The sequence below is a fragment of the Microcebus murinus genome, chromosome 8 (genome assembly GCF_040939455.1).
Source record: "Microcebus murinus isolate Inina chromosome 8, M.murinus_Inina_mat1.0, whole genome shotgun sequence".
Lineage (NCBI taxonomy): Eukaryota > Metazoa > Chordata > Mammalia > Primates > Cheirogaleidae > Microcebus > Microcebus murinus.
In genome coordinates this window covers 37,969,163-38,085,364 of record NC_134111.1, presented here as the reverse complement: position 1 = coordinate 38,085,364, position 116,202 = coordinate 37,969,163, and the positions used below count along the sequence as shown (strand labels likewise).

At 35.9% G+C, this 116,202-nt stretch overlaps 1 protein-coding gene across 1 annotated transcript; it reads left to right on the top strand.

Moving 5' to 3' along the window:
- Positions 1-2,709: 2,709 nt before the first annotated feature.
- Positions 2,710-86,775, top strand: ACVR1C (activin A receptor type 1C). Its single transcript, XM_012745284.3, has 9 exons — positions 2,710-2,959; positions 40,616-40,846; positions 59,523-59,762; positions 64,520-64,750; positions 67,914-68,081; positions 69,371-69,527; positions 71,368-71,492; positions 73,627-73,757; positions 79,017-86,775. The coding sequence occupies exons 1-9, from the start codon at positions 2,887-2,889 to the stop codon at positions 79,140-79,142; spliced, it is 1,482 nt and encodes a 493-aa protein (XP_012600738.3). The 5' UTR covers positions 2,710-2,886; the 3' UTR covers positions 79,143-86,775.
- The last annotated feature ends 29,427 nt before the right edge of the window (positions 86,776-116,202 follow it).

The window sequence follows — 116,202 nt, the reverse complement described above, 5'->3', positions numbered from 1 at the left end:
ATTTCCATGGGGATGTGTGTGTGTGTGTGTGTGTGTGTGTGTGTATGCATAAATAAAGTATACGTGGGGACACATTATAAGGATAAAGGTCTTTTCTTGGTTGCCATGAAGGTGGCATTGAGTACTCAAGCATATTAGAAATATTTATAATTGTTTAAGAATATACTTTTCCAGCCATTAAAATTCAATATGTTGAGAGTGGCTAACACCTCACTTCAAAGTTTTTATAGTATTGACATTGGACCATGCAAAAGAGGATGGGAAAAATGGTATTTGAGGACCTAAATTCTCCTACAAATAAAGTACTTATATATTTTTTATATCTTAACCTTTTTCGTTGTGTCATGGAACTCTGCACCAAGAATTCAGATGAGATCAGGTGTGTTCAGGGTGGTATGGCCATAGGCTCTGCACCAAGAATTCAAATGATTCTGATTCCTTCATTGGCTGGCCAGGTATTGCCTGACAAGACAGCTAACCACTCGTTTTGTTTTTTTATACTGTTCTTGGATCCTTGCCATCTGATGAGGATTCTTTAGAATGGTACTGTCCAATAGACACATAATGTGAACCAAGTATGTTATTTAAAATTTTCTAGTATTCATATTAAAAAGTAAAAAGAAATAGGTGAAATTAATTTTAATAATAGATTTTATTTAACCCCACATGTCTAAAATATTATCATTTCAACATGTGAATAATATGAACATTATTGATAATATATTATCGATATTCATTTTTGTTCTATGTCTTTGAAATATATATAGTATGTATTTTCTTTACAGCACATGTCAATTTGATCTGGACATATTTCAAGTGCTCAATATTACATGTGGCTAGTGGTTACCGTATTGACAATGCACCATTAGAGGAAAACGTTGAGTTTGTTTCTAAAAATATAAAAATATTGAAATGATTCAATATCAAACTTCTCAGGATTATCTTGCTTTCTTAGAAATGAGAGGCTTCCAACTTACAGTGGACATTGCTTACTATATTCCAGACAGAATAAATATGTGGGGAGTAAATACCTGACCTTAATGTAATGCCTATTGTTTAAGAGTCCTCTCCCATACACTATGCTTTTCGGTCCTGGTCATGGTTCTGAGAATAGGGAGAAATGAAGTTCCATTTACTTTTGAGGAAGCAGGCCCAGAAAGTGCATGAAATCCTGCTCTTTAGACTCCAAGTCTCATGATCCAACTGCAGATCACAATCTAGGGTACAGTTACCAAATAACGAGCAAGCCACGCCAGTCAAAATATAATGTGTCCTGGCATGTTCTTGCCATTTTTTTTTTAAAGCATCTGTTTTGTGGGTGTCTGGAAGGGCTCAGACTAGTCCCAGATCTCCATTTTTTTTGTTTGTTTGTTTGGATCCGGGATAAAATGAGAACAAAGTTTTTTATGTTTAGGAATATTCTGATTCATCCAAGGTGGCGGTGGGAGAGATCCTCAGGACTGCCACCCACATGTCTTCAAGTCCAACAACTATCCTACTCCCGCCGTGAGACTGTAAAATCAATTACATACATCATTTCACCATAGGTCTTTCATAGCCCTCAGAAAAACACTCAGCTAGTTATTCTAGTTCTAAGCTAGGTGAAGAAGTAAGTCATCTCTTACCCTAACACAATTAATTTATATGACACTGTCACTTTTCAAGTCACCCCTTCAGAGCAGTAAATACACCAATATTGTTTTCTTGGGGAATCTTTTGTTGTTCAGGTTAAAATAATCCTGTTCACATTAATGTACAAGGCTACATAGATGAATTGAATTTAGACTAATTTCTATTAATTAGTAATGTTGCCCTTATGTTTTCGGTCACAAGCCACGTGAGAAGCACACCCTTTTAATAATCTGTCAGGGATTTAAACAATACTCGAACAAGTTTCTACTATATTATTTTAAACAATTCTTCCCCGCCCCTTACTCCGTGTGTTTTATTACTATTTATTATTTTCCCAGTTCTTCAATTGCTGAAATTGTAGCTGCTGAGACACCTTCCATAGGCCAGGAGCTTTACCACCAAACCTGGATTTCACCTTGTAGACGGCCGCACCACCTGGTGCAGGTGGTTCGGCTTTGGTTGTCACTTATAGAGGGGAGGGTCGTCTGAAGGCATCGGTAAAAGACGAATCCTGTGAAGCCAAAACTCCCAGTCCGCCAGGCAGTCGGGTGACTAGTCATTTCCGGGGACGGACAGAGAGGGCGCCCTTCCACGGCCGCGCGCACGGCCCTGACGCGGCGGTGGGACAGGCAGGTAGGAACACTGGGGGGTTGCTCGTGGCGAAGTCTAGTTAGACGTAAGGACACCGGACAATAAACGAGTGTCGAGAGAGCTGGAACCGTGGGTCTTCTGCGGGAGACTACAGAGCTGATCGCCAGGACGCAACTGCTGCGTGGCTTAAGTTTCCCTAAAGTCCCTCCCGTCCCACGACTCCCCTTCCAGAGTATCTCGTCCTGGGGGCTCCGCGCCGCTGCCCCGCCGCCCCTCCCTCTGCGCCCGCGCTCCGAGCGCGCCCGCCGCCCGGCCGCCCCGCCGCCTGCGCCCGCCTGCCCCGCAGCTCCGGGCCGGGCGGCGGCGGGAGGGCGCGCGGGGCGGAGGCGCGGCAGGGGCGGGATCTGCCGCCCCCCGCCCCCTCCCAGCCCCGCCGCCGGGGCCAGTGGCAGGAGCGCCGCGCGCCGCCAGCCGCGGGGGGCGTGCGATGGGGGAGGCCGGGGAGGGGGGCGCCCGCACCGCCTAGAGCCAACCGCACACTTCAAAAGGGTGTCGGGCTGCGCTCCCCTCCCGCGCCCCGGGAACTTCAAAGCGACCCGTGCTGCCCAGGCTGCCTTGCTCCGCTCTGGGGCCTCGCAGCCCCGGCGTGGCCGCCTGGTGGCCATGACCCGCGCGCTCCGCTCCGCGCTCCGCCAGGCTCTCCTGCTGCTCGCCGCGGCCGCCGAGCTCTCGGCAGGTACGGCGGGTGTGTTGCCCCCGCGCCCGCGAGGGTGGGATTGGGGGCGGTCTGTGGGTGGGCACAGGAGTAGGGGAAAGCGGCTGCTCGGAGCAAACTGACCTTCTGCGGGACGGAGGGGGAAGCGCCAGTCGGATTGAGGGGGCGCTGGATAGGGCGCAGCGTGGGCACCTGACGTCTGGCAGCTGTAGGGGTAGACAGGTGTGTTGGGGACGAAGCCACCAGGAGGAGGGGAATAGCGGCAGGGACGTGGGGGTATAAGTAGTGGGGGTGAGATGGGTGACTAATTTGTGGGCAGTTTGCAGCGGGAGGGTGTAGGAGAGTGTTTGTGGGTGCGCGCCCAGCTGGGAGCTGGGTGGCACCATGAGTTCACCCTGCAAGGACCAGGAGAGCTGCAGGTGCGCTTTTGCGGACTCTCTTTGCTGAGCCCCTGAGAGCTGCGCAAGGATGGTGGCGTGGTACTGGTGGGAGGTGGCGATTTAGTCTTGAGTTTTAGAAGACGAGGGATACCCCAAAAGCCGCTGGTGCCAAGATATGGAGGCGGGAGTGGGAGCTTAAATCTGTGTGGTTTGCAACACATTGGAAGCACATTGCTTTCGAGGTACGATCTTTACTCAGAGTTCCAGAGGAAAAAAATTCTGGCAAGCGCCCCAGCATTTATAACAGGTCTGTGCCTTGATAGGCTAAATAGAGCCCTCGACCTAAGCTGGAAACCAAACGTTTATGTTTACTAGAAACTGGGGCAAATGCATCTTTGGTAAAATCATAATGTGCTATGACTAAAAACCCTTTAACTCTAAAACTATTTTCATTGCATTGTCCTGGATTATGTAGAGTAGGAGCAGAATCCTTGCTAACTCATTCTTTAAACATTTCAATCAGACATTAAAGACATTTGCTTATAAAAACCTGGTGTTTTTCTCTAGAGTTGTACTTTGTCCGAAGCTAATTTTGATGCATTTTTGTTTTCCAAGATGACAATCTGTTTGACATTATTAGCTATACTCAGGGTGGGTAGTTTTCTTCTTATTGACATGTGCAGGAGAATGTTTTGAATAGTATGATTGCTGTCATGTACAGATTTCAGTATTTCAGATGGCCTGAATTACTAAATCCATTATTCAAGCAAAAATTTGATTATTGGAAAGGAGTAATTGATACAGTCGGAGGATTAAAGCATTCCAGTTATCTTATAGGAAAGCAGTTATCCCAAGACTGTCAGAAAGATGATGGGATAAAGTGGAATATTTGCATTTAGAGTTAATCAGTTCATCATTGGGAAGAAAGCAGACTATGGGAAAGTCTTTATAAAAAATAATTGAGAACTCTGTTAACTTGGGATACTGTAAGTGCTCTTGAACTTACCAAAAAAGTTTTTGGTAACAGAATTTACCAAAAAAAAAAAAAGTCTTCCAGATATCACAGGTTTGACTAGGTTTGACAGGTTTGACCTATAAAACTGCCTTCACAGGCTGTTTGTACAACCCTTTTTATTTGGGGATGCTGATAAGTTGGCCGCAGATATTTTAACAAACAGACTCAATTATTTTAAAATCTAACTCTAAAGGTAAAATTTTGTTATATGAAAGAATCTTTAGAAAATTTCAGAGACCCTGAGTGTAGCAACATAAGAAAGTATGCCTCATTATGTCTTTGAAGAGGCATGGAAACTTTTGACATTGAAATGTGCAAAAAATATCATACATTCAAATTTGATTGTTTCCTTAAAATTTGAAGTCTAAGAAAAATGTATGAGTAATGTGTTGATATAGTAGAGATGTGTTGACCCAGGTTTAACTTTTACAACAAACTTTTCTTTGTCAAATGGAAGCATTTTTAAATCCCCTTAAGAAATTTTTACCCCTCTTTGTGTCCCACTTACACAGTGTCTATTGCTATTTACGTTACTTATTTTTAATTTTATGCAAATCTTTGGCTATTTAGTAGAGAGATTCAAGGTAGTTTTGTTTTTCATTGTTTTAATTGGTTTTCTCACATGGTTACCCAACCATTTTTGCAAATTACATTGTCAATCATATTGGCCATTTATGAGCATGTATTTGCTATTATTGGAATGTTGTATGAAAAGTTGTTCTTGATATGATGACATAGTCAGCAAAATTGCATGGAGAAAACATCATCTTCCAATTGACCTAGGACCTTAAATATCTGAAAACATGATAAACCAGTAAACCCTTTTTGCTTTGGTCGATTTTATCCAGCTTCTTTTTTGTTACCTCAAGGATGCCATACATTGACAGTAGAGAAGAGACCCTTGCACCTTTGGGGGAATCCCAGAGGATAACAGCTGGTGGAAATTTAGAAAATCTATTTTTTGGTCTAGACTGTATTAAAAAAAAAAATTAGACAGCTCTGATTGTCTAGGTTCTGGGTCCCTTGATGTTTGATACAAAAGACTTGACATGGTCTCACAACATCCATCATGCATACTAAACAAATAATTGGCAGACATTTCCTGGAGTTCTCCACTGTAAAGCTGTGATTTGGTTATTACATAGATTTACACATTGTGCGTTCTATTCTAATATCATGAAACTCCTTTGTCCTCTGGTCCAGAAAGGATTATTGAGAGTCTAGAAAGCTATATACTTACTATAAGAGGGGAAAGAGAAGAGAAGTGCTTCCTTTAATAACCAGGGTGGGAATGGGCGCTTCAGGTAATGTAACCACCCCCAGCCAACAACAGTTAACAGTTTCCAATAAGAGTTTTTCAGCAGTGCTTCTGGAAGTGAAAGCAAAAGTCTGGGACTGACTGAGTCTGTAAGTGCAAAAGATTTTTTTGCCACCTTTGCCCTTCTTAAAGCACATTTATTTGTTGACTGGCATGGAAGAGGCACTCTGCTTCCAAGGAAGAGACATCTCTGGCCCAGGAAAAACTCCAGAAGCCCTCGGGGGCTTATTTCTTCTTGGGCTATACTGCCCAAACCTGTTAGCTAGTCTCAAACTTACAGAAATATAAAATAGAGATTTCCTCTGAATCACTAAACTCATACAAAAAATAAAGGATTTTGAGGTGTGAGATAAAGCGAGGAGCTAAAGATGACACTGATTTTTTTTTTCTATCCATGCAATGGAACCCTTAACTTGGGTTGGGCAGGCTGGAGGAGAAACTGGTGTGGGGACAGGAAGAGAATAGTGGCAGATAACAGGAGCTCAGTTTGAGATATGTTGTGTTTAAAATGCCTATTAGACACTGAAATGGAGATGTCAGTAAGCAATTAGTTTTATGGGTCTGGAGTTCAGGGGATTAGTTTGGGCTGAAGATAAAAAATTGAGAGCCAAGAGCATTGATAGATAATTTTTGAAAGACACATTAAATAGGGTTGCAGACTTAGCAAATGAAGCACAGAACACCCAGTTAAATAGAATTTCAGATAAACAATACCTTTTTAGTATAAGTGTGTCACAAGTATGACATGGGACACACATATATTAAAAATTAATTGCTGTTTAATTCCAGTTTAACTGGGTGTTCTGTATTTTCATCTGGCAGGCCAACATAAAAGAAATACTACTGTGGGGTGATCTGCTCCAGATGCATATATTCCTGCATCTTATATTAAAAAGAGAAGTGAAGACCTATTTTCTAGTCCTTGTCTCTTAAATTTTCTTCGATTAGCTCTGCCACTGTCCTCATGTGCATCTCTGAATGGGTCACTCTCAGCTCTGCACAGGGTGACCCACTGCTTCCATGAGAACCAAAAGGGGTACCTAGTCTTTCTTAATCTTACATGATCATCAAGACATGAAAATATGTATGACAAAGATAATTATTCTCTTGACTCCTTAGCAGTGATTGCTATATAAAACCCATTGGTTTTCCCCAAATTTACTGTCTTTTGAAAGTGGTTGTTATTTTCAGATACATTTTTAGAGTATTTTTCTCTTGAATAAACTTTCATATGTTTCTTTTTAGGGGAAATGCTTCCAAACAGTAGTTGAGATCCAGTTTGTTGTATTTTTTTTGGCAGTATTTGGATCTCTTGCTGTAAATAAGAAGTTTAAGAGGAGAGGAGATTGGATAAAGTCAGAGTTAGGGAGGCCATTGAACCATATAGGACCTGTTAATCTGACATAGTTTGAGGTCTTAGAGCTTGTTCCTGAGAGAGTGATGACAACTCCTTTGGGGAGGGGGCATGGATACACAAATACCAGCCAGAGGCTGTTCAGTTCCTGCTCTAGCTTAGTCTCGACCTGCAAGGGTGGCTACCAAATGATTAGCGTTATCTTTATTTTGAGATTTGTAGTGGACAGTGTCCTATAAATGGACAGCTGTAGGTGTGGATCATGAAAAAGTTCAGATAGGTTCACGTGTATGTAAAGAGCTTATTTTAATAAATAATGAATGAGAGAATTACTTTTTGAATATAAATAGCAAACAGAAAAAATAAAGAAAAATTCTAAGCACAGAGTATACTATGTATCATACCTTATCATTTATATCTGTGAGGTTTCATCTTGATTTTCCATTGCTTTGGTCTTCTAGTCTTAAATTTTTCACAGTCAACAGTCAAAATCTCAAAGTTTATCCTTTCATAGTTTAAGGAATTGAGATATATTCTTAAGTGATGTAGAAATGACCCTTTGGCTAAAGGGACCTAGGAATACCCAAATACGATCTCGGCTCAGCTGTGTCTTATCTCTAGCCAGTCTAGAGGGGATATCCAGAAAAAGGAGGAGAAACAAGGCAAAGTAACTTTTTCTTGTTACCTGGGACTTTCTCCCCAAATTGCATGGCATAATTCTAATATGCTCTTCTTTTCTGAACAACAACTAAATAGCCTATGGATAAAGAAAGGAGGCCTGTGATAAACCAGAATCTTGGATGTTGACACTGTGATACCACTGAAAGACCATCCCATGCCTGGCAAAATGAAGCCAGAGAGGCAATGGGGCACGGGGCTGCTATTTCTAATACCTCACATGAGTCCAGCTATCTTGGAAACTCTGGCAAGAGTTCAGGCAATAATTCCAGAGGCAACTGCTAGGTGAGGAAAAAGTGGAGAGTCTGTGGAGAGGGGTGGCTGGATCTCTTCTATGAGGAAGCAGGTCACACCCTTCCCACACTTGCAATAGAGAAGAGGTAGAAGACAGAGCCATGACCTTGAACCCTGTGCCTTTCTTGTTCTTTGAAAGCTGGATGCTGAAAGCATGTGGGCCACTTGGTTCCCTGAAATTTGAACAGTACAAATCACTCCTCCTCCTACTTAGGAATCCAGTAAAAAAATAAAAGGGAGGTGCAGAGATGAGCAGGAATGTGAAACAGACCAGGAAGACCTCATTTCCATAGAGGCCAAACTCTGCTACTCCTCAGGCCTTGCCCCCAACTCATCAAGTGCCTCTTGAAGTCACTGCTTTGACTGGCCAGCCAGTTTAAGGAGGTTCTGCTTTGTACTTATGCTTCATTTTTTCTCCTCTAGAATAACTTTCCCTTTCTGTTGTTCTCTTCTGTCTTTTAAGAGAGTAGGCATGTGAAGATACTATTTCTTTGGAACTGTATTAAATTAATCTTCTCAAGAATTCATGGGTGAATCATTCAGTATGACTCAAGAACTTGATTTATTATTATTTTTTTGAACAATTTAAATTTGCCAAGGTCTTAAACATCCCAAATTAGATCAATCTACTTTTTCATTAAACTTTTCACATTAGGAAAATCATTAGGATGCTCAGATTTTGAAAGTAAACCACACATTTTCTCCCGATCTATTTTGTCATTCTTTTCTCATGGTTAATAAAAGGACAGGGATAGATGCCCCATCTCTGCATTTATAAATACCTTATAAATTTTTTGTGCAACACCATAATTGATTAAAATAAAGATTCTGTGGTCAAAATAAGTGTTAGAAAGAAATCTCATCTGTCAGGATCTGGACATTTTCAAATAGCTAAAAGAGCGGATTTTGAATGTTCTCAACACAAGGAAATGATAAATGTTTGAAGTGATGGATATGCTAATTACCCTGATTTTATAATTGCACATTGTATACATATATCAAAACATCACATTGTATCCCATAAATATATACAATTATTATATATCAATTAAAAACAATAACTAAAAACAACAAAATGTTTAGTTTTATAAATATATGCTTATGCAAGAGATGCTAACTCAGAATGTGGTAATCCAGATGAACACAATTTTAAAAAAACAGATTGTTTTAAAACAGAGCCAAAATATATTAAGAAGTATTAACTTATCACATCTCACAATTTTTTCTGATGACATTTTCCTGGCTTGCTCTCCTAGAAGTGTGTATTTCCTTCTTCTCTACCATCCCCATTATTGCTCTCCAAGAGTAAAAATTCTACTGTGTGAACATTTGCCTACTCCAGTAGTCATAGTGGGATTACATTCTCACTTAAGTTCCACTTACAATCTGTAGTTTGTATTTCTAGGAAATACAAACATAAAATTGCAAAGAGTGAATAAAGCATAATTATATAATTAGCAAAGGATTTCTTATGGGATAATAAATGTGTAATTGATAAAACTCTTTTTTTTAAAAAAAATCTTTCTTGCCTATTGCTGTTCTCTAGCTATTTTATATTAAAAGACATTGCTTTTTGCAGATAATAAAGTTGACTTCATTAAAATGATTGGACTCCTTTAAAAGATTTGACAGTTACTGTGCCAAATCAAGTTGAAGATGCTCCTCTAGAATGGTTTTTACTCAGCTATGAAGTTTTTCATCATATTTCTTTATTATCCTTTTAATATTTATCGGATACTGATGTCCCATTGAATATTTCTGACATTGAGAATTTGAATTTTCTCTCTTTTTACCTTGATCGGTTTAGCTGGAAGTTTATCAATTTTATAGATTTCCTTCAAATAAATGGCTTTTGATTTTATTAACTTTCTCTATTTTTCAATTATTTTCTGCTCTTATCTTCATTATTTTCTTCCTGTACTTAACTTTGGATTTAATTTATTATTTTTTATTCTAGCTTCTTTACTGTGGTACCTTATATAAAGTTTTGGCAACATTTTCTTACAGGGTCAGATAGTATATAGTTTAGGCTTGTGAGCCATCCAGTCTCTGTTGAAACTACTTAATTTTCCATGTGTAGTATGAAAGCAGCTATAGACAATACACAAACAAATAGGTATTGCTGCATTTTGATAATACCTTATTTACAAGTGGGCCAGTCAGTTGGCCACCTTTTGCTGACCCTTTCTTCAATCATTCATTTCAGACCTTTCTTCTTTTCTAATATAAGTATTTAACCTGTAAGTTTCCCCCTTGGCAATTGCTTCAGCTCATCCATAAACTGTGATATGTTATGTTTTCATTTATATTGAGTTCAAAATATTTTCTGGCATTCTTTGTAATTTTGTGGAGCCTGTGTGTTACTTGGATGTCTGTTGTTTAACTACCCGATATTTTAGTAATTTCCAGATTTTTAAATTATTGAATTCTGCTTAAATCCATTAGGGATGAAATAACCTAATCTATATGATTTCAGTACTTTGGAATTCATTTGTAGTGGTTTTATAGCCTGGCATGTGTCTGACCTAGTGAATATATTTCATGTGCACTTGAAATTAATATGTATTCTACTTTCAGTGAGTAGAGTGTTGTATAAATGTCAGTTAGGTCGAGTTGCTTGACAATGTTATTGAAGTCTTTTATATCTTTACTGGTTTTCTGTCTTCTAGTTTTATCAATTATTGAGAAATGATTGTTGACATCTCTAATATACTTGTGGATTTGTCTATTTCACTTTTAAGTTTTCCAAATTTTTGCTTTATGTATTTGAAAACTTTGTTATTAGGTACTTACACATGTAGGATTTTTATGTCCTCTTGTTGCACACTTATTACTGGGAAACCTCCTTTATTTGTGGTAATAATTGTTGTTATGGCATGCTTCTCTTTATCATTGGTACTATTCTTTGCCTTAGGATCTACTCTGTCAATATAACCAGCTCACCTTTCTTAAGCTTAAAACTTATATATGTATTTTCACATTTAAATTGGGTTTCTTAGAGAGAGCATATGTTTGGGTCCTGCTTTTTTATCCTGTCTTATTTACTTGTCTTTTAACTAGAACATTTAAAACATATATGTTTAATGTATTTATCAGTATGGTTGTATATAAATCTGTCATCTTGTTATTTCTATATCTCTCCTTTCATTTCCTCCTCTTGTCTTCATTTGGTTTAACTGACTAAATATTAGCATTATATATTATTTTCACTATTAGTTTCTAAGCTACACTTCTTTATTTTTAATGATTCCTCCAAAATGCATAATAATCATCTTTAAATTATCATAGTTTATTTCAGAAACTTACCATCATATGCCTCCATTTCCTTCTTTTTGTCCTTTGTGTTATTAGTCTTATATGTTTACTTCTAAATATTTTATAAACCTTGAAATGCATAGTTATTATTTTGGCTTTAAATATTTTTATCTTTAAATTAATTAAAAAATGAATGTAGTATTTTACATTTACCCACCTATTTATCATTTCCTGTGCTCAGTGCTCTTTATTACTTTGTATTAATCTGAGTTTTCTTCTGGTGCCATTTCTTTCAGCCTAAAGAACTTCCTTCATTATTACTTGTAGTTCAGTTCTTATGGCAATGAATTGTAATTCATTGTTGTTTTTTGAAAGTTTTATTTTACTTTCATTTTTCTACAAAATTTTATTTCTAAAATCTTGAAGCATACAAAGAAAGAATTTTAGTTACCACTCGTATACCCACCAACTAGGTTCTAGCATTATTATTTTGTTTGCCTTATGACATATATATCCATTTATCCATCCTTCTGTCTATTAAGACACATTATTTATGATGCATTACTAAATAAATTACAGATAGCAGTATACTTCCTTTTAAATACTTCAGCATGCATATTATTAGAATTCAACATTCTTCTCTTTTGATGAAACATTTATATATTATGACATTCACAAGTCTTACATGAGTATTCAAAGAATTTTGAGAAATGTATTTACTTTGTCTTTTTGAAGATATTAAATATAAACATCACCACAGTGAGATTCCTCATGTCCCTACCCAGTCATTCCTCAGTACCTTACTCCCCAAAGCATCTGCTATTCTTTATTAGTAGATCAGTTTTGGTTATTGGGTATATTGTTTTGTAAGTACCATTTAGGTAAAGTTTATTGATAGTGTTGTTGAGATCATCTATATTTTTACTGAGAGAAAAGTGCAACTATACTTGTGGATTTGTCTATTTCTCCCTTTAGTTCTATCAGTTTTTATTTTATGTATTTTGAAACTCTCTTGTTAGGCACATATACATTTACAGTTGTCATGTCTTCCTGATGCAATGACTGTTTTATTAATATGAGATGCCCTTCTTTATCTCAGTAATACTCTTAGTTTTGAAGTCTGCTCTGTCTAGTATTATAGTAACATAACCATGCCAATTTTTTTATGTTTAATATTTGCATGTATATTTTTCCCACTCTCTTGTTTACAACCTATCTGTGGGTTATATTGGAAGTACATCCTTTATACACAGCATGTAGTTGGTTCTTGATTTTTATCTTTTAACAATATAACAATATCTGCCTTTAATTCAAGTGTTTAGCCCATTAACATTTAGTGCAATAATTGGTATGGTTTTAAGCCTACTGTCTTGCAATTTATTTTCTTTTTATTGTTCTTCTGTTTCCCTGTGTTTTTTTCCCTTCCTTTTTGGCTAGTCACTTTTCTTGAGTATTCCAGTTTATTTTCCTTATTGATTTCTTAACTTTCTCTCTTATTTTTAAGTGGTTGCACTAGGCCCTAACTATATGTTTTCTCAACTTAATGTTCAAGTCAATGCTGTGCCATTTCATACTTTACTCTTTATGCCTGACTATTCAATCTTCCTACTCCACACTTCCCTTTTTCCCCTCAAACCTTTGACTTTAGTGTAAAGACCTTATATTATTAAATTTACCAATAGTATACTACTGGTATACTTATATAACCAAGTTATATTTCCATCAACCAAACATTATGAGACCCATAAATAATTAAAAGGAAAACCTTACCCTCAATAGGGTGCTCAATAGAACCTGATTAGGTATGATGCATGTGTTTGAATATTATGCAATGGATTTAAAATATCTATGATTAAAGGCTGTAGTAGAAAAGGTAGAAAATATGCATGAACAGATGTATCATTTCAGCAGAAAGATAGAGAATGTAAGAAAATGTCAAATGGAAATAATAGATGTGAAAAACATGAGATGAAAAATGCCTTTGATTTGCCTATCAGTAGACTTGACACAGCCAAAGAAAGAATCACGAATTTGAAGATGGATCACTAAAAATTATCTTATAATCGTGTAATTATACTATTTTAAAGCCATTACACTAAAGTGGGAAGTGTCAGGAGGTAAAGAGGAAAGAGCAAAGAGACCCGAACAGAGCATCCAAGAGACATGAACAATATTGACTAGTGTAACATTTGCATAATTAGAATCCTAGAGGAAAAAGAGAGAGAATGGGACAGAAGAAACAATTGAAGAGCTCTTGGTTAATAATTTTCCAAATATAATGAAAGACATCAAATTACAAATCACAGAAGCTCAGGGAGCCCGAACAGGATAAATACCTCTCCTCTCATGCCCTACAACATTACACCATGTTCATAATATTCTAACTAATGAGATTTAAAGACAAATAGAAAATCTTGGAGGCAACTTGAATAAAATAGACTTCTTACACAAAGAGGAATAAAGTTAAGATTGTAGCGGACTTCATATCATCAGCAACTATGCAAAACAGAAATCAACAAAGTGACAACATGAAAGTGTAGCAAGTAAATAACTATCAAGCCAACATTCCATAGCACATGAGGTTATCTTTTAAAGCAAAGGAAAAATAGATCTTTTTCAGACAGATAAAAACTTAGAGAATTTATTATCCATAGACCTTCACTGCAAAAAGTGTTAAGGACCTTTTCAGACAGAATGAATACAATATTAGACAGAGACTTGCATCCACACAGAAGAAATAAAGATCTCTGGAAATGGCTACAATGAAGATAGATATAAAATACATTTATCCTTAACTTAAATTAGTCTAAAAGATAATTTGTTTTCTAAACAAAAATAAAAAATGTATAGAAAGCTGTGTAAATTTATAGCATATATATAGGTAAAATATATGACAGCCTTAGCACAAAGCATGGAAAGGAGAAATTGGGAGTAAGTTTCTTATATTATATATGAAGTATTATAGTATTATTTGAAGGTATCTTGCTTATACTGTGATTAATTAAAGATGTATATTGTACACCCAAGAGAAACTCTTAAAAATATTTTTTAAAAAGCATAAATAATCCAATAATGTAAATAAAATAGAATAAAAATATTCAGTTAATCCAAAAGCATGATGATCAAATGTCAAAGGGAGAAAAAAAGGATAGAACAAATAGAAAACAACTAACAATATGGTAGATTTTAATTCCACAAGGTCAATAATTACATAATATGTAAATGGTTTAAATATAACAATTAAAAGATTGAGATTGTCAGACTGGGTAAAAAAGCAAGATCTAACTATATGCTATCATAAGAAATCTACTTTTGACATAAGAAATGCACTTGAAATATAAAGAGACAAATAGGTTAGAAGTAAACCTATGAAAAAAGTTATACCATGGAAACACTAACCATAAAACAGAATACACATAGAATGTTAACCACAATAGACCACATTGTGGGCATAGAACAAACCTAACAAATTTATAAAAATTTAAAGTATTATGCAGAATATGTACTCTGAACATAATGGAAATAAACTAGAAATCAATAATAGGAGCTTATCTCAAAAATCACCAAATATTTGCAAATTAAGCAACAAACTTGTAAATACTCATGGGTCAATGTGGACGTCAAAGGAAAAATTTGAAAATATTTTGAATTGAATGAAAATAAAAACAGTGTATCAAAAATTGTGGGATGCACCTAAATTTGTACTTGAAGTGAAATTTATATGAACAGCAAATAAACTCAAAGCAAACAGAAGGAAGGAAATAATAAAGGTAAGAAGAAAAATCAATGAAATTGAAAATAGAAAAACATTAAAGACAATCAAGGAAGCCAGAAACTGGTGGTTTTTTTTTAAAGATCAATCAAATTGATTCACTTCTAGTTAGATTTACCAAGGAAAAAGAGGGAATACAAAAATTACCAATGGCAGAAATGAAAGAGGGGGCATCAGACATAAAACTAAAAGTAAGGGAATATTGCAAACATTTTTATGTCCACAATTCAAAAATTCAGGTAAAATGAACTAATTCCTTGAAAGGTACAAATTAGTAAAGACCAATCAAGAAGTAATAGGTAACTTGAATAGTCCTACAGAGATTACAGACATTCATTTTATAACTCATTGCTTGAAAACTTCTAACAAAGAAGACTCCAATATTAGATGGTTTTACTGGTGAATTCTATCAAAAATTTTAGGAAGAAATTGTGTCTGTTTTGCACAAACTCTTCCAGAATGTGCAAGTAGAGGGAATATCTTTCAGCTCATTTTTAAGACCACTATTACACTGAAACCCAAACTAGGTAGACATCACAGTGAAAGAAAACTTCAGACCAATGTCTTTTGTAAAGGTGAAAAATCCTCAAAAAATGCTATCAGATTGAACAGTAATATAATAACAGGATAATACATCATGTTCATGTGGAGTTTATTCTGGGAATGCAAGGCTGGTTCAACATTCAAAAATCTAATCATCAGTTGCCATTTCAGTAGGCTAAAGAAGAAAAACCATTCAACCATATCAATAGGTACATAAAAACCAGATGACAGCACACAACTACAAAACAAAGTTGAAAGAATTTAAAGTAAACATAAATGAATGGAATCATAGAGTTGGCTCTCCATATCTCCAGGTTCTGCATCTGTAGATTCAACCAACTGCAGATTGAAAACATTTGGGGTGGCCGGGCACGGTGGCTAACGCCTGAAATCCTAGCCCTCTGGGAGGCTGAGGTGGGAGGATTCCTCAAGGTCAGGAGTTCAAAACCAGCCTGAGCAAGAGCAAGACTCCGTCTCTACTATAAATAGAAAGAAATTAATTGGCTAACTAATATATATAGAAAAAATTAGCCAGGCATGGTGGCTCATGCCTGTAGTCCCAGCTACTTGGGAGGCTGAGGCAGGAGGATCACCTGAGTTTGAGGTTGTTGTGAGCTAGGCTGATGCCACAGCACTCACTCTAGCCTGGGCAACAAAACAAGACTCTTTCTCAAAAAAAAAAAAAAAAAAGAAAAAAGAAAACACTTGGGGAAAAAAGCAACAACAACAAAAATAATACAAATAAAAAAACCCAACATAGTATAACAATTGTTTATATTGTATTAGGTATTATGAGTAATCTAAAGATAATTTAAATATAAGGGAGTCAAGATGGCTGACTAGAGACATCAGACACTTGCTCTCCCCAGAAAGAAAAATAATATTGTGAATAGATAATCATGCCTCAAATAGCATAACTAGGAGAGATCATTGGAGATCAAGAGAGAAGTCATGGGAAACATCTGAGGCACAGAACTCAGTGGACAGTTCAGGGAGATCAGCTGGGAGCCCCAAGGATCTCCCTTTTGTGCGGTAAGTGAGAGATTCTTAGGGGTTCACATCCCCACAGTTATGGACTATTATAATCCTAACCATGGGGGAACGTCACACAAACCCTGAGACTAGCATGGGTGGTGATCTGGAGACCCTACAAGGCAATTGCACTAGACAGGGAACTTGTGCTGGGTCACACGTACCCCGGAGACCTGAGTGGCTGATGCAGGGTGCCATTGTGAGATCCCAGATGTCACTGGCCTAGATACTGCCCTGGGAACCATGGCCCCTATTTTTCCATATCCTGGGAACCCCCACCAACACCCCCCCCGTGTCTATGTGAAAGGCTACAATGCACAGTGCTGGCTGGACCCAAAGGTAGGGTCCCCAGTACTGTAGCTTGCATAGAGGATAGGGTGATCTGTGGTGGTGGGTGTGGAGAACCTGTCTCCAGTACTCATCCTAGAGCATGGAAAAGATAGTACAGTACACAAAGGGAGGCAGCCCCTGGGACAAAGAAAACCAATGCATGCACTTTCCAGAGCCTGAGAGCTTCCTATCTGGAACTGTGAGAAGTGACCATGCCCACAGCTGAGGCACAAATTCTGTGCTCAGGCTCACAGCTGGAGAGTGAGATTCCTCACCCACACTGCGCAAGCAGTTGCTGCCAGTGGGAGCCAAGGTGGGTGAGCCTGAGAGCTGATTGTCTGTGGCTGGGAAAAGCAACCCCATTCCCACCAGTGGAGTGGCCCCTGTGCTCAGGCTAGCATGGGACAGGATCCTCCCCACCTCATGCATACCACCATAGCTGTTGCCACTGCTGCTGCTACCAGAGGCTGGAGTAGGCAAGCCTGAGGGCTGTTTGTCTGGGTCGGGTAGTGGTGACCAAGCCCCCATTGGTGGTATGGCCTCTGTGTTCAGGCTACACACAGAGGGCAGGATCCTTCCCCAGCCTCAGCACAATGCTGCCGTCAATGCTACCCAGAACATGAGAGCTCCCTGTTTGGGACTGTAGGTGCGAATACTGCCCACACCAGGAGCCTGTGTGCTCTAGTCCATGTCTCAAATACAGGCTCCCCAAGCATACTGTTGTAGCCACTGGTGCTGCCAAAGATGAAATATGCACTCCCCAGGCCCTGAGAGCTGCCTGCAAAGGACTGCTGAAAGCAACCCCACCCACCCCAACAGCAGGAATGCTGTGCTCTAGTATGAGTACTGGAGACAGATTCTCAACACCTACCACCACAGATCACTCTATTCTCTCTACTACATTATACACTGCTGTACACCACTGTGGGCCTGAGGTCAGATCTCACACCCTGGTACCAACACCCTAGAGCCTGAGCATGCCACTCAAGAACCTAGGAATCACTCCACCCATTCCCCATTCTACCACCTCTGGCATCTGTACATTTCTCTGAGGAACTTGAAGACTAACTCATCCAGCCTGCCACCAATACCACCAATAGCACACCACCTACATAGGAACCTGGGGACTGACCTGCCCAGCCCATTGCAGCCACCTTCAACACCAACATGCACCACTTGGGACCCAGAAAGTCATCCTGCCACTGCTGCTGTCATTGCTCATGCCATGCCAGCTGCCCAAGGGGCCAAGGACCTGCTGACCCACCCAGCCTACTGCTGCCATTACTGACATCCAAGCAAGCCACGTGGTGGCCCAAGAATTGATCCACCTGGACACACTAACATTGGTGTTAGCATAAGCCACACTGGGCCCAAGGACAGGCACACTAAACCCACCACTGCCATGACTGGGGCCTGAAGACTGACCTACCAGGCATCCCTGTTACCAGCAAAACTTCACCAGAACCTTCATTAATAATGGCACCCTAACCCATTGAGGAATTCACAGGTATCACTGATGCTGTTTACAGCCAAAGAGATCATGCACAGCCTACATTACTTCATGGATCCAGAATCAAGCCAAAGGGCCCTACCCAATCAACACCATAGATACATCTTCAGTGGAAAGTCCTCCCCAGTGAAAACAAATTTGAAAAACAGGAAGAAACACCTGTTACACCATATGTGCAGATATCAACAAGGACACAGGAAACATGGAAAAGTAAGGAAATGTGACAGTTCCAAAGGAACACAGTAATTCCACAGCAACAGATCCTAATGAATGAGAAATTCTCAAATCCTGGAGAAAGAATTCAAATTATTGAGTTTAAAGAAGTTCAGTGAGATGCAAGGAAACTCTGAAAAACAATGCAAAGAAATAAGAAAAACAATTCAGGATATAAATAAGAAATTTACTGAAGAGGTAGATAGATATAAAAGATACCCAAACAAAAATTCTGAAGAATTAATTGAATGAATTACACAATACATTTGAAAGCTTCAAAAAAAGGTTAGATCAAGCAGTAGAAGAAATCTCAGAACTTGAACACAGGTCTTTTGATCTGACCTAGTCAGACAAAAATAAAGAAAAAAGAATTAAGAAGAATGAACAAAGACTTTGTGATAGATATATGGGACACCATAAAGAGACCAAATATATGAATTATTGATATCTCAGAAGGTGAAGAGAGAATGAAAGCATTCAAAAACATATTCAACAAAATAATATATGAAAACTTCCCAAGTATAGAAAGAGATTTAGACATCCAGATATAGGAGGCAGTGATCCCTAAAGAGATACAATGCAAAACAGTCTTCTTCATGACACATTATAGTCAAGTTGTCTAAAATCAAAGAAAGAGAATTCTATAACCAGCAAGATAAAAGTGTCTAGTCACTTTCAAATGATCCTCAAGCAGTCTAACAGTGGACTTCTCAGCAGAAACCTTACAGGCCAGGAGAGAATGGGATGATATTTTGAAAGTGCTGAAAGAAAAAAACTGCTACCCAAGGATACTATATCCAGCAAAATTATCCTTCATAACTAAATAAGAAACAAAGTCTTCCTAAGCAAATGTTGAAGGAATTCATCACCATTAGACTAGCCCTATAAGAAAGGCTCATGGGAGTCCTAACCTGGAAGCAAAAAGAACTACTATCATGGAAACACACAAAAGTATAAAACTCAGTGGTAAAAAAAACACACAAATGAGGAAGAGAAAAAACTCAAATGGTCCCACCTCACAAAACCACCAAATCATAAGGACAAACAATAAGAGAAAAAGAAAGGAACAAACATATACAAAGCAATCAGAAAACAATTAACAAAACCTCATGGATAATAACATTGAATGTAAATGGATTAAATTCTCTACTTAAAACATATACGCTGGCTGAATGGGTTAAAAAAAAAAAAACATGATACAATCATATGCTGTCTACAAGAAATCCACTGTACCAGTAAAGAAACATCTACACTGAAAATAAAGGAATGGAAAAAGATATGTTACACAAATAGAAATCAAAAGTGAGCAGGAATAGCTATACTTACATCAGATAAATAGACTTTAAATTAAGTACAGTAAAAAAGGACAAATAAGGTCATTGTATAATGATAAAGGGATCAATCCAGCAAGAAGATATAACAATTCTAAATATATGTCCACCTACAGTGGCTCACGCTTATAATCCTAGCACTCTGGGAAGCCAAGGTGGGTGGATTGCTTGAGGTCAGGAATTTGAAACCAGCCTGAGCAAGAGCAAGCCCCCATCTCTACTATAAATAGAAAGAAATTAATTGGCTAACTAATATATATAGAAAAAATTTGCTGGGCATGGTGGTGCATGCCTGTAGTCCCAGCTACTCAGGAGGCTGAGGCAGAAGGATTGCTTGAGCCCAGGAGTTTGAGGTTGCTGTGAGCTAGGCTGATGCCACGGCACTCACTCTAGCCTGGGCAACAAAGCAAGACTCTGTCTAAATAAATAAATAAATAAATAAATAAATAAGCAAGCACCCAACACTGGAGCATCCAGATTCACAAAGCAAATAATTACTAGATCTAAAGAGAGAGCCAGATTGCAATACAATAATAATGGGGGATTCCATACCTCACTCTCAGCATTATACAGATTATCTATATAAAAAATCAATGAAGTAACACTGAATTTAAACTGGACTTTAGACCAAATAGATCTAACAGACAGTTACAGAGCATTCTATCCAACAAATTCAGAATATACATTCTTTTCATCAGCATATGGAACATTCTCCAAGATAAACCATATGTTAGATTACAAAACAAATCTCAAGAAATTAAAAAAAATAGAAGCGATATCAAATATCTTCTCAGACCACCATGGAATAAAACTATGAATCAATACCAAGAGGAACTTTGGAAACTATACAAATATATGGGAATTAAGCAACATGCTTCAGAATGACCATTAAATCAATGAGGAAATGAAGATGGAAATCAAAACATCTCTTGAAATGAAAATGAAAATGAAATGTCCACAAACCTTTGGGGTAAAGCAAAAGCAGTGATAATAGAGGTTTATAGCAGTAAACACCTAAAAAAAAACCACAGAAAGATTTCAAATAAACAATCTAGTGAAGCACCACAAGGAACTAGAAAAGCAAGAGCAAACCAAAGCCAAAATTAGCAGAAAAAAAATAATAATAAAGATCAGAGTAGAAATAAACAAAATACAGATTTAAAAAATCTAAAGAATCAACAAAATAAAAAGTTAGTTCTTTGAAAAGATAAACAAAATTGATAAACCACAAGGTAGACTAACCAAGGAGAGAGGACCCCAATAAACAAAATAAAAAATGAAAAAGGAGACATTACAACTGAGACCACAGATATATAAAAGATCATCAGAGACTGTTATGAATAACTATATACTCACGGGCACATACAGCCTACCCAGATTAAATTAGGAAGAAATAGAAAACATGAACAGTCCAATTACAAGTAATGAGATTGAATCTACCAATAAAGAAAAGCCTAGGACTGTATGGCTTCACTGTTTAATGCTACCAAAATTTTATAGACGAATTAACATCAATTCTCCTTAAACTATTCCGGAAAATTGATAAGGAGAGAATTCTCCCTAACTCATTCTACAAGGCCAGCATTAACCTGATACCAAAATCGGACAAGAACACAAGAAAACTAAAGGCCAATACCTCTCATGAACATGAATGCAAAAATCTTCAACAAAATACTAATAAACTGAATTCACCAGCACATCAAAAACAAAATAAACCATAATCAAGTGGGATTTTATCCCACAGATGCAAGGATGGTTCAATATATGCAAACAATAAATGTAATGCATCACATCAACAGAATTAAGGCCAAAAACCATATGATCATCTCAATAGACACTGAAAAAGCATTTGATAAAATTTAACATCCTTTCATGACACAAACTCTCAACAAATTAGGCATATAAGGAACATGCCTGAAAATAAAGGCCATGTATGACAAATCCATACCTAACATCCTGAATGGGGAGAATTTAAAAGCCTTTCCTCTAAGAACTGGAACAAGACAAGGATTCCCATTTTCACCACTCCTATTCAACATTGGACTAGAAGTCCTAACCAGAGCAATCAGGCATGAGAAAGAAATAAAAGGCATCAAAATTGCAAAGGAGGAAGTCAAATTTTCTCTCTTTACAGATAACATGGAGGTTTAGAAAAACCTAAAGACACACCAAAAAAGGGTTAGAAGTGAAAACCAAATTCAGTAAAGTTATAGAATACAAAATCAACACTTAAAAATCAGTAGCATTTCTATACATCAATAATGATATAGCTAAAAAAGTAGTCATGAAGACAATCCCATCTGCAATAGCTAGATACAAAACACAAACAAACAAATAAAAACAAAAACAAAAAAACCCTAGGAATAAATTTAACCAAAGAGGAAAAAATTCTCCACGAGGAAAATTACAAAACAGTAATAAACGAAACTGAAGAGGACATAAACAAATGCAAAGACACCCCATGCTCATGGATTGGAAGAATTAATATCAATACAATGACCATACTGCCTAAAGCAATCTACAGAATCAATGCAGTCTGTATCAAAATACCAATGCCATTTTTCACATAAATAAAAAAAAAATCTTAAAATACATATGGAAATACAAGAGAGCCTGAATAGCCAAAGTGATCCTGAGCAAAAAGAACAAAGTTGGAGGAGGCATCACACTAACTGACTTAAGGCTATAGTCACCAAAGCAGCATGATATTGGTATAAAAAGAGCCACATAGACCAATGGGACAGAATAGATAACCTAGAAATAAATCAACATATTTAGAGCCAACTGACATTTGACAAAGCTACCAAGAACAGGTATTGAGAAAAGGATGCCCTCTTCAATATGGCTAACCATATTTCAGAAGAATGAAACTGGACCCTTGTTTCTTACCACATACAAAAATCAACTCAAGATTTAAATGTAAGACTGGAAACTATAAAACTACCAGAAGAAAAACATACGAAAAACTCTTGAGAACATTGATTTAGGCAAATATTTTATGCCCATGACCTCAAAAGCAGATGGGACAAAAACAAAAATAGATAAATCGAACTATATTAAACTAAAAAGCTTCTATGTACCAAAGTAAATAATCAATAGAATGAAGAAACAACCTCCTGAATGGAAGAAAATATTTGTAAACTACTCATCTGACATGGGACTAATATCCACAATATATAAGGAACTCAAACAACAGTGAAATAGCCAAATTATCTAATTAAAAATGGGGCAAAGGACTGGAATAGGCATTTCTTAAATGGGCAACAAGTATATGAAAAAATGCTCAACATCACTAATCATCAGGGAAATGCAAATCAAAGCCAAACAAGGTATCATCTCACCCCAGTTAGAATGGCTATTAATAAAAAGACAAAAAATAAAAGATGCTGGTGAGGATATGGAGAAAAAGGAACTCTTATATGCTGTTACTGGGAATGTAAATTAGTACAACCACTGTGGAAAACAATATGGAGATTTCTCAAAGCTAAAGATAAAACTACCATATAATCTATTAATAGCAATCCCACTACTGGGTATTTGCCCAAAGGAAAAGAAATCACTATATCAAAGAGATACCTGCACTCACATATTTATTATAACACTTCACAATAGCAAAGATATGAAATCAACCTAACTTTCCATTAGTGGATGAATGGATAGGAAAATATGGTATAAACACACAATGGAATCCTATTCAGCCATAAAAAAGAATGAAGTCATGTCATTTGCAGAAACTTGTATGGAATGGGAGGTCTTTATGTTAAGTGAAATAATCCAGTCACAGAAAGGCAAATACCACATCTTCTTACTCATATGTGGGAGTTAAAAAAGCTTGATCTCCATAGACATAGGGAATAGAGTGACAATACCAGAGACTAGGAAGAGTGGTGGAGGTGGGAGGGGGAAGAGAAGTGCATGTTTTTCCATCTTTGTGATACCTCACTTCGAAGGATGGGCTCAATCTCTATCCAGGATAATATAAGAGGTACTATACTAGGTCACCATTGTTTTTTATAGTTAATTTCATGGTATACATATACCACATTTTATTAATGTATGTGGGAAGGACATGCTTGTGGCCTGGCTTGAGTGAGGCAAATGCATCTCATGTAACCATAATGTTTTTACCCCCATAATTTCCTGAATAAAAAGATTTATTATAAATCTACAGTAATTAAGACAGTATACATCGGTGAAGGAGAGACACATTGATCAATGGAATAGAATAGAGAAGCCAGAAACAGACCCACATATATATGTTACTTGATTTTTTGACAAAGGGTTAAAGGCAATTTAATGGAGAAAGGACAGTCTTTTTAAAAAATGATGCTGGATACATTCATTAGCAAAAATAAATGAATAAGAAATAAATAAGATCTTCAAAACACCTTGCATATCTACAAGGAGTAACTAGAATGGAATATGCATCTAAGAATAAAATCTAAAACTATAAAAATTTCTAAAAGAAAACATAGAAGGAAATCTTTTGATCTTAGGTTAGGCAATGTTTCTTAGATAAGAACACCAAAAACATGATCCATAAGAGAAAAAAATGTTGACTAAATTAGACTTCATGAAAATTAAAAATGTCTGTTCCTTGAAAAATGCTGTTAAGAGAATTAAAAGACAAGACACAGGCTGTCTCATTACTGGTGGTAATGTAAAATGATACAACCACTTTGGAAAACACTGGCAAGTTTATCTAAAGTTAAATATAGTCTTTCCATACAATATAGTAATCCCACTCCTAGTTATTTAGAAAAGAGAAATAAAACCGATTTCACATAAAAATCAGTGTATTAATGTTTATTACAAATTTATTTCTAATCAGTAAGCCTGGGGAAAAAAGAAAGTCCTTTAACCAGTGAACAGATAGACTGTTGTATGTTCATTCAAAAAAATGACTGATGTATGCAAGAACATGAATGAATCTGAAATGCCTTAAGCTAAGTGAAAAAAGCCAGACTCAAAAGGCTACATTCGTTTGACATTCTGAAGAAGGCAAAAGTGTAGGAACAGAAAACATCACTGCTTGCCAATGATGGGGTGGGGAGAGGAATCGCCTAAAAGTTAGTCTGAGTTTGTCATGAGGGATAATGAAATTGCAATCGTCAACATTCATAAAACTACACTGAAAGGCTTTACAATAATTACTATATGTAAATTACATATCGATAAACCTGACTTGCCTCCCCAAATGGAAGAGCTTGTGTATAAACTAAGAAGTCATATAACTCAGGAAGTCAGCAGATAATGTTTCAAGTTGGTTAATCAAGAACAGCACTATATTTACATAAATTAATGTCCCAATATAATGTCCTAAAGAATAATAACAAAAATAGTTGAAAGTGGGTGCCTCTGGCATGTGAGACTGGGGAGATATATGTAACCAGACAGATGTTTTTCCTTTTAATTCTTCCTATGCTTTTTTTTTTTTTTTGCCATGTGCATTTATAACATTAACTAACCAAATAGAAATATTTTTTAAATTACAAATAATTGACTTACATTTGTTATATAACTTCTTTGTTACTAAGGAATTTCTGGATATATTAAAATGATTTCTTGTCTGTATCATCTTCATCCTGTAAAATGGCATAAAGCAGGTAGAAATGAAATCAAATTAGGACAAATTAGGTTATGTTTAATTTGTTAACATGGAATAGTGATTTCTTCTCTTAGCGAAGGAAATTGCAACTCAGGGACGTCATCCATACATAGATAAAGCTCATTGTAAATGCAACATTGCTCACCTGCTCTTTTAGGTGAAAGCATTTAGTTGGTCTTGGAAGGTCATTTATCACCTACAAGGGAACACTTATGGGCTACTTGGGCTCCTTGTCTGGGTTTACCATAGAATTAAGCTTGCTTATGGAGAATTTTGCTTACGTCTACGTCTCTACACAGGCTCGTTAATGCGTTCACAAACCTCATTTTGCTGAGTCAGATTAGAGGTACCCCTTGTTGAGTACAGTATCATGCACACGGTGGGCAGTCAGCATTTTCTTGATTATTTTCTTCGGTCAGGGAAAGTCACTATGTCTGTTCTAACCCTTTCTCAACTATTAAAAGGTGAGAGGAAAAGGTATGGAAAGATTAACAGGCTGGGCTAGTTTTAATCTATGTCCCAGAGATCAGGTGAGTTTTCATGTAGAGTGAGAATCATTTTGTGATGATTATGTATCTGAATTTTCAGGGACAGCCCTGCTTTCAAATATGTTAGCCTATTTTTGGACCACAAATTGCAATTTTGGGACTTGAAAACAGAGTTTCTGCAGCTGTGGCATAGCATGGCAGCAGGGCCTGTGGGTGTTCACCCAGACCCCAGTGTTATTTTAGAGGACTTTGCAGAAAAGCTGACTGATGATATCCCTGTGATGTTGTCAGCCACTCCCTGTGAACTAAATGCTTTGACAGAACAAGAAATGACTTTAATAAAATAATGTTCATTCCTCATTATAGCATTAATATGTGTTCATTATAAGAAATTAGGAAAAATGTTGAAAAATGTAAAAAATCATCTTTAGTCCCATACCTCAGCGATAACCACTATTAATATTTTGATGTATTTCTTTCCAATCTTTATTCTAATGCATATCATAAAAATTGAAACCAGACCCTTTATATGTTTTATAACTCTACTTTTCAATTTAATATTTATAGTGAGCAAGTTCTCCAAGTTAATATTACTAAAAAGGAGGATATTACAAAATCATATTTATTGTCAACATTTATTTAAGCATTTTGATTTAGGAATATTTAGCCTATTTTCTACTTTTGTGGAATAATAACTCTACCATGGAAGTTTTAAAGAAATTTTTGTGATTATTTCCTTGAGAGGAAATGGAAGTACAATAAAAAATATCACAAATAATTTTAGGACTCTGGAGACAAATATTTTCAGATTGTACATTTAAAAGTTTGTACCAATTGATACTGTACCAACTGTGTATGAAGAATAAATTTTATTGACTACTCTGTCACTCACTATTTCTGGGTGTTATAATTTATAAAATGATTTCCAATGTGGCAAATGAAAATTATGGCTTTGTATTAATTTTCTATTTTGATCATTAATGAGAGCTTTTCATGTTTATTAACAGTTTTTTCTTTCTCTGTTCATCTACTTTGTTCATTTTCCCATTGAAATATTTGTCAGACCCAAGACATAACTTATTGCAAAGGGAAAAATATTAGTATAGTAACCAATATGTGAGTTAATGTTCCAGATACATACCCTTTGATTATGCTCTGATACCAATTTTTTAAATTTTATTTTAACAAAAACATTTATCTTGTTTTGGAGTTGCTGATCCTATCACCTTAGTGTGGCAATGTCATTACCAGGGAAAAAGTTAACTCAAACCAGGAAGAGTTGTGAAAAACACTTGAAATTACTTTTATAGAGTGTGGTTTGTGCCTTAAATGTTGAGCTCTGAATAGCTCAAAACTTGTGATAATAGGGGCTTAATTTTCAGATTTTTTTTTAACATCTGTGGTAGTCAAATGTGTTATCTAGAATATCTCTTTTTTAATTTTCATAATACCTCTGTGAGGTAGGAATTATTATCCCTGCTTCTCCCGTGCATAGATAGATTTAGAGAGGTGTAGTAACCTCCCAGCCATACGGCTGGTCTAGGAGTGGCTCACAATTTTAACTACAGATAAACATTTTCCAAAGCTCAGGATCTTTTTAAACTACACCTTGCTGGAGTCCAACAATGTTAAACTCAAATAAATACACTTACAAAGAAAGGGTTTTCTTTGTTTCATTGTTATAGTTTTTGTTTTGTTTTGTTTTATATTGACCAAGAGAAGCAGTAAAACTCAGGACAACCTACCTTAGACTTTCCTTTTGGTCCGGCTAATATGAATTCTTTGAGACTTCTTGAAGATCCTACAATTTCTTTCTTATATTTCCTCACTTTTATATCTTGACATGTATTTGTGTAGCTCCAAAAAAGGAAAAGGCAGTTATTCTGTTTAATAACGCTTTGATAGACAAAAGGAGGCAGGAGAAGCCAAGTAACTCACTTTTTAAAGGAACTGTGATAATTACTACAGGTCTGGGAATTATATTTTTTAAAAATTATGGATTTAAAGAAATTTGCCTCCCACTCATCAGCTCCTGCTCCCACCCATCTTCTTTGAAGACAGGGGCAGGAGATGCTGCCCTTTTTATGCGTGCGCAATGTGAGTTCTTCATATTACCCCACCTAAACTTGCAAGCCTTGGGGTCAATTGTTGGAAAGAGGCCCAGTTGGGATCAGCCTTTAGAAAAAAAGTTCCTTCCAAATCACTTGCCCTCCTCTTCCCCTTTCAGTTCCTCACTTGCCACTCTATTTTTAGCTAGATCATCTTCTAACTTCGGATAGTTTCCTTTTATTTCTAGATTGAGAATTACCATATCTTATAAGTGTATAACTGTGGATTGTGATAAAAATTTCTGATAAGTGAGCCCTTGAGAACTCTTGAGGACTTCAACTTTTCAGTTTTTTTTTTTTTTGCTACTTTTATTATAAACTTGGAACAGTCTATCTTTTTCTTTTCTGTATTCTTTTAGCCCTGTAGTTTGACTGACTATTAATTATTGATTATTTACTTTTTTTCTTTCCTGGTTATTTTTAATTGCTTCCTTTAAATAAGTCAGAGCTTCCTCAGCTTTTAAAACCTTGATGTTTCTGTTATTAAGTTTTTTGTATTTTATGCCATCTTCTCCAAACAGATTGAGTATGCCATGTGTTCCTGCTCTTTCATCACCAAACTGTCTGTGATCCTCTCCCATTTGGTTTCTGTCTTCTCTACTTCAATGGAGATTGGAACCACAAAACTAGACTTTGTGACTTAATTGACCTCCCAAGTATAAACTATGATTGTTTACTTCAGTCTTTATCAGAGTAAATTATTCTGAGTAGTTTTCTTCTTGAACTGTGATTCTAGGACAGCAACTTCTTGGTTCTCCCTGTACGCTGTCACTACCCCAGTGTTCTTCCTGGTACTCATGGTGACCATTGATGCCTTCAGCTCTTAGTGCTCACCTGGTACTCATGGTGGCCATTGATGCCTTCAGCTCTTAGTGCTATAGAACTTTAGAACTAGAAGGGACATTAGTGATCACTGAATTGAATTCGTTCTTGAAGAGATCAGTTGAGGACACAAACCTAAAAAGCCATATTACTGGAAGTAGGGTTAAAATTCCCAGTCTCCTAACTAAATCCTGTGGACTGGATCAGGCTTCCTGTGGTATTTTCTTCTTTGCACAGGTTCACTTCGCCATACTCCAGAATAGCAATCCCTGCTTATCACCACAGGATGTTGCTGGAGATTGTATCCTTCCAGAGCTGGTTATAATTGCTCATCATTTCCCATGGAAACAATGTTAAAATTGTGTGGTATATTCTTGATCAGGAGTTGCCATCAAGTCAATTGGAGATTTGATGAGCAACATATTGAACATAGACTGTAATAATTCAAAAAATGCATACTAGCCCCCAAGTCCTGTAAAAAACAGACCTAAACAGGCAGGCTGATCAAATATAGTGTTAAGATTTGTGCCCCAGTACTGATGGAGACATTGCCAGGTGAATTTTTGGTCAGTGAACATAAGCCTTGAGTGAGCATGTTGACCCAGGAAGGCACAGTGGCCCTCTTCCCTGAGCAAAGAAGGCCCTTGTGAGCAGACACCTGGTCTGCCACTACTAGATTTACCACTAGGGGTGGGTGGCTATTATTATTCAGCTTTTTTTCAGTTTCCAGAATATTCCAGGTTGAGTAAAAGTAGCACTATAGAAGATTGCCACTTCCACTTGAGACAACATTGCTATGTGGAGTGTGCCCATTGACTGCGTATAAAACACATGTTGGAACAAAAACAAGCTGGACACTTAAGCACCACTTTCTGATACAGTTAACCTCCCAGATTAAAAATTTGTATTAGAAAAAGGCAATTAATAGAAATGTGACATCATAAAATGCAATTATGTTTTTCAACATTCGAAATTTTAAAAAGATATCTTTGATCCTGACTTAGTCATCCCTTAATCCTGAGATTTACATACCTCCTTTCTTGGTTGGTATTATAATGTCCCTTCTTTCTTTTTATGTGAGCTCTTTTATTTTTTATTCTGTTAATTACTCTTAAGTGAATTAACAAATCATAGTTGTGTACATTTATGGGGTACAATGCGATGTTTCAATATGTATAGAATGTGGAATGACTTAAGCTAATTAACTTCTTTTGTGAAATGATGGTAATAGAGGGGGCTCCTCCTCCCAACCAGGATGGCAGTCCCCTGCCATGTTCTTCCTTGGCAGAGCAAAAATTTGGTGCAACCCTTGACTGAGTCCCCAAATTACTTTTGAAATTTTACTGGTCACTGAAATCCCCAAATTTGGTAACCATCATTATCAGGTCTGATTTTATGTGAACATAAATATACAACAGCTATAGGACCTAACTGAATATGCAATTTGAATAGGTATTAAGGACTTAATTATCAGTTTTTCATTTCTTCTTCTAATTTAGAAAGACTTCACTGGCAGTATTTTGATAGCTGGAATCTCTTGGTGCAAACAAGAGGTTTCTCATAATAAATACCGGTCTAGCAAATTCTCCCAGGCTAGACCGGTGGTCTTCAAGGGGCATTAGAGAGTGGAGGGCCACTTTTCCAAATGAAAAAGCACCATCAAAGCATCACCGCATTGATTTGTTTCTAGACAGGGCATTTTATCCCGAAATTTCAAAGAACAGAAAACCGAGGGTGCTAGGTTTTTATGTTTATTTTTAAGGAGGCTTGGGTTTTAAAAATGCTTGAGAAATGCTAATCCGAAGTGGAGGTCATTCTGTGAAAAACAGCCTGCGTCCCGTCCCTGCTGCCACTAGATGGTACCCGGGTGCGCGGGGAAGCGTCCCAGGAGTCTGTCTCCCTCTAGGCTGCGCTGCCCCGGGGCAGGTGACGAAGCCCAGCTGGGAGACGTCGAGTCTGGAAATCCCTCTCGCCAAAGCCCGGCAGGAAGCCCGGGCGTCCCGGTGACCCCGGGGAGGGCCCGCAAGCCGGTCCAGCGAAGAGGAAGCCCCGGCCACGGCTCTGGGGGAGGGTCCCGCCCCCCAACCTGCAAGTCCAGGCGAAGTGGCCGAACATTCCCGACACAGTTCAGGGAGCCCCGCGAGGGAAGGCCGGGCGCCCAGGTGCCTGTTGTGTGTGGCGGGAGGGGGTTGGGGACCCGGAATCGAGTTCCATCTGGGGAGTGAGTGTGACAGAACCTGTTGCCCAGGTGGGGCCAGGTTCGTACTTGCACACTGCCGGGTCGGGGAGGACTGCCGTTTCCCGCAGGCTGGATGGTCTGGGAGGACTGCCAGAGGGTGGGGAGGGCCTGCTGCTCTGAACCCGCAGGGAGGGTGAGGGACAGGTGTGCTCCTCCAGACTCACCTGCCAGAAGCCTTCCTGCCCCGCCCCCGCCCAGGGCCCAGCCGATTCCCTCGTGCTCCGCCTGTGTGTCCCAGCTCGGCCTGTGGCCCGGTTTACCACACTATCCTCAAGTCGTTTAACCTACTTGGCTAGTACCCTAAGTCTTTGCTTTCTCCCTCCTCCTGCTCTCCCTTCCTTACCAACTGTGGTAAGGCATACAGTAAAATGCTCTTTAAATAATGATTTTAAAACACTTTTTAACATCTAAGGACTGACCATAAAGTAATTCACTTACCACCTATCAAAGAGATTACTGTATTACCTATGATATTCGATGATCTATACTCAAATTCCACATAAATTTGAGAGTTAGGTGTATAAAAACAATCAAATCATTAACTGGAAGAAAATGTTGACTATTTAGAAAATCCATGGATGAGAAGATTTACTAGGCTGTAAGGCAAAGGAAGAAATTTCAGAGTAAAAGATTGATCAGACTAAAAGATTACATCTATCATATTACTAGGATTTTAATGAGAATGTCTCCATGGATATCGGTATGTAAACTCTGTGGAGGGATATTTGGAGAGGCTTTTGGGATATGGGATTAGGAGTAATTTATCTTATTTTATTTCCTTCTTTATATTATGTGTAATACATGAATTCGTTTTGACAAGGGGCAAGTATCATTTTCTTTTCCAAAACAGTGAAGGTAACACGTGTTAGGGAAAAGCAAACAAGTATGAAAGTGGAAAAAGTTATATGTAATACATATGACAAAGAATTTCTATCTTTACTTTATAAAAACTTCTTTCAAATTGAGAATAAATCTTTAAGATGCATTCTAGAGATAAATAGCATGAACGAAAAATTGTACCCAAAAAGAAATTCAGAGGAGATATTTAAAAAAAAAGTTTCAATGACATTCCATTAGTAAGGAAATAGAAATTAAAATAGGATACTACTTTTATCTGACATATCATTAAGATTTTAGGAAGAATAGCTAATGCTGTGAAATGGGTACTTCCATGCAGGGCCAATGGAAATATTAACTGTTATGGTGTTTCTGGAAAGTTATTTGGCAGTGTCTATCAAGAATGTTTGGTGTGTTAGTCCACATCTAGGACTCTATTACAGGAATTGAAATTTAGATAAAGATTAGCCCATAAATGTATTCAACACAGTGTTAATTGCAAAAATTGGAAATAACTGAGATGCCTAAGAGTAAGGAAATGCTGTATGCTGTCCACTTACGTTGATGACAGGCTTATACATTCCATTAAATGTTTTTAAAAGAAGACAGTATAAAGCTCATGACATAATGCTGAGAGAATAAAAAAGTAGCACTTAGAAGTGTGTTTACAGGTTGAATTCAACTATCAAAAACCCATGTAGAAAAAAAGAATGGAAGAAAATATACCACAAGAAGAAGAGTAGTAGAGTTGTGAGCCTTTTAGGCATTTGCCCATTTGGAATTCTTCTGTACTTTGTGGGCTTCTATAACTCTTAATTCAATACTTTTTTTTTTTTTTTTTTTTTTTGAGACAAAGTCTTACTGTCTTCCAGGTAGAGTGCAATGGCATGATCAGAGCTCGCTGCAACCTTAAACTCTTGGGCTTAAGTGATCCTTCTGACTCAGCCCCCTTCCCCCCCAAGTAGCTGGGACTATAGGTGTGTGGCACCACACCCGGCCAATTTTTTCTACTTTTTGTGGAGATGGGGTCTTGCTCTTCATCAGGCTGTTCTTGAACTCCTGACCCCAAGGGCTCCTCCTGCCTCGGCCTGACGAAGTGCTAGGATTGTAGGTGTGAGCCATTGTGCCTGACCTAATTCAATACATCTTTAATGGGTTTTTACCACACTGCCGGACTGTATTCTCGGTGTTGGGGATGTGTTGGAGATAAAACAAGAGAACGTCCCCAGCCTCATGAAGTTTTCATTCCACTAGCACTAAAACAATAAAAAAGCTAATTACAGATTGTTATACACACAGGAATGATGGGGAGCAGATCCTTGATCAAGGGGAGTCAGTGAAGATTTCTCTGAGCTGGTGACATTTGAGCTGAGACCTAAAGAATTAAAAGAAAGGGAAGAGCACTACAGGCAAAGGGAACAAGAGCGAAGGCTGTGAGGAGGAAAAGAAGTTGTTATAACAGCTATAAAAAGAAGACCAGTAGTCTGGAGGGCTGTTAATGAGAGATGAGATTCCAGAGGTGGGAAGAGCCCAATTAGCCTATCAGGTCATGATAATGACTGTGGATTTTGCTTTATTCTAAATGTAGTCAAAATCCATTGAGTGTTGTTATTCTTCTAACTAGAAGACAATTAATTAAAAACAAACAAACAAACAAACAAACAAAAACCCTTGGCACAGTGTCTCATGCCTGTAATCCTAGCACTTTGGGAGGCCAAGGTGGGAGGATCACTTGAGCCCAGGAGTTTGAGACCAACCTGGGCAATAGCTAGACCATGTTTTTTACAAAAAAAAAAAAATTAAAAATTAGCCAGGCGTGGTGGTGCATGCCTGTCGCCCCAGCTATTTGGGCGGCTGAGGTAGGAGCATCACTTGAGCCCAGGAGTTGGAGGCTGCAGTGAGATATGATGACACCACTGTGCTCTTGCCTGGGCAATAGAGTGAAACCCTGTCTCAACAAACAAACAAGCAAACAAATAAAAAACAAAATAAAAAAATTTAAAAAAAACCCTCAAGACTGAGGGAACAGTTTGATGAGGAACGATTTATGCTGCCAAGGGTAAAAAAAATAACTTTTCAAGTCAAGTAAGAATTATATGGGAAAGTGGCAGAAGAAATGTGTTCTGTGATTAGGAATATTCTTTTCTTTGACATGATGCTTTCAGATGGGAGACCTCAGATGGGGTCCTTTTCTTTCTTACGTGGCTACAAAGTATAAATTTGACCAGGGCAGTCCAGGTAAACTGTGTCCTCCCTAAGGCAACAAAGATTTAGAATAGGAGATGCTGCCCTGTACCCAAAGTAGTTGTCACACAACCGCCATCCCTGCTAGCCTGTTTTTCACCGATGCTTTGACTTCCAAAGGCAGGAAGAAGGCTGTCCTTTTGCTATCTAGGAATTCTTCTGCATTTTCATCCTTTTAAGGGGATATTTTAAGAGAAACCACAGAAATAATTTTGCCATCAACCATTTTAGATTAAGTTGTATCCTTTTATGGTTGATTTATATTTGTCCCATACTATAGGAGCTTAGGAGCTAATGTCATTAATGGTATTTTTGGAAAAGGCCTTCTTTGAAAAGTGAATCTTTAAGTTAAACTATGCTGTTAAGTAAAAATGTTAAAGTAATAATATTTCTCAGTTAAAAAGTTTTTGAATTGCACTAAAAGCTTTATGCCATCACACATATCCATTCTGGATTTATTCACAATCTTGAAGCTATATGTAAATAAATAACATCATTTTAGCCAGTTCTAAACTCTAATGTTTTGTCTGCCATTTAAACATTAATGGGAAACACTTTCATTTCTACTTAGTAATGAATGGCATTGCTAAAGTATGGAGCTCTTTTGAGTCATTTTTGCTCTTGTGTGCCATTTCTGAGATCCTGTGTCTACTATGTTTGAGGGACTAGGCAACAGTCCCTGGGTATCTAATGTAACTCAGAGAGGCTGAGAACATTTTCAGGCTTCCATCACTTTCCCTCCATTTGCCCCAAATTTCATGCTGATATTGATATTTCATGCTCATATGATAAACATAGGACTAGATAAATGATCTTTAATATTGACTGGAGAAGTTATGCTGGTTTATAAGCCAGTAGGATCCTTTCACCCACTGAAATATCCCAGTGTGTGAATCTGGGGGTGTAGACCTATCCAGTGGGTGCTCATATTTCCAACTCCAGCTTTCTTTTTATCTATCATAGATAAGCCTTAAGTTATTTGTACTGAGAATTGTGATGCAAGCTCAGAGCAGCAGAGGACTACAAAACTGGAAGAGTCTTTAGAAATCTTCTGATCTACTTTCTGACCTCATCGTTTTTCAGAGGAGTCTAAGATTTGGAGAGATCAAGGAATACCTCTAAAAGTCTTAGGTGGTTTGTGGTGGAGGTGAGCTGAGATTTTCAGTTTCAGTCAGTGCTGCCTTTGGACTGAGGAAATTCCCAATGGTTGGTACTATAATTTAAAATGTGCTGGACCCTTCCTAATTGATGTCTCCAGCTGAAGTTCAAGAGCAGTTCTCCTGGAAGGAATTCCTGCTGGTAGGGTGGATCTGTTCCTTCTCAGCTGTGGTAAGGGTGAGGCTTTCTTGAGCAGAGAATATAATTGCCACTTCACACAAAGAAACAATTTTCCTGTGTGCTGGGTGTATTCCCATATTTTTGGAGTTCTCAATTTTCTTGGGTACAGCCTGGCAAATAGTATTTCTACCAGCTGAATCTTTATTGAAAGCTCAATTGTCCAAAAAGTTTCCATTTGTATCACCCATATTTTTATTAATGCTATTTTCTTCTTCTCTTTTATTTTTCTTTACCATTAAGAAGGGCAAATATTTTGAAATGACTACATTACAAGAAAATGAAATTTTGACAAGGAATAGAAAAGAAAGAGAGATCTTTGCCTAGTCTTCTTGACCCTGTCTGGCTTTCCCTCAGATTCACTAGTGCTGGTTTTTCTGTCTTCTTTCTTGGTGCCATACTTTTCATATTCAGCACACTGAAAAGCTTGAATTGTTTTCTTTGTTAACCGAAAAGCCTACAAATGCTGAAAAGATTACATATTCAGCAGGTCAAATCTGAGACAGTTTTCTGAATTAAGAAAAACTTTTGTGTTTCATAGTCTGGTCTAAAATTAGAGAAATTGAATAGAGTGAACTAATATCTGAAAAAGAAAAAAGGGCATGTGTTAGATGTTTATGTTAAGCACTGGCCAATTTTAGCATATAGACTCCAAATATGAGAAACGTAAGTAATAATATGTAACTAACCCATTGAAAATGGTATCTAATTCAAAACAACTAATATTTGCCAAGCAAATATTTGGCTGTTAAATAAGAATAACACATAAATGCAAATCCGTAAATTTAGTTCTTTTGTATTTTGTGTGTGTGTGTGTGTGTAGTGTGATGGTTTTTACATTTGTGGACACCAGGGTGTGCTAGCCATCACATGTAAATATGGATAGAAATTTATTTTCTGGTTGGTTAGGAATGTGCACATCCTTTGGTGGATGTAGGTAACAGATGTCTTGTGGGTAACAGATGTCTTGCCTTTTATAGGCTAATTGGCAAAGGTGGGGGAAGGGGATAATTAAAGAGGTGGGAGGGGACAAAACAAAAATGCAATCTTTCTTGTGGGGAAAAACCTAATAGACCTTCTTATTATCGGTAATTGCCTCCCTCTTCAACCTCATTTGCTGTCCCTTTCCATATGACTTAAGTACATTGTAATGGGAAAGTATAAAATAAAGAAACATAAGGCAGGACTACTGTCTGCTAACAACCAGATTTATCCTGTCATGGAATATTCTAGTATATTCTAGTATAATTGACTCAATTAACATCAGGTTTCTTTTTTAAAACCCAAAATATAAAAGCATAAGTCTAATCACCAATGGCAACTTATATTTTAATTGGCAGCACAAAGGTTCCATGTTGAGGATGGTTGATATAAATATAGTTTAATTTATATGTCAAATGTGACGATAGAGTGGACTGGTGGGAAATGAAAAATGAGAGACTGAATATGTCATATGTTACTTATACACCTTAGGTCCTGTTTAGCTTGCTGTTTGTTCTCTGTCAGTGCTATAGTACTGCCAGTTGACCTGGAATAAGTGGGAACATTTAGCAGATGTTTGAAGCCATTATCATTAACAAATCCTCAACTTTGTCAGTGTTTTCCATCGTGCAAGATTTGAAGTAAGGTGTCATTTTCTATATTAACTATACCACCTAGATCTATGTTTTTCTTCCAATGGGTACCTTTTACTTTAAACTGAAGAAAATTTTTATAGCTTGTTAAACATTCAGTGAGTATTCACATTATTCCTTGGTAAGAGCTATTACATAATCATTTTTTATAAGGAGCCGGTAGTGCTTCAAAGGCAAAGTATCAGGTTAGGTACTTAGAGGCTCACTTAATACAGAATTTAGATAAGCTGAAAGGGAACATGATTTATTCTAGATGCAAGGGACGTGATATTGACTTTTATTTGACCACCTGTCTCCTTAGAATATAGGTAGGTAGAATTTAAAAAATAGCAACTGTGTTTTAAAGCTTATTAGGACAATACAGATCTAAATCTCAATTGTTTATTAATTATTAATTTTTTTCTGCTGCATTAGAATTATATTTTATTCACAATTGCTAGAGATTAGTGGGGTGGGAGAATGGTTTCTGTACCCATGTTTTGTTTTGTTTTGTTTTTTAATGGCACCTTTGGTAGGATAGAAACAATGTTGCTTGAGTAGTCCAGAGACTGTTACATTAAGTCAATCACTTGATCTTTTTGAGCCTCATTTGTAATCTATAAAATAGACATAGTGTCAACTAACTCCTACTGTTGCACTGGGAATGATATGTGATGATGAACACACATGAAATTAACATATGTTTGATTGTTGAGTCCTTTATAAATAACAATAAAGTACTTTATTATGGTTGCCTTTATGGTTGCCTGAGAGAATCCATATTTTTTAGTTGCCTTGATTTCCTGGCTAAGCTTCTCTTGGAAATAGTACATTTGAAGAGACTGTGATGAGAAGTCTTGTGACAAATGGTTTGGGACTGTGTGTCAGGAAAGTTACTCTTCTTCCCACCTTTATCCCCTTAAAATATGAGGGTGAAGAATAGCCACAGTGGGGCAAGTTTTTTATTAAATAATTGTTAAGTGAATTTTCCATATTTTGTAATCATAGATTTCTGTAAGTCGTAAATTTATAGAGTCATAAAATGTTGGTGGCATATGAGAATAAGATTTCTGGACCCTCTACAACTGTGCCAGTTCATTTTGCATTTTCAGAGGAAGGCAGTGAAGGTCTGTAAGGCTAAATGTCTTCTCTAAAGTCAAGCAGCAAGTTAGTGACAGAGCGAGGGCTGGGGTCATCACCTTGGTTTCCTGCATTTTTTGTTTGGCCCATTGCCAGAAACCACCTGCCATGTGACTGTGTAGCATCTAACCTGGACCATTAAAATAATGTGGGCATTCAAATCACTCTTGGTAGAGCAGAAAGAGGTGCATTCCTTTGTTATGGCTTTTAAATGTTCTCTACTCTCTAATTCTAGCTCTAGGCTATTCCTCTATGAATTACAAATGTATTTCCATTATTTGCATAAGGCAACTAGCCTTACCTCCTCTGGTAATAAGAGACATAGTCGTAATGTCTATATAGTACTTCCTATGTGCCAGATATTGGTCTAAGCCCTTATACTCTATGGGCTTTACATAGATTAACTAATTAATTCTCCATAACACCACGAGGAGGTATATTATTATCAGTTTTACCTTTCATATAAGAAAATGGAGGCACAGAGGGGCCAAGTAGTACCTAAGATTATGAAACTGGTATAACCATGATTTAAAGGCCTTTGTCAGATGGACTTGGAAAATGCTAGAGAGATTCCATTGTGAGAAGACACTTGGGTGAATGGACGCTCATTATATTAGCTCTCTTTAATGCAAAGATAGTCTCCTAAAACATTTTCTAAATCCTTAGATTTTATGTTTCTAGCTCTATGGATCCCAATCAATCTAGAATATATGGTTCTACTGTAGCACATAAATATTGATGAAAGAGTATATTTATTTATGTTGATCACCACTGGAAGAAATAGGAAGGTGAGCTATTATGTATGGTCCAATGATGATAACAAAATTGTATTTTATTTTAGGATTGTAGTTCCCATAGAGAAGATTAATAAAATGTTTATAGGAATGGTATTTCATCAGTCAACAAAAACTATCAAAAGAAGAGAATAATTTCTATCTGATTGATATGTAATTTGTCCTTTCTTATATATTCAGCTATATAGGAATATTACCCATTTTTGCTCCTATAGTGGTATTTAAATTGAGCAATAGTTGCCATTTTTGTATCAAATATTTTATGGGTATAAAATCAGTCCCGATTTGAGTGATTACCAATTTAAAGACTTTAATTTTAGTAGCAGTGATTGTATGGTAAGGCTTTGGACATTCAAATAATTGTGGGGGAGCAGTTATGATTTAATGAAAATTTTGTTAAAGTAATAGTACAAAAAGCTTATTTAGTATTGTACTATTTAGAAAAAATGTAATAAAATGAAATCTGAATAAATTGCTCACAACCATTGGATTCTTAATGCTGACAACTATTTTTACATCAAAACAGAGAAATACTGCCCCACTTTGAAGATTAAGTTAGTGTGTAGTGTTGTTTTGTGTGTGTGTGTGTGTGTGTGTGTGTGTGTGTGTGTGTGTGTGTAGTAAGTGGGGAATATTGGGAGATGTGTAGAAGTGAACAGATTAATTTAGCAAAGTATAATGTTTCAAAGTTTATTGGTGTAGATAAATTCTATTGGTGTGCTTTGCTTCATGGAATAGATATGTACTTTAAAGAAAATTGCCTGAAGGTCATGGTCCATATTGCAATGGCTCTCGTTTTGTGTTTGTTCCTTAGAGAAAAGGAGGAAATATAATGGCTCAGGAATGCCTTAAAGGAGCTATGACAATAACAACAATGTTATAATACCACAGAAAATAAAGACTCACAACTATGTATTAGAGACATATATACCTGTGGTTAGTTTTGTGTTTAGCTCATTGGCTTAAAAGTTTAAAGGAAGAAGGGTGCATGAATAGAACACACTAGGTTGGTTACACAGCTGCTGTAACCACACTTTAATGTTCTACAAGTGATGCTGGACAGCTCCCATTGGTTGCTGTGATACTCTTTCCTAGCATTTCATAGGAGCTATTGAATTAGGAATGAGCTGATTGAGCTTAAGAAGGAAGGATTTGGATTATAGATGAGGAAAATATTTTAAAATATAGGTAGCAACTGAATGAATTCACAAAAATACTAGCAATAGTAAATGATAATTGTGCAGCCTATTTAGTGAAACACATGACTGAGAGGGAGTAAGAGGATTAGCATGTGTTTATCAAGTGTTGTTTATTTAAACCCCTTTCCAGTTTTCATTAAGATTGAATTTCTATTCTCAAGTATTCTGAAATAAATTTGCATGATATCTTTTGTATTTTAAAGCTTTTTGCCTTACTCTTTGCAGGACTGAAGTGTGTATGTCTCTTGTGTGATTCTTCAAACTTTACCTGCCAAACAGAAGGAGCATGTTGGGCATCAGTTATGCTAACCAATGGAAAAGAACAGGTGATCAAATCCTGTGTTTCCCTCCCAGAATTAAATGCTCAAGTCTTCTGTCATAGTTCCAACAATGTTACCAAAACTGAATGCTGCTTCACAGATTTTTGCAACAACATAACACTGCACCTTCCAACAGGTAAGAGGTTTATCTTTGTTCATTCCAAATTTAATTTTACTCTTGGGAAACTATAAGCATGGTAGAAATCAAACTGTCTTATATTTCTTTAAATAAGAAAATCTGTTTTACAGTTCTCTTTTTCAGTTTGATGGGTACAATTCTCTAGAGTCTAGCTGAGGTTGATTTTTTTTAAAAAAATTGCACTGCGCTGTCAAAACATTGACAACAGCATAACAGTTTTGAAGAAATTTGTCCATGTGAATTGTATTTTTTGAAGTGATTAATGGACCTAAAGTAAAATGTAAATTTTCATGGATTCTTTTAAAGGAAAGAAAGTAGGATGGATACTAAGAAAAAAAGAGCAAAACAAAAAATAGGAGATTGCCAACTTTTATGGGGACAGAATGTTTTTTTTTAAGAATCTTTTTTGCGTGACTACCTTCTGCATATCTTCTTCATATACCCACATTCAAGTGAAAGCACTCATCAGAGAGACAGGAGTGGAATGAAATTTGAGCCTTCATTATTGTTCAGACATATTTCTGCTGTTAGCTCAATTTTATAGTGCTTTATCCCAATTTATAAGATATTAATATCCTGATCTGGCCTTTTATCAGCACCTGGCATATGAAAGTTTGGGAGACATTCATGGGCATGTAATTCTGAATTAAAAACTAGTTTATGATATGGAAATTAAGTTTTATTTAATATTTCTAATACAGTGATAATTTAATGCTTAATGTTACATTCATATTTATATACAGATACATACTCTTCCTTACAAGTTAACCTTCCTTTTTTTTTTTTCCCTGTATGTATTTGACGTTAACCTTTTAAGGCACTGTTATCCAATCTTAGTTATTCATATACCACTATATCAATATAGTATTTTTTTACTTATTATTTTAACAAACTACCTTTCTAAAGTGAAAAACATTTATGTTGTAGAAACAGTTATCAGTACCACAAATTTAAAAACAGATTTACTTGCCATAAATAGAAAATTAAAATGTTAACAAAAGGGAAGCAATACTACTGCACTCCAGTTAGGCATTTTGTGTTTTCTCTTTGTTTAGAAGAGAAAAAAAGAATTGTTAAAGACACAGTAGCAAGAAATGAGACTTTTTGATACAAAATCAGAAAAACTAAGAGAATTAGAGAAGGAATCATTACATGATTCAATGTTATGTGGTGTCATGTTAATTTACCACGCCAATTCATCTCAAAAACCCTTCAAATCATTTCATAACCATGACTAATACTTGTCCTACTCTTTGGAAAACATTATTCTAAGGCATTTTATATAGTGCAACCTCGAAAGTTATACTTGGCTTATTTCATCCCCTAAAGCTAGGTACAGTCTTGATTTTTAGACCACTTATTCTATCCCAAATTCAATTGACTTCCTTGCTTTGGTGGTAAACTGGGATCCATTATGGACACTTTTCTTTCCTTACATTTTTGCTCCAACTCTGTGCACCAGAGACACCTTAAAGTGAAGGCTCCTTATATTTGATGCTGGTCTCACTCATGACCAAATAGAAAAGATTAGTGAGGTGGAGAGGGACGTCTCCTCATTAGCTGTAGCAGAGGCCTCTATAATGTATCTTCTCAATAGGGAATTATTTACAAGACCGCATTCTTTGACTATAGCAAAAGGTCTTGGAGGACAAGATGCTTCCTATGCAATGGGCAAATTAAAGGTCCTTAGCGCAGCTAGAATGCAGGTTCTTCCCGCCCAACTACAAACTCTGCCTAAGTACTGAGAAGCCTATGTTCTAGCCTCAAGTTCAGCCAGGAACCAGTTTTTCTTTTTTAAAAAATTTACTTTATTGAGGTACAATTTAGATACAATAAAATGCACACATTTTATTCTTATTTATTTATTTTTTACAAGAAAATAGTAGCTTTATTGAGAAAAGGTATGATATGCAGCGAGAGCATAGTAGGTGAAATCCTAGTTAGGAAGATGGATCACAATGCAGGGAGATGGCACTGGACCCGAGGGACTCTGTCTTGAGCATCTAAAGTAAATTTCCAGGGACACAGGGCTCTTTCATTTCTTCCAGCTCCTCCACTATGGTCTGAATTGCAGGTTTTCTCTATACCCGATAACGTGCACTGTGTACCACAACAGCCTGGCAGTCTATGCAGTGGTTTTCAACTGGGGGAAAACTTTTCCCTCCATGGAATTTGGTAATGTCTAGAGACATTTTGTTTTCAATTTTATTTGTTTACTTTGAATTGATACATAATAATAGTACATATTTATGGGATACATAGTGATGTTTCAAGATATTCGATGTATAGTATTCAGATTAGAGTGATTAGTATAACCATCATCTCATTTATCATTTCAAAATGCACACATTGTAAGGATACAGTTTGATGAGTTTTAATACATACATACGCCCACTTAATCACAGCCACACTTCTGTTACCTCAAAATATTTTCAGTCAATCTCCACTTCCACTAGGGCTAGACAACTGATCTATTTTCTATCACTGTAGATTAGATTTATTTTTGTAGAGTTTCACAGTAAAAAAAGTCATTATGGAACACATTTTGGGGGAAGTTTGGTTTCCTTAACTCAGGATTCATTCATTCATTCATGCATGCATGTTGTTGGATATATCAGTAATTTACTCCTTTTTATTGCTGAATAATATCCCATTGTGTGGATATATTACAATTTTTGGAAATCCATTCATTGATGTGCATTCATGTTGTTTCCATTTGGGGACTACTATTCAAAGCTGCTATGAACATTCATGTACATGTCTTTGAATATATGTTTTTTTTTTCTTTTGGAAAATACCTGCAAGTGGATTTTCAGTGTCATATAAGAAGTGTATGTTTAACTTTATAAATATAAACTCCCAAATAGTTTTCAGATTGTTTGTACCATTTTACATCCCCAGCATAAATGTATGATAGTTTCAGTTAGTCTGTATTCTTGCCAACACTTGGTATAATCAGTCCTTTGAAGTTTAGCCGTTCAAGTGGTTGTGGGATGGTATTTTATTGTGGTTTTCATTTGCCAGTGACTAATGATATTAAATTATGTTTTCATGTGCATATTAGTTATTTGTTTATCTAGATTTGTAAACAGTCTTTTCAAGTATCTATTAAAAATTGGGTTATTTAACTTCTTATGGTTGAATTTTAAGAGTTCTTCAGATATTCTAAATGTAAAGGCATTATCAGATATAGGTATTATGACTATTTTCCCATTCTGTGGCTTGTCATTTTGTTCTCTTTAAGGTGTTTTTCATAGAGCAGGAGCTTAAAAACTTGATTTATCAAACTTTTATCTGATTTATCTTTTGTTATTATTATTATTTGGTTTACTAGTTTCATGTCCTGAGAAATTTTTATCTACTCAAATGTTATACATATTTTCCTTTATGTTTTCTTCTAGAAGTTTTAACATTTATGTCTATCCTCAGTTTCAACTTAATTTGTGTTATTATGTGATATTAAGATGGAGTTTTATTTTTTCCATATAGATATGAAGTTGTTTCAACATCATTTGTTGAAAAGTCTGTCCTTTCCCCATTTGAATTACTTTGGTTGAAAATAAAGTGACCATATATGTGGGTATATTCCTGGCCTCTTTATTCTGTTCACTTGTTCTATATGTCTTATGCCACTATCAAACTATCTTGATTATTGTAGCTTTATAGTAAGTATTGCAAAGAGGTCTGTGATCCCTCCAACTTTGTTGTTTTTCAAAATTTATTTGTCTATTATAAGTCCTTTGTATTTTCATTTAAGTTTTAGAATCAGCTTGACAATGCCTACAAAAACACATGCTGATATTTTCATTAGATTGAGTTGAATATATAGAATAATTTCGGGAAAATAGTCATCTTAACAATATTGAATTTTTAACCCATGAACATGGCATGTTTTTCCACTTATTTAGTTATTCTTCAATTACTTTTACCAGTATTTTGTAGTTATCAGAGAGCAGGTCTTATGCATACTTTGTTGACTTTATCTATGAGTATTGCATGGTTTTGGATGCTATTGTGAATAGTAATTTTACTATTGCAATTTTTAAATGTTAATTGCTAGTACGTGAAAATAAAATTAATTTTGTATGTTGACCTTACATCCTACAAGCTTGTAAAAATAATTTACATTAGTTCTAGTAGCTTTAAAAAAATATTGTTTGGTCGGAAGAATAGGCTCCACTTGTACTCGCCATTAAATTGGTACTGACTGATTAACACTATGGTGCTCACATGGTAGTAATATTCTCCAGGGATTAAGGGGTTGGGGGTGGTAAACTCACAACTAAAGGACGTGGTGAGTGTTGTAGAGGGGAAGGGTATGCCTCTAACCCTCACTAGGGAGAGACAAAGACATAAAATATAACCAAAATGTTTGTACCCTCATAATACCTTGAAATAAAAAAATATATTATTTAGCATTTCTACATTAACAATCATCTTATCTGTGAATACAGACAATTTTATATCTTTCATGCTGACCTATATGTATTTTATTTCTTATTCTTGCCTTTTACACTGGCTGGGACCTCCAATATAATGGTAAATAGGATTGGGGAGAGTGGAGTTCCTTGCCTATTTCCTGCTTCTAGGAGGAATGTATTCATTTTTTTACCATTAAGTATGATGTTAAGTGTAGGTTTTTTGCAGATGCCTGTTATCAATTGAGGGAATTTACTTTTATTCCTAGTTTGTTTAAAGTTTTAGTTTTAATCATGAATGGATAGTAAATTTTTAAGAACTTTTATGAATTTATTAAAATTATTGTGTAATTTTTCTTCTTTAGGCTATTGATGGGATGGATTACATTGGTTAGTTTTTAAATGTTACCTATGATAAGGAATATATGTGTTGTCTGGCTATTAATTAATATGTCTATAAGAAATGCTATGTTGACATTTTATTGAATTAAAAGTTCTTTACTTAAACTAAGAATTTGGTTTTTTTGATGACATTGTATGGGGATGGACATTAAATTGAACTGGAGTGTATATGTAGTCATCTCGTGTGGGTTTGTGCTCTCTGTGAGGCAGCGCTAAATGTTTATTATCCATATTTGAAATAGCAGCTGTTTGGAGAAGAGCTGGGGACCTGTAGGCTGAGTGCTGTCACAGCCAGTGCCAATGCATCCACTGTTTCCATGACATCAGTGAGTGTCACTGATATCCCCTGCTCTGCTTACTAGGGATTTGTCAATTTCAAATGTCATCACAAACTATGAAATATATAAAGGCACTCTGAAAAGCAGACAGTGCAACATTTCTACAGTATTTAATAGTCTGCATCATGTTCATGGGCAAAACAGTAGAAGAAGGGTCAGGAGGTGACCAGAAGAGGTTGGACAAAATCTGGGACTTTGTTTTATGCTTGAAAGCCAAGTAGATCTTTACCTCTCTGGCTCTTTCATCTGTCACGGCAGATGATAGGGCCATTTCTGCATAGCTGACTTGAATTAAGGGCAGTAATTTAGTCTTGTCATGTTTTAGTTGGCTGCCTTCTGTCTTCATATCCTGTCTGTAATGATTGGGCACTTGCTTTGTTTCTTTGTGACAAAATTTATGTCTTGACTCCCCCCTCCAGTAGGTGTGTGTGTCCTTAAAATGGATGTGTCTGTGAGCCTTCTAGTCAGTCCCCATCAATTTTTTTCATAGTTCCTTCGCTGATTTGGTGTAAGTGTGACCTTCTGTCTCTATGCACTATGTCTCTTAAACTCTCTTTTTCATATTTTCTAATCTTTGAATCTTTGATAATTTCAATATCTGTAACTACTGTGGAGTTGATTCTGCTGTTTTTGATTCTGCTGACTCATACATGTGGTGGCTTCTCTTCTTATATATTTTGTGAATTTTGATTGTGAGCTCCTGTTTTGGGGAACCTATCTGGAGGAAACTTTTGAAGCTTGTATTTAAAATTCATTCCTCCAGAGAAGATTTGCATTAGCTTTGGCCAGGTGTCTGGGAAGTACCATCAACCCAAACCCATTCATTTAATTAGGTTTTGGGGGGCAATATCTACTGTGAATTTTTATTCTAAGCTTGCTTTTAGGTGTACACAGTTGTGGTCAGGAACTCTCAGATTTTTTTCCTTCTTTTCTCTGCTCTACCCAAAGTCAAAATTGAGACAAATGAGCTATACACCCTGTCTGTCTCTGTGAAACATTTTTTTTGTTGTTTTGTTTTATCTTGTTTTGTTTTCACGGTAATGCCATTCATAGTTGCCTGATTTATGCAAAGATCTCTGATCTGACCTTTCACTGTTTTCCTAACCACGTTACATTTTATGACCTTGTGTCTGGTAAACTAAGCTCTTCACCCCCAAGAATGGCAGATGCCTCCAGGGTCAAAGCAGCCCCAGTGCTCCAGCACCTCTCTGGATTTGCACTTTAGTTTTGTCTGCTGAACAATTAATTTATTTTCCAACCAGCTTAATCATAAAATAGAAAAAAAAGTTTTTCAATTTATATTTTATTCAGCATTTTTATGCGTACTGTACCAGGAAGGGTTTCTGTGGACATCTAAAGTGTAACTTGGCAAAAATGGAAATTCTGGGAGGGTTTATTTTTGAAATGATGCTGGCATAATTATCTATCCATCTGGAAGAAAACAAGGCTGTACCACAGTGTCATACCATATACAAAAATAAATTACAGCTTGATTAAATATCTAATTGTGAAATATAAAACAATTTAAATGTCAGGGGAAAATTTAGAAAAAAAGATTTTTATGACTTTATAGTATGGAAGCTGTTCTTAAATAAGACAGGAAACCCAGCTGCTATAAAAAGAAAAGACAAATATAATTGACTACATGAAATCTAAAATAAAAATGAATGATAAAAGATAACATAAATAAAACCAAAAGAAAAATTAAACACTGGCTAGAAATATTTGTTGCATATATGACTGGAAAAAGGTAACTATTTAAAAGATAAAGAGCTCCTGTGTGTGTGTGCGTGCATGGTGAGCAAGGGGTTGGGAGAGAGAGAGATTAAGAGAGAGAGAGAGAGAGAAGAAAAGCAGAAATGCCAAATGAAAAATGGGCAAAAGACACAAAAATTATACAGAAGAGAAAAATCCAAAATGGTCAAATATTGAAAAGATGTTAAACCTCATTAACAGCTAGTGTGCCATTTTTTCCCCCACCCACGGGCGAAAGTTAAAAAGAGTGAGGTATCAGTCAGGATGTTTTCAAATAAAAGCATGAGAATCTTTGATAATAATGTCTTAAACAATAAGGAGATTCACTGACTCACATGAAAAGAAATCTGGAAGTAGTCAGGTTCTATTGCTTGTTAATAAAGGAACTCAACAATGTCACCAGCCTACTTCCATATTTCTTGTTTGTGAGTATTGTTTAAGACATTATTATTGAACTTTCTGATACTTTTTATCTGATACATTATTCCTCATGTGTATTTGTTTTTACTAATGAGGCAAACATTGAGTTTTGTTCTTACAGGACTCAAGTTTCAAGGGAGATAAAAGTCAAGAAACAACAGTTATCTCAAATTAGGTCCTCTAATAGAACCCCCCTATAATTTACTGAGATAAAGGTATCTTTCCTTATTGCAAGTTTAAACCAGACATAAACCATGTCTTTCTAGCCTCAGGTATGAGGTTAGGGCTTGTTACCAAGCAGAGCAGGAAAAAAAGAAAGAAAAACAATAATATACAAACAAACAACTGCAAGGACTTGTTCCTGAGAAGCTATGAACATGACCTCATTGTCATGCAAGTGTTAGGGTTGAGTTTCCACCTCCTGAGTGGTGCAGGACTCTCCAGACAAAAACTTTCTTTAATTTAAGGTAGTCCCAAACTATTAGTGACCCCAGATACCTGACAGAAAAATGTACAGACTCTCTCTAGAGGAAGGCATTTTAATTTGGGGTCTTAAAGAGACCTAGCAAACACTTTTTGAAGGACATGATAAATTTATAGTAAGGAATAACCAAGCACACAAGGCATGAATAAGAACACAAAGCATGAATAAGAACAACAGAAAAGGGCACATGCCAGAAATAGATGGTTTCATGTATGAGATTTGTAAGACAGAAAAATAAAAGGCAAGTTTGAAAATATTTTTAGAGAATAGGAGACCATAAAAAAGTGACCTAGCAGATTTGAATAATAACAGAAGAACTTTTTAAAATTAAAAATACAATAACTAAATTTAAAAAACTTAAAGTTTAAGAACAATTGGTATAAAAACAGTAAAAGAGAGAATTAGGGATCTTAAATACAGATCAGAAGAAATAATTTTGAATGTAGTACATAAAGAATACAAATGGAAAATATGAAAGAAAGGATGGCAAATAGAGAAAAGTGTAAGAGGTTTTAACATGTGCTTTTATATAGCAGTCCAAAAGAGAAAAGAGAAAAAAATAAGGCTAAAATAGTATCTGCAGAGATAATAGTTCAGGATTTTCCAGAATTGAGGAAGGACATCAGTCCATAAATCTAAGAAATTCAATGACTATCAAGAAGACAAATGAAAAAAAGCCAAATCTTGACACATCATCGTAAAACTACAGAACACCAAAACCAAAGGGAAATCCTAATAGTTGACAGAGAAAAAAGGCAAATTAAATTCATAGGAGCTATAGTAGGATTTATGTTATCTTCTCAAGAGCAAAATAATGAAAAGAAAAAAAGTGGAATTATATCTTCAATATTCTGAAAGAAAATAATTGGTGACACAGAATTCTATCTCCAGCAAAAAATATCTTTAAAGAATGAGGGTGAGGAAAAGACATTTGCAAAGTAACAGAAATAGAGTGAGTTTGCCATTAGTGACCCCTTGATAGTGGAAATTCTAAACGATGTACTTTGAGCAGAAAGAAAGTAACACCAACGTTCCGTCATGTAAGAAGGAATGAAAAGCAAGGAAAATGATAAATATGTGGCTAATTCTAAAGATCATTAATCCACAATAATGATAGTCATCCTGTAGGGCTTTTGACTCGGGTGGGGCAAAGGCAATATATGTAATATAAACATTTGTACCCCTGTAATATGCTGAAATTTAAAAAATTAAAATAATAATAAAGGTACAAATGTATTTGAAACATTAAAAATATTAAATTACTTTTGGTGCATTAAAAAACCAAATCACATGAGCATTCAGTATAAGAATAGTATACTGTATATGTCAGGAAAGGGGTGAATGAAGTTAAAATGTTCTAAGGCTCTTATTCTGTCTAGGAGAAGGGTAAAGATATCGGTAAGCATTACACTTTAAAATGTGTCTGTTGTCTTTTTATTGTTAATTCAGAAAAAATGGAAAGTGAATATATTTATCTAATATCCAATCAAGAAACAAGAGAAAAGGAAGCACACAATAGATGTGACAAAAAGAAAGCATCTAAATATATCAGTAATTATTTAATGTTAACAATTTAATGTAAACAGACTGAGCATTTGGGGAGAAAACAAATCTGATTAAATGTTTAAAAACATATCTAAAATGAAAGTTTATAGAATCGTTGAAATTATTGTGATGGAAAAGATAATGCCATGCCTATATTCAACAAAAGTGTTAATTTACTTAAATTAATAGAAAATGAAATAAAATTTAGCCCAAAAATTTTACTAGAATTTAAAGGGGTCACTTTATAATGATTGAAGTTTTAATTTACCAGGGATTCTTAATAAATTTAAATTTCTGTGTGCTTCAGAACATTTTCTCAAAAATAAAGAAAATATTTACAGATCTATAAGGATAAATAGAGAAGTCCACAATCTCAGAGGGAGATTTTAATATACCACTGTCTTGGTAATTGATAGAACAGTAGATTAAAAAAATTAGAATATACAAGATTGAAAGAACATGATTTATGAACAACCTAATTTCTAGGAAATTACAATTTACCAAACCTGAAGAGTCTTGTGGCATTAAAGAACTTGAATCAGTAGTTCTAAAATGGACAGTAAAAAATACTCCCATAAGGAAAATTTCAAAGCCCAAGAGGTTCTAGCAGAAAATTCTACTAAACTTCCAGGAACAGATAATTCTCACATAAACTCTTCCAAAGCATAGCTAAGGAAGACACTCATTTTATGAATAACCTTGATATCAACATTTTAAAAAGACAGTACAAAAAAGGAAAATGGCAAGCCATGCTCAGCCATGAGCATGTATGTAATCATCTCACCTTTGACCTGGAACCAGGGAGGAAGTGAAATTCTGGGAACCATAGTTCATGTTTACCCAAGTTGAGAAAATGATCAAGCATGATGATAAAACTATTTTTTAAAAGGCAAATAAATGATTATTTTTCAAATCAAAATAATGGTTGCCCTGGGAGAAGGGATAAAATTGTGATCACGTAGAGGTTTCTCAGAGTGGGGGAAAATGTTGAGAGGAGGCTTCATGAATGAGCTAGTGCCCTTATTTAAAAATACACAAGGGAGTTCATTTGCTCAACCATGTGAGGACAGGATAAAAAGGAGCCGTAGAGGTACGGACCAGAAAGCAGGCCCTCAGCAGGTCTGGCTTCTGCTGGTGCCTTGATCTTGGACTTTCTAGACTTCAGAACTGTGAGAAATAAATTTCTGTTGTTTATAAGCTACTACCCAGTTTATGGTTTTTTGTTATATCAGCCAGGATGGACTAAGACAGAATCTCAACATAAAAATCATGATTCCTGCCCTGTCTTGAAAATTCAGAAGATTTAGCATTCCTGAGGTCTCCCTCTTCCTGTCAGTTGGCTGAAGCTGAATAGTGACTGATTCTTCTGTTTTGGGCAGAGACTTTTCTTATTCATGTCATTCATTCTGTATGAATTGAGCTTATACCCACTAGTCTAGAGTTCATACTATCCTTACCTCATTATGTTTTCTACTTTAACATCGTTGAGTTCTGTTTAATACAATTTTATATCTTACTTTTCTTCCTTAATATGAAAACATATATATATATATTTTTCCTGTGTGAAGGAATCACATTTTGTTGCTTGATTCTTTCAAGGCTGAGTTGCAATTTCAGTTTGTGACGGAAACAATTTCTGGTGACTCTAGGTGACATCAGAGACCTGCTCAGAGAAATCACTGTGATTTCAAATAGCATTAAGAGTACTTTAAAATTGTCCATGAAAATTTATCCAGGATAAGATCAAGAAGTCTGGGCTTCTAGAGACGCTGGTTATTTATAGGGTTAATTTTGATAAGAATTGCTATTTAGTTCATGCTTGCACTAATTATAACCCTTCATATGGAAATAGACTGTCTAACAAAAACCCTTCAAGTTCCAGATATCTTTATGCCCATTTTTCTACCAAAACATACAGTTCTTAAAAGAGTAAGTGTAGTAATAATTTCTGATTTTTCCTGCCAGATTTCAATATACTATTTTGATAATGTTATTATGTTTTTCACTAATTCAAATAATTAGTTTAATTAAGAAAATGTAGGCAAAACATTAAAATGTGGGTGGTTTATTAACTTTAGTCCAATTTCTGCCTTCTTGTTGGGTTCTCAATTGTGTAAAGAGAAAAAGGGAAATTTATTATTTATATCAGTTGTGGTGGGTGTTAAGGCATATTGATTAGGTACACCTTTAAAGTAGACTTAAATGTAAATCAAACCAAGCTTTGCATCTGAAGGAAGATAAACCGCCAAAACATTAGAATCAAATTTATCAAAAAATTAATCATTTTAAAGCATGCTATAATTATAAAAATGACAGATTCAGGATGTGAGTGCTATTCTTTTAGGACTTTAAAAGCCTTGTTATCTTCAGTCCTTTAAAAAATCCACTGTTATTTCTTAATTTTCTTGTGGTTTTCCATCTGAGACATAAATTCATTGCTATCATCAGGACATAAGGTGACACGTACATGCTGAGAAATACTCACGGGACCTCTTGTGGAATTGTTCTGCCATCACAAGAACAAATCCATTTATAGCTCACTCTCTGAGGATTCAGAGCATACCTGACAGGTGTGCCAGACAGGCTTTTTCCCCCCATAAAGGGAAAGGTGCTATGGTTTTTATTTTTTGTAAAGTGCTATGAAATCTAAGCATCTACAAAGTAAGAATTATGCCTTAATAGTTTAATATTGGAAGTATTTCTGGTCTCCAGAAACAAGTACACTAAATTAATTATGAAATTCTGTTCATAGGGATATAAAAGAAAATTGAAAGCAAAATTTATAAGCGATTCAAAATTGAGGATTCTACATTTTATAAGCTCTACTGGCTCAGTTATGTAAATACTATTACCTTTTTACTCAAATAATTTTTGGGTGTAATTATGTAGGGTACATTGAGCTAGGTCAAAATGTGATTATCCTGCATCAGTCTTTTCCAAGTGAACAGGCTGCTTTGTATGAATATATTAGCTGTGGGAGAGGTTACACTAGCATAGACTTTAGGACAGGGAAGTATTTTTCCCTTCTCATCGATATTTTAAGATCCTTCTCTGAACAAGGCCCTCTGCTATGTGTTAGGGAAACAGAGAGATAAGATTTGAGTGCTGCTTCCAAGAAACTTTCATTTTTACCATGTAAAGGGTTGACTTAAGGGGAAAAAAACCTAAAATATTCCTTGAATAATTGCTATCTAATTTCTTTACAAACGTGTATCATTTGAAAATATGTGTTTTGGTGACAGAGATTATGAGACTATCATTTTTGCTGGGTACGTGTCCTGAAATTAAGGAAAAATAATTGTGGAACCCATTTAAGTTCTCCTTCCTACATTTTATTAATCTCCCCTCTCCTTTAGTGAAAGTTCTTCATACCCTTTATGTCCATAATTGTATTCTTGAATCCAACATTCCTATTTTCTTGAAGCATAAGAAATGTTATTATTCTTGAATTCAGATGCTAATGGATAAAAGATTTTCAGTCTTTTGATATTCCTCACGTACTTCCAGAAAACCAGCAGCACAAGAAGAACCATCCAGAAATTATTTTTGTGTGTGCTTGCTGTTTGCTATAAAATCGTGAAGTCTGGCCAGATGAAGATAGTGTATGCAAATAGCCATTTATGGATTGAGCACCAAATAATGGAATAGCCAGTCAATGGCTTGTCTGATTTAGTTAAAAGACAGAAATAATTGTCATGTTATTTCTGCCCCTGTTACAGCTTGGTTGAGTATCTAGATTAGAAATCTTCTCCCTTTGTTCAGTGCCCAAGGTTCATCATGATCACAAACAATCCTTTTTGACATGACTGTTCTCACTGCGTACATTTGCTGCAACCTATAGTGGAGCATGTTGGAAGGGTCTCACCAAATCAACTTGTAATTGCATTACTCCTGATGAAACTTATAATGGTCACTGTGAAGAAATAGTGGGCTAGAATAAGCTCCAGGAAGGGGTCAGGGAGTCGGAGGGAGGAGGGGGTATCTGCCTGCAGTCAGTAAGTACAGAGTTCCATGGGAATGCTAAATAAAGTTGGTGTTTGTGACTTAGCTCCTTAGCCTGTTCTACTTCACACTCCAGTCAAAGTGCAGTTACCTATTTTTTTATGTTGGACTGATTCATCATGAACGGAATTATCTCACAATCTTTTTCTTATCTCCCTCTTCCCCCACTCTTATATAATGTTTTCTCCATGTTTTTACTTATGAAGTTGCTTTGAAATTGTTTTCTAGATGGATCGAATATGACTTAGTGGATCTTAAATTCCACAAGAATGTGGCCCTGCTCCTCTGGCATCCCCGATAGAGAGTTGTTCTCTCAATCAGCGCTATGCAAAGCAATCCATTTGGATCTAGTCTTTGAACCAGTGTGGGAAAGCAATAAGAAACCAGTTGGAAATGTGTTTTCATCACCATCCAGCAAATATTTGAAACGGTGGTACCCACATTTAAGGATGCTGTGAAGTGGCAGGTTAAGGGAAGTTTATATGATGATTTGAGAAATTTCTCATTGATTAGCATGTCACTCTGTCTGACAAAAGAAATTATTCCTATTGAGTTAATTAACAAGCTAGCTTCGAATGTCTTAGCAGTAATGTATTCTCTCTTCTGTTTCAGCTATGCACGTTATTTCCACTTACCCCCTCCACCCCGAAACCTGTGAACTAAACAAAGATTTAGTTAAAATTAAAGGTAATTAAAGGTCACAGGCCTATGTCGTAGAAGATTGATAGGGTAGGACAGAACATCATCATGTCATTCAATCGACTGTGGTGGCATTTCTCCCAGGTGCCAGCAGGGGAACAGACCCATCAGAAAGTATCTCTAACAATACTGTCTTTTGCTTGGTTGATTACCTGAGAACATTTCAAAGCCACAAACTGGAGTAAGAAATGTTTTCTAATTTTTTATAGGTAAGGTGGGGTGAAAAAGCCATTGAAGATTTGATATTAATATCTTTCTTGAGTTAAACCTTGCAAAATGTTATCTTTTCATGTGGAAAAAAAACTTAATAAAAGAAGGAGGAATGGTTTTAATGCTGAATTAGTTTATCGGGTTTTTTTTTATGGGATATTTGGGGCCCTTTTGAATTTCTGTAGCTACTTGCTACAGAGACTTTTGGGAAGCAAGCACTAACCTTGAAAAGTTTCACAAAAATGCACTTTGTCTGGATGAAAACCTTTGTTTTCTTTGCCTGAATTTGTTTTTAAATAGCTATCTAGCCAGTTTTCAGTTTCTATAGATCACTTCATTGTAATGCCTTTGTTTTTAGTTTTTCCCCATATATACTGGGGAAATATGCCTATAAATCAAATGTAGATATTATATTACAAGATTGTTATGCCAATGGTCAATATGAAGCAATTGATCAAGTACACGCCTCCACTTAATTCTGAGCCATCTGCTTCTAATAGCATAAGCTAAAGAACATAAATCAATTAATTTGAAGGTCATATAAATCTTATAAACATCAATACTTTTTCATACTTTTGATGAAGAAGGAATAGGAGAGGAAGCGTGGAGACCATGCCCACATTGTCTCATTTTTTCCTTTTCATCTTAAGGGTTTGCCTCTGTAAAGCAAGAAATAGGAAGTGGTGAGGAGATAATGGGAGTAGTAAACTGTTCTAGAAGGAGCCGATGCATCTAAACTAGTTCTGAACTTAAGTTGGGCAGTTGCAACCACTGGTGACTTTCAATATCATCAATTCCACCCAGATCTCTAGGGGATGTTGTAAAATTCACAAGGATAAATTAAAAATTTTCCCCTTCCTCTCTTCCTTCTGTCCCTCCTTCCTCCCCTCTTCCCTCTTTTCCTCCATCCCTTCCTTTTCTATTTTGCTAACTCTTTCTTTGTGTTTCCTCAGTTTAACATATTGTAGAACTTATATAGGGGAGATATTTGTGAGCTAGACTCTCACCCATCTGGGCTAATGCTCTTCTCTCATTTTCCTCATCCTCTTTATTTAATTTGCTACGGAGTGAAATAACTTGAATTAGCAATGTAGCACTCCCTACACCTCACTTTTGAGGTTTAAGATATACCCCCATGAAGCTGCTTATTCCATGGAAAATATATCTCATTTGGGACTGAAAGTCCTCCAAATTGCAAATTATCAAATAATAAGAGTTCTCCTGTGATCAAGTATATAAAACCTGATAGAAAAATTAATATGTTCATCAAAGGTAACTATTATTAAGATGTATTCTTAGCTGCATTATTGTCTTCTCTACCATGATTCATTGGGTACAGACTACAGTTTTCTTCATTTATCTCTTCTAGAGATTACAATCAACATTTGGTTTAAAGCATAGTTTTACAAATGTTTGCTTTTGAAATTGCTCAGTGTTTAAGGAGTTCTTTCTGAATGGTGTTGCTAGCCTTTTTCTAGCTGAGTAATCTTTTTTTTCTTACTAACTTGTATTAGTAAATTTGTTCACAAAAGTAGAAACATTGCCCATCTGTAATAAACATCCTGAGAGCAGTAGCCATCTCTAGCTCAGTGCACTTTTATGGAGATTATTCTATTTTCAGGGTTGCTGACCTTTTGTCTCTTTATTAGTTGCTATAGTGATGATCTGAGCTCTGCTTAATAGAGCTTTACTAAAATGAAGACAATAAGCTCTTTAATGCTAGCGTTTATATTGATAGTTCCAAATAACACATATCAAAATAAAATTTAGCCCTATAAATATATTCAATAGTGGAATTTTATTATTTAAATCATGTTTAAATAGATGTTAACGTAAGTTGCAGGAAATTAAATGCATTCTGTGGCTTTTTTAGAAAACCTAGAGTACCTCTGTGAGGACATAAAAATAGAGGTAACAGTTTGAAAGATCATTGTAAAATAGATGATAAATTTCTTTTATAACAGCAAACTTTAGAAAGTATCAAGTATTTCATGGTTAATAATTTCTAAAGCAAAGTCAAGTCAGAGAATTCTTTTAGCACCTGTCATAAAAACACTGCAGGCAGGCCAACCTCTCCTTCATGCATCTATATAACTTCTATGATTTTGGAGGAATCCTGAAACATTCAGGGGAAGGAAGGTTGATAATTGTTTAAAATTCCTTAGGCAAAGCAATAGAATAGCATGGATTATGTTGGTTTCCAAAGTTCACTTAACAGATTTAAATCTTTTACTTAGTGATAGTATACAGACTATGATTTTTAGGATTATAGTGAAACTGCTATGAACATATTTTTGAAAAATTTGATTCTTTTTCCTTTGGAATTACATATTCATTTTCAAATGATATTCATGTACTTTTGATACATTGTAAGTAAAATGCAAGCACATTTAAGTTATTAAATTTTCTAGCATCATCAACGCAAAGAAGGAAATCTGAGGAGTGGCGTAATTTACAAGACCCATCGATCATTGTCATTTGTTTTGACTCTAACATTCAGGTGTCATGCTATTGCTTTCCAAGCGTGGTCTCTAACCCTTTCTTTGGCCAATGCAGAGTCAGCTAGTGGTTCGTTTGCTCAGAGTTAAGGGTGTGAGAAGGTAGCAGCCCACAGCTGGAGCTGGGCTTCTCTCTCTCCAGAGCCTGATTCTTCTACTTCTTGATGTTTGAGAACCTGTCTCCTCAATTCTATTCCTGTATTCTATCAAATACACCTCGAGGTTTATTACAAACAAAAATCAACATCCTTGATGGTAGGATATGGGGATAAAATTGATGCTGAGGCCGTTTTTTAGTGAGCTTGGAAAGAAACAGTGTGTCAGTTTCAAGTGTCAAAATACCTTATTTGAAAAACACAGGAAAAATCTATCATCATAGATTTTTCAGGTATCCCTTTTTTCTAAATTAGAAAAAGATTTCTTAAATGCAAGATGAAAAAGTAAAAAAAAAAAAATTGGCTGTATGTGCTTTTAAAAGTAAAGTTGCAAATTTAATTATATCCTTACTTGGTTTTAATGGTCACATTTATTTCTTTAAACAAAAAGTCTCATCCCTGACTTATTAGGAACAGAACTAGTAGAACTCATAGAGATTCTGCCATTTAAGAGAAATCTACTGATGATCTATGAAGTGTTGGGCACCATTGTAAACATGGGGATGTGGTTGGGAAAAAAAAAACAGACAGACTTCTTCCTCTCATGAAGCTTATGTTCTTTGGAGGGAATCAGAGGGAATCATATTTATATATGAATCAGACTCATATATAAATAAATGAGTATATGTTGTGTCAGGAGGTGATAAGAGCCAGGAATTAAAATCAAGTGGACGAGGGGCTAGAGAGTGAATGGGGAATGGTAAGGAAGTGCTATTTTAGGTAGGGTTGTCGGCCAACGCCATCATCTCCCACCTGGCTTCTTGCACTAGGTTTCTAATTGATCTCTTTGCTTTGCTTTTATCCTTGCTTCCCTAGTTACTATTCACACAGCAGCCACTCAAAATAAAAGTCAGATCACATTTTTCACCTGCCGAAACCCTGCAACAACTCATAGTCCTCTTGGCTTGCAAGACCCTACATGATCTTTCCCCCTTTTACTTCTCTGGCCTTATTTTCTTTCTTTCCCTCATTTACTGCACTCTAGGCACTTTTCCTGACTATGACACGGAGGCCCCCACCTCAGGGCCTGGCTTTGCTGTGCCAGATACATGCTTCCCTGCCGAACCTTCAGTACCTTCAGTTGCTGCTCCTTTCCTGCATTGGTCTGTTTCACACCTCCTGAGAGTGGCCTTATATAATAACCATTCTATCTAAAGCAGCACCCCACCCTCACCCTCCCTCTTTTCCCTGCTCCATTTTTCCTCATAGCACTTATTCTCTCTTGGCTTTGTGTTAAAAATCTGGGTAGTGGTCGTATGAGAACATATCTGTCCCTAGAGCAGGGCTTTGGGCTCTGTACTCGCCATCGTATCTCCAGCACCTAGAATCATGGCGACCCATTGCAAGAGCCCAACAATTATTTGTGTGATGAATAAATGAATGAATGAATGAACAAATATGTTCTAAAAATGAGCTGCTGAATAAAGGGGTGTGGAATAGTAGACAGAAAAGTGTCAAATGCTTTGGAGGTTTGGAAAATGATCCTATGTGCCTTGCTAGTGCTTCTCCATCATCCTAATTCTGTCTCCTATGGTCACCTGGTAGAACTATTCCTAGCTACAACCTAATCTCAACTCCTTTTCCCCATGTTTGCTTAGGCCATAGCCTTTACCAATGAACATAAGTGCATACTGTGTAGCTGTGCATTCCAGATGAGAAATTTTGGTGATTGCATTTCTAATTTCTAAGATATTAATATTTAAAATGGGTTGGTTTATGATCATGTTCTTTCTTTTTTAAACTGCAGCATCACCAAATGCTCCAAAACTTGGACCCATGGAACTGGCTGTTGTTATCACTGTGCCTGTTTGCCTCCTGTCCATAGCTGCCATGCTGACAATATGGGCATGCCAAGGTCGACGGTGCGCCTACAGGAAGAAAAAGAGACCAAATGTAGAGGAACCACTCTCTGAATGCAATCTGGTAAACGCTGGAAAAACCCTTAAAGACCTGATTTATGATGTGACCGCCTCTGGTTCTGGCTCTGGTATGTGCCCGTAATCCATTTTTCAGTAAGAAAACTCTTATTTAAAAGTAAATAGTCTGGGCTTGGTGGCTCATGCCTGTAATCCCAGCACCTTGGGAGGCTGAGGTGGGAGGATCGCTTGAGCCCAGGAGTTGGAGGATGCTTAAGCTATGATGAAACCACTGTACTCTAGCCTGGGCAACAGAGTGAGACCCTGGGGCATAAATAAATAAATAAATAAAATAGAAACATTTTAAACCAAAAAATGGCCCAAAATTATTAATTCCATTGTTTAGCATGCTTGATAGGGTACATGGTAAACTCCAGCATAGAAACTTCTTTTAGGATTTGATGCAGAGGAAAAACTGTCATGGCCTAAAGAATTAAATCTTCCCAATTGCCTTTTGTAGCATTCAGTGTTCAAACTCTCATTTTTACATTCCTTTAGAACTTACTTCTGAAGCAAGAAAGCACTTCTCTTCTCTCCTCCCTACTTTCCCCCATTATGGTTAGTAACAATCACTGTTGCTTTCCTGGTAATGTTTAATGGATACAAAGTAGCTAGGGTTATTATATTTAAGGTGTTGAGTTCTGGGGAAAAGATGTTAGTTACACAAAGAAGTGTTCTTTCAGCACTTTTGCTCACGGTTCTGAAGGTCCTCAGAATCCTTGCATCCCCTGGGAAGTCTGTGTGAAGTTAACAGGGAGCTGACTTGAAATTAAATCAAGAATATGTTCTTAATGCATAGAAATAGGAGATCAAAAGGAGCAGCACAGCCTTCCTGTGCTGGCTTTTGGTGCTTGAGGTTATATAACTCTCTTCCTCTTCAGTGGAACTGCAGAGCCCCTAGTGAAGCAATTCAAAGTACCAGGCTATATTATGGCCCAAATGAGCCTTTCTTATAGCAAAAATCATTTGAAGGTATTTTGTTGTTGTTATTTTTTGAAGGAGGGTGGGTTAGGTGACAGCCAAGTCACCTAAGAATACCATAAAAACAAAAGTCCCTAAAATGGTATAGGGGATTCCCTGCTTTTTAATATATATTTCCAGAAATCTTGCCAGCACTTGGTTTGCAGAAATATGAACAAGGATAAGCCTAGATGAGCCACTTCAGAAGCCCCTGCATCCCTTCCCATTTGGGGAGCATCATTAAGGCTGTAGCCCAACATTCTGAAGCACTCCCTTGCCGCTGGCCCTTGGCAGGCATAGTTAACGGAGGTAGCGACAGAGGGGCAATGCCATCTATCGGAGCATCCATATTTAATATGAGGCAGCTTTGGATCCATCAGAAAAGAGAAGCATAATTATGGCAAATCCAGAGAGCCCAGATATTTTGCTGCTTCTGGAGCAAATCATTTGCCCTCTCGTTGACCAAAGTCTAAATGTTTTACATCACCACTGTATAAATTAAATGGCATGTTTTCAAAGGAGGAATGCTGGAAAGAAAATCTCCAAACTGCAAAGTTTATAAAAACTGGAATCCAAACTAAATTAAAGTATTGGCTAGAAGACTGGCATTCTTTCTTTAAAAATAAAGCTTGTTAGCATTCACTACTCTTTCCTTCTTTGAAGATTACATTTGGAGGCCCGCTATGTCCTAATTTTTCACGCATTAGCAGCATGCTAGGCACAGAGAGCTCTGATTTGTACCATTTCTTGAAACTTTATATGACTTCTGATGATGTTTAAGCAGTTAAATAACCATCTATCGAATGCCCACAAAAACATTTTAGTTCATCTGAAGATGTTAGCCAGAAATATATCTTGGAGCTACTCCTTAAATATATCCCACATGACCAAGGGTTTTCCTTTCAAATAAAAGTAATACCTATTTAAAAACCGAAGATTGGATATTTAGTTTAAGAAAGTAGTCACGAGCCAGGGCATAAAATCAAAATTTAACCTTAAGTTCTGTGGTGTTTTTGTGTATCTTTAAACCTAAGTCTGGAATTTACTGACTTCCAGGCTTTCTCCTTTTTCATATTATTCTAAGATCTCTCATAAAAAGAAAGCAATAATAAATGTACCTAAGCACAGATGATTTCTTTAAAGACCAATCTGAAAGAGTTTTAAGCATTTTTTGTCCCAAAGCCATATGTTTTCATATGTTTGTCAGTGACCACTAGCTAAAAGTAGCTACTCCCTCTCTGCTATTGATAATCAGAGAATGAGTCTATCTGCAGTAACACTTCAATCACAAACATTCGCTAGGGAGGGAATTGGGCAGTTCTGCTTCCCTCTGCTTTTCTTAATTGGCAAATGACCTTAAATGTGAGGCATCTTTGTCAGATGCTGAGAAACAAAAACTGTGAAGCTTATTCTTGACCTGGTCAGGGGAAAATTTCAAAGACTTATATCTGCAAGAGAGGAAAATGGACTTATGTTTTATTGGACTATCTTGAGAGTGGATTATGTCTCAGGTGGCTTCCAAGAGACTGGGTAGATTGCCGCTTTCCTCTCATGGTATGACAATTCTGACCGATAGTGACATTACTGAAAGGTATGTTTTAATAAGACAGGCATCAGCTTCTACAACTCCTGGTAAGAAGATTAAAATGAACCTACAGGGAGAGGCAAAGTCCATGTATCTTGAAATGAAATTACTTAGGCATGTAACATAAGAATTAGATTCATTTTGGTGGTTGTTTTGAAAGATATTGAAACAACTTTCATTGAGTTTTACTTTCAATTTAATTGCTGTATTGACTAACTCATATGTTGTTGCCTTTCCTTGTCCTTGATCTATGCCTTTGATCCTGTGCTTGATCCATTTGCACTTTGAAAACATTGGCTTATCTAGTTCTCTATCCATTTGTTGTTGTGTCATTGGTGGTGCCAGTTGGTGATATTTGTGTGTGTGTGTGTGTGTGTGTGTGTGTGTGTGTGTGTGTGTAAGATCGTGGGGTAGCAAGAGAAGGGGAAAGACTAAGATTGAGATTTGGCCTAATAATTGTTGGTATAACTTTTAGTTGTGGTCAAATAATAAAATTGACTGTAGCCTACAAAAACAGTCCTTATAATTTGCTACTAGAAGTCTTCCCCACAGGGGAGAACTGCAATCATATTCATTGAATGGTGAGAGAGCAAGAGTTTGGACCAGTGTTTTAGTTCTAAGTTTGCCTCTCACTAGCAGGATAATCCCGGGCAAGTCTTTGATTACCAAGGGGCCTTACAGTTTTCCCACCTCTAAAAGGATGGAGTTGAAGCAGATGATTTGAAAAGAACTGTCTGGCTCTGGGGCTTTGTGATTAATTGTTGAAACCTTTAACAGCAAATTTATAGCCTGTGCTTATTTAGCTATAGTGGGTGGTTCTCATGAACATAAGAACATCCGAATAAACACTGACTTGTGTTAGGAGCAGGGGCCAAAGCCTTCATGAGCTGTAGGGTTATTGAGCTGAAGGTTTCCCAGCCATCTGAGTATACTAACAATAACTAAGCATGACTTTTCCAGAATAAATTTATGCTCTTTAATTATTTTTCCTCTGATTATAAGAGTAATAAATACTCTTTGTGGAAATTAAGAAAATGTAGAAAATTAGGAAGATTATCACAACTCACCCCAATTCTACCAAATAGAAATAACCATCATAGCATTTAGCACATTTCCTTTTTAGTGTTTTTTTCTGTGCATATTTTAAATATCAAGGTACACTTATTTATATGGATAAAATTTACTATGCTGTTGTCACTTAACATGATAGCAAAAGCATTTCCCCCTGTCATTGAGAAATACCTCTTTATAAGTGGCACTATCATTATTGGCTCTAAATAATCCATTGTAAGATTAGCATGGTATTAACTATTATTGAGCATGTAATATGCCAGTTCCTATGCTAGGTGCTTAACATGACTGTTAATTTTCATATTATCCCTATGAGATAGGTAATATTTATTGTGCCCAGTTCTTTAGATGAGGAAGATGAAGCTCAGAGAGGTTAAATAAGTTGCCCATGGTTGCCAGGTGGAGCAGCCCAAATTTGAACCCAGGTCTTTCTTACTTGTGATCTTAATATCTGCACTATATTTCACAATTTTTCTATTACCCAACACTCTTCCTCATTTTTTCCTATACATAAAAATAATGTATTAAACATTTTTATTTAATGTATAAACTTTTCTGCATTTTGCATTAAATCTTTAGGACAGAATTCTAGAGGTGAACTTATTGGTTCAAAGAATATAAATATTATACATACACTCAGTATATATTTTCGTTGAAATTTTTTTGTTCCACGGAAAATATCCATTTGATATTTTCTATGACTGTATCTTGCTTTTAGTGTAACATCATTACCTCATTTGATCATTGAATTTGATTCTTCACACTTCCCAATTTTAACTTGGTTTTGAAAAAATTCACCAAGAATTCTTTTGCTTTCCTAGTTGTACCAGGAACCATACATTTTATTTTAGAGGCTAACAATTTTTTTTTTTTTTGCTTTTACTCTTGTGTCTTTAGTAACTTGACTGGCTTTGATGGGCAAATGAAAGAGATTTGCAGCAATTCTTGGAAATCAGATATCTGCAGCAGCAGACTCTGCTCAAAAAATTTTTACTTGTGAATATGAAAAGAGAAACTTGTATTCCTAATTTGAAGTATTTTTTGAGCATGCTTTGATGTTAAAGTTTGGTATCATGGTGCTTATTTCTTCATAATCAATAAAATTATTAAAGTGCTTAAATGTTTGGTCTCTTATGTTAAAATAGCCATCATCGTGACAGTTCTTTTCTGACATTTGTTCTTAATCATCAATTCTTTCTCTTCTTTGGTTAGGTCTGCCTCTGTTGGTTCAAAGAACAATTGCAAGGACGATTATACTGCAGGAAATAGTAGGAAAAGGCAGATTTGGTGAGGTGTGGCATGGCAGATGGTGTGGGGAAGACGTGGCTGTGAAAATATTCTCCTCCAGAGACGAAAGATCGTGGTTTCGCGAGGCAGAAATTTATCAGACAGTCATGCTGCGACACGAAAACATCCTTGGTTTCATCGCTGCTGACAACAAAGGTATTTTCAACCTACTTGGGTTCAGCAAGTAAAAATGTTATTTATTATCAGATGAGAATAAATACATTCATCTCTTTGTTTTAATAAAATCTACATAAAATTCTAATTTTTTTATTGAGGAACGAACACTTTTTCCTCTTTTCCATAGATAAATGTACATACCATACCATAAAGCAGGGCAGATGAGTGATAGGAAAACACGATGTCTCTATAGCCAGGTCAGGGTTTAAAATGTTTGCTGACTGGTGTGGCGCAGGAAGCAACCAATCAGAAGAGAAGTCCCAGCTGGAGCAGAGTCCTGGAGAACCCTGCCATGCTAGGTCTTAACTCTAGTTGCTTCTCGGTCATAGAAAGATCTGGAGGCATTTGGGTGTCTAGGGGAAAGGAGTGTCATTGGGAATATTGAATAGCAGCTGTTTACCAACCAGGATAGACACATTTCAATATTTCCATAATGAGTACAGACATACCAGTGAATGCTAGCTGAATGTCCACCTTTGTTGGTACTGGGTTTTTCATGTTTATTACAGGCTTTGTCCTCAGGACTCAAGTTTTTAATGAACATTATCTCTTTAGATTGTGTCAGAATGGTGACAAGCAAGACAACTTTAGTGAAATTTTTCTACTAATGTTGCTTTAAGCATGATTTATATCTTGGTGCTTAACATTAATAATGCCAAACAGTGTTACTTTTTGAGTTTCATGGAGCAAGACAGAGCATCTACTTTCTGGTATTTAAAATAAGTACTTATAAAATATTGTTATTTATGCTTGTATAATCAGAGGCTATATATAAAATTTATGGATTGCCTATGTTCTCCTTCTTCTTTTTTGCAAGGTGTTTAGTCACTTAGCTGTTATTTATTGTCCCTAAGAAAGAGAAATGAGGAACAAAAGTGAGGAAAACTTGATCCAGTCAATTTTTAAATTTTAACTCTAGTCAGTAATACTTATGAAGAGCTTTGGTGGAGTCAAAGTTGTAAACTCTATCTCAAAATAGGTTAAAACAGATTATCTATGGATGTCAGGGATTTATCACTGACTATGAAAATTAAAAATCTGTGGTTATTTTGATCTAAATATAAACTTGATCATAAAAGTATTTGTTATAGTTTAGATGAACAAGAGAGGCTTAGCATGTATTATACGTTTTGGCCATAATTATATCTATTGATGTTTTGTCATTTTGATTTGCTAACGAGAAACTGAGTAAAAGCAAGGTGAGCTAAAACAAAGGTTCTGCCGGGCGCGGTGGCTCACGCCTGTAATCCTAGCTCTCTGGGAGGCTGAGACGGGCGGATTGCTCAAGGTCAGGAGTTCGAAACCAGCCTGAGCAGGAGCGAGACCTCGTCTCTACTATAAATAGAAAGAAATTAATTGGCCAACTAATATATATAGAAAAAATTAGCCAGGCATGGTGGCGCATGCCTGTAGTCCCAGCTACTCGGGAGGCTGAGGCAGGAAGATCGCTTGAGCCCAGGAGTCTGAGGTTGCTGTGAGCTAGGCTGACGCCACGGCACTCACTCCAGCCTGGGCAACAAGTGAGACTCTGTCTCAAAAAAAAAAAAAAAAAAAAAAAAAACAAAGGTTCTTTCCAGATTCATAATTACATATACTTTGAAGCATATTCAAGCTATTGAAAATGGGACACTTCTCATTCAGCTGTTAAGAACATTTTCTTTTCCCTCCTAATCTGAAGCTGAACTACCTACTGATTAGATTAATCAGCAGTGCTGTAAGAGAAATAATGACTACATGGATCATCTTGATGGGGCTAATTTAATCATGATGTTTATCAGATTATAAAGCAATATACACAAGAGAGTTTATCTCTGCTTTTCTCTTCTTCAGTTTGACTGGTCTACCTCTGCCATATCCTTACTTATCTATGGTTGTTTGCATGATTCCAAATGGTCTCTAATGTCACTTTTCGTGACTTCCTTTATCTTTTGCAACATTTACAGTTTGACTTTTTAGTCCTATTTCTTTGTCAATGGTCTGACAAAGACATTGATGTGAGAGGGCAAGGACAGCCACTGGTGTCAGCCAGGGGGAGAGGTGTGAGGAGGGTTAGTTTTATATGTGGTCAGTTCATTAATGAACTTTATTATGTCATGTTGACTTTTGCATTGCTAGGGAATTTTATCACTACCCGGATATGGAAATTAAATATTTGGATGACAAAGAGCCCTTGTACATTCAGCACCTAGCAGGAGAGGTTCTTAGTAAATGTTCCGTATAGATCCTTTCCCTGAATGTCAGAACTGGTCAGGACCTCCCAGGGTCATTGTAGACGTTTTATTCCGAAAGCTAAAAGTTAGACTCTGGGGAGTCTAATACCTACCTACAGAAGTTTTAGGCTAATTTCTCTTCTGCCAAAAGTCTTTTATAAGCTGGATTCGCTTTTGGCCAAATGAGGTAAATTATTTGAAAATGTCTAGCAGGGAAGGGGACTGCAGCCTTGGCGCCACATGTGGCCTTCTGGATGCTTGAGTGCGGCCTTTTGACTGAATCCAATTTCACAGAACAAATCCTTATAATAAAGGGATTTGTTCTGTGACGTTTGGATTCAGTTGAGAGGACACACTTGGGCATCTGGAGGGCCACACGTGGCCTTGAGGCCACAGGTTCCTAGTAATTGTGTTTGCCTCTTACTATAAGCTTTTGAAGAAAAAGAATTTAATATTTTGAAAGACAAATAACATGAGTATATTTAGAATGTCAGAGCTTTTATGATAGTAATGATACTTTGTGTAAATTTGTTGTGTTTGTGATCTTTCTTGGTACAATCTTTCTTAAAGGTTCAGAGTAATTTATAACACAACACTGAGCCTAAGTGCATCTCTCAGTAGTTTCTCCTGTAATGTGGTTGCTGTTGCCAGCAGGTATTGATATAAAGGGAATAACAAAGGAGTCGTTCAGTTAGAATCACAGCCTCACAACTTCCTATTTCCATGGTGGATACGTATAACAGGTTCTAAGATATCAACATCTTTAGGAATTCATTCAGAATTTTTCCTTTATTAACCTGACTATAAGCATTTCCACTGAAACTTTGCTTTGTTAGCAATACAGATTAACTTTAAACACTGACATGTGTTAAAAGTTTTTGGCTTCTTTCTCAATATATATTTATACCAACAAAATTATGTTTTCCTGTCAGATAATGGAACTTGGACTCAACTTTGGCTTGTGTCAGAATATCATGAACAGGGCTCCTTATATGACTATTTGAATAGAAATATAGTGACCGTGGCTGGAATGGTCAAACTGGCACTTTCAATAGCTAGTGGTCTAGCTCACCTTCATATGGAGATTCTTGGTACACAAGGTATGTATATCCTTTTAATATTTTTTCTCTTTGACTGAGGATAGAAACACTTAGTTGTATTTTAGTGTTTGGCTGTATTTTAGTTTATTATAAATAATTATGAAATGTAAAGAAACACTAAGATACTTTATAAAGTTGAAGGTTTTGGCATTATATAGCCAACTCTTATCTATATACTCACCATTTTGTATATTATGCATAATAACATTTTAAATATTTTATTTCCCAGTGGTTCTATCTTTGCAATTTAGCATATATACTGGGAGATCTTGTTTTTGTGGCAAATGGTCTATATTCAAAGAATACCAATAATTTAAATATTTACCTTGGATAATTAAAAAATAATTGGAAAGGGTAATGGGATTTTGAAAAAATATTTGTATATCATTTATTTTCAGGCCAAATAACACCCACTGCACTTTCTATTTATTGTGGTAGTAGAGTTGGCTCTAGAGTCGTTAGTCTAGACAGGGAGGTGGTGGTTAGATTTGTACTCATGATCTCTTTGCATTCTTAAAAATTATTGAAGACCCCAAAAGTTTTTGTGTATGTGGGTTATATCTATTACTATTTACCATATTAGAAGTTAAAATTGAGATATTTAAAAAATATTTATTAGTTTACTTAAATAATAATCAATTAAGTGTTAACATAAATAACATAGCTTTAAAGCATTGCATCTTTTTTAAATGCCAAAACCAATATAGTGAAAATAATGGCTTTGTTTGACATTGTTGCAAATCTCTTCAGTGTCTGGTTTAATGTCTGGATTTTCATACATGTTCTTCATTCAATCTGTCCTGTATGTTGTTTTGGTTGAAATATGTGAAGAAAAAGTGGCTTTGGACAGATAAGTAGTTGGAAAAGTCTCAAGGACCCACAGGGATTTGGGGGCCGTATTTCAGAACTGCGTGTCTAGGGTAGTTGAAGTTTTGAGACTTGTTTCGTAAGAGAGTATTTCCCATGTTCTTGTATGGACATAGCAATGCTAATTTTTTCCACACCTATTAAAAATATTTATTGGTGGGAACTAAATGTCACCTAGTGTTCTAAGCATTAGAGGCTCGGTGAGGAACAAGACAGAGGCACTGCCCTCCTTCAGCTTACAGTTCAGTTGGGAGAGGTAGGTGATTAAACATACATGAATAAACAAGATAATTGAGATAGTGACAGAGTTATGAAGAAAACAGATTAGCTAATTTTGACCTAAGTCTTCAAAATGCTTTCTCTTAGAAAGACTCAGTCTTCAGTAAGGAAAGAAATGAGTACGATCTTTTTATGTTTCATAGGCAAACCTGCTATTGCTCATCGAGATATAAAATCAAAGAATATTTTAGTGAAAAAATGTGAAACTTGTGCCATAGCAGATTTGGGGTTGGCTGTGAAGCACGATTCAATACTGAACACTATTGACATACCTCAGAATCCTAAAGTGGGAACCAAGAGGTAAGATGACTTTGGTAGCAAACTAAGACTTATGATTGCCCAATAAACAGGAATGCCCGGGGTGTGGGGGAAGGGGAACAGTTCTGGACCAAATGGGAAATTATTAGGCCCAAGAAAGCAAGATATCTTCTCCAGGTCACTGAGAAGTCAGTGGGAACAATGGTTATAAAGCAAACAGAGCTGGCATTTGGGGCCATATGGACAGCAGCCATTTAGGTGCAAGTCCCATGGAGAGGAATGACGGAAGGGATGGTGTTGGTCTTACTTTTAGTGCCACATTCTGAGGATGCATTCCCTATGGATAAGAAAAAACTGTCAGCAGCGTATAGTTCCCCCAAAGCCTTTATATCTCATAAATGAACTAAAACTCAGGGCTAGTTCTACATGTACAAGTCCTAAGCAGCAGATACGAAAACAATATATTAGAATAGATCATTTGGGGTCTCTATATAATAAAGACACATGCTATTGTATTCCCCTAATATTTAAAGATATTACATAACAATTTATGTATTACCTATAGTTGTACTTATCCTTAAGTCTCCCAAATCGATATGTACACAGATAATATGAGTTTGGATACAATTCCCACTTCCCAAGAACAGACACTCTGAAGGTTAAGAATAAGCATGATAAAAACAGGGCATAACACACGTGTGTCAGGACAGGCCTATTAGTAATGGGATTTCTGGTGTTTTTCATATTATGGCCATCCTGTGGCCATATGGCCAGCCTACTCTAATTCCTTTTATTGGAGTTTTAGGCCTATGTTACTTTAGCATAATTCCAGAGTTCTTGACCGTGAAATCAGGAACAGACAAAATATTTTCCTGGAGCTATTAAAGGCCTTTGAGAGTAGAGAATTTCTAAGCTGGTAGAGCTAGCCTCCAAGCTGTGTTTGAGATTCCAGGACTGTGTCTGTGAGTCCCTTGCTCGGCTCCCTAGGAGACCTTACAGAGGCCCCAGGAACACTTCAAGGCAGTTTATTCAGACTGGGCAGCCCTAGGGGACTTTTCTTCCTTTCCTCATAAAAAGAAAACCTTAACTTGCTCATCTGCCCCACACCAGGGGCCTTCAAGGAACCTTTAGGTGCTGGATTTCTTAAGATGATCTAACACTTTTTAAAAAGCTTGGGAAGGCTTGAAGCTCTGACTCGAGAGGGGAGAGGGGTATGGGCAATATACATAACCTTAACATTTGTACCCCCATAATATGCTGAAAAAAAAATAAGTAAAATAAATTTTAAAAAAAGCTTGGGAAGATGTCACGTCCTCACTTCAATTCTAGGAAATCTCCAGAGTCTCCCTAGAACAGATAGGCTCAGTCAGGTTCCACGGACTGGAGATTTCTTCTGATTAGTCCAGATCAAAAAAGGCTATAATTTTCTTGGAGCCAATGTATAATATAGTTGTTCATTCTATGGAATACAGCCAAGCCCTGCAAGAGACTTGGGCCACCATAGGGAATAAAACACACTCTGCCCTCAAGGAGCTTCCCATGGTAACAAAGTACTGGTGGAAACTGAGTTCCATCTCTCTTACTGAGTGCTTTGCTCATTGAATTTCCCTCCAACTTGTACTTTCTAAGTACTGTGGCAGCTCCTGACACACCTGCTTTAACACTGAGTGAAATGACCTCGAGTTCTATTTAAAATGTCTTTTAATTATTTGAATCAATAACTGTATTATTTAATTCTATTCCATCATAGTGCATCAGATCTACCTTTACGATTGATATAAGCTATCTTAATGTATATTTTACATCAGGATTTATTAAGGCTGTGTTTTACTGAGCTGCTATGCAGTCATACACAGAATCTGAAATGTACATGTTTTTGAAGGTATATGGCTCCTGAAATACTTGATGACACAATGAATGTGAATATCTTTGACTCCTTCAAACGAGCTGACATCTATTCTGTTGGTCTGGTCTACTGGGAAATAGCCCGTAGGTGTTCAGTTGGAGGTAAGATTTTGAAAATATTCTTTGGGCCTGTCTTTCCTTGGTACTCCGGACTCAGGATGTGATTTTCTATTTTTTTTTTTTTTTTTTTACTAAGCACCATATTGAATCATTTCTAAATATTTAAGAGAATACCTTTTAGTGTTATCTTTCCAGTGGCAAAAGTGGGACATCCCGCACACAATGGAGATTTTATATTGTGATTACTGCTTAGATAGGGGTGACAGCTCTTCTGGTAATTCTGACTTCCATGCTAATATTTGGCAAAACGCTTGAAAATTATCTTACTCAAATTTGTAAGCAATTAGCCATTATCCCTACTTTTTATCCCAGTGAAGTTAAATGACTTGCCAAGGCCCAGGGACTTGAAATGTTCTGTTTCTTAGGCTTTTCTTGTCTGTCTTTTCTCTACTGTGATATGAAGGTGGGAGGAGAAGGAGATGGGGAGAGATGAGCAAGACAAACTTCCTGCCTCTACTACTCCCAGAAGTTTAGAACTTAATAATTTGAGAGGATGAAACCCTAAAAATGCAGTCTGATGAAATTGTTATATCAGTGGAGAAAAAAACCCCATGCTGTAGAAATTGGTTTAGAGTTTTCACCTTCAAGCAAGGTAGAGTTAGAACTAAGCCTTAGTTTAGCAACTCCTTGAATGTTAGATTTTAAGCCAGTTACTTATTCTCACTTTTTTCATCTGTGAAATAAAGATAATAATAAAACTGACCCCCCGGGCTTAATGAATGAGGATTTAATGAATTAATTCATAGGAAGCTTTTAGAGCCTGCTCATAGTAAACATTCAATTAAAGAGCTGTCATTATTAAACATTAATAATTTTTACTATTAAACATTATTATGTTAAAATATTTTATATTAAAAAATCTTGCATTTTGTGTTGATGTCATTTTGTACTACATTAATCCTGTTTTTAAAAAAACATGTAAATTTTATAAAAAGCTTGTAAGGTTAAATTATATTTGAATAAGAAAATATACTATTTTATTCATAGATGACATGGGAAAACTTTCAGGAATCTGAAACTATTCCTAGAAGCAATAGAAGTACAGTGGTACACTAGAATCCCTGAGCCTGGGTTTGAATTCCAGATCTGCCACTTACTAACTGTGTATTTTTGAGCAAATTCTGTGCCTCAGTTTCCTTGTCTGTAAAATAGAAATAATATGGTACCTTCTTTAGTCAGTGGTTTTGAAGAATAATTAGTTATTAAGACCTTTATTAAAATAAAGGCCTTAGTACAATTCTTATTTTTTTGTAAAAATTTCATATTCGTATTAAGATTTTTTTTGTCCTTAAATTTTCTCCAACTGTAAAAATAGTAATTTAGTTAACATGATTTATAGTTATTTTTTTAATATTATGGCATGTCTTAAATATTTTTAAAGGGCTGTAGTTAATAAAAAAATTTTGTGAGGAATTTCTTGTAATTCAAGTAATATTTTGATAATTAAGGTCATTCTCGTCTTTATACTTGCGGCTCTTTAAGTATTAACCTACATGTTGAACTGTCCATCTTTGACTACCTTCATCTGCTTCTCAAGAACATTCTCAGCTACAGTATTTCTAAAATATAAATGTAAGAAATGCAGCTTTTAAAAAATTACCTAAAATTTTTCAAAGAGAGAAAAGTTGTTTTATTTTGAAGAAAAAATATACATACTTTATTTTCAAAGCAATGAGGTTGTGCTGTACATTTTACAATTAGGAGAAATCAGGCACTACTTTTAAATTGCATAAATGGCATTTTAATCAAATAAAAATGTATGTAATTTTCATAATAGAAAAAATATACATTTTATTCTATGTGGCTATAAAATTACATAAATTTTATATAATATATATTTTAGAATTCATATAATTATATATTACATAAATATCATACCATTTATATAATTGTGACCATTTTCATAATATAAATGTTTATAACTTTATATAACTATTCAACTCAGTGCTTTAAACTCATATACTTGGTTTTATAGTGTTACATCATTTTAATAAAACTGACTTTTCAGCTCTCTGGGGTTTCACTTGTGCCTAGAAGATGTAATTGGTATTATTTTGAAATAGACATCTTTGTTCATTATTTACACTGGGAACTTTATTATGCATATTTCTTACAGGAATTGTTGAGGAGTATCAGTTGCCTTATTATGACATGGTGCCTTCAGATCCCTCAATAGAGGAAATGAGGAAGGTTGTTTGTGACCAGAAGTTCCGACCAAGTATCCCAAACCAGTGGCAAAGCTGTGAAGTAAGGCTATGTTCTTATATATATTTTTCTTATTGCATTTTTGAGGTGAGTATCAGGGAGGATTTTCAGAGATTATATAGTTTTCTTTCTTAATGTAGGCATCCAATTCATTCCGTATAATTAGGTATATGTCTTTTTATAAGTCTACAGATGGGTTTTTATTCCCTTCAGCAGTATGTATGCATAGTGCTAGGTTATTTGACAGTAATAGATCCTGTGATCTCAGTTACTTTATACAGCAAGACTTTATGTCTTGCTTATACAAAGTCCTCTACAGGTTAGGCAACTCTCCACGGCATCTGTTCTCACTATGGTGAGTCAGTAATCCGGGTGACTTTGATCCTTGGATGCCACCATCTCAACACGTGGTTTCCGGGTCTCTGGGTCAGGAGAAGAGAGAAGGTGGAGGATCATACAACTGGCTCTTTACTGCTTCAGCACCGTGTGGCCACACCACTTCCACTCTTGGCTCATACCAGAACCTGCCACGTGGTCCCACTGAACTGCAGGGGGCTGGGAACTCTGGGGAACACAGGCACACTCAGGGGGTAATTAATGTCTCTGCCACACTCAATATTACAATTCCCGTCATCCTTATATTCAGTAAAGTATTCCTAATCCCTAACCTGCACAAGTTTGAACTTACTCTCCCTCGTCAGAAAAGCTCCCTCATGGCAGAGACCGTTGTTATTTGTCTTGTCATCTTCCGCAACCCAATATTTTATCCATACCACAGTAGACACACGATACATGGTTACTGCGGTGCTCGTTGTGCCTTCTATGAAGATAGATATTTTTCCAGTTACCTCAAGGAAAAAGAAGGGAAGGTGGGGGAAAGACTGCAAGCCATCTAGCTAGTTCTGTAACTGTTCTGATGTTTTAATCGCCCCCTTTCCAGTTATTGCTGCCATATTTAAATGTAACAAATGAGGTCTCTTTTAGGTGACATCTTTTATCTTGGCCTTGTTATAGGGATTATTTCATGTAATTGTCTTTTTGCCTTATCTTTTCTCCTTCATGTTTCTCAACTCTTTTTCTGTTTAAGGCAAGAGTAGAGTCTTGGTATTTCTATGTTTTGTGTAGATATCTTACCTACATTCTTATTTGAAAGCAGATTTTGAGGAATTTATAACCTAATTGAAATTAAGTTAAAATTTTTAATATTGATAACTTTATGCACATGAAAGACTATAAATCTGTTTAAAGTTTAAAATATAATAAAATAAAAAACAGTAAATCCACTACCAAGTTTGAAATACAGAACATTTCCAGTACCTTTGAAGATTCTTTACGCCTCTGAGAGATTACTACTATAATTATTTTATTATTGCTTTGCTTTTTTTAGAATTTTACTCTATATATGCACATATATAGTCATTAAATATGAAATGTCTCATTATGAATCAAAAGTGTAGTTTATTATATCTCAAACAAGAAGCAGTATGATTAATCAAAGTATGTACCTAAACTATCAACACAGTTTTGCCATCTTAGCAGTAGCTTGTTTATGCCAGCAGTGAAGAAGCCTGGAGAGTAAATGGCAATGAAATTGCAAAAGGCATTTTCCACAGCTTATTGAGAATTGAATATTTTTCTTTGCAAGAAGTGGTCCAAAGCCTGCAAGAAGTGGTAGTCAGTTGTTTCAAGGTCTGGAGAATATCGTGGATGACAGAGAGTTTCCAAGTACAGCTTCTATAGTTTGAGCAGCATTATTTGTGCTACATGTGGTTGAGTGCTGTCTTGCAAGAGGGTTGGCCTGTCTCTATTGACCAATCTTGGCTGCTTAATTGCAAGCATCCTCATCATTTGATCCAACTGGTTGCAGTAGACATTCCTTGTAATCGATTGACCAGGTTTTATGAAGCTGTAGTAAATAATAGTATAAAATAGTATAATAGTATAAAATAGTAAAATAGTATAAAATAGTAAAATAGTATAAAAATAGTATAAAAATAATACCAGCGCTGGACCAACCACCAAACAGACACCATCAGCTTTTTTTGATGAATGTTTGGTTTTGGACTGTGTTTCAGCACTTCATCTTTATCCAACCATTGTGCCAAACATTTGCAATTGTCAAAAAGAATCAATTTGTCATCATACATAACCATACGATGTAGAAATGGTTCACCTTTATGTCATGACAGCAAAGAAAGGCAAGCTTCAAGACGATTTCTTTTCTGATGCTTGTTTAATTCATGCAGAACTCATCTATCTATCTTCTTTACCTTGACCATTGTTTCAAATGGTCCAATATTGTTGGAATAGTAACATCAAACCTTGCTGCTAATTCACGCGTAGGTTGAGATGGATTCGCTTCCCCTACAGCTTTCAGCTCATCATTATTCACCTTTGTCTCAGGTCACCCACGTGGCACGTTTTCAAGATTAAAATCACCAGAACAGAACTTCTCAAACTATCAACGTACTGTGCGTTCATTAGGCACGTCCTTCTCAAACACTTCGTGGATATTTCAAGCTGTCTATGCTGCATTGGTTCCATGATGGAACTCATATTTGAAAATAACATGAATTTTTTACTTATCCATGGTTTCACAAAAATTGCTCCAAAAAATATTTGAAAGATAAACACAAGCCAAAATGTGCTTTGAAAGACTGAGAATGTACCTTCACGATAAAAATCAAACAAGAAGTGTCAATGTGAAATGTCAGAGATATCAACTGTCAAACTTAGTACTTAAGGAAATCAGTCATTTCATACTTAATTAACCTCTATGTATTTCAGGATATATATATATATATTCTGAAAAAATGTTTACTTCTGCATATTTGTGAAACTTCTATGATCGAAACTTACCATAGTCTTTTCAACATTTTTCACTCTCCATTATATATATGGAGCTATAATCTGTCCATTTTCATTACTATGTAGTATTCCATTGTATGGATATTGTGCAATTCCTTATCCACTCTGTTGCTTATCATATGTGTGCTTTTTAGTTAATTTTTTAAAACAATTTTGGTATATAAATATATGTGTGGAAAAGTTTCTTTAGCGTATAAATCTAGAGATTCTTTTAAGATGTCCACATAGATAATCATGTTTCCAAATGATGAGAGTTCTGGGTGCCTTTTCTTTCTTTCTTATAGCAGTTTTTAGGCCTTCTAGTATAATGCTGCACAAAAGTAGTGATAGTGGGTATCCTTGTTTTATTCCTTAAAACTTTTTATGTTTTACCTTTGAGTATGATATATCTGCTATAGTTTTTTGGGGGCAAAAACTTAAGTTAAATAAAAGCAGACTTTGGTTTTATTAAAAGCCTACTCTCTGTAAGGTGATGATATGACATGTCTGCTCTAGTCTTTTAATGCAATAAATCGCATTTATAGATTTCCACTGTTAAACCAATCATACATTTCTAGAATAGACTCAGCATAGTCATTTTATATGTGATCAATTTTGTATATTACTGAGATAAAGCAATTTTTATTCAGTAATTTACTTATTTCTTATGTTTTATTTTATAATAATCCCATGTATTGTTATTAGATATTGGCCTGATTTTGTACCATCATTGTTTATTTATACTTATTCACGATAATCAAATTCTTTGGTCAACATTTCTTCTTGCCTCTCAGAGCTTCCTTCTCAGATTATTTTCTGACTTCTTGATTTACATTGTTTAAAAGTGTTTTTTTCCTTTTCTTTTCTTTTCTTTTTTTTTAGTGAGGTTGTAAGTTCTGTTAGCTTTAGGGTGTCTGAAAATGTCTGTACTTTGTCTTTAGTTTTGAACAGTTTGTCTAGGCACACAAAGTTAGGTTACCACTTATTATTTCTAAACACCTTAAAGTTATCATTCCATTGTCATCTAGCTTCCATTATTGATATTGAGAAGTCATAAAATAATCATAATTTTGTTTCTTTTTAGTTAATTTACCTTCTCTTTATGATTACTTTATGAACTTTTCCAAGATTTTAGCATCCTAAAATTTCTCTCTGATGTACTTCATGTAGATGCCTCTTGGTTAATCTTGCTTGGAATTTTTGGACTTCATAATTCTAATAATTTGTGACTTGCCTCGGTTTTGGAAAATTCTGAAACATTTCTTCAAATAGTTCCTCTTCTCATTGTCTCTATTACCCATTATTGGAGAGCTCATCAGATGCATTTTAGATCTTTCATTCTACTTAACTTGTCTTTTAATCACACGTATTTTCCATATTTATGTCTTAACGCTATATCTCCCAGATTTATCTTTCAGTTCTTTAATTGTCTTCAGATGTGTCTGATCTGCCATCATTTAATTCATCCATTGACTTCCTCATTTTAACTGTTACATTTTTCATACCAAGACATTTTATTGCTACTTTTTTATTTTTAAAATGCTCTTTTTACTCATACTTTGAATTTTCATGTTCTTTTAAAATTATATTTTATATACTTATTTTATATCATCTAATTCTAGCATCTAATGTTTTTAGGGTTCTGATTCTACTGTTTATTGTTTCAATTGACTCTTGCTATGGTACCTTGTTTTCTTACGTGTTTGTGGATTTTCATTATGAACTCAGATTTATTGCAGTATTTAAAGGTATGGGCTCAATTTATTTTTCTTTGTCAAGAGCCAAAACATAGGCAATTAATCTCTTTTAAGTTTTCTTTCTGGAACAAATTCATCCTTAAATTCAGGGCTTTTCAGGTATCTTGTTCTGACACTTTTCTGTGTGTTTTTGGCTGTATTTCCTGTCTTTTAAATGTGTTCCATCAATTCTGAAGTTCTAGACCATGAGATCAAACAGATGTCACCACAGAAGCCACCTGCTTCAGTGATTTTCTATCTCATTGTTTTCTCCTCTGAGTATTTATCTTATTTCTTTGCCAGTTCATTTGTGCTAATTTTTTTAATTCAGAATTTTTGAAATTTATACTGGGATTACTATATTTATTGTGGTAAATTTACATATGGTAAATGCACAAGTCTTAGTAAACAGTTTGATAAAGTTTTTTTCATGTGTCTACCTACGTGTACTCATCACCCAAATGAAGATACAGGTAATTTCCAACCCTTCCTATGTCCCTTCATGTCTTTTGTGAAATATGCTATGATCATGCATATGAATAGCCACTGCACTCCAGCCTGGGCTACATAACAAGATCATATATATATATATACACACACACATATATATATATATTTTTAATCTTAGTACCAATTCCTGGGTTTGTGGGTTTTGCTTCTTTTTCGCTCTGTTTTATGTGAGTAGCTAAAGTCTTTGATATTTTTCTCTCTCTTAAAGGCACTCCGCATCATGGGGAGAGTAATGCGTGAGTGTTGGTATGCCAACGGGGCAGCCCGCCTAACTGCCCTTCGTGTTAAGAAGACTATTTCTCAACTTTGTGTCAAAGAAGACTGCAAAGCCTGATGATGATGATTGTGTTAAAAAGAAATCTCTCACAGCTTTCTCTCCCATTTCCCTCTTTATGTGAATGTTTTGCCTTTTTTTGTTGTTGTTGTTCTACCTCAAAGATAATGCAGTACAGTATTTAAGTGCCCGTAGGCAGCATGAAAAGATAACTCTAAAGTTAAGCATGAGCAGGAGTTGACTTCATCCCGTCTCCGTGTTGTGTTTAATTTTATTTTGAAAAGCAACACGTTAACTCATCTTTTTATTTAGTAAGAAAGAATGATATTATGAAAGTGTAAAATAAGCTGTGTAAAAATAATAAAGTCATTAAGGTTTTATTTTACTTGAACCAAGAGCACATGAATGAATAAAAAAATGTAAAAGCCTTCTTTTTTTCTGAGATGAGAACATGTTCATGAATGTGAACTAGAGCATGTTATATGAAAACAGAACTTTAGGTCATGCAATCTATGGTTTTCCCTTTTTAAATTAGCAGGACCTTTTTTAAAAATAAAAGTTGCTCTAAATTCTAATATATAAAACATGTAGAAGTGGAGCTGCTCAGTAGAAGATGTGAGGTCAGAGTCCTACTTGCTTGGTCCACTTCCCTCTGTTCCCCTACTTTCATAATTCACTACTACAGCAGTCCCTGGGCAGATAGTTTGAAAACCACTAACCTTAACTTCCTCCTATTTACAAAAGAGACACCTGATATTGTGGGACACTGGGAAATGTCCCAAAGTCATGCAGCTAATGGCAGAGCTGGCACTAGGTCCAAATCTTAGGATAATCAACACTGTAGAGTTAGCTAGCCTCCTACTTTCCCTTGAATTCCCTTAGTTCTTTCCTCCCTATGAAAAAACATCTTTTATTATGATATTTGTAGTTTAGTCATTCAGAAGTCACATTGAGTTATTTTGCAGAATCACAATGTACCTGCATGGGATCTCAGACTCATATCTATTGACATTTTTCTCATAGAAATATCAGTTACCCCATTTGTTAGTGAATATTAATGTTTTCTAAATACCTGCACAGATTAATCAGATATAACTATCCATTATCTGAAGACGTCTTTAAGATGTAATTCAGAGGTCTCTATTACTTTTGCACATACACATTTAGAAAGAAAGGGACAGAAAAGGAACAGGAAGCAAGGAAATATTTTGAGGAAAATGAAAACTCTTCAATGAAGTGTAACAACCAAACCCTACAGAGGGTATCAGCAACAGTAAATAGATATTTCTCTACCCTTTCAAAATGAGCAAGTTGGTGCAGAAAGATGCCCATGATGGTTTTGCTTTCATTCTACTTTCTGTGGAGACAGAGTGACGAATATTTAATGGGACATTAAATATGTCCTTCAAATTTATAATACCGCTTTGGTGAAAGAGATTTAACATGGTGTCTTTTATTATTCTAAAACATTTTTTTTCCAAACTCTGTTTCTTAGAACATTCTCCTGCTGAGATGATCCAAGACCAAAAGTATTCTTTGATAGCTTCTTAGAAAGTAATACTGCACATTAACATATAATGTACATTGAGGAGTAAAGTAAATGTTAACAGTAAAGAAATGTTACTTGATTTTCTAAAACAGGATTTCTCAAATTATTTGATCATCATGGAACCCTTTTATTAGGAGGAGGGGAAATATTTTTATGATCCCACATTTAAGTGTTCTATAAAGTGCAACTTGAGTAACAGTGTTCTGCTGGATATACCTATGTATTTTCACATAGAGCATAATTTAGTGATTATATTTCAGTTCACTATGGAAATATGTTACTGAATCCATCTTCATTTGACTAAGTTGAAAATAAAGAAGGCAAAAAAAAAAATACTGACAGCTATGGGGTTTTGCATATACTTCCATTCTCATTCATGCATTCATCCATTTATTAAATAATCACGGGGCACTTCATATCTTGCTTGCCACAATATTAGATGCAAGAGAGAATAAAAAAATAGAGAGGTCCTGCCCTCAGGGATTTTAAAATCTAATTTGGGAATAGGAACAGGGATGTGAGTGTGTGGGGGAAGGAAGTAAATTGACAGATAAAATACAAAGTGGGATGTCTTGAGTTCTGTGTGACAGTGGGTTTCTAGAATAGGTTGAAAATCACTTTCAATCTGCAACACATTTAGAAAGTATCTTTATTTGGATATTAGAGATAATCTAAATATATCATCAGTTTTAAGAAGTGCCTATTGAAGGGATTTTTTAAAAGAGCTTATTTAAAAAGGGGTAACCTTGCTTGTGCTTGCTACCTTGATTTCTCATAGATTGTTTCTGCATATATGAAAATAAAATTATTTATTTAATATTTACTATGGTTGTACTCTAGTCTCAAATAAACAAAAATAATATTTTCTGTTTTATTCTCTTAAATACATATTCACTTTATACTTACTGAATTTTTAAGAGAGGAATTTTTAACATCTCCATTTTCCTTATGTTTTATAGTTTACTAAGAATGTCTAAATGTAATTTCACATTTTATCAGTTCGACTTTCACTCTGGAGAAATCAGTATGGTTGTACATTTTGAGGTACATTTTTTTGTTCTTGCGTTGGTTAACTATAACTCTTAACTGAATAGTCTTATATTTCAATTACAAAATACATTTTTTTTAAGAAAGGGGGTAGAGCAACAAAAATGATGAGGAAATGTTAAAAGCTGTAATTTTTCCTAAACTCTCAATAGGATTATGCATAGAAAATGCTCACTTATAAAAATAGGATAAAGTTGAGAGCATAAGGCAGATTTACTGTATATACCTATGCTGTTAAGTTTTATATTATTTGTTTTTAATGGAGTCCCATTGTGCAATATTTACTCTTTTAAATTCTGTTGTGAGCAAAAAGTATTCTTCTTAGGTTAGCCTCAAACTATCAGTGTCCTTTGCTCCTTTCAGATATTTGGGCATTTGGTCATAATGCAAGACTGGGGAAAATGCTATTATGAATTTTCAGTACTGTATGAAGTAGAGATGGGATTTATATGCAGCATCACTTTCTGAAAATAAGAGAAACATTATTTGTTGTCAATATCTCAGCATGAACTTGTTGCCTTGTAAGTTATGCGTTTAAGTTTGTAATTGGTACAGATTCTGTTGTATGCTTTCTTCTATGTCTAAAATATTTGGCATGTCACATCTAGAATTCTTAATTTATGTTCTGACTTGAGAGTTAAGTGAAACATGACTGTCGTGCACTATTTTAGGCATAGCACTTGCTTTTCATCTTTATACTTTCAATTAACTTTGCATTTTAAATTTCCATGATTGTATGAAAATAGTAACCTGGTTGCAAGTGTCTGAAAAATTCAAAATCAGCTTTTATTTAAAAAATGAAATCTACAATAGATTCATTAGGTTCAAAGTTCTACAATAACTTATTATTTTAATAGTTCTATTGTAGAATTACCAAACAAAAGCAAAACAAAACGACTTCTACTATCCTAAAATTTTGCCACCATGTGAGTTACTGGGGCAGAGAAAACTCAGGGCTGTCTTGGAGTCTAAGCCAAAGTACCAGGGAACCTCCTTAGCAAATAAGCTGAAAGCAGGGATCTGACCTTTGACATTATATGCAAAGTTTGAGTGAACAACTTAAAATTGCTTGTTAGGGGATGGTTTTTGATTGATTAAAATAAATATGAAAATGTGTTTGATTAAATAAATTTATTTAAAATGTGGAGATTTTATTTTCCATCAGGAAATTAATAGTAGCAAATGGATAAAAGTTGGCAGTTGATGTCTTCAATAATCATTCCTTTAAATAAGTTCACAAATACAACATTATAAGCTACTTAGAAATGTTTAGTATTAGTATCTTAAAATGGTGCCATTGTGGCTTTCAAAGATATGCTAAACCTCTTTTCTTTTGTGAAACATACCACTTCTGTGTTTGGCAATGCTTTGTTCTAGCTCCATATGGTAATGCCTACCTGGACTTTATTCACTATTTTAATGACAACAGTAATCCCTTTGATCTTGAGAGCTTCTTGTAAACAACAAAAAAAGTAGGTTGGAGTGTAAAATTTTCATAAAAATTTTAATATTAAGTAGAATTTTTATAATACAGGCATTTTTAAAAAAAAAGCATTTTACTGCAAATATTCAGATATCTGATTTTCTTTTTTTATCTAGTCGTTCTTTATGTTTCATTGTTTTTCTCACCTTTCTTTTTTATTTTTTACTATTCCCTCACTGTCTTCCAAAACTATCATTAGTATCTAATTTAAAAAAAAAAAAAACTATTACTTAACTTAATCATTCTGGATTGTAGCCTTCTAGTGAAAGGGAATCCCTTCATGGTCTAAATTATTTCAGATGTGTCACAGCCAAAAACAAAAATCAGATTTGGGAATTAGAAAGAACCCAAGACATTTCATAACTTGATTCCAATATTTTATAGATGAAGAAACCACGGATCATAGATTAAATGGCTACCCTGTAGTAGCAGAACTGATACAGCAACCCAGTGGTGACATCGGGCTCTGTGCCCTCCCGTAGTCCCAACTCGTACTAACTAAAAAATCAATTAGCATGCATCTAAACCTACCTTGAATGTACACTAATGTATCACTTGACAATGTCCCAACTCGTACTAACTAAAGAATCAATTAGCATGCATCTAAACCTACCTTGAATGTACACTAATGTGTCACTTGACAATGACAAAAATGCTACATCTCTTTGTATTTCTACTAAAATCATTTGCTCACTCAGGGTGAGGTCAGTGAGAAACATTTAAATAGGCTAAGAGAGAGAGGTGCAACATAGTTGTCAAACTGGGTAGGCAACCATTGGAGTGCTCATAAAATTGACGAGTAAAATTTATGAACTGTGAGAGTATAGGATTTCTTAGTGTAAGTAGTGATTAGAGAAGCTTCGTGACACCCTCCCCACTTTCTGTAAGGATTGCTCTTTCTCTTTATGCATTGGAATGGGGAGTGAAAGATAATTTGAACCTGGGACTTTGTCTAGTGGCATATTATTTGACTTTTTTTTTCTTTTTCTTAGTTTCTTATTAGTTTATCTTCAACTTTCGTCTTCTTTCACTGCATTAAAAATATATGTTTGTCTGATTTCATCAATCCCAAATCACTCTATAATTCCTGTCTTTCCTTAGTTATATGCTAGCCCTGTCCAGATTACTATACATTAAACTTCTTTTTTTTTTGAGACAGAGCCTCACTTTGTTGCCCAGGCTGGAGTGAGTACCGTGGCGTCAGTCTAGCTCACAGCAACCTCAAACTCCTGGGCTCAAGCGATCCTTCTGCCTCAGCCTCCTGAGTAGCTGGGACTACAGGCATGTGCCACCATGCCCGGCTAATTTTTTCTATATATGTTAGTTGGCCAATTAATTTCTTTCTCTTTATAGTAGAGATGGGGTCTCGCTCTTGCTCAGGCTGGTTTCGAATTCCTGACCTCGAGCAATCCACCCGCCTCGGCCTCCTAGAGTGCTAGGATTACAGGAGTGAGCCACCGCGCCCAGCTGTACATTGAACTTCTTAAGGAGACTTTAATTTCCCCACCTTTGTATAAGAGGTCTCACCTCATGACTTCTCCAGTAATTCTTCACTTGACATCATAAAAAGGATATTTGTAAAGGCAGAGATGGCTTTCTTTTAAACTTTAAAAAGACTGGCTGTCTAGTTATAGCCTAGCTTTTAGCTAACATATAAAGAATGTCTACTTTTGCTTTAATAGTAGCTTCCACTTGAGAGATAGTGACTCGGAAAGACAATGTAAAATATATGTCCCATAATGTAATCACTAAATTTATTTTTACTGTTTCATACCATTGCTTTGTTTTACTTTTGCCATCTTTTTAAACTAAGCCATATGTCATACGGTTTGGAATATAATAGTATATTGAAATTAGGTAATAATCCCCATTTTAAAATTCCTTTATTAAGAACTGTCAGGATACTTCTCTATAACATTTGGGAGAGTATGCTCCCCATCTCATCTTAGATTTTAATATTTTCAGATGTGACTGTATTTCCTGATCATTGGTCCATGTTATCTTAGAATTTTCTCTCCAGACCTAACAATTTCAACTGCAAGATTTTTACTATGAGTTACATAAATCTGAATGTTAACAGGGCCACTATGAATCTGAATGCATTAGGAAATTAACTTTATATCCACTGTCACCACATCCAGTTGGGCAGGTTGTGCTCTACACAAATACTCCCAGGGAAGAGCAGGTCGGGGCCAAAATCCAAACTGCACTTGGCTCCTCAACCCAGACATAATTTTATATATTGCAGAAAAGCACCTTATACGCTTATATATCTTCAGGTAATGGCCATGCTTATATATCATCAGAAAGGGAAAATTCAAAATAATTTTAGACATCTGCAAATTGAACAGAGAACTTAGAAGAAAAAATGTTTCGATTTTTCATCCTGGCATTTCCAAAAGGAGAGAGGTTGTATGTTTATCTTGTTGATTTAATTTTTTTAACTCAGACAATCTGCAACAAAGCGCATGGACCCTGACTTGAATATCTCCATAGAGTTTTCATTCCATGCATGAGGCTATTTATTGACTTTGCTTGTGAAGAGAGGATTACTTGCCTAAATTATGTCTAATAAATACAAGAATAGAACGAGATTTACCAATATTTTCATTTCCCCCATAGACCAAATAATAGTAATGAAGTATTTTTAAGGATCCAGCTCTTTTTTTCTCTTTATACAAAGTAAGAGTATCTGAGGCAAAATATTAAATTCTAGTTTGTTTTCACAATGACTAGTGTCAAATTCGTGTACTCTTCTGATCCTAGACTGGTGAAGATTATTCAAACTTGATCTGTGTTTCAGGTTTTAAAATGCCCTAAAAACAGAAAATTAGATTCACATCTCAAAAGAGGAATTTTGGATTGACTTTCAAAGTACTAATACTAATTATACTTTTCTTTTGGTAGCGTGACTCTTCTTATACCTAAGAACATATTACAAATGTCAAAACCATTGCATTTTGACATTGCAAAACATGCCTTGAACTCTTGAACTACTGTGAAAAGAATCACTGTTGTAAAGACTTTTTTGTAAGCTAGCTAATATTCTTAAGTATGTTAAAAAGATATTGCCTTTCAACAGTCAGGCCCAAATGAATGTATATAAGGAATATGAAAAAGTAAATTAGGCTTTAAAATGAGAATTGGACAATAAATTGTATCAAAAATATGCAGATGGAGATTTTAGTAGTTACATTTTAATGGTGGAAAGGTGAAGAGAATTCCAAATTCCAAAGAGAAATGAATGATATTCAGATGTTTCATTAATTTCTAGTTTGTGAAAATATGCATTTTATAGTAATATATAAAAACTTATTTTATTTAAAAATAATAGTATTTTAGAATTTAGTAAAAACTCAGTGATAGCCTTTATACCAAAATGTTTAACTTTACCAACAGCAAGTCATAAAAGTTATTTATTTTAAAGCTTTTTAATATTATTGCATAACTTTCATCTGTCTTCAGATGTAAATATTTATCTGCCTAAATGTTATATTTTTATGTATGCATTTTCTGAAAATGTATTGTTTTGTAAAGTGGCAAAGACAATAAATGAAGCACTTCTTGCACTTGTTTTTTGTGATGTATATAGAGCTCTATTTTAAATAAAAGAGGATGTGTCATATTTTGGTTTCTATACAATTATGTTCTATTATTTTAAAATCATGTTTATATTTATATGCAGTGTATTGGGAGGGTGTTGAAACTTAATTCCTGGCTCCAATGAGCACTGGAATTTTGCTTCCATCCTTCCTACCAGGGAGTTGTAGAATTCTAAAATTTCAGAGCTGGAATAAACATTTCTTCAATAGCCATTTCTCTGTATACTACTTAGGATGATGGTTTTTGTTTTATTTTTCCAGTTAGGCAACTGTTTGTTGCACTTATTTGAGCATTTATTTAAAGACCACTGATTGACCTCCTCTCCAGCCTCAAATAGCTTCCATTTCCCTTAAAATAAAATCATAAACACGCACATGTCTATAGCCATTTCAGGATATGAAATCTAATATCTCTCTACCTTGATTTCCAGTATGCCCCCCTTCCATCTCCAGCTGTTCTCCAGACTCTGACTTCTTGCTGTTTCTTCAACTTGCCAAACACATGCCTGTCCCAGGGCCTTTGCCCTGGCTGTTCTCTCTGCCAGGAATGTTAGTACTTCAGCTATTAATTAATATATAATGTAGTTCTCTGTTAGAATGCCATCATACCAAATGAGCCTTTCTTGCCAGCCTTTCAAAAGTAGCACTCTTTGTCATTTACTACCCACTTAGCCTGTTTTGTTTTTCTTTATAGCACTTAGGATTAATTGGCATTATAGTGTATCTTACATATAATAGTCTATTGTGTCATAATGAGTAAATCGTTGAGCACTGGAATTAGGGCTCATTTCACTTAACTTTTGAAGATACAGCTTTAAAACGTTAAGAGCAATATGTTTTGGATAGTGAAAAATACTGTATGAAACTCATTACACACTGCCTCTCACCCTAATATCTGTAATAAATCTTAAAATTGGGTTTATAACTCAATCAAGAATAATTTAGCCTAATTCATTGCTAAATACTACGAGAAAATGAGTTTCTTGGTTTATATTTCTAACCCCATAGAGTTGTTGTTTTCCAGGACTTACCTAAGAGAGGCAGAACACTGTATTGGTTTTACTTTTGGTATAGATTAAGTTCTTTTGCTTCTTTATAATTTTTTTCCATTTGGGGGACAGTTTTGTTAATAAGTGCCCTGATTACCTTGTATTAAGTTGGCACTAACCAGATTCACAAGCCAAACATTCTTAATCATTAAGTCAAGTTCTCCAGTGGCTTCATCATTAGCTTCTTCTTGGAGTTGTAAAGAAAGGTAAAATATTTATTTTACATAAGTGTGCATTGTGAAACCTATGCATGACATAAAATGACTGTTTTAGTTTCAGCAACAGTAGCATAGCTTTTTCTTTCTTCACTTGTAGTATTGCAATTTCAGTATTTTAATTTTTAAACACTAATGTGTGCGAACTTTGGTGAATATTCACATTGATGAAATAGTTTACCTAAAGTATGAGCTTAAAATTAGATAGTTAATTTTCTTTCATGAGGATAAATTCTTAGAGATTAGGGAATCACTAAATCCAAGCTGTTTTATGGAGTGTTCTGGAAGTGAGATTTTCAAGAAATGCTCCGTAACTTTTACAGGAAATAGTCATATGTTGAGATTAGTGAGCTATTAAAACTTTGATTTGAATTTTTTTTAAAGTCTATTTATTAGAAACATTTTCCTGTGGAGAGTTTTGGGGTTTTTAATGCTATATCTAACAAAATTATAATTATAATCACTTTTATAATTAAAATAGGTTAATATTCTTTTCCCTTCAAATATTAGTCAACAAGTTTTTATCAAGCATTGCTACTAAGTATTAATACATAGTATCATAACAGTCATTGTAAGTGTTAAAACAATAAGCTTCTGCATTATGAAAAGAATCTACTTAGGAAGACAAGGGATGCACAGATGCACATGGAAAGCTATCTAACCTTAGAAGATAGCAATACAAGAGATGTCATAAGGAAGAAAATTATTAAGGCCTAGCATGGGTACAAGTATATGTTAATGAAGACAATGAAATCAAGTATCAATTAAGTTGGAAGAGTAAAGAAAATTTGGTGTTTTGAGGCCTGTAGAATGGGAAAGATTTGTATGAGTGGAATATAAGGAAGAAGTCCCTAGTAGGAAAAAAACCGTCCAAAGCAAAGGCAAGAATGCTCTTGGCAGTAACCCACAGAGCTGGGCGGGAGGGTTTGGGTAAGGATCAGATCACAGTGTTGAAACTTGATCCTGTCACTGAAGGAGACTCTGAAGGTTTTAAAGCAGCAGTGATCATATGGAGTTGGTATTTAATAAAGGCAATAAAAGAATTACCTTCTTAAGAGATTTATCAAAGTGATCCGAGGATTCCACCATACCTTTCTCCCCTAATTGATAGATATTTAAGGATAGCAGACAGATGATGAATTTTAAGATGAGCTATACAATTACTGTAATGTATGTAGGTATCTTTAGATGGTGCTTTTCCCCATTCTTTTTAATGTGTATTAAAAGTAAAGCAAAATATTGTCACAAGCAATAGGGAAAAAAAAGAAAGATTTTATCTTTAATAATTTAGTTTTATCACATGCGACCCAAGGAGTTAAAAATATACACACAGACACAGAAAGAAACAATCATTAATAAAGGTCTACCTTGTCATTCTATCTTTGCACAAAGAGATTTCTAGGTGCCCCTGAATTGTGTGCATTAAATTTCAAATACAATCAAATCAGGTTTAGAAACACTAATGGCAATTTCATAGAAGAACCCTTGCTTCAGCAACTTAGGAAATTACACTTGATTTTCTTTTGAGTGTTACTCAATTGTGCTTGAAATTGTTCATTTGAACCCTTCTAAACAAGAAGCAGGTGATTAAATGTGGGCACTGTTTAACATTTACACAAAACATTCCAAGCACAATGCACTTTTGCCCTTTGAATGTCAACTGACTTTCCCTTCTCCCTCATAGCCCATACTTCCCTAGCTATTTGATTTGACCTTGCTATGTCCCTGAAAAGAGAATTGGCTCAAATGTAGTTACTTGCTAGGGAGCATTAGACTATTTTTATAGTCTTGCAGCTAAAGCTTTTAATGTGGCAACTGCTGGTTACTGAAGCAGTTTAAGAAAAAGAAACTGCTGAGTTTGCTTTTTATTTTTAAATGGAGAAACACAAGGTGACACAATCATATAAGATACAAGTGAACCGGAACCGGGAGGAAATATAGCCTAGGTTTTCTGCACAGAGAAAAAGCAAGAATTTGCAAAACACATTTCAATCATATACCACAATCTGAATCTTTGCTTTTATATAATGCAACAACTAGCTCATAAAATGCACTTTTCTTTAGGTCTGCTTTTCCTTTATCAGAAATACATGGGTGATATTATAAACATCTTGCTGAGAATCTAGTTGCTGTGAGTGTTTATGAAATACCAACAATTTACAACGTAGGGAAGATGCCATTCAGAATATATAGACTTTGTATTTCTTCTTTCTCTTCCAAAGCAAACTTTTGTAGGCGTAGGGTATATTCTCTGTCCCCATTTCCTCTCTGCCCATTCACTTCTCAACCCACTGCAACAGAATGTTTGCTCTCACTTTTTCTCGAAAACTGCCTTCTGTGTGCTCCCTAATGACTTTACAGTAGTTTAGTGCAAAGAATATTTACCCTTTTCTTCCCTGGTCCCTTTAGGGCCTTTGCAACAAAATGTCCTCGCCCAGAATTATTTTCCTTTGCTTCTGAAATATCACTTTCTTCTGATTCTCCTCCCACTACCTCTCCTTTTTCTCTGTGTTCTTCATGTATTTTCCTTTCTCTGTGCATCCCTAAAATGCTAATATTTACCCAGGATTCTGGCTTTGGCTCTCCTAAATGCTTCTAATCACTCCTCCTTGGTGATCTCATCTATTCTTATCTTTAACAGGGTTGATGACTTCCAAAGCTGCATATTTGTTCCAGACTTCTCTATTAATAAAATCCAGGCCCTAATGTCCAGCTGCTTTCGGATATATTCATTTGGATTTGACACAGTTACTTCAAACTCAAATGTCAAAATGTAATTTTTTTTGTGTCTGACTTCTTTTGCTTAGCATACTGTTTTTGACATTCAACCATGTTGTTAGAAGTGTGAGCAGCTTGTTCTTTTATATTTCTGGGTACAAATCTATTCTATTAACATACCACAATTTGTTCATCCATTCACTTGTTGAACATTTGGGTTGTTTCCAGTTTGGAGATATTATGAATAAATCTGCTGTGAACATTCATGGATAGGCCTTTTTGTGAATATATGTTTGCATTTCTCCTGGGTAAATAATCTAGGAGTGTGATTGGGTAAATACATAGGAGTGTCGGCCGGGCACGGTGGCTCACGCCTGTAATCCTAGCTCTCTGGGAGGCCGAGGCGGGCGGATTGCTCGAGGTCAGGAGTTCGAAACCAGCCTGAGCAAGAGTGAGACCCCGTCTCTACTATAAAATAGAAAGAAATTAATTGGCCAACTAATATATATACAAAAAATTAGCCAGGCATGGTGGCGAATGCCTGTAGTCCCAGCTACTCGGGAGGCTGAGGCAGGAGGATTGCTTGAGCCAGGAGTTTGAGGTTGCTATGAGCTAGGCTGACGCCATGGCACTCACTCTAGCCTGGGCAACAGAGTGACACTCTGTCTCAAAAAAAAAAAAAATACATAGGAGTGTAAATGGAAACCACTATCCAAAGTATTTGTGCCATTTTATACTCACTATCAATGTGTGAAAGTAATAGTTGCTTCAGACTTTTTCATTTTAGCTTTATTAGTGAAATGCAGTAGTATCTCATTGCTATTTTAAGTTGCACTTCTGTGATCACATGATATATAGCTTCTTTCCCTTCACATATTGATTTTTTATATAGTAAAGTACATCAAAATATTTTGCCCACTTTTTTATTGGTTGTTTATTTTCTCATTACTGAGTTGTCAGTACACTTTATATATTCTGGCTATAAATATTTTGTGAAAGATGAACTAATGTTCTTCCATGACAAACCTGTTCCCCTGCCTATGAAACTTCTTGTTTAACCCAACAACCAAGTCCTACTCTCCCTCCCTCCTTGACATATCTGTCCCTCCTCCCCGTCTGGATGTCCCTACTCTGCATGCCACCACTACTATCTTATCTGGGGCTCCTGCCAGTTCTAACTTTGGTGTCTGCCATGGACTTTTCTCATATTGTGTCTCCATTTCCACTCCTATAAATTTATTCCCTTATAGACAACTATCAGTGATTGGTATAAGTAGTGAGTATGATGGTTCTAAATAATAAGTGTGATCACATTGTTTTCCTATTTAAAATCTTTTTAAAAATCTTATTTAAAAACTCTGCATTTACTTCTAGGCAAAAGTAGACATTTAATAGCAACTCAATTCCTTTCTGTTTTCCCTTCCTAGGCTCGTCTCCCATGTCTTTTTCTAATACATTTGTCAACCAAAACTACTGGCAGTGATATTAACACTGCATGCTTATCTATGATTCTGGGATTTCGCATAATTATTTTTCCATCTTTCTGGAATTTCCCTGTTTCTAACTCACATGATTGACTTCTATTTTTCCAACAAGACTCAGTTTAAGTTTCATCTTCTTTTGGTTATTCTGTCACTCATACATTCTTGATGTAGGTATCTGTCTTAATTTGGGTTTTCTAGAACAGAGAGCCAGAGGAAGGGGATAGGTGTGGATGATTTACTTGGTATGTGCAAAACTAGTGCAGCCAGAAGCCAAATGAGGGCCCCCAACTGTGGTTATTTCCCTTAAACACAGATGAATAATTGGGATAAATAAATGTGTGAGTGTGTGCATTTGAATCCTCACATTGCTTTCTGTAAATCACAGCAAATCTAAGAAAAACCTACAACTGTCATACTTAATGGTTAAAGACTGATTGCTTTCCCACCAATTTCAGGAATAAATCGATATCACAATATCTATTGGACATTATATTAGAGATCTAGCCTATGAAATAGGGTAAGAGAAAGAAATAAAAGACATACAGATCAGAAACAAAGAAGTAAATGGTCATGTGAGATGAGTGTGTGCATAAAAATCCTAACAAATCTAAAAAGCTACTAGAACTAACACTTTAATTTAGCAAGGTCACAAAAATACAAGAGTGATGTGCAAAATCAATTTAATATGAATGGAATTATATAGTATATACACTTTTATCATATATCTGCATTGCAAATATTTTTCTTCCAGTTGGTGATTTGCCTTTTTTATTTAAGTTAATGGTGTTTTACAAAAAGCAGAAGTTTTAAAATTTGATGAAGACCAATTTACTAAATTTTTTTGTGGTTTTGCTTTTGTGTTCAAAGATTAAAAGTCTTTGTTTAATCCAAGATAATGAAGAATCCTATCGTGTATTTTCTTCTAGAAGTTTTACTGTTTTAGCTTTAAATTTTTGTCTATGACACATTTTGATTTAATTTTTGTGTAGGGTGTGAAGTAAATATGGTCACAACCATATAGTTGTCCAGTTGCTCCAGCATCTTTTGTTAAACAGAATTTTTTTTCACACTTAAATATGTTGGCAACTTTGTGAAAGTTTGATTTGTCATATATTTGTGGGTCTGTTTCTATATTTTCTGTTTCTTTTATCTATATGTCTATGCTTATGTCAGTTGCATGCTATCTGGATTCATTTCACTTTATAGTAAGTTTGAAATGATACTGTGTAAGTCCTCCAACTTTGTTGTTCTGTTTTGAAATTATTTTGTGCTATTCTAAGTCCTTCAATTTTTATATAAATTTTAGAACCAGATTGTCATTTTCTACAAAAAAGTCTACTGAGATTTGGACTGGGATTGCATTGATGTCCTAGATCAATTTGGAGAGAATGGTTTCCTTAAAAAATACTGAGTCTTCCAATCCATGAACATTATATATTTCTCCATTTGTTTGTCTTCTTTAATTATTTTCAGAAATGTTTTGGAGTTTTCCTCCCCATCTATTTGTACTGTACTTATTTTGTTTAATTTATCCATAAGGATCGTATGCTTTTAAGATAATAATATAAAACATGTTTCTAAAATTTTTATTTTTTAGTTTTTCCAGTAGTTAATATTTGGAAATACAATTGCTGTTACTGGATCAGTTCCTCCAGGACTTATACTTTATCTTAACTACCTTTCATGTACCCATAATACTGAAAACAGTGGCTTAGACATATTAAGCACTTGGTAAACATCTGGTGAATTTAGTGAATTTATGTTTGAGAGTTATTTTATCTCAAAGTCTAAATTTAACCAGTGAAGCATTAAAGTTTTAATCCCCAGAAAACTAACGATGCCATCTATTCTTTATAAACTTTTAAAATCTTTAAGTGGCCTTTTGGACAAGTGATGAAATAATGAAATCAATAGCAGCCTTTCATTTACAGGTGAGAGAACTGAGGCATAGATATTAAGTAACTTGCCATGTGTGGTAATAGTGATAGTTGTGAGCAGAGAAATCTAAATAGAATGGAGAAATGTGACATGCTATGATCTGAATTTCACAATTGGCTGTTTGCTCTAGATTGCTGAGGACCTCAGGGATGAAGTTTAAAATCAGAGAAGCTATTCTAAGGGGAAAACCTTCAGTGGGCAAAAATAGGGTGTGGATGGGGTTAAAATCCATTTTCGATTTTTCTACTTCTCAAATAGGGATGAGTTATTTCTGCATGTCTGAATTCTTCTGCATATACTTTGACCAATAAATCCCTTGAAAAAAAGAGTTATCTTCCTGGAAATTGGCAGAATTACCCTTTTGCAAATAGCATGTTAAAGTGGTTCTGGCTACTAGAATCAGTTTTCTGAGCCAATATCTAGTTCTCATACTTACTAATAGTTTTGTCCTGAGTCTTCAATCCTCTGAATGGCTCCTATCCTCTTCAATTTACTGAGATTTATTTTATGGTCCAGTATATGGTTTATCTTGGTGTTTATTTTCCATGCACTTGAAAAGAGTATGCATTCTATAGTTTTGTGTATATTATTCTAAAAATACAAAATCAAGTGTTTTGAAAGTGTTGTTCAAATATTTTTCTTTTATCCTGATTCCTGTCTGATTATTCTATCAATTACTGAAAGAAAGAAGTTGAAATCTCCAACTGTAATTATGGATTTGTTCATTTTTTCCTGCACTTTGTCAGTTTTCCTTTCTAGTATTTTGCAACTCAGTTTCTAGGTGAATATACATGTAGATTATTATGTCTCCTTGATGAATGAATCCCTTTATTCTTATGAGATATTCTTTTTTATTTCTGATAATATTCCTTTTTCTAAAATCTCCTTTGTCTGATATTAATATAGCCACTGAAGCTTACTTATGGTTAGTATTTTGATGGTATATATCTTCCCATTCTTTGACTATAATATATCTGTATCTTTATATTTAAAGTAGATTTCCTGTAGACAGCATATAGTTGGATTTTACATTTTTATCCAGTTTGACAACCTCTCACTTTTATAAATTGGAGAGTGCAGAACTTTTATATTTACTGTAATTATCAACAAGATTGATTTTAATTTTATTACATTGCTATTTTTTTCATTTTTCTCATCTACTTTTTTCTTTTTTACTTTTTTCCTTCTTATTTTAGATTAGTATATTATTTTCAGTATTACAAATTTATTTTCTCTATAGCTTATTAGTGATATCTCTTTCATTTTGGGGGTTTGTTATAGAATTTACAATAATTTTCATCTTTAATCTTAATCTACCTTCAAATCTACCTTCAAATACTGTTATACCAGTTTACATATAATATAAGAATCTTACAAAGTATTTTTATTATTCTCTGTCCTGTCCTTTTTGTTTTCATTATACCTTTTACTTCTATATCTATTATAAATTTCCCAATATATTGATATAATTTTTTGCTTTAAACAATTATATTTTAAACAATTAAATTAAAGTGACAAATTTTTAAATGAGAACTAGTTTTTCCTCATATTTACTATATCTGATGTTCATTATTTCTTTGTGTAGATTTGAGGTTTGATCTGATATTGTTTTCTTCAATTAGAAGATTTTTCTTAACATTCCTTATAGAGCACTGAATTCTCTTGGCTTTGGTTAATCTGAAAATATATTCATTTTTGAAGAATATTTTCAGTGGACATATAATTCTAAGTTAGAAGTTTTGGGGTTTTGTTTTGTTTTGTCAGAACTTTAAAGACTTTGTTTTATCTTCTAGTTGGCATTATTTCTGACAAGATCAGTAGTAATTATCTTTCTCTGTTTTGTGCCCTGTTTTGCCATTTTAAGATTTCACTCTTCAGGTTTTTAACCATGTGATAATGATGGTTTAGGTGTGTTGTTTGTTTGTTTGTTTGTTTTTATCCTATTTTTGTTTCATTGAACTTCTTGGATCTATATGTTTATAGTTTGTATCAAGTCTGGAAAATTTCTGGGCTCCATCCATATGGTTGCAACCGCCTATTATATCTTCATATTTTTTTTTCTATTCCATTCACTATCTTCTGTCTTCTCAGGTGCTTCAAATACATGTATGTTGAACAACTCAATATTGTTCCATAGGTAACTGAGGTTCTACTCACTTTTCTACAACTTGTTTTCCATCTGTGTTTTAATTTGATTCATTTCTATTGCTGATTTCTTCAAGTTTGCTACTCTTTTACTTTGCATTTTCTATTCTCCTGATATATCCTTCCAGTGAAATTTTCATTTCAGATATTGTATTTTTCAATTCTAGAAATTTCATTTGACTTTTTGTTATACCTTCCATTTGTTTTCTCACTATTTTCATATTTACTTTAGTGCTTGAGCATTTTTATAATAGCTGTTTTAAAAATCTGTGTCTTCCTCTGAATCTGTTTTTTAAACTGCTCTTTCTTTCATTTACAGATGATATTTTCCTTCGTCTTGGCATGTCCAGTAATTTGTTCTCAGAAACCGGACATTTTAAAGGTTACTTTGTTGAATGCCTAGATTTTATTGTCATCCTTTCAAGACAGTTGAAGTTTGATTTGGAAGACATTTGAGGGGCTTAAAGAGTTGTTTGATTCTTTCAAGTCTTGTTTTTAAGTTTTGTTAGGGAAAATCTAGGGTAGCCTTAACTCTAAAGCTAGTTTAATCCTACTATAAAGGTGTGACCTTCCTGGGTTTTCAACTGAATGACCCCTGTTTCTCTATACTCTGCCTGGTCAGTATACAAAGGTCTCCCACTTCTTTGTGAACTGTGGAAATTGTTCTCTTTATAGCTTCTCAAGAATTGTTCTTTGCTTTATCTCATGAAAATTCACCTAAGTATGTACTATACAGTTTTCAGAAAAGACTCCGGATTACCTCAATGCAAACTTTTGAAGCTATTTCTTTGTGAAGCTCCCTCCTGTTCTGCAAATACCAGTTATTTTAGCCTTCTCAAACTTCAATATTTGTCTTCTTAACTCAGCTAGTCTGCCATGCTTAGCTTGGTTCTGCCTCTCTCCTCAGGATCCCTCAGGAAGTACCTCCAGGAAAAGAAAAATCCTGGGTAATGGGCAATAGTGGGGCTTGTTTCATGTGTTCCCCTTATTTTAGGGATTATAATCCTATGCTGCCACCTGTTGTTGAATGCCTGAGTTTTATTTTTTATATATATAGTTATATATATATATTTCACACATATATTTCACACATATATTTCACACATATGTTGCACATATATATATATGTTTCATTCATATGTATATATCTTTTCCCCCCTGATTTTTAGCTGTTTATGGCAGGAGGGCAATTTTAGTACCAGATAGTCTGTCACAAATGGAAGCAGAAGTCCTTGTTTTAATTTTTAAGGTTTTTAATGTGTTATATTTGTCTCTTCAGCTATTTATTTAACACTTTGTTTATTCTGTGGACTAGGTCTTTTGAGACTGAATCAAGTCAAGTGCAACAGAATAATAAATGCCTAAAATAAAATCTAGGGCATATCCAATTCATTAAATGTGTTTCTATTACATAGAGAGAGAGAGAGAGAAAAAGAGAGAGAGAGAGATCACTAGAGCTTCATAATTATTTGTTCATATTGAAGGGACAAAATAGATAGATAGTAAGAGGTGGTGAATGATACTACCTTTTAAGGTACAGACTACTTGTAAGCATTGTACCCATTTCAAAAATTATCCCTGCAATGTTCAATCTTATTGTAGGCATAGCTTGAACATAATATTTTGTATGATGCCTATACTACTTGGATCATTAGTATTAGTTCTCTGTGAAATCTGCAGTTTTTACAGAACTCTAGAACAAAACCATTGATTATTATTCTAAACGAATGTAGGTAATTACATATACTTTTGACATTTTTATCTTATCTCTGACAGTTATAAATTTTCCCCCTCTGGAATGTTAGGGTTTGGAGTGGCAGGTGCCTGACATGCCCCCTAATATGACATTTAGGCTCCTCTTTCTTTTCCTCCCACTTTTTCTTTTTTTCCTTTGTGATTTTGTACATTCTTCCATGTCCCAGTCTTTGTTACTCAAGAAACAGTAGATAATGAGGAAATAGTGGTGGGGATGGGTTTAGAAGGGGAAAAGTGTTTTGCTTTATTATTTCCTCCTTCTTATGGGTTGGCCTCTGAATTATGACCCATATAAATCTAGCATAAAGCTAAATTTAGGCTCTTTTGAGCCTAGCTTCATGAAACTGGAGCTTGTATGTTGAAATTTGAGAAAGAAAAACTCTAGGAGCAGGTTGACACAATCACCAGTGTCTTCCAGTTTTTATCATAATGTACCTTCTTTGATGCTTACTCTAATGAAATAAGAATGCTGAATTATTGCAAATTGATTTCTGTTTCAGTTGAGAGGTTATTTAAGGGCAGGATGGAGCAAAGAGACAATATGTGTTTGCTTAAGTGTATACAATGTGTATCTATTGGATTATAGAAAAGATGTTAAATTTTAACTTTTTGTGTGTTGATGGCCCTTTTTCCTTCTGCTAATTTTTCTAAAGGAAATATCTGTAAAGTTGACCTTCAGCATTACAGAAAATAGATCCCTTTCCCCAAAATATATTTTTAAAATATTGTTCTCAATGTTAAAGATCATAGTAATAACTTTTTTTTCTTGGTCACTGATATTTTAAGAATCCGATAGTTTCTCTCAACATTAAAAAAATTATACACATATACACTCATGATATTTTACTTTCAATCTAAGGCATCTTTAAAGACTATTCATATACCTCATGTCAAGGCAATATTTTGGATTAAGATGGAAGAGAAATGTATATTTTGCTTGAGACATGGAACTGACATATGTTGAGTATTTACTTTTTAATGTAAATTATTTCATTTAACCCTTTTGAGGTGGATTGTGTTTTCCAAATATGGAGGCAGTAGTATTTTTGGTCCTGCATGCTCTTCTGGGACCTTACCACATTACCACTACCCCACCTGTGGGATCTGTTTCCCCTCCACTTGAACTTACCGGGCCTGTGTGACTGTCTCAATGAAAAGAATATATCGGAAGTGGCATACATGGCTTTCGAGGCTAAGTCATGAAAGGCAGTGCATCTTCTTCCTGGCTCACTATTTCTCTCAAAATGTTCACTCTTGGAACCCAGCCACCATGTTGTTTGGAAGCCCAGAACACATAGAAATATTACATGTAGGCATTCTAGCCAACAGCCCCAGTAAAGATCTCAGCCAGAATCCAGTATCGACCTTTAGACATGAGAGTAAAGAAGCATTCAGACGATTTCGGGACCCAGCCTACAAGTTATCCATAGATGTCGTCTACCAGCTGAGGTCTTAAACATCACAGAGCAGAGACACAATGTGAACTCAGTCCTCAGCTTTTGAGCTGCCCCTGCTGAGACTGAGGTGAGTAGAGATGAGCAATCCCTCTCACCTTGCAGACTTCTGAGGAAAATAAATGCCATTCTTTGAAGCCATTAAGTTTTACGGTGGTTTTATAAGCAGCAGTAGATAGCTGGAACACATTTTGGTTCCAAGAAGTGAAGTGTAGCCAAAACTAAACCCAACATGTGTGACAATGGCGTCAGGATCGGAGGCAGGTGGAAATGGGAAGTGACTTTAGGGGAGTGTCAGTGAAAGCCTAAAGGAGTTCAAGGAAACTATTAGAGGAAGCCCGAGGGCCCTTGAAAAGACTGTTGGTGAGGACTCAAAGGAAAAAGAGGAAAATATTATTGGAAGGTGGAGAAAAGGGACTCTTGTTAGTTAGTGGCAGAAAGCTTAGCAACAATGTCTCCTGCAGTAAGGTGGAAAATAGGAAATATACCTATTTCCTAGCTAAGGAGTTTTGCAGAAAGAGGGTTGAAAGTGCTTTGCCTTCTGTCTGCTTCTAGCTGCCTATAGTAAAATGCAAGGAAGAGAGATGAGCTAAAGAAAGCACTGTTAAATATAAAGTCTCCAGGACTTGCTGGGTTGGAAAAGAAAACTGTTTCTCATTCCCAGCCTCTCCAGATGGCAAATGATGCTAAAATTAAGATGTGGCTTCTGAGCAGAGATCAAATCCAGGGTGCTGTCAGGAAAACATGGTCTAAAGATAAAACCTTTTGTTAAGGCCTCATAAAGTTTTGAGATAGTGCCTTATAGACCATTTTAAACATACAAAGGGCCCTCTAAGGATCCTAAGGGCTGCCTCATAGATTCCTTCCATAAAACAATAGAGTTTCTAAGAATACTAAGGGAGATATTCTTAAAGAGAGATATTCTTAAAGTTAGAAAAAGGCTTATCTCTGTGAGACTTGGGCATGTGGATTTTGTCTAATGGAGTGGATTATAAATTGATTCATAAGCAACCCACAAAGTGTTTAAAGGAATTTTATCACCTCGTACTGAAAGAGATAGAGACAACACAAAAGAGGCCTTTCGATGCCCAAATTTTTATGAGCAGGATACTCAGCTGCAAAGATGACCTACATTTTATGGAGTAGGAAGTTGAATGAACCCAAAAGGCAAAGAAAGAGCCATGGAGAATTCTTAGGTAGTAGGACTGACCCCCTAATCAAGGAACTATATCAGGAACCTGGCTGTATTTCAGAATTGTCATGGACCAGTAACTGCTATGTTCCATCTGCTTTCCCCTTTGGGAATATGTGTATACTAAATGGTTTACCTCTATCAATCACATCATTGTATGTCAGTGGAGTGTGGAGTAGGTGAGTCATCTCTTTATTTCACAGATCTCCAGATCAAGAGGAATGACACTCAAAGTGCTAAACCTAAGGAACTACACTCAAGGAATTCCATCTGATTTAGATAATAATATCCTGGACCTCAGGCCTGAGTCTGATGAGTTTAGGAGAGGCATCTTTGGGAGAAGGTTGAACATATTTTGTGTGTGGAAGAGATGTGAATTGTTGTGGCTTGAAAGTAGATTGTGGCAGATTTTAGTTTCCAATAACAATCTCCACAATATTTTTTTTTGTCCCAAATGCTCTTCTAGAACCTTGCCACTTCCCTTTAATGGAATATAGGTCCCACCCCCTGAATCCTGAATAGATCTTTGTGACTGTCTCAAAGAACAGAACACTGCAAAGGTGATGCTGTGTGACTCCTGAGGCTAGATCATAAAAAGAAATAGAGTTTCCATCTAAGTGCTCTTTCTCTTGGAATGCTTGCCTTTGGAATCCAGTCCCCATGTTGGGAGGAAGTCCAAGCTACAGGGAGAGGCCTCGTGTAGATGTTCTGGCTGACAGCACTAGCTAAGATCTCAAACAACAGCTGGAATCAGTTGCCTAACTTGTAACCCAGCCTTCAGATCCTGCTGCTCCCAGACACTGAGTGGAGCAGAGATGAGCTATCCCTAACAGACCTTGATCACATTACAAAATTATGAGCAAAATAAATACTATTTTTTTAAGCTCCTAAATTATGAGGGTTTTTTATGTAGCAATAAATAACCCATCGAGAATACTGTAAGTATGATCATCTATTTCACACGTGAGGAAATATACTGACAGCCAGAAAGCATGTAAGGGGCGGAGCAGAACTGCAAACTCAGTGTGTCTGAACCCAAAGTTTGAGTTCTTTCTACTCTTTGTCACACTCCTGTAAAAGAGCATAGGTTGACTGGAAGACATTGAGTTGAACTAGAAAGTCCATCCAGCTCTAGCCTGAGAAGACTGAGCCCAGCATAACAAAGATGGGATTTGTAGCCTGTGAAATGTGGAGGTCTTCCTCAAAAACAAGGCACGTTTTGTGGTCCAAAAAACTTTATGGTCAAATTTTGGCTATATATTTATAAGTGTTCGTGGGACTTTGAGCAAGCTACATAATTTCTCTGTGTGTAAGTCTCCTCCATGAAATGAAGAAACAATATCTTTCAAGATTGTTGTGAGGATTATAATTTTTGTATAGAAATAAGGGAAACTATTATTATGTCTGAATATCTTACCATAGTCATCTGAAAGTCATGCTGGAATATGCATGGCACACACTCATTGCTCTCTGACCTCTGAAACAACGTCAACACTGAACTTGGCCATTGCCCTTTGCCCTTTTCAAATCCTGCTGCCTCCTGTCATGTCTTCCCCTGCCTTCACATACCACCGCCTCAGAGCCTCTCACTATCAGCTGTTTCCTCTACACCTCAAAAAGGCTCTGCACATCTCCTTTTCCAGCCACAAACTTTTCTGCCTAGAAATTTAACTAGCCCTGATTATTTGTTTAATGGCATTCAGGTGCAAATGAGGTGTAACCCTAGGAGACCTTTTCACTTTAAAAAAACAGCTCATTAATGACTTTGAATCTCTAATTGATAGAATTAAGCGGGAGAGACAATTTCGTTCCCAGAGTTCTTTGCCTACTCTCTCTCCGTCTCCTCCCACAATAAGCAAAAAATATTCCTGAAAGTTACTTTGTCACCTCTCTGTACCTGTTTCAGGAAATACTCTGTACCCTGACAGGACTGAGTAGTAATGAATTTTTTGCCTGTGGAGAGAACTGAGGTGGGCAGCAAAATGCAAATGAATTGTATTTTAAGATAGTGACGACATTTTTTCTACATCTCATCCTCCTCAAACGGTGGATGACATCCTTGGAGGAGAGGCTTCCATTTATTGTCACCATGCTATGACAAGGGCTTGATATAATTCTTATTTAATGCCATCATCTGACTATGTATTTACTTTCTGGATTAGCCAGATTTTATCTTTTTAAAAGGATATTCACTATTGGTGATTATTTGAATTCTGAGAGGGAAAAGGGAAAGGAAAAGATAATTATGTTGTTCCTTTGACTATAGCAGAGAAACTTTGCTCCAGTTTGTTTGACACTGAAGCACAAAGCATTTCTCTATGCTGTGCTGTGGAGGACCATGAGGTAGAAATTGCATAGAATAAAGTATTTAACTAGAAGATCTTTTGAACAGACATTTGATTCACTCTAAGAAATACGCATGGGAGATTTTCACAGCTCAGTATAATGAGGGAGATGAAGAAAAGGAATAGGATTAGGTAGAGCTTGTGTTGTACCATGTATTTTTATACATTCATATTGTCCCCAAAATACATGAAATGAAACTTAAAATGCATTATAATTTCATATATATAACATATTTTTTACTAAACCATATTGAACAAGCCCCCATCCAAATCTCTGGCCCATCTCCAGTCAATATAGAGTTGTCCAAGTCATTATATTTCCTCTGGATTTATTACATTGAGTTTTCATTTTATTCAGCTGCTCTGTCTTATAATAATTAAATCTATAATTTATCATAGTAACCTTCCATATTCTTTAGCCTCAGTCTGGTTCCCTTTGACCCTGACATGGTTTGGATATTTGTCCCCTTCAAATCTCATGTTGAAACTTGATCCCCCAGTGTTGGCAGTGGAGCCTAGTGGGAGGTGTCTAGGTCATGGGGTGGATCCCTCATGAATGGTTTGGTGCAGTCCTTATGGTAACAGGTGAGTTCTCACTCTTAGTTCTCATGAGAACTGCTTGTTTACAAGAGTCTGGCACCTCCTTTCCCTTTCTTTCGCACCTTTTAGTGTCATGTGATCTGCACATGCCCACTCCCCTCCCCCTTCTGCCATAAGGGGAACCTCACTGAAGCCCTTACCAGATGCAGATGCAGTCCCTGTGCTTCTTGTATAGCCTGTGGAACCATGAACCAAATAAATCTCTTCTCTTTATAAGTTACCCAGTCGCAGGTACTTTTTATAGCAATGAAAACAGACTAAGACAGCCACTAATCTCTCTGTCTCTGGGTCCTGTCTCCATTACGGTGCCAATACTTCTCTGATCTCAAAAAGTTTCCATGTCTGGCTGTGTATCAGAATTTTCTGGGCAGCTTTTGAAAATTACAGAGCCTAAGGCCCACCGAGACATACTCTACCATAATGCTTGCCATATCTGTCCCTTCCTTTTCATTCTCATTACTACCACCCAAGTCTAGATCTTCACTTGCTGGGCTGCTGCAATTATCTATTAATTGGGGTCTCCAAGTAGTCTCTCATCTCTCCAAGAATGTCTTTGTCAGATTAATCTTTCTAAAATAATACATCACACAAGTCTCAGTGTTCAGTAACTGTAAATGTATCTCTACTGTCCTCAGGAATACAGTCAGTCACCCCTTAGTTTGGCATTTAAGACTTCTGCAATTTAGCCTCAACATACTTTTTGAATTATACTTCAGTTCTTATCCAATTTGACTTCTCACCAGCACATAAGTCTGATGAACTCTTCTGTCTTAGTCAGTTAAGGCTGCTATAACAAAAGACCACAGACTGGGTAGCATGAACAATATACATTTATTTCCCATAGTTCTGGAGCCTGGGAAGTCCAAAATTAAGGTACCAAAAGATTCAGTATCTGATGAGGGCCCTTTCTGGTTTGCAGACAGCTGCCTTCTTGATGTACCCTCACATGACAGAGAGAGGAAGCTCTGGTGTCTTTTCCCTTCTTCTAAGGGGACCAATCTTATCATGAGGGCTCTACCCTCACGATCTTGTCTAAACTTAATCACCTTCCAAAACCCCTACTTCCTAATACCATCACATTCAGGGTTAGGGCTTGGACATGTACATTTGGGAGGGGCACAAATATTCAGTCCATAAGGCTTTCCTTCTGATTAATGTGCCTTCTCTCCATAATTTTTTTAATATCATACATTCTTTTTTTAAAAAAAACTTTATGTTGAAATAATTTCAGACTTATAGAAAAGTTGCTAGTATAAAGAATTCCTAATTACCCTTCACTCAGATTCCCCATATGTTAACATTTTACCACATTTGCTATATCATTCTCTCTCTCTCCCCATATATATGTATGTATGTATATATGTATGTATATATGTATATATATATTATATATATCAGACATTATGCTTCTTTACTTTCCCCCTACTTCAGTATGTATCTTCTAAATATAAGGACATTCTCCTAGATAACCACAAACCAATGATCAGATAAGAAATTAACACTGATACAATATAATTTAATCCACAGAAAATGGAAAGGGAAGGCACCAAAAGAGAGAAAATACTGGCAAAATATACATCTGCAAATATATACATTGAATATAATAGTGCTCTTATAATTCAATTATGAAGAGATAAATGCCCTCCTCCCCATTGGGCCAAAGACTGGATCACCTCATAAAAGAAGATTGACAAATTATAAGCACATGAGAACATACTCAATAGTAGAAATGTAAGTTAAAACCACAATGAGATACTACTACACACTCTAAAATTATAAAGACAATATAACAACCCCAAATGTTGGCAAAATTATGAAGCAATGGGAACCATCATGCCTTACTTACAGAATATAAAATTACTCAACCACTTTGAAAACTGTTTTGCAGTTTCTTGCAAAGATAAATGTACATTTTCTTTATAATCCATCCATTTCATTCCTCTCTAATTATCCAAAAAATGAAAATATATGCCTACAAAAAGATCGTACAAGAATATTTATAACATCTTTATGTATAAAAGCCGGTAACTAGAAACCACCCAAATGTCCATGAGTAGGAGAACAGATAAATTGTAGTATACTCATATAATGGGATAGTACCGTAAAAGGAGACGTACTACTGATAGAACTATATCATGAATCTGATAGACATGATGTTCAGAGAAAAAAGCAAGATGCAAAAGAATAAAGCCTATGTGGTTCAATTTGTAGAAGTTCAAAGCAGGCAAAAGTACTTTATGGTGACAGAAATCAGAAGAGTGCTTGCCTTGGTAGAGAGTGTACAGATTGGAAAGGGGCATGAGAAAAGTTTCTGGTCTGATAGAAATGTATATCTTGATTGGAATGTGGCATTTCCAGGTATATACACTTGTTAAAGTTAATTGGCTCACATGCATTTCACTGTATCAATTATACCTTAATAATAAATGTACAGCACAAGTTGTGGGTGAGGTGCAGCCACACTACAGAGATAATGCAGGAACCCAGGTCGACCACCAGTGGAGCTGCTAACAACTCTAGAAGGGCCTGAATGGGAGATGAGATTGCCAAAATTCAGAAGGAGACTGAGTCTACCTCATCAGGCCAGTGAATCGACTTCAGTTAGGGACGTGGACAATCATTGACGAACTTGTAAGAATGGAATCCATAAAAATTATTTCAATGGAACCAGTAAAATAAAGGAAAATGAGAAAAGCTTCTGGTCTGATATAAATGTTGTATATCTTGATTGGAATTTTCCTCTATCCTTTTATTTCCTGCCACAGTTCTCCATTGGTTGAACCACTGAAAGCCAGAAGGCATGGGGGCTCTCTTAATGTAGTCCTTATAAGTCAGCTTCCCAGGGCATTGAGGTGGGGAGGAGGAAGGACAGTGGGTGTTAAGGGGAAAACACAGAAGACATTTGGCATACATCTTATTTTTACACAACTCCAACTTCGGGCACCATTTAATTGTAATAATGGTGGCCTGGCCAAGAGATTCTACAAATTGAGAAATGCCTAAGTGACATGAGGATATATGAGCGAGTGATTGCAATGATTCATTCTGTAATTTAAGCTGTCTGGTAACAAATATGAATATATGATAGAATGAGGGACCTTGAAATTGTGTAGAATTGATGGAATTTAGCACCTGGTAGGGTCAAAGGATTATTGGAATTGGGGTACTAGAAGAGGTATTTGCAATGAGAATATGGAGGGATTTCAGTTAATGATAATGAAAGATCAAAGGTATGTCTGTGGGAGTCAGTGGCTAACGTAACAGAATACACAATGATTGAAGGAGAGGAAACCAAGGAACTGAGCAACTAGGATAATGGAAGACTATATATATGGCATATATATAGAAATAATCAAGAATAATGGCAGGATAGAGAGAATGACAGAGAGCCAAGAGCTTTTAAGCTCCAAAAGAATGAGAAAGAGTAGAGAGGAGAGGGCCTTGGATGACTGCAGGGCGAAGTGGGTGGTTGAGTCTGTTAACTTGAGTCATCCTGCATAGCTTTCTCTCTCTCAGCCCCCAGAGTCAGGCAGTCATTAAGTCCTGGCAGGCTATTGCTTTTCTCGATATTAACACCACACCAGTCACTGGTAGGTTTTTTTTTTTTTTTTAAATCATGTTTCCCTGTTTCAGCATATTGGTTTTCTAATTGATCTTCCAGTAACCATTCTTGCCAATCTATTTTGTTTGCTGCAGCCTCAGTGAACTTTTCTCAATAAACCTGATCATGTCACACAAGCCCACTTATCTAGTTCATCACTTAAAAGTTTTTAATGGGTTTCCAGTGCTTTTAAAATTAAGAGCCAAATTCTTCAGGCCTGAAAGGACTTGGATGATCTGCTCTCAGGTCTCCCTTTCTAGTCTTATTAGCAACACATTCCACCATCACCTGTACGTACACCAGGCACACCAGCCTTCCTGTCCTACTCTCCTTCGGGGTCTTGGCCTCTGCTGCTTGCTTTGCCTGGAACGTGCTATGCTCTACCTCCCTGGTTAATTTGCAGTCATCAGGGAAAGCTCAGTTCAAGTATCACCTGCTTAAGGAAACCATTCTCAACATTTCCCAGACTGGGTCTATGCTAGACCATTTATAGATGGAACAGTCTGAGTGCTTCCTAAGGGAGTTATTCAAAAGACTATCTCCTCCAGGAGATATTTAAAATTTATGTTGGCTTCTCCTTTTCTAGAATTATGCTCAGATGGGTTTTGGGACAGAAGAGACGAATTGACATGAGGAAGAGGTCACAAATGAAGTCTGATTTAATGACGTGGTTTCAGCACGAGGGGCTGGTGGAAGGGAGCTGTACTGGCCGAGTGTATATCCCGTGCTGATTCTTTTTTCTACCAGATGGTGTCACTATTCTGCTACTTGGAGACATAGGGTTTTTCGTACTTTGCGGTGCTTAGATCCAGTGAAACCTGTTTCTAAACCTTTCGAGTCTGGTGACTCCAATGTGACTTTGAAGAATGGAGACAGATTTTGAGATGTATGTTTTTGTTCAATGTGGAACAGGTTCCACTGGATCTAAGCGCTGCAATGTAAGAAAAACCCTATGCCTCCAAGTAGCAGAATAGTGACACCATATGGTAGAAAAAAGAATCAACAATAGTGGACCAGTTTAGTCATATTAAACTCTTAACTGTCAATAGAATCATTTAGAGAGTTTTGAAAAGATAACAATACTGATGATGTCTGCATAGCTACATAAATTTACTTTAAAATTATTGAGTTGTACACTTATAGTGTGTGAATTTATAGTATGTGAATTATACATCAATAAAGGGATAAAACTTAAAAATAGGCCGGGCGCTGTGGCTCACGCCTGTAATCCTAGCTCTTGAGAGGCCGAGGCGGGCGGATTGCTCAAGGTCAGGAGTTCAAAACCAGCCTGAGCAAGAGCGAGACCCCGTCTCTACTATAAATAGAAAGAAATTAATTGGCCAACTAATATATATAGAAAAAATTAGCCGGGCATGGTGGCGCATGCCTGTAGTCCCAGCTACTCGGGAGGCTGAGGCAGCAGGATTGCTTGAGCCCAGGAGTTTGAGGTTGCTGTGAGCTAGGCTGACGCCATGGCACTCACTCTAGCCTGGGCAACAAAGCGAGACTCTATCTCAAAAAAAAAAAAAAAAAAAAAAAACTTAAAAATAATGCTGCTAATGCTTGGTCCTCACTTTTTGCCAATTATACTGGAACCTCTGGAGTGGAGCTTGGACATCGGCAGGTATTAGAACTCCCTAGGAAAATTTAGTAATATCTAACAAAGATACATATGCATTTACCTTTTGACCCAGTCATCTTATTTCTGGGAAGTTATTATGAAGTCACACCTCCAGCAATGCAAATACATGTGCACAATGTCACTCATTGACACACTGTTTATAAATGCAAAAATGTAAGAATATTTAATTTACATATGTATAATGTATGTGTACACATATATGTATACATAGAGAGGTAGTTATAGAAATATAGAGAGCAATGTGCATGTATATGTGTGTGTATACAGTTGTCCTTTGGTATCTGTAGGTGACTGGTTTTAGGACCCTCCACCAAAGTTCAAATCCCTTATATAAAATAGCATAGCATTTATTGTATACTTTAAATCATTTCTAGATTATATATAATACCTAATACAATGTAATGCTATGTAAATAGTTATTATGCTATGTTGTTTTTTAATTCGTATTATTTTTTATTGTTTTTTAAAAATTATTTTTAATTCTCAGTTGATTGAATCTGGGGATGTGGAACCCACAGATACGGAACTCATAGATATGTAGGCTGACTGTGTATACATGTATTTCCTAGCTCTGTTCACTTAGAATAACTAGAAGCAATGACACCCCAGCAGCAATGAGTATACAGACTACCTAGAACTTGGTTTCTAAGCACTGTTTTCTGGGATGCAGAAAGTACAAGATAAACCTGGATCATCTTATGGTGTCAGAAAGTAAATGCTGAAAAATTATCGAAGCATATTGAAAGGACTGGACGCCAACCTAAAGGAGCTCCTAAAGGCCAAAGCTGGGACAATTTGGGCAACAAAATAAATAATGATAATATTGGATTATAACCCATAGAATAAATTAAATATCCATGAGTTCATACTGATAAAAACAAATAATTGGATAAATAAATAAATAAAGGAAAAAGGACAAGTCTTCTTTAAAGTAGAATTCCAAAGAGTAGATGTAGAAGGAATGGCAAAAATATAAAGTCACCATTTGGTAAATGCCACAGTAGTAATTGTTTTAGGGACCACTCAACGGATGCTAAAACTAATATGTAAAATATAATTAGAAACAAGACATTTGCATAATCTCAGACTATCTCACCTCACTAATTACAAGGAGAAAGTACTGTCTTTATTGTGGAGAAACTTGGCAGACACTAACTTATCCAAGTGATCAAAGTTAACATCATAAAAAATGTGACACATTGATATCATGGAATTCCTGATATGATGTGCTAAGAAGGGTGTGACATCATTTCTGTGGTATTCTTGCCAAAAAATACGTAAGTTTCATTTAATCATTAGGAAATTTCAGACCAACAGAGATTGAAGAACATTTTACAAAACAACTGACCATACTCTTCAAAAGTGTCAAGGTCATGTAAAAGAAAGAGCGAAACTGAGGAACTATTCCAGATTGCAGGAGACTAAGGAGGCATGACCACTAAATGCAACGTGAGTTCAGGGATTAGATCCTGCATTGGGGGTGAGGGAGGGCCTCAGAAGAACCAGGCTGGACTTTATGCTATTGGGACAACTGATTGTTTGAATAATTAATTAGACATGACCAAATGAGTAATCTGGTAGGTAGTGCTGATCATAGAGTTTGAGAACTCTCTCAGAATACCCTGCCCTTCTCCAGTGTAGCATTTATCAAATTATAATTACATGTCTCTTTCTCCTTCTAGAATGTAAGCTCCATGCACACGGAGAGGTATCACATCTATCTCATTCACCACTCTTCCCCGTTCTTTAAAGGACACTTTTATATGAGATCTGTCCAGAAAGTATCCAGCCATTGTTAATATAAGGAGACCAGATTGTGCCACGTTGATATAACCTGGCAGCCAAGGAGAGTGGACTGGAATGCGCATGTGTGAACAATGATGACGTCACTATACTAATCAGTGGGGCGCTAGACACCGCTGAATATGTGTACTGTGTGTGGTCGTCACATTCAAAATTACTGAACAAGCAGAGCAACGAATTTGCATCAAATTTTGCGTTAAGCTTGAACATTTCCTCAGCAGAAACGTTTCAGATGATTCAGAAGGCTTTCAGGGACAATGCAATGAGTGCAGCACAAATAAAAGCATGGCACAAACACTTCAAAGATGGTCGAGAATCTGTTGAAAGTGATCTATGTTCTGGAAGGCCTGAAACAAGCAAAACACCTGAGAATGTTGAATGTATTTGGGTCAAGAGATGCTGGAAACACTTTGTGAGGTCCCAAGGTGCCTCCTTTGAAGGGGACTGAAGTGTCATTGTCCTGTGTATAATGTTTCTTGTATCTTCTTCAATAAATGTCTCTGTTCTTCATATTGCATGGCTGGGTACATTCCAGACAGACCTAATATAATACCTAGAGGTGTATACAAATAATACACGTTAAAATGGCGTTACTGTCATCTGGTTGGGAGGAAGGGAGAGAAGGGGAGTGAGCTAGGGCAGGGGCAAAGCCTGCCCAACCACCCATCCTTCCCCCTACTTCCATCCCACTTTGGGAGCCTTTGAGGTACTGATGAAAAGCTTGTAGCTCATAGTTTTAAAACTCTAGGATAGAAGATTGTCACAATTATTCTTCTCCCTTTTGGAAGTACTGGTCTCTCCTGTGAACTGTGGCATTTGTCCTTGTTCTCTTCTATGGTGTTTCCCCGAAAATAAGACAGGGTCTTATATTTATTTTTCCTCAAGAAGACACCCTAGGGCTTTTTTTCAGGGGATGTGTTATTTTTTTTTTAAGTGCAGTACAACAATCTACATTTATTCAAATATAGTTAAGTTGTCTTCTTCTGGAACATCATCATAACTCTCCAAACCCTGAATTCCATCCTGAATTTCTTGTGACTCTATTTCCTTTAGAACCATTGGCCCCAATCTCTCATGTTGAGCAACAGAGCTCTCATGGGGCAGATGAGAAGGGCTGCTTGTCTTCTTTACCACTCTGCGATGAAATGCATGGGTTGTGCAGATATGCTGCGCAGCCATGCCCATCACTAGGTCTTATTTTCGGGGTAGGGGTTGTATTGCCTGAATGCTTAGAAATCCTGCTAGGGCTTATTTTATCGGTAGGTCTTTTTTTCAGGGAAACACGGCAGTTTACATTTCCCATGCTACTATCTGGAATAGAAGGAATGGAACATATCTTTTTAGACCCAAGATCTGGTACAAAAACCTTCAACTAGTAGTTCACTTGGTATGAAAGTTAATTACACAAATTGGGTTATTCTTGTCATATCCAACTAAATTATAGTCAAGGGGTCAGGGAAAAGCAATAGGTAACTGTAACACCTGTTCCAAGAATTATCTGCAAACTCAGTTGCTGAATGACCTGCTGTGACTCTTAAGATTAATTTTACCTACCACCGTCATTCACCAATCAGAGCTGGCCAGCTACCAAAAACTTCGGTAGTGCCAATGAGTTTCCTTTCAGAATAATACATTACATTTCTCTTTTAAATAAAACTCCCAACCTGGGGTCCAGGCATGGTGGCTCACATTTGTTATCCTAGCACTTGGGAAGGCCAAGGCGGGAGGATCCTTGAGGCCAGGTGTTCGAGACCCCATTTCTAAAAAGAAAAAAAATTAAAAAAAAAACTAGCCAGGAGTGGTGGCACATGCCTGTAGTTCCAACTACTCGGGAGGCTGAGGTGGGAGGATAGCTTGAGCTCAGGAGTTCAAGGCTACAGTGAGCCATGACTGTGGCTTGGGCAACAGAGGCCTGGGCAACAGTGTGAGACCCTGTCACCTGGGAAAAGAAAAAGAGAAAAAACTCCTAAACTTCTCTTTTTCAGACCACCCTAGTGTGTATGTATGCCCTGAATTGCAATTGTGTGATTCCCAAATAAAACATTAATTTAGATATTCGTCTCTATATTTTATTTGACTCTGACCCTTGGTGAACGTTTCTTGATGATGACCAGTGTGGCCAGGATCTCCAGAAACTTCCCAGAGGAGGAGGCCACCGAGCTGGGCTTGGGGATAATTTGAGTTAGTGGGTATGAGGTCATTGTCCCCTACTAGTAGGGGCTGTGCAGTGATGATAGACAGAGGAGGCCATGCTGTCAAGTGTTTTTAAAGACACACAGAGATAACAGGTGTGGGGTGAGGTATGGGGCCCAAGAGTGGAGTAGCCCAGCTGGGACTGGAGATGCCCCAAAGCCAGAAACAGAAATTATCGTAGTCTATCTTAAGTTATAATAATTCCCTACTGTACTTTCCTCAGCAAGATACTCCAGGAAGATAATTGGAACTGGCTAGTTTCCAGGTATCTTAAAGATCAAATCCCAAACAAAATGTGGGCAGCCTCTAAAGCAAAACTTTTCCTGACACTTCCATGGCCACATTCCATAGCCCCGATTCTCAGCTCAAGCCTATATATTCCTTTTCAGATCCAGGTGAGACAGTGACGATTGCTCCAATGGCAGAATACTGTCCACCAGGTAACTGCCCCGGCTAGCCTGGAGCTCCAGCCAGCTGGCCGTTGGTGGGAGCATCCTGCCCTCTGCTGGATTTGCTGGGAAACATGAATTTGCATTGCCTGCTAAAGAATTAATTAAAGTTGAAAGTTTTCAGTTTTATCTGAAAATAAATATTTGTTTGCATATTGATGAGGTTTAATTAACCAGAGAATACATTCCTTAAGTGACATGTGGATTCTCAAAGGATTTCCAAGTATCCAGGAAAAAAAATCATTGTGTATCATATGCATACCTCTTGCTCAGTAAATTGGGGTGCAAAATATATAGTGCCAGCATTTTTTAAAAGAATCAAAACTGCATCTATAATAATTTTAAAGTATTCAAATAATATTGTGATGTGACAGAAAGAACCCCAGGGGTACCATTAGACGGCTTGGGTTTACATATTAATTCTGCAACATACTAAATCTCTCTGAGACTCAGTCTCTTGATCTGTAAAAAGATGCCATACCAACATTAAAAGGATCAAGTGAACTGATAATGTATGTGAGAGCACTTTACTGTGCCCATTAAAAGTGTGGGGTTTTACACGCACATGCTGTGCACTGATTCACACAGGAGTACAAAGTGGTTTATATAGCAACATTGTTAAATTATTGATTTCTGAAATTTATGTTGGGTAAAACTGGAAAAAGCAGACTTCAATTTTTCAAATCTCGATAATGAAAGAAATCTTCCTAAACATATTGAAAGAAAGCAGGATGCCCTAAAAATATTTTTTTTTGCCAGAGCCTCTGGAGACAGAACAAATTTTTTACTAAGTAGTATTTATCTTCAACTGCCTATCATTATGTTCTGTACAACTTTTACAAATGTCTCTGTTTCTCACTTTCATAAGGAGGAAAATGGCAAAAATTAATTCTAAGGATAATAGTTTGCAGCAGCCAATTCCTCTCTTTCCTTTCCTCCTTGCCTCTTTTGTCCTGAGTCCCTCCATGTACTTTCCTTCTGTTCCCTTCCTGTTTAATTTGAAACCACAGATAATCTACAGCAATCCCACAGGTACACTGTTTTCTCTCCAGTGCTGCTATTATAGCTGGAGTAGATAGAACATGGTCCCAGTTCTTGGCCATCTTACTGACGAGGAGCTGAGTGACAATGGTGTTGGTACTAATGTAGCAGCTCTTTAATCAAAACCAACAGATCTACTTTAAATTTAATAATTTATTTAATTGATTTTATTCTCTTCATTAGGAACTCTGCTTAATAAAAGATTTTTTTTGTAAAAAAAATTCCATTTGTGCAACCAGCTGGAGAAAACTCAAGTCTAATTGATCACCTTCCCTGCCTCTATAAATACTATATAGATGTGTTCTAGAAAATTCATGTTCAACAAAGATTTAACACTAGCTGCTGAAGATACAGGGAAATAAAATATGATCTCTATACATGAGATATTTAGGCTTTAATTAGATACCTATATAAATAAATTAATTAATGTGTGATAAGCTGGTAGTATAGGAGTTGGGGATGAAATAACCAGAAGATGTCATCTGATTTTTTTTTGAAAATGTTTACTTTTATTATTATGGGTACATGATAGTTGTATATCTTTGTAGGGAACATGTGAGGTTTTGATACAGGCATACAATGTGAATTAATCAAATCAGGGTAATTGGGGTATCCATCATCTCTGGCATTTATCATTTCTTTGTGTTAGGAACATTCCAATTTCACTCTTTCAGTTATTTTAAAGTATACCTTAACTTATTTTTGATTATAGTCACTTTATTGTGCCATCAAATATTGTTCATTCTATTTCACTATATTTTGGTACCCATTAACCACACCCACTTTATCCTCCCTTCCCTTCTATGCTTCCCAGCCTCCAATAACCATCATTTCACTCTCTGTCTCTGTGACATGAATTGTTTTTAATACTTAGCTCCCACATATGAGTGAGAACATGTGAGATTTGGCTTTCTGTGCTTGGCTTATTTCACTTAACATGATGTTCTCCAGTTCTATCCATGTTATTGCAAATGGCAGGATTTCATTCTTTTTGTGGCTATATAATATTCCATTGTGTATATATATATGTACTATAATATCATTATTTGTTCACGTATTGATAGATACCTTGGTCGATTCCATATCTTGGCTATTGTGAATGGTGCTGCAATAAATAGGAGAGTACAGATTATCTTTTCGATATACTAAATTCTCCTCCTTTGGATATAGACCCTGAGCAGTGGGATTGCAGGGTGATATGGCAGCTCTATTTTAACTTTTTGAGAAACTGCCATGCTGTTTTCCACAGTGGTTGCACTAATTTACATTCCCACCAGTGGCATACAAAGGTTCCCCTTTCTCCACATCCTCATCAGCATTTGTCATTGCCTGTCTTTTTGATAAAAGCAATTTTAACTGGGGTGAGATGACATCTCATTGCAGTTTTGATTTGCATTTCTCTGTGTTATCTGATCTTGAAGAATAACATTTTCCAGGTAGACAAAGTGTGTGAGTGACTGTGTGTGTGTGTGTGTTTGTGTGTGAATGTGTCTATTGGAGCTGAGCAGGGGCAGGATTTAAGACAGAGGGCACTAGATAAACATGATATACTATTAATACTATGGTAATCTATGCTGTGGCTAGAATGATAAGAAGGGTGAGGCTGAAGCTGGAAAGGTACTTCAAGGCCAAATGAAGATGCTATTTAACTGCTAAGATATGGAGTTTGAATTTCATTTGGTATGTGTGTTAACCAATACATCTGAGTGGTGGATCAATGTTATATTTCCATTATATTCTCTTTAGTAAGGGAAGTGTTTATTAGAATAGAAAGTTGGGTTTTATGTGTTGTTATAATTCCCTATGAATTTTAAA

Bases quoted from the DNA above. Each gene is read 5' to 3' on its own strand.
- ACVR1C (XM_012745284.3), top strand. From the start codon at position 2,887: ATGACCCGCGCGCTCCGCTCCGCGCTCCGCCAGGCTCTCCTGCTGCTC. The intron at 40,847-59,522 runs GTAAGAGGTTTA...TTTAAACTGCAG, and splicing joins AACACTGCACCTTCCAACAG to CATCACCAAATGCTCCAAAA. The intron at 73,758-79,016 runs GTAAGGCTATGT...TCTCTCTTAAAG, and splicing joins ACCAGTGGCAAAGCTGTGAA to GCACTCCGCATCATGGGGAG.